The following is a 142,093-nucleotide window of genomic DNA, read 5'->3' as shown; positions in this document are numbered from 1 at the left end:
CAAGGTGACTGCTTTTCTGTTTGATGATTTTCAAGCTTGCTAGGTTTGGGTTATTTTATAATTTCGGATGATTGATAATTCAATGTTACTCTCTTTTACCCTTGCTTCTTGATTATCATAATCTGGTGACATGGCTCGGAAGAGAAAGAGTTTAACCCTTTGTTTGGATTGAGGGAAATGGAGAGGAGAGAAAAGAAAAAGGAAGTTATTTCTTCAATTTTCGCTATTAGTATTACATGTAATGAATAGATTCTACTTGCTGCCCTTGCTAATTTGTAAATGTTGATAGTTCAAGATTGTGTTTGGCATATTTGACTGAAGAGGCTTGTGACAGCACTCATTTTCTGCAGGTATTTAGAGCTTTTGGATGGATGATTCCAGCCATTGGTATATCATTGCTACTAGGAACTGGCTCTAATGCTTTCTTCATGGCATTAGCTGTTCCACTAGGTCAGACAGCACTCTCTCTTGTGATTGATAAGGTCTGGGGAACTACAAGCAGCAAGCCTAAACCTAGAACTAGAACCAGGAGGACTAAGAAGAAACCATTTGTTAGGCCTGCCAGAAGGGAGAAAACAAATAAGAGGGAAGAAGAAAATAAGACTCCAGAGGAAAAAGGGAGCTATGAATCTTGGACGGCAGCAGATACTGGTTCGCTTAAAAACAGTGGCAAGAGAGTACATAAGTTTGGTGGATGGGATGAGCTAGATGATGCTTATAAGGTCCCCAGAGGGACACCAAGACAGAAGGCAGATGAGCTCCCAAAGCAACAAAACAAAAGCAAATTGAGCCGGACAAGAAGAGTCAGGGACACACCATTGCTGCTTAGGCTACTGATTGCTGTTTTCCCATTCTTGGGCTGGGTTAAGTTACTATTTTGATTCTATTTTTCCCTGGCTTGTAAAAATTATACAACCTGTTTGCTTACAAATTGTTACAGAGAATCATGAGCAATCTTATGCTTAGAAGGAAGCATAAATAGCTCATGCTTGTGGTGCATAAGATACAACCAATGATCAACGAGCAGAAGAATACACCAGCTTGGTTCCTGGAAAGAACCTGTAAATGATACTGAATTTTTTAGCTGCAGGTTATTTAATTCTATTCCTTTGCAAGAAGGGCACCCGTGATGGTCTTGTTTCAACAATTAAACTCACGAGCAGGTATCCCATGTCCATGTAGAGCATAATCCTATAACTCTTGTAGTTATGTATCAGTAATAGATGATGTCTACCTGAAGAATTTGATTGCTAATAAAGGACAGATAAAAGTTAACACGTGTTTATCTTTTTGGTGGATCTGTGAGTATAGAATGTCACCAGCTTGAACTTCTTTTAGCTTTATTCATTCTATTATCTATTCCCAAGTGCTAAGATCAGAAGGGTTTATGTAGTTTGGAGGCTAGTCTTACAAGAGGATAGAATTTGGTCACTGATGCTAGCAACACTACTTGCAAGAGGAACATATGATGCATTCCAAACTTCAACAGTGCCAACCAGAGTTTTCTATCTGCATTACGTATTTTTGCTTGAATTACTTGATGATCTCTTATTCCATATCATGCATATTCCAATTATCTGCTAGGAAAACTTTTATTTATTTATTTATTAAGATATCTTTTATGCCTATTTTTTTATTTAAAAAATTAACCCCATTGGGATTTTTGGCTCTCTCTCTTAATAAAATAACTTTTTTAGAAAATTGATTCCGATTGGGATAAATCCTGACAATGCAACTTCAATATCAATGAACTTTAACTTTTAACTTTTTAATACCATATATAGTAACCATGCTAGATATCTCTAACAATTATATAAAATTTAAATTTATAATTATTCATAAACATAGATATCATTTTCATCATCATTACATCGTAAAAAAAAATTTAGATTTACAAATACGATTATACTATGATTAATAAAATAAAAAATTATACATCATTTCAGAAAAGAAAAAAAATATATATATATAACAAATTGATATTTTTACCAATAAGTTTAAAATTGAGGATAATGTGAGGTTAGAGAGTAATGAATCAGTGTCGAAGAAAGTGGATACAGAGGGAGAGCTATCAGGCTTTTTAAATTCTGCATCAATGGACGTTGTCCACTTCATCATCCATGGCTGCTCTATTAAACAAAACCATCTCATCTTACACTACATTACAAACACTAAATTTTCAGAGCCATTGATTTGGGACCCAATGCTGTCTCCTATTAACCAAATGTATACCAAGAAAATAAACAACCCTTTATTTATTTTTTTATAAATAAAATTAACTTATACTACGTTTCATTAATTATGAAAATCAAATTTCAATTAATAAACCTTAAATCAATAAAAAAAACTAAAGTAACTATTAATAAATTATACAAACTAGCTTCAAAAAATTAGACATATTGGAAACTAAATTATAAACTATCAATAATTCATAGAGACTAAAGTAACTAATTTAAAATAATATTTCAATATCTAAATCTAACAAAATGAGATAAATGTGGTTTGCTCATTTTCTTAATTAAAAATGTTATTTTTTTTTCATTGATTATAAATATGTTTTCAATTGTTTTTTTTCTAAAAACAGGTTTTGAAAATCCAATTAATTCTATTTATTAACTTCCCTCCCTTCTCACACTCGTCCCCTACGCGCATAACCCACAGCTGCCAACTCACACACTCGCATTTTCCCTCTCTCTCTCGATGCGCCTGCGCTTCCTCCCTCCAAGCCCAATCAAAACCTCACTGTTCCATCTCCTCTTCCCCCCCAACTCGCTCCGAACCAACTCTGTCAACTCGCCCAGACTCTTCTCAACTCGGAGATCGTCACTTCCTAGAATGGCGATCCCTCCTAAGCTGATATCCTCTTCCTCTTCCTCCATCGCTACTAGTGCTCCAGGAAACAGCCTGGAATGTCTCGCTAGTAAATTGTGGATCAAGTTCCGCCGAGAATCAATTTTTGCTATGTACACTCCCTTCGTTGTTTGCTTAGCGGCTGGAAACCTGAAGATTGAGACTTTTAGGAATTATATCTCTCAGGATTTACACTTTCTTAAAGCCTTTGCCCATGCGTGAGTGCTTCTTATTTATGTCGCTGTGTCTATTCATTTCCGTGCATCTGATTTTTCTTTTTAAATTCAATTGGGAAAATGCTGTTTGCGAGATTATTCTCTATTTTATTATTTTTTTAAAGCGTGATGCTTGTTAGTGTGATATGCTTAATAGATTGGCGAAGATATGTTGGGTTTTTGTGCAGAATTGCTTCCATATTTAACTTCTAACAACTACGAGCATTTGAATTTCCGTTTGAGTTTCTGTATATGTTTGTTAGTTTGGCCAATTTGGTTTCTCAGAATATGAAGGCAAGAAAAGGAAAAAAAAAGCCAAATTAGAAAGCTTTTTCTTCAAAATCGGGATCGGAGTAGGTCTACTTCTTGAACATATTCAAAGAAAGAGTTGAACTTTAAAGGGAAAAAAAGAAATGTATTTGTAATTTAATTGCCCCTTGGTTGCTCAGAGTGATGCAAAGGACTAATTTTATCCATTTGAAAAAGAAATTAATTAAGTGTAATTTACGTTTTAATTGAATGAATCACTTTTCTGTTTATATAAAAAAAAAGAACAGTATAAATAGTATGATTTTATTTTCTTTTATTTTGTCAGTTTTCAGCAGGATTAGATTGTTGTTATCTGGTAGATACAACACCTGAGGCGAGTTTCAAAAAATTTGTAATTTCCTTATATGATAGATATTTTCTTCTTTTTTTTCCCCATCTTTTGCCTTGGTCGTAATTTACACTACTTCAACTAGGACATTTATTTAACTATTTTGGGGTTTCCATTTTGCTTTTTTTTTTTTTTTTTTTTTTTTTGCAATTTTAGGTATGAGTTGGCAGAAGAATGTGCTGATGATGATGATGCAAAGATAGCTATCACTGAGTTGAGGAAGGGGATCTTGGAGGAGCTAAAGATGCACAATTCATTTACACAGGTTAGACAACGGATAGATTAAATCCATAACATCATAACAAACATCACAACAAACAGATTATATTTATATCTTAACTCTAGTATCTTATCTTATTTTATGCATTTATTATTAGATTTCTAATATATTATCTTAGGAATTCTTTATCTATTAGTTGCTTATATTAGACTTCTACTTTAATTAGAGAGTATTAGGATTGTATGAACCTCCACTATATAAGAGGTTTAATTTTATTTAATAAAAAAACTAGAATTTATTCTCAAAATGATATGATTTAAGACTCTCTCATTAACAAGTTTGAGGTATTAAGAGCTCTCTCTAACGAGCTTCTTTCCTATCAACTATCCCGTGATGCGATCCATAACCCGAAACCGTAACAACTTGGTACCAGAGCAAGCGTCATGGGAGATCAATTCAGTTTACAACAGAAATTGAATTTCCATATCCAATTATTTGAGGAACGGTATCAACAACAATGTCATGAACAAAAAGAGATACGAGCTTTAATTAAAGCACAATGTCATGAACAAAAAGAGATACGAGCTTTAATTAAAGCTATAGCTAAGCATTTAATCTTGACAAAAAAAGTGGAAGAAAAGCTGATCGTCATGGGTGATTCAACAAATGTACAAGAGAAGTTGAATTCCTTCGTACAATGATCATGGGTGATTCAACAAATCTACAAGAGAATGAACGATCATGTGTGAATGACTTAGCTCAACAAATGTTTGAACTAGTTAATTTTGGTCAACAAGTGAATGAGAGGATAGAGGTACATGTGGTGCCCCAAAATGCCAAAGTTGACTCTCCTTTATGTGATGAAAAGAGACGTAGAGTTATTGGTTTTGGTCTAGACACCTAGATTTGAAAATTATTAGTTAGTTGGCAAGACTGTCTAGAATCTAAAGCTACATGGAAGTCAAACAATTATTTTCAGGCGGCATATTCTACCTTTGAGCTTGAGGACAAGCTCTTTTTTTAGGAGGAGAGTAATGTTATAGATAATGGATAGATTAAATTCATAACATCCATAATAAACAATTTATATTTATCTATTATCTTATCTCTGATATCTTATCTTATCTTATGCGTTTATTATTAGATTTATGTTATCTTATTTTAGGAGTTCTTTATCTTGTATTAAACTTCTACTCTAATTAGAAAGTATTAGGATTGTATGAACCTCCACTATTAGTTGCTTGTAACACCTTTCCTTTTCTTTATGGCATTTTTAAATTATAATAACTAAACCCCTCCCTCCCGTTCTCTTTTCTTAATCTCCATCATCAAGGGCTTCATGTACTAAAATCTGTAAGATTAAAGTGCCAAATGTTGCCATTTGGACATTTTATTGGTATCCACATTGATTAAATTGTTTGTTGCGTTGTATATTCTTGCCGAAAATAGCTTTTCTAGGACAGGTTGTTTGAAGCCTGTATGATGATATACTATGACATTCTGCTTCCTTTAAGACATGTTATGTAATTTTTGAAACTATTGGTCGTTAGACGCTAATTTGGTCAATTTTATTGATTCATTTCTCATTGTTTCCTTACTTTTCTTTTGTTTATTAGGTTGCTATAATAATATAGATTGTCATGATTATATTGTTTAGGTGAAATGTATTGGTTTCAATGAACATATTGACATAGGCATGTTAATTTGTTAAATAATAGGGTAAATATTATGTTGCTAGGGTTTATAAAGTTTGAATAACAGCAATATCGGAAAACCTACTTTAGAAAAAGACCACCTGTGATGGTGGTGAAGGCGTTTTGAAAAAATTGGTTCTCTGTGCCTGTGAGTGTAACATCTACATGATAAATTTAGCCTTGACTACATAAGGCATGCATTAATTATTAACCAAGACCACTTACTTAGGATTATTATTGCAGATGCCAATGATCTGGATTCTGATGATTTATAGTTGAAAATTGTAAGTTAACATAAATATAGTTGTGCAATTTATCTTATGACTGCGTGTTTCCATTGCGAGGCATGCATAACCTCTCTTTCATTTGTACCCTAAAAGAAGTTTATTCCTTCGATTTAGTTGTTCTTACTTCTTAGTCCTTCAACACTGGGTGTCTCAAGGAACAATTCCTGCTTTAACCTTTCCTATTACATTTTCACATGTAAAATAGCTACTACTGACAGTCTGAGATTGTTAGTATTTGCTGTGTTTCACCTGTTATATGCTTGTTTTACATTCCCTACTTGTGGTGACTTGTCTATAAAAGAACTTAACCAGAGAGATTAGGGAGGAGTAGCAGCTTTATTTTTATTTTATTTTTTTTATTGTGAAGGGGAGGGTAAATATGGAAGAGTAAGAAGATTAGGGTCATATTGATTTTCTATCCGTATTAGTTATATGTCTTGTTTATAGATGAAAGGAACAAAAATGGCATCAAATACTTGTTTTGTAGGAAATGGCCTGTCACATACCATTGTAGAAATAAGAGGGGGATTCTAGAATAAGGACTATGATGAGCTGGACAAATAGGTTTAGTATAGCATTTCCCTAAAGGAATATTCTGATTTGTTTTGCATGCATTCTGTTACATAGTAGCAGTATATATTGTAGAAAGGAGAAGGACAAAATCACTTTTTATGAGAATATACACACCCTTTCCCTACCTTCTCTCTCTCTCTCTCTCTCTTTTTCCTGTTCTTCTTCTTCTTTTCTCCTGGGCATTTTACACCGGTATTAGAGCATTGATCCACCTCGTGGCCTCACAGTAAAGGATGAGCCCGAAGCACAAAAAGAAACAAAACAGCATCAACGGGGGAGACAGAAGCAGTTTCAACAGAGGAACAAATAATAGCACTCAATAAGAGATTAGAGATGATGAACTCAGATTACAATGCTCGGTTCGAGACATTTCAAAAGGAACAACAACGCTTTCATGAACAAGTCCGCAGTGAAAAGCAATAGCTGCACGACTAATCGAGAAATGAACAGATCAAAATCAGCAGCTAGTTATTATAGATAATGCAAGGGGGAGATAAGGGCAAGGAAGCGGAAACGGATACAAATCCAGTACACTCTATCCCTCCTCTTGTTCCAATGGGTTCTCGAGGATTATTGCCATTACCTCGTGAGCATGGGGGAGGGGAGGCAACCCATATAGAGGTGCAATGTCGTGGATATCTCTGAGTAGATTGTTAACCAAGTTGGAATTGTCGGTGTTTGGAGGACAAGATGCAAAGGGATGGCTCAATAAATGCGGTAAGTATTTTGAAGTTTATGAAGAGCCAATCGACCGGAGGGTGTACTTGGCGAGCTAGTATTTGATTGAATGAGCCAAGTATTGATTCTCGGGTTGGAAGATAGCTAACGAAACAGGGACATGGGAAGAATTCTTCATTGCCATAACGGCCTAATTCAGAGAAACGGTGGTAGAAGATGTAGTAATCGCCTTTAAGAAGCTCTAGCAGTTGGGTACTGTGGTCGAATACTAGGGCGAATTCGAAAAGATGAAGTACCAAATGGAGCAGTTGAATCCCTTGTTTTCGGAAGCATATTTTGTTAGCAGCTTTATCGGCAGTATGAGGAACGACATCGCAGCAGCCATGAGGATGTTCAAGCCGGCAACTATGTTTGAGCCCCACGAACCGGTAACTATCCGCCCAAAATTCTTTCATCACAGCCCAACATTGCTTACAAGACTGGACCCAAGATACCCCCTGTCCACTATAACCAGCCCTTCCTATCTCCCAAACCCATCTCTTCTTATAACCCAAGACACAACCCTAATACTCATTCATCAGCTGTCGGTCAGCCTAAGCCGACCTTACCTCCTCTTCCACCCACCTCTCAAAACTTTTCCACCATCCAACGAAACCCCAATACTTGTTTCAAGTGCGGCGATCCCTATTTTCCTGGGCACCGTTGTGCTACCAAACAATTAATAGCAGTAGCGGCAGATGACAAGATTGAGATAGACAGGGAAGAAGTTAGGATAGATTGCTTGGAAGGGGAAAGAGCATGAGAATGAAGAAAATGATACCGCCCCGTATTATCAATGAACGCGGTGAGTGGTAGCGTTAGTGATAATATGCTGAAATTGGAGGGACATCTGAAGGGAAAGCCGATGACAATCTTAATTGATAATGGGAGCACACACAATTTTATAGATTCAAAACTGGTGAAGGATTTGAAGCTTCCGATAATTTTGGTTCCTCCGTTAACAGTGACGATAGCAGATGGCAGGAAGCTCGTGGTGGATCGGAAGCTTCCTCAAGCTAGTTGGGTGATGCAGAGTCAGTCTTTCAAGTTTGATTTCCGAACCTTCGAATTTGGGGATTATGATATGATATTGGGGATCGATTAGATGAAGAAGCATACTCCTGTCACCTTTGATTTTGACGACAACATCCTCACGATTTGCCAAAATTCTCAACCCCTAGTTCTCACGGGGTTAGCCGAGTAAGATACGTTGAGATTGCTCAGTGCCAAATCCATCCACAAACTAGCGAAGAATGGATGGAAGGGCATCTCTTGTAAGTTGTTTATATTGGCGGTGGAGGATTCTTATAAGGAGACATTCTTATAAGGAGACAGCAGCCAGTCAGCCAATTATTCCCAATCCTTTGCAATTAATTCTGCAGCAATATAACAAGGTATTCCAAGAACGCAAATCCTTGCCTTCTATTCGATTCTATAATCACAAAATTCCTCTTAAATTACACACAGAACCAATCAACATCAGACCTTACTAGCACAACTATCCATAGAAAAATGAAGTGGAAAGGCAAATACAGGAGGTGTTAGCTACTGGCATCATCAGACCAAGCAATAGCCCATTCTCATCACCAGTCCTGCGTGTTAAGAAGAAAGATGGAAGTTGGAGATTCTATATTGATTTTCGCCAACTCAATGCTGCAGCGATCAAGGATAAATTTCTGATTCCACTAAATGAGGATTTGTTAAATGAATTACAAGAAGCGGCAGTATTTTCGAAGTTGGACTTGCGAGTAGGCTATTATTAGATTTTGATGCATTCAGATGATGTGTACAAAACGGCTTTCAAGACTCATATGGGTACTACAAATTCTTGGTCATGCCATTAGGCCTTACTAATGTTCCTACAACCTTCCAATCTCTAATGAACAACATATTTCAGCCCTAATTAAGGAGGTTCGTGCTTTTTTTTTTTTGACGATATACTGGTGTACAACCCTTTTATGGAGACACACGTTGATCACTTACAGACAGTGCTGCAAGTTTTGTTAAATCATTCTCTATATGCTAAATGGAGCAAGTGTGAATTTGGTCGAAGGTCCATTAAGTATCTTGGTTATGTGATAACGAACGGTGGGGTTTCTACTAATCCAAAAAAGACACAAGCCATAGTCAACTAGCCACGCCGAAGAACATCTAAGGGAGTGAGAGGATTCTTGGGACTGGCTGGTTATTATAGACGTTTTATTTGGGATTTTGGGGTCATCAGTTAGCTATTAACAGACTTATTGAAGAAGGATTAGTGGCAGTGGACTTCAGAGTCCGAAACAACCTTAAACACAGTGAAGGCTTTGTTAGCAACAGCTCCAGTACTCGCATTGCTAAATTTTGATGTCCCATTTGTATTAGAGTGTGACGCAAGCAATTCTGGAATGGGAGTTGTCTTACTTCAACAAAGCAAGCCAGTGGCTTTCCTATCTAAAGCCTTGGGATATCGTAACAGTAAACTCTTAGTTTACGAGCGTGAACTTCTTGCCATCATCTTTGTCGTTTCTAAATGGAGGCATTACCTGGAATTGGCCCCCTTCATCATCAAGATAAATCATCAGAGCATCAAATACTTGCTCGAGCAGCATTTACATGCTCTGTTGAAGCAAAAAGGATAGTGAAATTATTGGGTCTTGACTATACCATCCAATATAAGAAGGGAGTTGAGAATAAGGTGGCAAATGCCTTATCACGGCAACGAGAAGGAGCTGCAATTCACCAACTCCGTGTATTCTCTAGCTCTCCCGCATGGCTACAAGAAATTCTCACTTCTTATGACAATGATGAATTGGCTTCTAAAGTGATTCCTTCTCTGCTTTTACACACTGAGTTAAGACTGTGGTCATTACAGGGTGGTAAAGTATAAAGAGAGGGTCTATGTGGGGGCTTCTTCAACGCTTAGGCAACAGATCATCACTGAGTGCCATAACAGTCCACTTGGGGGTCATTCTAGGATAGTTGCTACTGTTCAAAGGATCAAGAAATATTTTTATTGGCTTGGCGTTCGACGATTCATCACAAAGTGAATTTGCACTTGTGATATTTGCCAACGTTGCAAAACAAAGCATTGTGCTCCATTGGGGTTGCTTCAGCCTTTACCTGCAGCATCTCATGCTTGGCAACACATCAATGGATTTCATTGAAAGACTGCCTCAATCCAGGGGTTATGACACAATCTGGGTCGTCATCGATAGTTTCACAAAGTTCGACCATTTTATTCCTTTGAGACATTCTTTTTCAGCAGCTTCCTTGGCTGAAGTTTACTTTGAACAATTGTTCAAGTTATATGGAGCTCCAGCTAGTATTGCTTCCGACAGGGATCGAATCTTTGCTGGACTTTTCTAGAAAGAATTGATGAAGAAACTAGGCACTCAACTCCACTTCAGCTCTACTTATCATCCCCTGTCCGACTAAATCAATGTTTAGACATAGACTAAATCAATGTTTAGAATCCCATCTTCGTTGCATGACTTTTCACAAACCGAAGGCGTGGTCCAAATGGCTGGGATTGGCTCAATATTGGTACAATACTAGCTACCATACTTCCATCAAAATGTCTCCATTCAAGGCCCTCTATGGTACTGATCTTTCCTTCCATCAACTTAATCCAGTTGAGCCTCCGGTGGCTGCAGTGGAAGATATGCTGTTAGAAAGGAAAGAAATGAATCTGTTTCTTCAGAACCAACTGGCCGCCAAAAGAAACAAGATGAAACAATGGGCCGATAAGAAACGGACAGATAGAGAATTTCAAGTTTTTGACTTGGTTTATCTGAGATTGCAGCTTTACAGGCAGAAGCCTTGGGACATCGAGGTTCTGTGAAGCTTTCTCCATGCTTCTTTGGTTCTTTTCAAATTATTGAAAAGATTGGATCAGTGACATACAAGCTTGCCTTACCTGCCGAGAGTGATATTCACTCCGTATTCCATGTATCGTTGCTTAAGAAGGCTGCTCTTCCTCCTTCGGATGCTATGTCGACACTTCCTCCATTGAAAGATGGACACTTTGAGGTCTTTCCTGAGAAGGTCGTTTATACAAGAACCAGCTATCAAGGAGATATGGTGGGGCTCCAACTCCTCATTAAATGGCAGTATGATCCCTCAGTAGATTCCACTTGGGAGGATGCTTCTTTTATTGCTCAGCAATTTCCCGCATTTTATCATTCTTGGGGACAAGAATGCGCTAAAGGGGAGGGACTTGTCACATACCATTGCAGAAATAAGAGGGGGATTCTAGAATAAGGACAATGATGAGCTGGACAAATAGGTTTAGTATAGCATTTCCCTAAAGGAATATTCTGATTTGTTTTGCATGCATTCTGTTACATAATATCAGTATATATTGTAGAAAGGAAAAGGACAGAATCAATTTTTATGAGAATATACACACCCTTTCCCTACCTTCTCTCTCTCTCTCTCCTTCCTGTTCTTCTTCTTCCTTTCTCCTGTGCATCTTACATGGCCTTTGTTGAATAATGCCATCCAATGGAAATTTAACCCTGCATGCTGATTCCAGAATTTTGTACAATGTTTATAACGTGCAATTGCTTTACACTGCTTAGATGACTAAATACTTGAACAAACAATGCTCTGAAGCAGCTGGATTATTCCTAGCAATAACTATTTGCTCCCTAATAGAATGACAGTTTTATTCAATCATCAACTCACCTTCATCATTTCATTTGTCTTGAAGATTCATTATTCCACACTTCCTGAGCTTCTATATTGTACTTCTGTCATTAGATTATATGTCAAAAAAAAAATTCAGTTCACAGTAGTGGTAAAAGTTATTAGTATTTCATTTCCAGTTATTCGCATGAAATTTTCTTAAGAATTTTTTTAATTCTGACATTCAATTTGTGCAGGAATGGGGTCTAGACCCTTCTAAAGAGGGGACTATCAACTCTGCAACTGTAAAATACAAAGATTTCTTGTTAGCTACTGCTTCTGGGAAGGTTGAAGGAGTTAAAGGTCCAGGAAAACTTGCAACTCCTTTTGAAAGAACAAAAGTTGCAGCTTATACTCTTGGTGCCATGACACCTTGCATGCAGCTGTATGCTTTTCTAGCTAAGGAGTTACAAGCACTTGTGGATTCAGAGGATGGTAGTCATCCTTATAAGAAGTGGATTGACAATTACTCATCTGATGGTTTTCAGGTAAGCCATATTTTGAGCAGCAGTAGGATGCATTTTTCTAGGAGTTGATCTGATGCCTTTTGTTGGTTACTTTCTGGGAGGAAAATACATTACATAAATGACCTTGTGTACCATTGCCTGGCATCTCAGTTATTGTATTCCTATGAAATATAGGCATCAGCTCTGCAAACTGAAGACTTGCTGGATAAACTTAGTGTCTCTTTGACAGGCCTAGAGCTTGACATCATTGAAAAGCTTTATCACCAGGCCATGAAACTTGAAATCGAGTTCTTCAATGTGCAGCCACTTTCTCAGCCCACTGTGGTTCCTCTAACAAAAGAGCATAACCCTGTAGAAGATCGCCTCGTGATATTTTCTGATTTTGATTTGACATGCACTACTGTTGATTCCTCTGCCATTTTGGCAGAGATTGCAATCATAACAGCACCAAAATCTGATCAGGCTCAACCTGGCAATCAGATTGCTAGGATGTCATCAGCTGATCTGAGGAACACTTGGGGTCTTCTCTCTGGCCAATACACAGAAGAATATGAACAATGTATAGAAAGCATTCTGCCCCCTGAAAAAGGTATAATTATTAATTGGTCCCCTCATATAATGGTCAGAAGTATTAATCTGATCATTTTTTAGGAAACTGTTGATTAGAAAGCATTTAGATAATATTACATCCTCTGATTGGTGTTGAACCCCCTTTTTTTTGCAGTGGAATTCAACTATGAAGTTCTGTGTAAAGCACTTGAGCAACTTTCAGACTTCGAGTCAAAGGCAAATGCTAGAGTGATTGAATCTGGAGTTCTTAAGGGTCTGAATCTTGAAGACATTAAAAGAGCTGGTGAAAGACTAATTTTTCAAGATGGTTGCACCAGCTTTTTTCAGAAAATTGTGAAGAATGAAAATTTAAAAGCTAATGTACACGTGCTTTCATATTGTTGGTGTGCTGATCTCATCAGATCTGCTTTCTCATCAGGTATTTCCCTCTGTCTCTGTATTGAATTGTTAGCTTTTGCTTTTCAAAACACAAACTCATTTTGCCAATATTTATTATTTTTGGACAATGAAGTTAAACTTGATTTTGTAGCTGTTATCTCTTATCTGATAGAGAATTGTTTGCTTTTCAAGACACAGACTCATTTTGGAAAATATTAGTTCATATTATTAGTTTTATACATTGACGTTCACCCCTGATTTATAGTGGTTATCATATCAAGAATTGTCTTATAGGGAATCATTCTCTAGATATTCAGAAGAAAAAGGTAACTCACTGCATCTACATTATGTGTGAACTTATAGATTGACACCTGGTAAGCATGCACCTTACTTTTGAGTTGAAACAAAAAGTGTAATCTTTTGTTTCAGTCTACTTCCAAGATTATAAAAGTACCATGCATCTGAAACTCCTCCAAAGATGATCACTTAGATTATTTTGATTATTAAACAAGCCCAATGTTACCTAATTCTGGGTTTGTCATGGTACAGGGGACGGGTGCGGATACAGGATACTGGATACATTAATTTTAATAATTTGTGATACGGAGGGGTAGATTTAGTTGGTATTCTATAAGGATTAAGGAGTCATAATATGCTGAAACATATTGATAAATTGGTTTTTAAACTGTGTACATAAAAAAACATGTAATTCAAACTAGCTATTTTACAAATTAGGATGCATGTTTATATATAATTAATGTAATTTGGCTCAAAATCACTATTTTTAAAAGTCAGTTATATTTTAGTCTTTCTCTTTTTTTTTTTTTTTTTGCACAATTTTTCGGAATGTAAATGTGCCTTATTTGGGTATGAAGAATCAGAAATGTGAATTAGGAGTCATAATATGCTGAAACATATTGATAAATTCGTTTTTAAACTATATACATAAAAAAAAGTGTAATTCAAAGTAGCTATTTTACAAATTAGGATGCATGTGTATATAAAATTAATGTAATTTGGCTCAAAATCACTATTTTTAGAAGTCATAGTTGTTATATTTTAGTCTTTTACTGTTCTTGTTGCACAATTTTTCGGAAGGTAAATGTACCTTATTTCGATATGAAGAATTAGAAATGTGATACGAGGACTATGGGCAATTTAGGTAACATTAAACAAGCCATATTTAGAGGTATCACTTTGTTTTCAATATTTTTGCTGAAATATCATGTAGGTCATCAACCTTACACACCCATGAAAGAGTTGTAATCCCAAAATTCTAGTGGTTTTGTTTTCTTCACTAGGCTTTGATCTCATTTTACCTTGCATTGCACAGACGGTTGTACTTATTTTAGTGGCTGCAAAACTTGTCCTTCCCTTCAAAGATTGGACTTCTGCTGATAATGTTTCTCCCTCCCACTGATATTTTGGCTCTTTGTCATAAATTGAATTGAAATAAGACCACATTTGGCATCTTTACTTTTTGTTTTGCTGAAATATCTTTTCTCTATCTCTCTCTGTTTGATAGAAAAGAGATCTAAGCTTATGAGATGTTTATGTATTGCATTTAGTTATTAATTGCCTTTTGATACGGCAGGGGGTTTGGATGCTCTGAATATACATGCAAATGAGTTCTCTTTCGAAGTTTCATTTTCTACAGGCGACATTATTAAAAAGGTGGAATCTCCCATAGACAAAGTTCAAGCTTTCAATAACATTTTAGAGAACTATGGCACTGACAGAAAGAACTTGACTGTCTATATTGGAGACTCAGTTGGCGACCTACTTTGTCTGCTTCAGGCGGATATAGGCATTGTGATTGGGTCTAGTTCAAGCCTAAGGAGTGTGGGAAGTCAGTTTGGTGTGTCGTTTTTACCATTGTTTCCTGGCTTGGTTAAAAAACAGAAAGGGTATATCAAGGAAAGTTCTTCTAATTGGAATGCGCAATCTGGCATCCTGTACACAGTTTCTAGCTGGGCTGAAATACATGCTTTCATTTTTGGGTGGTAGAATTGTTTTTTGTTCTCACGCTTCTGCAAGTTAATAAGGACAAATGAAGGAATCATTATATAAAACGGAACACACATACAAATTGGTGGCTAAATTTTAATAGGGCCACGGAATTTCTTCTGTTTCCCTTATTCTTTACAGGGTCATCCATTCTGAACATAATGCCATTTTGTTGGCTGGATAATGCAGTGAACTTGGTATTCACAATCCCCCATTTTTGAACTTGTCATTTTGTTGGCAACTTGCTGTCACTGGCAATATTTTTATACTGACATTTCCTTTATCATGCCTTTTTTTTTTCTTTTTCCTGTGCCCCTTTCAGGCATCGAGAGGCCGTAGGAAGCATGCATTATAAGAAGAGTTGTTATCAATTTGTTCATATGAATATTTCAGATATTTATACTGATACTCCTATATATTTGTGCAAGTCAGATGCTATTGCAAATATGATTTTTGGCAGATATAGCATTTTGGAATTATAACATGTGAGTTTTAGTTGACGCCAGAAGTAGAAGGATTAGGTTCCTTCTGGCAATTGTTTGTATGCTGCGGTTCTTATGCTCAGTGAGAGGACACACCCCCTTGTAGATTTATTGCTAAAGCTTTGAGTCTCTATATACTTGAGTAATATTTCACGACAATTTTGCTGAGGTGATACTGCAAAATCACCGTTTTGGCCTTGCTTGGGATGCGGCCAATGACTTGTAGCTTCAGTAGCTTTACTCCTCTATTTTAGCCCATAAAAAAATATAATGATATTTATTTATTTTTTTTAAAACTATGCTTCATTTAGCATTTAAAGCCTTTAGTAGGATAGTGCATGGAACGAGGGATAAGACTCAAACCTGAAATTTCGAATTAAGCATTATGTCTTTTTGCCGGTCAAACTAAGCTGCATGGGTTATTTCTCAAACTCATTTAAAAGGAAATTGTCTTCTTGATGAGTGTTGTTTTATTATTATTATTATTATTATTATTATTATTATTATTATTATTATTATTATCTAATTCGATTTATAATGGTAGACATTATTTTAATGTCATTGAATTAGAGGCTTCTGGAGTCTTGGACAAATCTGATCCCTGTTACATAGTTGTTTTTTCTCACAAGGAATTGGTAAAAAGTGTATGGAGGTGTGTTACCCAAGGGAATAGATAAGATCTAATATATTCCTCTCACAAAACTTTGGTTTAAATATTATAGGCACATTGCTTTACTATATGAAAAGTTGGAACATAAATAATAAACTAATCAATTCTTTAATAATAAAAGAAAATTGAAAAAGCCATCTTGACCCTCCACTTTCTTCTGCTCTCTTCCACTTGAGTCAATAGATTTCTCCATTCTGTCCCACAGACCATGTAAAAAGGTTCTTCATATATTATTTTCTTAAGCAACCATTCCTTCTTTGCAACTTTATGCTGTTTTTCCCATAATAATATCTAATATAATTCAGCGGTTAAGGTATTAGTAGTAGTTGTAATAATAATAATAATGATGGTGTAATATTTGAATAGTGTAAGGTGGTAAACAAAAATCTTGTTTGGTGGAAACCATGATATGGTGGGGACTTAAAAATTATAAGTCTACTTGTACGAGAATCATGTTTTTCAATAGTTTTTTCCTTTTTATTATGATTTTTTGAGTCTTAACCATCATGATTTGCTTAGTTTAAATCATTATTATTAGCACTAATCTAAACCTTTCCTTTTTATAATGGAGTTTGGTGTCTTCAACTTAATTTTTAATAGATACGTGTCAAATTATGGTTCATTCAATTCTTCTTTTTATAATAAATCTTCACAATAATTATTTTCTTAATGTCTTTTTCAAAAGAAAAATCAATTAATATTTCTTATTGTATTTGTTAATTTTTCATAACCAAGTTTTGGTAGGTCCAAAGTGGATAACCCAATCAATTACTTCACAAAACCAAAGCTTTTTTTTTTTTTTTTTTTTAAATTAGATTAAAAAGTACGGTTGGGTGATTTTAATAGTTTAACATGTGATTTAAAAACATAGCCGGCTCTTCGAAATCCTTTAATTACAAATGTTTGGAAACTTTTTTTAAATTCATAAAAAATAAAATATATATTTTTATAAAATTTTAAAGGAAAACTTACTTTTTAGTCCCTGAGGTATAGCGTAATTAACGGATTCGTCCTTCTATTTTTAGAACCAACACTTTTGTTCCTGAGGTTTAATTCCGTCAAAATTCAAGGTCCCTCCGTCAAAAATTTCTGTTAAGTCAATGATTTTTACCTGATCAAAGGAAAGAAAATAAATATAATTTCAAAAATATCCTTATCAATAATAAAATGAAAAAAATACTATTTAGTCCCTATAGTATGAAAAAACTCGCTACTTAGTCCCTCAATTTTAAAAAATATATTAAAATGTCCCTAACATTTTAAAAAGTCTACTAGTTAGTTCCTCTATTAATTTTATCACTAAATATTTTACTATTTAATCCCTATAGTTTAGAAAAAAAATTAATTAGTCCCTCAAATTATTAAAAAATTTACTAATTAGTCACTCCATATCATGGAAATTTTAGATTTTTTTATAATATTTAATGACTAAAATTAACGGAAAGACTAACTAGTAAATTTTTTAAAATATCAGAGACATTTTAATGAATTTTTAAAATGACGAACAGTGATCGACGACGAACAACATCACAAAAAATATTTATATTGAGTTTTAACTTTTTATTTTTAATAATTTAAATTTTATATATTTTGATTTTTATTATTTTTGCTGAATTTGAATCTTAAATTTATTAAAATTTTTATTTGTTTGTGGAGATTGAGTTTGAGATTTTCTTTCTTGAATTTTGACGAAATTAAACTTTAGGGACTAAAATATTGAATTCAATAAAATAGAGGGACAAATATGTTAATTATGTAATATCTTAGGGACAAAAATGTATTTTTTTCTTCAATTCTTTGAGAGAGGGACCTATAAATTTGTAAAAATTAAATTTTCAGGGACTAAAGTATTGACTTCTAGAAAGGGTAATTCAGTCATTTTTCCTATCACTAACGGCATTTTTGACAGAGAGACCTCTAATTTTGACGAAATTAAATCTCAGGGACGAAAGCGTTGGGGTCTAAAAATAGAGGGACGAATATGTTAATTACGCTATACCTCAGGGACTAAAAAATAATTTTCCTAATTTTAAAAATATGTCATACCCCATATATGAATTTAAAACTAAAAAAAAAGAAAAAACCTCTCATCTCAACCTTAATTGAATTCTATTTAATATTGCTAAGATTAGATCGATAATGTGACCAAAATGAGATGGTACTGCGATTGGTTAGAACTTAGAAGAGAAAAAATGTAAGGCGGTGGTGAGTGTTCATAAACTATTTAGAGTTTAAATAGTATTAGAGATAGCGTACTTTTATCTTTGTATTCGTTCTCTTTTTATACCGTAAGAAAATAAATATAAATATAGTGTTTTTGAAAATTTGGCAATGATGTGATTGGTTATCTGATAATGGATATCGCTAGCTAATAGGCTGGTGATCCCATAATCATAGGCGATATATTAGATTGTGCCTGATAACGGTAACTCTATGTCAAAATTCAGTTTATCAGGGGAAACGAGTCTTGATGATAATTTGGATATTAAAGTGTCTGAGTCTTCTTTTTCTATAGCAAAATCGCTTTTTTCACTTGTCAGATACTCACTACATAACTCTTATTTTATGGTGACAACTCATAATTTACTTTGGGCGAATGTTACATAACATCATAAGTCCCCCCACTGGTCCTCGACTCTTTAGATTCGAAGGTAGTTTCCTCCGCTGGTCCTCGACTCTTTAAATTTGAAGGTAGCTGTTTGCCTTTGTAGTTAAGGACACGTGGCGTGATTTCGGTCATAAACATCGTTTTGCTTGTCTGTGGTCGCCTCGCACCGCATTCAAAGTTTTGTCAACTAATTTGTGGTATGAGAACTCTTCTTTTTTTTTTTTTTTTGTATAGTTCACAATGATTTCTCATGGGAGAGAGAAATGAAGATCCTTCTTCTTTTGTTTTTGAGGGTAATTAAATCTATATGGAGAAAAAAGCAACTGAAGGTTGATTTTTATGAATATGAAAATATATCGCTTAGCATAGTTCACAATAGTTTCTCATAGGAGAGGGAATGAAGGTCCTTTTTCTGTTTCGAAGAGTAACCAATCATGGTTTTCTAAAAGCAATTGAAGATGAATTTCATGAAGGTACAAGCATATTATTTAATTCCACATATTGCAATCAGTCCAACTATTGTCAAAAACTAAAGCAACTGAAGGTGAATTTTCATGAAAATACAAGCACATCGTTTAACTCCACATATTACAATCAGTCCAAATATAGCGGTTTTTCGGCATTACGAATCCTAAAGCAGGAATTGATTTGTGTAAAATTAATTCTGAAAGCAATGCTAGGAAAGTAGTTGGTGAGAAATTCTTAATTTAATTAAATTAGTCTTTATTTCATTTAATTATTCTAATTTCAATATTTTTCTCGTTAATTTAAAAATAAAAGAAATAGATAATGAAAAGAGAAAAGAAAATGGTAAAAGAAATTATAAAAATAATTATTGAGTTTAATAGAGATAAAAGGCAAAATAAAAATAAAAATAATCAATATTCTTTAATTTTCTCAAATTAATAATTTTTTGTAAAACAGGAAATTAAAGTGAAAGAATCCCTAAGAGAAAATATTAGCACTATCACCTTTGACATTCTCAGATGCACCAAATTGGGTGTGGAATTTTAGTTTTAGAAAGATCATTGTTGAATAGAAATATTATATATATTTAGGGTTTGGTGAATTTTGTCTAAAATTGATTTGTGGAGAGTTGAAGGACTCATCAAGTAATAAATTAGATGTTGAGGATGAAAACCTAGCTGGATTAGCACTTGGAATAACTAATAATTAATTTCTAAAAAAGATTCCCACTTAATTTGTTAATTGTAATTAATGTTAATTTGGACTTTCTAAACTTTCATACATATTATGTAGATAATCCATTACACCTTCCCCACTCACTCATAGCTTTCTAATTATCCATATATTTAGGGTCGCCGTATTCGGTTTAAATTAAAACAACTAATCGAATCGAATTAATTTTAAAATTTAGTTTTGTTTTTCATTCAATTTGATTTGGTTTGGTTTAGTTTTTAATTTTAAAAATTTTATTTATTTTGATTCGATTCGATTTTGATAAAAAAAAATCGAATCGAACCGATTAGTAATAATAATATGTTATTTTAAATTAAATTATATTAATATTAAAATATTTTAATTAAATTTTAAAATATTAAAAATAAAGTGTAAAAAATAAAAAATTTATTAAAAATCAAAACTGATCAAAACGAACCGAATCAGATCGGTTCGATTCGATTCGATTTCTGACTAAAATCGATTCGGTTTAATTTTTATAAATATTAAAATTTCAATTTTTAATTTATTTGATTCGGTTCGATTTTAAATCGAACCGACCAAATGCTCACTCTACATATACTCTCTTAATTTTTATTTTTCATTTAAAATTTTTATAACGATAATTTAAAAAATTATTTTAATTTAATTAAATTATTATTTATTTTATATAATAATTAAGAGAAAAATAAATAAATAAATGATAAGATGGGTTTTAAAACATTAAAAAAGTAATTATTGCATTTAGTTATCTTTTTTTTTTTTGAAAATATTGCATTTAGTTATCTGAATTATATTGTATGCTCACTCATATTAATTTGAATTTTTAATATAATTAAGATTTATATAAAAATAGAAATTAAAAAAATTTATAAAGTCATAAATGTATTGTGAGATTACTTAACTGGAAGGGTAAAGCGACTCGGTCTCTTTTCTAGAGGATTTATGTGTTCTGTCGGTATAACAAATGCAAAGCTGTCGACTTATTACAAGAAAATAGTTTTAAATTTTAATTTCAATAATAATAATATTTAAAATATATTTTTTTATATATAATTATTATACTATAATTATAATTTATTTTATTTTTTTACATATATTAAAAATATATTAATTTTTATTAATTTTTTAATTATATTTATATTAAATTTTATTAAATATTAAAAAAATTTAAAAAATAAAATAAATTATAATTATTATACAATAATTTTAAAATAAATAAAAATTATACAATTTTTTATTTATTTTTAGACTTTTTCTTAGTTTTTGCCGTCTCCTATTAATATTCTTTGAATTAATTTGTCATTTGGAGTGTATTGTAATTATCACCAAATAATCTCGGATGCATCAATGCCTCCGCTTATTTAATCCCCAAATTTCTTCCAAAATGGTTGATTTCTGAGCAATTTCTTAAGTTAATTTTTTTTTAAAAAAAAGATAATTTTCATTATAATAATTTAATATTTCTGACCTAAGTTTCCACTTTAATGTCAATAAAGGTGAAACTTTTTAGACTCAATTGAATTTATATGAATCTGATTCCAGCTAATTTGAAAAATGAATAAATTAATTTTAAAATAAAAAAATTATTATTTAATCTCCCTCATATTGTAAAACTTATTTATTAATTTATCGATTTTAAAAAATATATTAAAATATATTATAAAATTTATTAATTAATATTTTAATTTTAATCGCTAAAAAATATTCCATCCGTTTTATAATTTTTATTTATCTTTTCATTTGATTGTCTCAAAATTATTATTTATTTTTCATATTTAAATTACAAAAATATATATATGAACTATTATTATTTTATTTATAAAAAATTTTATAAAATATCTTTTAATATTTAATAAAATTTAATATATTTAAAATAAATATAATTAAAAATTAATAAAAAATATATTTCTTAATATATATAAAAAAATAAAATAAAAAAAATATAAAACGAATTGAGTATAAAAAAATCTAAAATAATAGACTTTTTAAAAAATTAAATAGTCTAACTGATAAATTTTTTTCAAACTATAAAGATTAAATAATAGAATATTTAAGAATTAAAATTAAAAAAATTATTAATTAATAAATTTTTTAAAATATTAAAAATATTTTAATATATTTTTTAAAAAAATTAATTAATAAATTTCTTTTAAAGATTAAATAATAAATTTTTCTTTAAAATAAATAAAATATTATATATACTTATCTTTTATTTTTATTTTTATTTTTCTCATCACCATTACAGCAACATACAAACATGTGAAGTAGACCCTCACACATGTACATTATTTCTCAATAGGATCACTTGTTGTCTCCTCCATCTTCAGTACCAAGAACTAAGAACTTCTCTATCTTTTGTCTATTTACTCTCCTCTCTCTCTCTCCCCCCCCCCCCCCCTTCTCTCTCTCTATATATATATATACATATACCCAGCACCTTCAAAATCAATGGTAAAAATAATATCCTCTTCTTCTTTTTCTTGACTAAATTTTCTTTCTTTCTTTTTTCTTTTATATTATAGGACTGCTTGGGTTCTTGGTCATCTTAAGAGTTGAAGAAGGAAGAAGAAGATGGAACTCTTGAAGATGAGAAGAAGATCACTAAGATGTCACCTTTCATCCATGTTTAAGGAGAATATTGCTCCATGGTATACTGAATTAGGCTTGAAGCTGTGGCCTGAAGATCCATAACTTGGAAGGTGACTTCATTTGAGGAAATCCAACCTCTAGGCAAGTCTGATGCTTGGCTTTCAATTACATCTCGCCTTTTCGTCTTTCTTCTTTGGTTTCCTTGTTTGGTTGCCAAGAATATGGAGGAAAAACTAGAATGAAAATAAAACTCTACAGTTTCATGTTAGAATATCCCAAGACTTTATTTCTTTTTCTGTGTCTTTTGCGCAACCAAGCAAATTTTCTTCTTACCTTAGTACTTTGGTGTGTGCTTTAACACTGTAAGAGAGACTACATGTATTAAGTAGTTCTTTTGCTTCTTGTTCATTATGGATTTGATGTTATATTTGGTTGTCTGCCTAACCTAGTTTTCTCCTTAACCATTTGTCCGTTAGCTTCAAGACCAGCAATTAAGGGACTGAAAACGGTAGCTAGTGCTCAAATTTCATGGCTGTGAAAATATAATTCTGTTAATAATAAGGAACTGAATGATAAAGGAAAATAATTTGATTACTGAAAGCTGAATTATTGAGATGGGACCATTTAAATATGTGCTGCCAAAATCTAAATTGCTGCAAGCTGTCATTTACAATTGTCTTCATATCACACTGGGTGCATGGCAGATATAGTAGCAATTCATATATATATCTATATCTAAATTAAATTATGCATAACTATATTACAGATGGTCCAAATAACTCATTGGGATCTTCATTCATTGGAATTCTCAGCTATCTTGGCAGAAGTTTGATTTTTTTTTTTTTTTTTTTTCCGTCTCAGCAAATATATCTTTTTCAGGTCGTGAGGCTTTTCTATGACATCTTCAGTTTATTTATTAGTTCTTATTTGTAATCCATAATTTTATGAAGAGTGTGAGCTATTTTCTTATTGATCTATTTGTAGAAGAATGAATGATCTTGTGAAGTAAAAGAAAAGGATATACAAAACGATCATGAAGTTTCAATTCAAACCTTGAATTAACTAAGCTGCTGATCATGTTTAAAATCTTATTTTCGAAAAACATTTTCTGAGAGGTTTGCTATCACTTAGCAAGAGTCACTATAGGGTTGGGACAAGGAGCTACATCCCTGTCTCAGACCCGCTCTATTGCCATCCCCAATCAATTAACAAAAGTCACTTCTCCTAAAAATATAAAATAAGAAGAGCCAGCTAGCTTATTGCCATTATATAAAGATATTCAAGAACCAAGATTTTGTTATTTCAATGAAACCTAGAAATATAGATTGCAGGAGAAGAATGGGTCAGTTAGCTCCAAAAACATGGGAATTAGGACAATGTATTTAAATTCATGATACCCACAAATGTATGTTCTAAGTCCTAGGTTGTATATCGCTGTATAAAGGTGCCAACCTTTCATGTTCTGGCCTTCTGGGACACTCAAGAGACACTAATTCAAGATTTCATCAAACGCATATAAAAGTGTGAAGTGTAGTCCAGTGCATAAATCCAATCTTTCTAATTTTCTCTTGGCAGCTTCTAAATTGTGATAAATTTGATTTTTCTTTCCATCTTTTTTCTTAATGTTAATGAGCAATCAGATGGTAACGAAACGACATATGTGGGTAGGTATCTTGATTCAGAAGATACCCATTGGAATGTGGAATCTTTTGAAGCTACAATTTTCTCTCAATGTATTGTAGCTTTCTGCAACTTTAGGGAAGTTTAATAGTTGTCATGAAGCATAACTTTAGGATAAGGATGATGATGCGCTAATGTCCAACTTTCATAATGTCATTTTCCCCTTTAATTATTAAATTTTCTTTTTGAGTTAGCAGCCAAGCCATGTGTCCTGATTAGTGGAAAATGGCATGCAAACTAAAAAAGAAAAAGATGGATGCAACTCTATCAATTATCATTTTTCTATTGGCTAATGACTCATCAAAGGACTCATTATATAATCATTATCAATGGTGGGTTAGTTCAGAGTGACAGTTCACTAAAATTAAAGAAGAATCAATTCAAACAAGAAATAAGCAGACATAATATTGGAAAACCTACCAATATCCATGAAGATTTTGTTGCTGCTCTTTTTAAATAAACCTCCACTTACTGTTGACTTGATAACTTGGCTTCTCTTAGTGGCAAAATTTAATATCATATTTTGGATTTGCTTCTATGGTGGATTGCTTTGTTGTCATGTCTTGTTGGATTCAGTGAGTTTGGTACATGAATATTCAGCAACTGGGCCTGCTTGCTTCTGAGATTTTGGATCCTTTCAATAACGGTTTTTCTTTGAAATGCTAAGCAAGTACATATACAAATTGGATTGATGTCCCTTTTTCATTAATGGGGTTTAGAAGGCAATTGCTCCTATGAAAGTTTTCACTGTTTGTCCCCAGTAAAATCAATCACTGTCTATTGGCTTGGTATTATATCAGCCATTAGAGGACTCCACTATTATATTACTCTACAGTGAGGTGGACAGAATGATAAGTCCTCTATTCGATTAAGATTGAGTCTGCCACTCTCATTTTGAAAGTGACGGTTTTAGCCCTCTTTAATTTTAATGGTTAGCCCAGAATTTGCTCAGAATATGAATCAACATATCCCTAAAAAAGGTTGGGTGAAGCAGCGTATATGGAAATACTAACCATCCATGGCATCAATTGCCATTTGAAGAGATGGGCATGCACCATAATCAAGCCAGCAAGTATGCGATCAGCATCCTGAAAGTTTCAAACATATACATTTCTATATTTCATTTTGGAAGGCTCAAAATTGAATGAAACATTGTTAAAAACAATGATTAAAACATGTTCCTCAAAGAATATTATAACAAAAACCCTTTGAATAAAGGCATTTCTGACTTACAAATCAAATCCCAATTAATTAATGCTAAATAAATTACAAATACACCTTTAAGATGGCTTTCAACATCAGATGCATATACTCCTTGTTCGTGTCGTGTCCCGATCTTCAAAACCCTTCAAAAATGATCTGATTCCAAGGTGCTCGGCAGCGTATGTCATGAAAGATGCCAAAACAATGCCTCCAGCGACCACCAAGCCTAACCTGTGAAGAATCACACATACCATGTTTCAGTTACGCCTCTTCGAAAGGGTCTATAAGCCTTTATTTGGTTTCTTAATTGTGTAACGGAAATGAAAAGCAACAAAATAGAGGAAAACAAAAGAAAGGAAAAGAAACAATTTTCAGTTCTATTTTTCGGTTACTTTAATTAAAACACAAGGGGAATGAATTAATAAAGTCTATTTTTACTATACAACCTCATCATGTAACTTTGGTGTGCAACTTCAGTTTTCTAAACCTTTTTACTTCCTCAAATCCCTACTTTTCACCCCAATGGGGGAGAGATTTTTTAAAGGCTTGTAGAAAATTGAAAATCTAATTTCCATTTTTTAAATCCTCTTTGTCTTTTCTTTTGTTTATATTCCAACCCAAACAAAAGAAAATAGGGAAATGATATTTCTTTCCTTTTCTTTTCTTTTCCATCCAAATCTCTTAAAACAAACAAAGGCTAAATGTAAGAAAGAAAAATTCAAGTTCCTTAAATGGAGATGATCAAAATATTGACATTCAATACAAATGATGAAGAAAAGTACCTCAAAAACAGGGCAGTAATCCCAAAGATGCATGGTAAAGCTGGGGCAGCAATAGCCAAAAATGCCATTCCTAACCCATAATACCAAGCAGCAAGATCGCAAGATGATCCTTGCCGCAGATGGCCTGCCACAGTTACAAGAATATTAGCAAACTTTCCGAGTTTAAAGGATAAGAATTGGCTGTAAATAATCCTAGTCTACAAACCTTTCCCAGAGTAATCATCAAGAGATTCAGGATGAGAGGCAACTGATACTTGAGTGGCTGTCATCTTTCCCCAAAGATAGGTCAAATGGAGAAAGCCTCCAAATAAAAGGAAGAAGATTGTGAACGTCCACTCATACATTAAGATTACACCAGTCCAAGGCATCACTTGACGAGGCACAATTGCGAGGCCACATGCAAGGGAGACCAAAGCAGCCACAAAACACACAATGATGGAAAGTCCACCCAAATAGCCAGGCACCTGTATCACATCAAAAACATTTAAGAAATATAAGTTGTCAAACTAAGACAGGAAATACAAGACAACCATGCAGAACCATTTTTAAGAGAATAGTTATGCTGTAAGCAACAATTCCCATTAACTTGAGAAGAAAAGGAAGAGGAGACTGACATGATTGGCTGAATTGAAGGTAGATGATGAAGAAACACCAGCATATCCATTAGACCTAATTCTGTAATAGAGATGTCTCATATGATCACATAGTGAACTTCTGCAAAATGCCCGTGTCTGCTCCAAAATATACATCATCAAATCCAAATGACAAAAAATAAAAAAGTTTGTAAATACCTGAATGACAAATAATTGGAAAACAACTAACCTGAAGAAATGATCGATAATAACTGAAAAGTACAGCACATAAAGGTAACATGAAAAGAAACTTGACAAGCAATTCATCATTTGGATTTCTGCCACCTCCAGTTCCAGGAAGGGATTCCTCAAGCTGTTCCCTGGCAGCCTGCAGAATTAGCAAAGAAAATAATTAACTTCTGCCAAAGCATAAATCTCTCCAGTGGTGTTAATATATATATGTATATATATATAATATACTGTTATGAGACAGAGTAAAAACCTGCCAAACATCAACAGGTTTCAAAAGCCAAGATGTCCACCAGTCCCAAGGTTTAAGGGGGCCAAGCGTATAGTGAATAACATGAAGTTGAGACTCATTTACCATCCACTGCATAAGCACACAAAAAGGTCAATATACTTAATTTGGAAGTTAAATACAAATAAGTAAGTAGAATTATTCCTCTAATCAGTTGAAATAAAGGCTATATGGACTTCACAATAATAGTCCTTCAATAAAATACAACTAGAAATGAAAATCTCAGAGTCGGTGCTAGCAAACTGATTTCTATGCCAAATATCAACCCATGAAATATTGGTAATAAGGATTACATACTTCAGCAGGATCAGAATGTAAAATATTTTATGATACTGAAGCACAGGTAGTAAACCACCCGTACTCTTAGGTGCAAAGGTGAAAGAATCTACTATCAGAGATAATTAGACAATTAAAACTTGCTCATCAGCATGTCATTAATCATTGTAATATTTATGAATCTAGTACCTTGTTAGCCAGCATGTAGAGACCAACATCTGCATTATATAGAGTAGAGAGTCGCTCCATATCAGGAACAGGTCTAGAATTCAACACTTCCTGGGGTAAATTAGGCTGGAAAACATGTGCATTGGGAAAGTCAGAGTAGTATGAGTTCAGAAACCCCTGATCTCCTGTTAAGAAAAACAGAAGGAAGAAAAATCAGCACAAACTTCAATGATAATTCCCATACAAGAGATAAAAATAAAACAGATATTTTCGTGAAGATAATAAAATCAAGAAGACTAGGTAGCTCCTTTCTAAGTAGCAGGGCATGTGCGTCTCTAGCACCAAGAATCATCTTGAGCCAGAAAACTGAAAAATATAAGAGTTCAAGGTTGTGCTGGTATTTGAGTAAAAAATCAAGTCATTTGAAACCATAAATAATTCAAATTTTCGAGCAGTGCCTAAAAGAAACCCTTCATTGTTGTTGTCGTATAGAAATAAACCATTTCCCCCTCCCGCATCACCCCCCCCTGCCCCACAGGCACATAGATCAAGTCCAGTAGGAAGTCCAGCATGAGTTTGAGTTTAGTAAAGTTAAAAGTCCAAAGGTTAAATACTCAGCTAACTGAAGCAAAGACAATTTTCAAATGAAGGAAAACATCATAATTGATGAGTATGATACAGGCAATGGATTATACAACTAGAAATGATAGAGAATGAAATGCTTCACCTCCAGTGTAAGAGTGCAAAGTGTTCACTTTGCTCATCATGTCATTGAAAACTGATTGAGAAGGTTCCACTACCATGACTCCTGAATTCAACCTCTCAGAATGCTTCAGGTTTGCACAGAACTTTCCACATTTAAATAGGTCCTCGATGCTTTTGACCACAATAGTGTCCGCATCGAGATATACAACTGCACAAATGGTTTACCAGGAGTGTATCAACAATAGTAATAAGACAAGTGCCACATCAATGATTAGCAAAGAAAAAGGGATTAAAACACAAAATCAAAACGCAGACTCAAAATTGAAAGGACATATAAAAGCAAAGGTAACAAATCTTACATAGGCAGATTTGAAACACATGCTGAGACCGATATAACTATTTGCTCTAAATAATTGTTCATCTTCTTCTTGTAGCAAGAATCATTAGCTTTACTCTCTATATTGATAACATCACAAGGATTTTCACTTAGACTCTCAGGAAAACAAACAAGCACATACAGATAGAACAAACTTAAAACAGTAGACATCAAAACCCAATGATTTCACTCCGGATAACCAAAAAGCAATATGTTATTTCCTATTTCCGATTTCCTATTTCATCTTTTCTTTTATCCTTCTGGGAAGCACTTGGACAAATGGCAAAAAAAAATATAAAAAAAATTTAAATGAATATTAACAACATTTCATCCATAGATTCACAAAAATTTGGTAAGGAGTAAATTTACCTTTCTTGTAGCTAGTCATATTAAAGATTTTAAGCTTGGTATATACACCCCAAAACCTCTTTGGCCGCACTTGATTAGGGTTTGCCAACAAGCTAATCTTCTCCACTATCCAACCGTCAGCCTGTGAACCATTCAATCAGTAAAACCCAAATAAAAAGGAGAGAGCCAAAAATTTCACAACGCAACCAAGTAAAATTTAGGAAAATGTGCAAAATTGCTATAAATTTTCAACTCACATAATCCAATAGCTGTATTACACGCAGTTTCAGTGAACACCTCTTTGTTTAATAAAAAGAAAGTTCAGACTTCATATTGATAAGAAAAATTGAAATAATAAGCTTCATTTATCTACCTAGTTTCATTAGCAAAAGGTTTAGTTAATAGGGGCATTATAACACTTTGTACTGCCAAAGCGTCCAGACAGAACTCCTAATAAAGCTGAACTTTATTAAACATAGAAATCAAATAGCCTTTTAGCTAAGCCTAATGGCTAACCAATTTACATTTTAGTTACGTTTTCTTCATTACAAAGACACATAAAATTCGGCGAGCTAAAAAGAAGTACCTGAAACTAAATTTCTCGCGTGATACAATTGCTGAAAATTTTACTCTTATTCTAACCAGGATTTTCTAGGAAACCAACTAAACCGAAATCAGCACAATTACTTACCTCAAGAAGCTTCATGGCGTAATCAGAGACACCATCAGAGACCAAAACCACCATGTCCTTATTCGATCCAGTGTCCCTAATCGACTTCCCCAAAACCCTAACTCCCAGCAAGAATTCATCTCCATACAATAACGTCACATACGCCTGCTCAGTCTTCTGCGATCGAATCGAAGCTCCAGATTGAATCGAAACTAAAGCAAGCAACAAAAGCAAAGCTACAAATTTTGATAATTTCATCATAAATTCTTCAAAATATTGCGCTTTGGATTAGAAAACTCAGATTTTCTCGAGGAAATTCAAAAGCCAAAAAAGGAATGATCTGTGGGCTTTGGGTATGGCCTGCAACGTCTGCGTCCTTTTGTATTTGATATGTTTGAAAAGGTTTTGAAATTTCCTTTTTTCTTTACTCGTTAAGTCGACAAGGCATCGTTTTTGACTTTTCTCTTATTGAAGGTTATAATCCACAGCGACAGGGTACAGAATAACAATCATGTCTCTGCCCAGAAATTCCGGGCCGGGCTATACACAAGTCCGACCCAAGCAACGAATCTTTGATCCAAGTGAAATTAAAAGCTTTTTGTGGGCAACATTACAATTATAACTTTACGTGAATCTTATTCAAATTAATAGTTAAGCATTAGTCTTTTTTTCTCTTAATTAGAAGTCTTTTCGTTTGAATTTTAAATATAAATTATTTTTAAAACTTTGAAAAAAATATTTTATTCTATTAATAGATCTATTTGGTGCAAATTTAAATTAAAATATTCTTATTTTCTTGAACTGCTTTCAATTACGGATATGCTGGAAGAAGGAGGACATCCTTTGAAACCCCATTAGCAGGTGAGAGTCTCGGTGCTCAAACTTCATCCAATTTTTTTTTATTTTATATGTATTAAATAACTTAAATATTTTAAACTTCTATAATATATTAATATAATACAAGTTTTGGCTCCTCCAACTACTTTTAAAATCATTTTAGTAAGTATAATAAAAATTGATTTTTTATTAAATCTCTCACAGTTTTATTAGTCTTTCTAAATATTTATAAAAAAATCTTAAACAAATATAACAAATTTTAAATTTTCGTTAATTGGCTCCCCAAACTTTATATTGATTTCTAATAATTTATAATGTTTATATTATAGTTTAAATAGAAGCACTAAAAATTATTTAATTACCTTCACAAGTATTGATGATCTGAGATCCAATAGAATATGATTTTACAAGAGTTTTTGTATTGAAGAGAAAAGCTTCCTATCTCTCTAGAAGGGTATCCCTTTTATCCTTTTCTTCCTACTTGCTGGTGACGTATAACGGCTCTCCCATGATTGGACCACGCGTCTCTGCCATACAGATATGGGCGTACGAGGATATCGGCGCCTGCTCCATGCGTAACGGCCTCTGATTCTCCCCCGTGCGTACACTCGAGCGGATCTGCCAGGCTGTATGACGAGTCTCGTTCTGGATTCTGGGCTGGGCCGAGAGCTGGGCTGGACGCTGAACGCAGGAGGAGAAGGAATCCGTGGGGAGGTTATACGGGCTGGGCCGATCTCGATGAGGAAGAATCTGGTGGAGTCCGGCCTTAGGGATCTGGTGATCCGGGCCTGTTTTACTTGAGAGGGCGTGCGGGCCTTCCTTTCATGGGCCGTGGTCGTAGTCTAGGCCCAGGATTGGGGGTAGGAAAATCCAGCGGTCATCAATTGCCCCTTCACCTTCTTGGCAGTTATTGCTCCGACTGCCGAGGGGGTGAATATCGAGAACCATTATGACCGCGCCTGTTCGTGTGTAGCTGCCTTCATAACTCCCTTTCATCTTTTTGTCACTCCTCATTTCTTGAATCCTATCTGCCTTTTTCCCTTTCTGGACTTTCCTTACCTCTCGTATACTCTGCTCTTTTTACTTTCCTGTCATTATCGCCTGGACATGCCTCTTTTTTCCTTTTCCATGAACATCTTTTAAAGGTCCTGACATCGTAGGCTCAAAGTCTAAAGTTACTTTACTTTGTGCTAAGACTTCAGATTTTGAGTATATATCAGCGTCAACTCCTCTTCACTCTTAGGCCCTTTGTCGGAGAAAGGGAGTCTTTCTTTCCTGCCCTCTGTCTATTTCCTTCTTCCAGCGAGATTCTCCTGTTTTTTCTGCAAAGAACCTATTTGACGCCTTCTTCAAACGGATTGAGGTGAGCCTGGGGCTTCATTGCCTTGTTGCCCCAGAGGTTTGCTCTAATCTTGCTTTCATTATGTTGATAAAAGATTATCCTGACTTATCTCTGTTTGGAACTTTTTGCAGTACCTGAGATAAAGATGGGTCAGTCCAAACCTCTTGAAAATCTGATATTACCTCGAGGGAGTCTGAAGGTTGCTTCAGCGGTCCTCCTAGTAGGGCGGTTGATAGGTAGGGCCATTTGGCAGGTCGTTGAAACTGTTTTACCCAGATCGTCTGGCTGGCCTCCTCCTCTGGTTGTTGTTCGAGCTCCAAAGAGGCTGTGGGCTGTTGAGAGGTCTGCTTTGCCTTTACCTTCCTTCGAGAAGGAAATTTCCCCGATGCCCCTGTTGTCTGCTTTTGATATAAATGGAGGTGGCGAAAATGATCAATTTATTGTCCCCTTTGGTGTGGAATACCTGTATTATGAGAGGCTGAGATCTGCTGCACTCAGTCAAGCTTCCGTCGATGCCTTCGAATATATGCTTTGTGATCTGCTTGAAGCCGTAACTCGAAGACTTATGTTTTTCATGCGTGATATACGAACAACATATAATATCTGAGCTTGTTCGAATGTACCGTGAATCACACTTGGGCAACCGAATGTTTGCCTACAGGGGAACAGTGAGAAATACTTATGGGAATCAACTTATTCAGTTCCCCTATAATAACGAAGCAGAACTCGGCTGGCCTACAGGGCTCGTTTTCCGTATCCGAGAGTTCCTCTGTATCGAAAACTAGGATAGTGTGACAGGTGATAGTAATGTAATCATAGATGATGTACTTGGTCATGTAAATCCTCTGAGGATAGCTTTTTATTCTGTAATGTGGGTATTCGTAACGTGCTGTAATGAAACTTTCGTTTTTTCGTTCATATCCGAACTGTTCCTTCTTTATTATGAATGAGATATTGAGACTGTTTTCGTGGTTTTCTCGGAGAAGTCTACGATATTGTTTTTTTTTTCTTGCCTTTTAATTGATCCGATCCAGAATCCATTTAGCCAGTCTGAGTTTTCAGTTTACTCCTTCCGAGCTGTACCAACCGACCTGCGAGCTCGCTTTCGGTTTACTTTATCCAAGCGAGACTAACCGACCTGCGAGCTCGGCTTTTAATCAAGGGGTTGAGCTTCTGACCCATAACTTTCAATTTACTTTTTCCGAGCTGGACTAACCGGCCTGCGAGCTTTGTCTGCGTTCAATGAGCCAAGCTCTAAGTTCCCTTAGCTTTCAATTTACTTTTTCCGAGCTGGACTAACCGACCAGTGAGCTTTGCTTTTAATCAATGGGTTGAGCTTCTGACCCATACCTTTGTAGGATTCCGAGGCGTCTTCATCGCTTCGTTCTGGGCTCCTGGCCTTTGCTTAATGATGATCCTTCTTAGGTGATAGGCTGGTCTGACCTTTATCATGCTTCCCCCTGTTTGTCTCCTTGGGTCTTTCTATGACTTACTCTTTTTCCTTAGTTTTTACTGCCTGAGCGGTGATGATGTGCATTTTGCGTGTCAGGTCGTCCTGAGCGAGAGATTCAATTGGAGCTCGGTCTCAAGGTTTTGACAATTTGGGTTTATCTTATGTAGATAGCGTATGGGCCTTCGGCTGATGGGCTATTGTCGTGGGCCTGGCCCTTTGTAGGGGTGGAGAAGCCCAGCGGTCATCTCCTTGCCCCTTTACCTTCTCGCCGGTTATTATCTAACCGTTGAGAGGGTAAACTTCGAGAGCAATTAATGATCGCGCTGCTCCAAGACAAAACTGCTCAGAACAACGTTTCATCTCATTATTGCCTCTCACTTCGAATTCTCCCTGTCTTCTGAAGAAACTCGCTCTCTTCTGCTCTCTGTTTTCCTGCAACTTCTTCTGCTTTTTCCACCCTATTGCGTTTTCAGGTACGCTTCTTTGTTCTTCCATGGAGGGTCCAAAGCTCCCGGATGTCGCTAATCTTAGGTCGCATATCACTTCTTCTACCATAAATAAACATATTTCTCGGAGGTATTTAAATACTCCGCTTTATCTTATTCATGCTCCTTTCCAAAATGAAAGGATAGTTCTTCCAAACCCTCACCCCTGGTTTGATGGATCCCCAGAGGGGGCGTTGTATAGTCTTTTTTCTCAAATAGAGGGATTTCGGTTTACCTTTCCCTTTTACTCCTTTTTTTGTCGAGGTTTTCCAATACTTCGGAGTAACCCCCCGGATGTTATCCCCAAATTCTATTCTGTTCATGAGTTGTTTCGAATCCATCTGCCGAAGCTGGGGTTTCACACCCACGGCCTGTCTGTTCGTCACTTTCTTCCGTCTCGTTAGGGCGGTTCAGAATTTCTATTATTTTTCCCCCCGTAGTGGGTTGTCTCTTTTCACGGGCTACAAGGATTCCATAAAGGGATGGGTTGAGAATTTCCTTGTGGCGGAGCTGAAATTAGAATCCGCCTTATCATGGGAAGTGGATCTAAGTTGGGAGGATGTTCCTCCGGGCTGCAATGACCTGCCCCGATTGAGCCTTATTGAGCAGGTGGGGTTGCTTCGACTGACTTCTGTTGAGAGGAAGTATGACGTCGAGAAGTGTATGTTCGTGTCTAATCTTAGGGATATCCGGGACACGGGTATAGTGCCTCGTCCAGTGATTCCGTTTCTTCTTTGTAAATGATATTATAAAATGCGCTAATCCTTTATAGTTTCTTGTTTTTGCAGCTTCTGACGTTAAAATGGAAGAGATCAAGCATCCAAAGAACTTAGTCCTGTCTCGGGATAATATGCATGCAATTTTCGATGCCCTTCGGGCTGGGCGTTCGGTGCCTGAGGTCGCTGCAGAGGTGGTTCAAGTTGCTTCTTCCAAGAAAGTTAGCCGACCTCCTACCAAGGCTTCCTCTCGAGATCCTAAGCTGAGCTCTCGAGGCTCTAAGTCATCTCGGCCATCTAGTCGTGGCAAGTCGGCCTTGACTATTAAGCCTACTGAAGAGTCTAAGTCTGCTCAAGCTTCTTCAGAGGGTGTGAGGGAAGTTTCTCTAGCCATTGTGGAGCAGACCGAGGTCGTTGAACAAGCACAGTTGGGTCTTGCTCATTCTTCTGAAGAGGTGTCAGGGGGAAAATTTAAGTCCCCCATTACTGAGGATGAGAAGGCCCCTGGGAAGGGAAAAGAGATCGTCCTTGTGGAGGATGACGTCTTGGAGGTGCCTGCCAGGGATGCCCCTGCCCCGGTGGGGGTCAGGTCTGAGTTTGGAGACCCCGTAGGGAAAACTGGGGACAAGCGTCCAGCGCCTCATGGAACATCTGCCCCTCCTCCTTCCCAGAAGAAGCCCAGGGCTTCCAAAGGATCTTCTCCTGCCCTTCCTCCTATTGGGAAAGGAAAAAATGTTCCTGTTGTACCTCTATTGTCTTCTACTGACAACGACACTCTGAACGTGGCGGACATCACCTCTCAATCTCCGGCCAATGCCGTCGCCAAATTTCTTAGAGAACGGATGTTCGGCGGAGCTACAGAGGCCTCGGATCCACGCCTGCTTGCCCTTACTCGTTTTTTAGCCAGTTCTACCAAGGAGCAAGCGTCCTTCCGATCTCGATCTCGTGAAGAGCTCGGGAATACAATCAGGGAGATGCTTTTGATGGTAAATTATTTTTCTCTCTTTTTTTGGTCTTCTTTATTTCTTTCTTTTGACGGTTGTTCTACCCTACTAGGTGACGGGTCTTTTTATGGAGGTGGACGCTCGCGACCACTCCCTCCGGGAGTCCGTGGATCGCCGGATTGAAGAGGCGCGCCTGGAGGAGAATATATCTGCCACCAATGACGCCAGGGGCAATCTTCTAGCTGCCCGGGAACATTCCCAGTCCCTCCAGGTGGAGTTGCACTCTGCGTTGGAGGCCCTTAAAAGAGCTGAAGGCAGAGCGGCTGAGGCAGCAGAGCATACCAAATCTCTGGAAGCAGAGTTGTCTCGTACTCACAGGGTTCTCAAGGAGTCTAATGAGAGGGCAGCTGAGGTGGAAGTTCGTTGTGTGGAAGTTTCAAAGCAGCTGTCTTCTATGACAGCGGCTCTTCAGGAAAGAGATGAGGCTGTAAGTCAAAGGAATGAAGTCCAGTGCCAATATGAAGCCTTAAAGGCTGATTCTGAAGGACTTCAAGTTCGCCTGAATGAGGTGAATGCTCAGAAGGAGAGGGCCCTAGCTCGGGTGGAAGTCCTTGAGCAGGAGCTGAGCACGAGCTCTGAACGTATCAGAGTCCTGGCTTCATCGGCGGAGGAGTCCCAACTTCGCCATCAACAGCTTAACCATGAAGTCAGGACTTTGGAACGTAAATGTGCAGCCCTACTCGAGGTGGTGAAACATGCTGAAGGCAAGGTCCTGCTAGAACGCGAGAGGTGTCTAGCGGAATATCAGGGGTCGGAGGAGCTGAAAAGAAAGATTGAGCAGGCCTGTGAAGCTTACCTTCAGGACTACAAGGATTCTCCTGAGTTGAAGGCATTTATAGCTGAGGCCTGTGAATCATATCTTGATGAATATAAGGCCTCTGCAGATATGAAGTCTGCTGTTCTTCAAAAAGCCTTCCGCATGTATGTAACTGGTTACAATCGCGGTATAAGAGAGGCCAGACATGCTCCTGATACTCCTCTGGCAAAGCTTCGTATGGCCGAAGTGGACTCTGATGGTGAGCCGGTGTTGTATGGAGAAGATGATTTCCCTATGCCTAGAGGGGACTGTCGCGTTGAAGGCCCGTCAGCTGTATCTTCTGAAGAAGAGTCCGAGCCGGATGGGGAGGACATGGGAGCCCTTGAGTCTGAAGGAGACGACCCCGAATCTGAAGGGGAGGACCTCGATCCAGGGTTAGAGGTTGCCCCTGTTGTTGATACTGAGGCATCTGACCCAAAGGATGCCGGGCTTCCTCCAGATACAGTTGTAAATAAACATAATGTAGGCGAGGATGTTCTTACAAATGTAAGTCCTTTAAGGACTATCTTTCCTTCAACCTCGTCTGATAAGTAGATTGTAACAGCCCTGTATTCTTAATGAAATTTTAATTTCTTTTTACTTGAACTATTTTTCGCTTTATAATTTATCTCTCCTTCTCGTAACTGTAATGCTTACACTCTATATTTTTATTCATAAGCTTTTTCTGAACTAGATTAGCCTTTAGTCATGAGCTCGACTCTTAGCTAACTGTCTGAACTCATGAGAAGTCAGATCACATACCCTCTAATGGTGATTAGCAGGGCTGCCGTTTTGCTTTTAGTTCTAACTTGTCAGGAAATGAAGCTGAGGTCTTTTCTTCCCAAATTGCCCCCTTTACCTCCTTAACCTTTCATGATATGGGTGGTGAGGGGGTAAATCATTAAACTCTTGTATATGCTTGTGTGGGCTTATTTTAAATGGCTTTTCCTTTCTTCTTGGTTATGAACACGGTCCTCCGTCTTCATTTGCCTTCCTCTATGTTTTCGAGCGTTTTTATGTGGCGAGTCTATCCGAGTTGGGAGCTCGGCTCTTTACTCTTTACTTGGGCTTTTGTACCTATGGCCTGTGATGTTTCTCATACCCCTGGATGTTTTTCGAGCTATTTGCTGCCTCGACCTCTTTCTAGGCTAGATGAGCCAGCTTAGCGTCAGCGATCATTTCTCGATTTTAGTGCTTCTTGGTTATAGTGTTCCGAACTCCTTCGGGAGGTCAGAATTTGGCCTTTCTTTGGTAGCCTTTGGACTCATTTTTCTTGTGAGGTCGGAACTGTATTTTTATGAATTGTCTCTGCACATGATATGAAGAATTTTGGCTTAGAGATGGTCTTAAGGCCTTCTCCAACTGTTTTTTACTTTGTTTTCCCGGGAGTTCTTAGGGGATCCCGGTCTTCTTTGTATTTTCGGGACGACCTCGGGGCCTCGCCGGCTGTTTTTACTCCAGGAGATCTTACGGGATCCTGGTCATTTTTGTATTTCCGGGATGACCTCGGGGCCTCGCCGGTTGTTTTTGTTCCAGGAGATCTTACGAGATCCTGGTCATTTTTGTATTTCCGGGATGACCTCGGGGCCTCGCCGGTTGTTTTTGCTCCAGGAGATCTTACGAGATCCTGGTCATTTTTGTATTTCCGGGATGACCTCGGGGCCTCGCCGGTTGTTTTTGCTCCAGGAGATCTTACAGGATCCTGGTCATTTTTGTATTTCCGGGACAACCTCGGGGCCTCGCCGATTGTTTTTGCTCCAGGAGATCTTACGGGATCCTGGTCATTTTTGTATTTCCGGGACGACCTTGGGGCCTCGCCGGTTGTTTTTGCTCCAGGAGATCTTACGGGATCCTGGTCATTTTTGTATTTCCGGGACGACCTCGGGGCCTCGCCGGTTGTTTTTGCTCCAGGAGATCTTACGGGATCCTGGTCATTTTTGTATTTCTGGGACGACCTCGGGGCCTCGCCGGTTGTTTCTGCTCCAGGAGATCTTACGGGATCCTGGTCATTTTTGTATTTCCGGGATGACCTCGGGGCCTCGCCGGTTGTTTTTGTTCCAGGAGATCTTACGAGATCCTGGTCATTTTTGTATTTCCGGGATGACCTCAGGGCCTCGCCGGTTGTTTTTGCTCCAGGAGATCTTACGAGATCCTGGTCATTTTTGTATTTTCGGGATGACCTCGGGGCCTCGCCGGTTGTTTTTGCTCCAGGAGATCTTACGGGATCCTGGTCATTTTTGTATTTCCGGGACGACCTCGGGGCCTCGCCGGTTGTTTCTGCTCCAGGAGATCTTACGGGATCCTGGTCATTTTTGTATTTCCGGGATGACCTCGGGGCCTCGCCGGTTGTTTTTGCTCCAGGAGATCTTACGGGATCCTGGTCATCTTTGTATTTCCGGGACGACCTCGGGGCCTCGCTGGTTTGTTTTTTGCTTTGTTTTTCTGGGAGTTCTTAGGGGATCCCGGTCTTCTTTGTTTCGGGGTGACCTCGGGGCCCCGCCGGCTGTTTGTGCTCTCAATTTGGTTTGTGGTGTCAGGAAATCTAGGGGATCCTGTACACCTACCTTTCTTTTTCATGGAGGAATATTATTCATGATAATAAAGATAATCTCATTGTGTAAATAACTTGTTTCCTTCATATTTATCAGAATACAATGTTTTTCTTTACAACTATATCAGGGGAAATACCTCTTTAGGTGTTGGATATTCCAAGCGTGGGGCTCATGATTCCCTTGCATATCTTCAATCCAATATACTCCTGGCCGGACTACTTTTGTTACCTTGAACAGGCCCTCCCAGGTCGGTGCTAGCTTACCAGCTGCCGCCCTTTTTCCTGTGGCTTCCAGGTTTCTTAAGGCCAGGTCTCCCACTTTCAAGCTTCTTTCTCTGACCTTTTGGTTGTAGTATCATGCTGCCCGTTGTTGATAGGCGGCAGTTCGGATTTGAGCTTCTTCCCTGATTTCCTCAAGGGCATCCAGGTTGCTTCTTAGCTTGTCATCGTTAGTGCTTTCACTAGCAAATTGGACTCAATGAGTAGGAATCTGCAACTCAACTGGGACTACGGCCTCTGTACCATAGGCAAGTGCAAAGGGCGTTTCTTTAGTGGGTGCTCTAGGGGTGGTTCGGAGTGCCCACAGGATGCTGTTGAGCTCTTCTGCCCAATTTGTCTTTGCCCCATCTAGTCGCTTTTTTAATCCTTGTAGGATGGCTCTGTTGGTGACCTCTGTTTGGCCGTTAGTTTGAGGATGAGCCACGGAGGAGAATTTATGCCAGATACCCATGTTCGTTGTGAAAGCTCTGAAGGTGCTGCAATCAAACTGTCTGCCATTATCTGAAATAAGCACTCTGGGTACACCAAATCTGCAGATGATATGTCCCCATACAAAATCTATCATCTTTCGAGCTGTAATTGTGGCTATTGCTTCCGCCTCTGGCCATTTTGAGAAGTACTCTACAGCCACCACTACAAATTTCCTCTGCCCCGTAGTCTTGGGGAAAGGTCCCAGGATGTCAATTCCCCATTGCGAGAAAGGCCATGGACTAGATATGCTAGCTTGAGGAGTGGCTGGAGTTTTGATGGCATTAGCAAATCTCTGGCATACGTCGCATCTTCGGACGAACTCTTCTGCTTCTTTTTTAACAGTGGGCCAATAATACCCTTGCCTGAATACTTTATTAGCTAATGTCCCTCCTCCTTCGTGGGCTCCACACATGCCTCTATGTATTTCTTCCATCACTTTCGTAGCCTCTTCCGGGCTCACACATCGGAGCCATGGACTGGACTTTCCTTTTCTGTATAAGGTCCCCCTTATCGCTTGGTAGTTAGCGGCACGAGCTGCTATCTTTTTGGCTTCATCTTTATCATCGGGGAGTTTACCTTTCTCCAGGTATTCTAAGTAAGGGGTCATCCAAGTCGAGTTCTGTTCTACCTGCAATATTGTGTTAGTTTTATTAAAAGCAGGTATATGGACATGTTGTATGTACACCTCATCGGGAAGCTGTTCCAATTCTTCTTTGGATAATCGGCTAAGCAGATCTGCTTCCTCATTTTTCTCTCGGGGTATTCTTTGAAATCTGGTGGTTACTCCTCGACTTGTGAGCTCGGCTTCTAAAGTTTTTACTTTAGCCAGGTAATTCTGCATAATGGGATCTCTAGCCTGATACATTCCTGTTACTTGGTTGATCACCTGTAACATCCAAAAATAAAAAAAAATAAAAATAAATAAAAAAATAAAAAAATAATAAAGAAATAAATAATAAATAAGTAAAAAGAATATGAATAAAGAAAAGAAAAAGAAAAGAAAAGAAAAAATTAATTAAATTAAATTTTAATGTAAAGCCAAGTGGCACAACCAAATAAAAAAAAAAGAGAAAAAGAAAAAAAAAAGAAACAAAAAAAAAAAGAAAAGAATAAAGGAGAAAAGACTAGAAGCTTTCCCATTTTTGTTTTCTCCTCCTCCCCGTGAACAACCAACCATGAAACCCACTTCTCCCATCTTTTATCTTTTACACTAATTTCTTCAAATTTCATCTCTAATCAACTCTCCATCTTCTCCCAACACCTTTCCAAAGAAGAATTTGAAGAAAAGAAGGGAAATTAAAGAGAAATTTCAAGGGTGAGGGGGGAATGAATAGTAACCAAGGATTAGGAATTGAAAGGTATGTTAGGGGTTTTTGTTGTAGGGTTATTTCTTATTATTTTATGTGAATATTTATGAGAAATATTGTATTAATTTGATTTATTGGTTTATTTTTTTTCATGAGAAAGAAGTGGAAAGGAAAAGTGAAAGTTCCAAAGGAAAAGAAAAGGAAAAGTAGAGAAGTAAAGCTTGTAGAATATTTTGGAAATTCTAAGGTTTGTGCTCAACCCCATTTGAATCAATTCAAGAATTTGTTAATTAGGTTTTATTTGAAATTCTACTACCCTAATAGAAAGACCAAGTGAATAATAGATTAATTATATTTGTATAATAAAAGTTTGAGAAATAATAGATTTAATAGATAGAAAATTTTAAAATTAATATGTAATTTAATCACAAATTAGGTTATGGAACAAATGAAATGACTTATATTCTTGGATAGAAAAAGAATTTGGTTAGATATAGGAACAAGAAAAAAAAAGAAGAAGAAGAAAGAATTTTAGAAAAAAAAAAAAGAAGAGAAAGGTATTAGATTAGATGAAAAAAAAAATATAGAAATTAAAGGAATAAGAAAAGTGAGATATAGTGTAAATATGATGTTTAAAAATAATAATAAGAATGTGAGATACAAATAGAAATTCAAAGAAAAAAAAATGAAATAAGGTATATTGTGATAAATAAATAAGTAAAAAGAAAAAAATATTATATTAAAAAACAATAAATAATAATAATAATTAAAAAGAATAATAATGAATTAATTAAGGATTAAAGTATGAATTTATAATTTATGTAGGTATATTAAATTAATAGAATTATATAATATGACAATGTTTAAAAGTAAGGTTTTAAAATGATAAAGTATTATAGTTGCATAATTGACAGTGACACTGTATTGCACGTTTTTGTCCCTGTTTAAATGTATAAATTATTTAAAGTGTGGCCCTGGTAAGTTTGATGGGAATTGTGAGTTAGTTTAAGGGTGTGGCATGCCATATACAGATCTTGCAGTACTGCACTACAGTTACACTGATTCTTGGGATACAATGAGATATCCTACAGTTATAGAATCGGTTTTTGAGCCATACAGTTATTTGGCACCTTGTGCCCTACAGTTACAGTTTCCTTATCTGACTTAACAGTCCCATTTAAATTTATAGGGGCTAACAAAAATATAATAAATAATTAACAGTATTAAGAGAAAATAAAACTTTTTACATGATGAAGGAACAAAAAAAAAAAAACAAGGATTATGAAACTAAAACATGTATATATATTTGTGCATGAATAATAGGATTTGGATTATTTCAAAATATTTGTTGTATAGTTATTTATTATTTGTTGGCATTACTGTTATTACATGAAGTTTGATTTAAATGTTTATCTATAAAAAAAAAAAAAAGGTTGAGCACCGCTAAGCAAATTGCTTAGCGCGTTGGAATTTATTTTTTCCTCGCGCAGGTTGTAGATTTAAGGAACAGTAGAGCAAGATCTGCATCAACCCAGTCAGAGTTACATCATTGAGTATCCTGGGGTATATTTTGTAAATTTTTATATGAACTTGATTGTGGAAATATGGCATGTACATAAAGTTTTAGAGATAAATGTGTATATGGTTTGAATTAGATGTATTTGAATATTTTTATGTTGATGTAAATATTAGTTATTCGTATACATTTTTGTGTTGAGATTAATGAGATGGTTTATGAAGTGTTTGATCTGAATTGAAATTGTGTTGATGGTGAAAGGAGTTTGGGGGTTAAGGTTGAAATTGATAGAAGTGTGATATTACTATTCACAGGTGGGATTAAGTCCATATTTTAGAGAAAACTCTGCCGAATTTTCGGTTTTAAAAAAACAAAAAACAAAAAACCCATGATTTACATGATATAAAATAAAGGAAAAATAAGAGAATTGTTACAGAATGTAATATCTCCGGCTCAGTTAATTAAATAACCGGGTAGGGGGTGTTACATTTAGTGGTATCAGAGCAGGTTTAGTCGACTCTAGGCAATATGTGGAGTAATAGTTAGGTATATGAATATGTACATGCCATATATATTCAAGATATGATGTAACTCTGATGTAACTCTGATGCAGATCTATTTTCTGAATTTTAACATTATAGGATGTCTGAAGAATTGAGAGAACTTCAAGTTGGAGAAGAAGTAGAAAGTCATGTACCGACTGAGGCTACCGGCCATGCACTGCCACAGGCTCCTCCTGGTGCTAGAAGGCCAGAGCAGGAGGCCTTATTACAGCAATTAACAGAGATTTTCAGGCAAGTGGCCGGAGTTGCTCAGCCAGCTATAGTTCCTCCACCGGCTCCTGCACCAGCACTAGCTAGGCCGCCTATCGATAAATTGAGAAAATATGGTGCCACAGAATTCAAAGGACGAAAGGAAGATGATGCATCCACAGCAGAATATTGGTTGCAAAGTACAGACAGGGTGCTTCAGCAGCTACAGTGTTCCCCAGAAGATAGTCTACTATGTGCAGTGTCACTACTGAAAGAAGAAGCCTACCAATGGTGGGATACTGTGGCACAGACAGTGCAACCAATGCAGAGGACATGGGAATTTTTCTTGAATGAGTTCAGGAAAAGATACGTAGGAGACATATATATGGAGGAGAGAAAAAGGGAGTTTATCTATTTGAGGCAGGGACGTATGACAGTAGCTGAGTATGAAAGGGAGTTTATTCGATTGAGCAGATATGCCAGGGAGATGATTCCTACAGAGGAGGCAAAATGTAAAAGATTTGAGCAAGGGTTAAACACTGAGATTAGGATGCTTCTAGTTGCTCTTCAGATCAGAGATTTTTCAGCACTGGTGAATGCAGCTTTAAATGTAGAGAAAGTGAGGGAAGAAGACCAGAGTAGAAGACAGAGGAGTCAGCAAAAAAGGACTCACAGTCAGAGTCAGAGTCAAGGGCAAATGATAGCTTCACAGGGCTCTAGTAAGAGACAGAAAAGTTTTCAACCCGCTAGATCAAGCCAGTCTCAATGGCAAGGCCAAAAATCAGCTCAGAGTTTAGCAAGTGGGTCTATTCAACAGACTGCTTCTGTGGCCAGTTCAGGAGGCTCAGGAAGAAGTCTTCCTCCAGAGTGCAACCATTGCAGAAGGAGACATACTGGTACTTGCAGACTGCTGACGGGAGCCTGTTTCATATGTGGGTCTATGGATCACATTATGAGGGATTGTCCTAAGAAGCAGACAGCCTCAACACCAGCAACTGAAAGAACTGCACCAGTAATTCAGAAGACAAGAAGCAAAGGTAGAAGTGAGCCGACAGGTACCTCTAGTCAAAGAGTGTCAGAGACTGTGGATAGACCGGAATCTAGAGCACCTGCCAGAGCCTATGCCATCAAAGCCAGAGAGGATCAGGATTCCCCAGATGTTATCATGGGTACATTTTCTATCTTTGGCCAGTCTGTTCATGCTTTAATAGATCCTGGTTCCACATATTCTTATATTTGCATGCCTATCACAAATAAAGAAGAACTACAAGCAGACATACTAGACCAGGATATAGTGGTAACTAATCCTCTTGGCCACAGTGTGGTTGTCAGTAAAGTATTTAAAGATTGTCCCATCTTGATTCACAGTCACATTTTTCATGGAGATTTGATTGAATTACCTTTTCGGGAGTTTGATGTGATCCTAGGAATGGATTGGTTGTTTAGACACCAAGTTATAGTTGATTGTAGAAAGAAGAGAATCACGCTAAAGACACCAGAAGGTGAAGAAGTAGTAGTTGTGGGCGAGAGATCAGATTTTCTCTCCAATGTTATTTCTGCTACTGCAGCCAGAAGAATGATAAGAAAGGGTTGTGAGGCCTACTTAGCCTGTGTTTTGGAGGCTAAGAAGGAGAAACCTATGGTGCAAGATATACCTACTGTTTGCGACTTCTCTGACGTCTTTCCAGACGAATTACCAGGATTACCTCCAGAAAGAGAAGTAGAATTTGCCATAGAAGTTGTACCAGGCACTACACCCATATCAATTGCTCCGTATAGGATGGCTCCCACAGAATTAAAAGAATTAAAAGTGCAGCTACAAGAATTACTCGATAAGGGTTTCATACGCCCCAGTATCTCTCCCTGGGGTGCACCAGTGCTATTTGTTAAAAAGAAGGATGGTTCACTGAGATTGTGCGTGGACTACAGACAACTCAACAAGGTGACTGTCAAGAATAAATATCCACTGCCCCGTATAGATGATTTGTTTGATCAGCTAAAGGGAGCGGGTGTCTTTTCTAAAATTGACCTAAGATCAGGTTATTATCAGCTCAAAGTAAAGGATGCAGATATTCCAAAGACTGCATTTAGGACTCGATATGGGCATTATGAATTCCTTGTCATGCCATTCGGATTGACTAATGCTCCAGCTACATTTATGGACCTGATGAATCGTATCTTTCACCCTTTCTTGGACCAGTTTGTTGTTGTGTTCATAGATGACATTCTTGTCTATTCAAAGACAAAAGAAGAGCATGATAGGCACTTGAGGATTGTGTTACAAACGCTAAGGGAGAAACAACTTTATGCTAAATTCAGCAAATGTGAATTTTGGCTGAATGAAATATCTTTTCTGGGACATGTAGTATCTGCAGAAGGCATAAGGGTCGATTGCCACCCAAGAACATTACAGAGGTCAGAAGCTTTTTGGGGTTAGCCGGTTATTACAGAAGGTTTGTAAAAGGATTCTCTCAAATAGCTGCTCCACTGACAAGATTGTTGCAAAAAAATGTCAAGTTTGAATGGAATGACAAGTGTCAGGCCAGTTTTGATCGATTAAAGGCTATGCTCACAGAGGCACCTGTCCTTACACAACCAGTGTCAGGTAAGGACTTTGTGATTTATAGTGATGCTTCTCACAATGGACTTGGTTGCGTGTTGATGCAAGATGGAAAGGTTATTGCTTATGCTTCCAGGCAATTAAAGTCACATGAAAGAAACTATCCCACTCATGATTTAGAATTAGCAGCCATAGTCTTTGCATTAAAGATCTGGAGGCATTACTTATATGGCGAAAAGTGTTACATTTATACAGATCATAAAAGCCTAAAGTACTTGCCAACTCAAAAAGAGTTAAATTTGAGACAAAGGAGATGGATGGAGCTGTTAAAAGACTACGATTGTATTATTGACTACCACCCTGGCAAGGCAAATGTGGTGGCAGATGCTCTTAGCAGAAAACATTTGCTTGCACTCAAAGCTATGAATGCTCACTTGACATTGGCTAGAGATGGAGCTGTAATTGCAGAATTGAAAGTTAGACCCAGTTTGCTTCAACAAGTCCAGGAAGCTCAGAAGGAAGATAAAGATATTGCAGCGAAGGTAAGACAAATACAGGAAGGGAAGGATAATGGGTTTGAAATTAAAGCTGATGGTTGCTTATATTACCAAAACAGAATATGTGTGCCAGACATAACCGAGTTAAGGAAGAGTATACTGGAAGAGGCTCATAGTAGTCCATATGCAATGCATCCTGGTAGTACCAAAATGTATCAAGATCTGAAGAAAAGCTATTGGTGGCCAGGAATAAAAAGAGACATAGCAGAGTTGGTTTCGAAATGCTTAACTTGTCAGCAGGTAAAGGCAGAGCACCAAGTTCCTTCTGGTTTGCTACAACCAATCTCTATACCAGAATGAAAATGGGATCGAGTTACTATGGATTTTGTCACGGGTCTGCCACTCACACCAAGAAAGAAAGATGCTGTATGGGTGATTATTGATAGATTGACGAAGTCTGCACATTTTCTACCTGTCAGAACAGATTATTCTCTTGAGAAATTAGCAGAATTGTACATAAACGAGATAGTACGGCTGCACGGCGTACCTATCTCTATCATATCTGACAGAGACCCGAGGTTTACCTCAAGATTTTGGGAGAAATTGCATGAAGCTTTGGGTACCAGATTGAACTTCAGTACAGCTTTTCATCCCCAAACAGATGGTCAGTCAGAGAGGGTAATTCAGATCTTAGAAGACATGTTAAGGAGCTGTGTAATTGAATTCGAAGGAAGCTGGGAAAAGTATCTTTCCTTAATGGAATTCGCTTACAACAACAGCTACCAGTCCAGTATTAAAATGGCACCTTATGAAGCATTGTATGGGAGGAAATGCAGGACTCCTCTATGCTGGACATAGCTAAGTGAAGGAAAACTTGTGGGTCCTGACTTGATAAGACAAACAGAAGAAAATGTTAAGATCATCAAGGAGAGGTTAAGGGCAGCATCAGACAGACAAAAGTCATATGCAAATAAGAAAAGAAAGAATATAGAGTTTTCAGTGGGCGATAAAGTATTCCTTAAAGTTTCACCTTGGAAGAAAGTGCTGCGATTTGGCAAAAAGGGCAAACTGAGTCCTAGATTTATCGGTCCTTATGAAATTATGGAATGTGTAGGACCGGTAGCCTACAAGCTAGCTTTACCACCAGAACTTGATAAGATACACAATGTCTTTCATGTCTCAATGCTTAGAAGATATAGATCAGATCCCTCTCATATCCTCCCAGCAGAATCTGTGGATGTAGAGCCAAACTTGTCATATGAAGAAGAACCTGTGAAAATTCTAGCAAGAGAAATAAAAGAGTTGAGAAACAAAAGAATTTCTCTTGTTAAAGTTCTGTGGAGGAATCACAAAGTAGAAGAAGCAACTTGGGAAAGCGAAGATATTATGAAAGCACAGTATCCTCATCTCTTTAATACAGGTAAAATTTCGAGGACGAAATTTTTATAAGAAGGGTAGAGTTGTAACATCCAAAAATAAAAAAAATAAAAAAAATAAAAAAAATAATAAATAAATAAATAATAAATAAGTAAAAAGAATATGAATAAAGAAAAGAAAAAGAAAAGAAAAGAAAAAATTAATTAAATTAAATTTTAATGTAAAGCCAAGTGGCACAACCAAATAAAAAAAAAAGAGAAAAAGAAAAAAAAAGAAACAAAAAAAAAAGAAAAGAATAAAGGAGAAAAGACTAGAAGCTTTCCCATTTTTGTTTTCTCCTCCTCCCCGTGAACAATCAACCATGAAACCCACTTCTCCCATCTTTTATCTTTTACACTAATTTCTTCAAATTTCATCTCTAATCAACTCTCCATCTTCTCCCAACACCTTTCCAAAGAAGAATTTGAAGAAAAGAAGGGAAATTAAAGAGAAATTTCAAGGGTGAGGGGGGAATGAATAGTAACCAAGGATTAGGAATTGAAAGGTATGTTAGGGGTTTTTGTTGTAGGGTTATTTCTTATTATTTTATGTGAATATTTATGAGAAATATTGTATTAATTTGATTTATTGGTTTATTTTTTTTCATGAGAAAGAAGTGGAAAGGAAAAGTGAAAGTTCCAAAGGGAAAGAAAAGGAAAAGTAGAGAAGTAAAGCTTGTAGAATATTTTGGAAATTCTAAGGTTTGTGCTCAACCCCATTTGAATCAATTCAAGAATTTGTTAATTAGGTTTTATTTGAAATTTTACTACCCTAATAGAAAGACCAAGTGAATAATAGATTAATTATATTTGTATAATAAAAGTTTGAGAAATAATAGATTTAATAGATAAAAAATTTTAAAATTAATATGTAATTTAATCACAAATTAGGTTATGGAACAAATGAAATGACTTATATTCTTGGATAGAAAAAGAATTTGGTTAGATATAGGAACAAGAAAAAAAAAAGAAGAAGAAGAAAGAATTTTAGAAAAAAAAAAAAAGAAGAGAAAGGTATTAGATTAGATGAAAAAAAAATATATAGAAATTAAAGGAATAAGAAAAGTGAGATATAGTGTAAATATGATGTTTAAAAATAATAATAAGAATGTGAGATACAAATAGAAATTCAAAGAAAAAAAAATGAAATAAGGTATATTGTGATAAATAAATAAGTAACAAGAAAAAAATATTATATTAAAAAACAATAAATAATAATAATAATTAAAAAGAATAATAATGAATTAATTAAGGATTAAAGTATGAATTTATAATTTATGTAGGTATATTAAATTAATAGAATTATATAATATGACAATGTTTAAAAGTAAGGTTTTAAAATGATAAAGTATTATAGTTGCATAATTGACAGTGACACTGTATTGCACGTTTTTGTCCCTGTTTAAATGTATAAATTATTTAAAGTGTGGCCCTGGTAAGTTTGATGGGAATTGTGAGTTAGTTTAAGGGTGTGGCATGCCATATACAGATCTTGCAGTACTGCACTACAGTTACACTGATTCTTGGGATACAATGAGATATCCTACAGTTATAGAATCGGCTTTTGAGCCATACAGTTATTTGGCACCTTGTGCCCTACAGTTACAGTTTCCTTATCTGACTTAACAGTCCCATTTAAATTTATAGGGGCCAACAAAAATATAATAAATAATTAACAGTATTAAGAGAAAATAAAACTTTTTACATGATGAAGGAACAAAAAAAAAACAAGGATTATGAAACTAAAACATGTATATATATTTGTGCATGAATAATAGGATTTGGATTATTTCAAAATATTTGTTGTATAGTTATTTATTATTTGTTGGCATTACTGTTATTACATGAAGTTTGATTTAAATGTTTATCTATATAAAAAAAAAAAGGTTGAGCACCGCTAAGCAAATTGCTTAGCGCGTTGGAATTTATTTTTTCCTCGCGCAGGTTGTAGATTTAAGGAACAGTAGAGCAAGATCTGCATCAACCCAGTCAGAGTTACATCATTGAGTATCCTGGGGTATATTTTGTAAATTTTTATATGAACTTGATTGTGGAAATATGGCATGTACATAAAGTTTTAGAGATAAATGTGTATATGGTTTGAATTAGATGTATTTGAATACTTTAATGTTGATGTAAATATTGGTTATTCGTATACATTTTTGTGTTGAGATTAATGAGATGGTTTATGAAGTGTTTGATCTGAATTGAAATTGTGTTGATGGTGAAAGGAGTTTGGGGGTTAAGGTTGAAATTGATAGAAGTGTGATATTATTATTCACAGGTGGGATTAAGTCCATATTTTAGAGGAAACTCTGCCGAATTTTCGATTTTAAAAAAACAAAAAACCCATGATTTACATGATATAAAATAAAGGAAAAATAAAAGAATTGTTACAGAATGTAATATCTCCGGCTCAGTTAATTAAATAACCGGGTAGGGGGTGTTACATCACCAGCTGAGAGTCGCTGTTTATCTTGAGATCGGTTACTCCCACTTCCAGCGCTACCAACATCCCATTTATCAGGGCTTCATATTCTGCCACATTATTCGAGGCTTTGAACTCCAGACGTAAGGCGTAACATACCTTAAAATCCTCTGGCCCCTTAAGCGTTATTCCAGCACCACTGCCCTCAGTGCCTGATGCTCTGTCTACATACAACTTCCAGTTAAATTCTGGATGAGGCTCCCTCTCATGTTCCTTTCCTGCTATCCCTGAGGATGATCCTCTCTGCTCCTCGTTGAATGTGCATTCTGCTATGAAGTCCGCCAAGGCTTGAGATTTTATAGCTGTCCTAGGTCGATACTGTAATACCCGGCTAGACTCCGGTATCGGAATCCCTACCGTCCGGTGGGACCTCGGATGTCGGAAACCTCTAGAAGGGTAAAAAACTATGATTTTATGAAATGTTTTCATGTATTTCATGTTTTTAAGTAAGAAATTAAATGAGTTTTTGCATGAAAAGTCCTTGGAGGAAAACCCAGGTTCGGCCGCCGAAAGTCAAGTTCGGCCGCCGAACATGCATGCGTTTTGGAGGCACGTTAGGCCCCCGAAAGCATGAGTGAGGGAAGCCCAGGTTCGGCCGCCGAACCTCATGTTCGGCCGCCGAACATGGCATGCATGCGGAGGCACATTCGGCCCCCGAACGTGGTCTGGCCAGCCACTATAAAAGGGTCCCTTAGCCGAAAACGGGCGAGTTTTTCCCCATTTTCGGCCAAGGTGAGCTTTCCGCCGCCCCTCACCCATTTTTGATGTTCTTCCTCTAAATCTTTCAAGATTTTCACTTGTCTTCCCTTGGTTTTGAAGATTTAAGCTTTTGAAACAAGTTTTGGAGCTTGGAAGTCTTGGAGCTAAATCCCTCCATTTTCCGAGCTAGGGTCGTTCTTCCTCTCGATCTTCAAGAGGTAAGCTTCGATCTATGCTTCTTTTATGTTTTATGAAAGTTTTATGCAAGTTGATGGGGTAGAATGCATGTTTAGGCTTGTTGTTAGGTTTATGGGTTTATATTGTGATTTGAACAATGTATGTTGGAAATGTGTGGTTTGAAGTGTTGTAGTTGGGGTATATTATAGTTTGAGACCCCTAGGTGTGAAGTATGATGTGTATGCATGTGTAGAGACAAGTTTATGCAGGTTTTGAGGCGTTTTGGAGGCTGTGGACACAAGGGAGCCAAGTTTCTGCCCTTCGGCAGAAACTCAGGTTCGGCCGCCGAAGTGACTTTCGGCCGCCGAACCCCCTTGTGGAGGCAGTTTCGGCTGCCGAAGCCTGCCCCCGAAACTCAAGTTTCGTCTCTGTCTGGGAGGTTCGGCCGCCGAAAGTGCCGCCGAACCTGCATGACTTTCGGCTGCAGAGGGACTTTCGGCCGCCGAACCTGCCGCCGAAAGTGCCCTGTTTAGCCGTTTCTTGCATGATTTCATGTGATGTTTTCAGGATGTTTTAGGGGGTATTTGGGGAGTATTTTGGAGTCATGTTCATGTATGTTTGGTGCCTCATTTGAGTCCACCTGTGTAGGTTCGGACCCGAGGAACCGAGACCCCCGGTTGTGAGATAGTCATTCAGAGTTCGTTGTTAAAGCTTCAGTTACCAGGTGAGTGGAACAACCCCTTAAGCTTTAAAGTAAATGAATAAATGAATGAATCATAAAGCATTGCCCATGCATCATTATGCCATGCAATATTAGGTTGTTTGCATTAGAATTCACGAATATGTTGCATTGCATACCTTGTTGTTGATGTGGATGAATGTTGAATGATCCATTAGCCCTTGTATGTCATGATAGCCTATGTGAGTCCAGGTGTGCCTGCTACGGCTCTACGCCCCTGGCACTATGACAGATTATGGAAGTCCGGGTGTGCCTGCTACGGCTCTACGCCCCCGGCATGTATAAGTAAGAAAGATTGGGGCTAAATGGTGACAAGTTCATCCTTGTTGTGAAATGTTTGTGTTATGGCGCATACATGAAAGCATGAATAAGAAAAAGAAAGAAAAAGTTAAATGATAATAATAATAATAAAATGAATAATAATATAACTAAAAATGGAGGAATTAAAATAAATGTTTTTAGTTTCTGCTCACTGGGCTCTAGTAGCTCACCCCACTCCCTTTATCCCCAGAGTTGCAGGTACAGGTTAGATCGAGAAGTCGGCTAGAGTGAAGTCAAGCCTTGTATGTTGTAATAGATAGTAGTACCAGGTTCGGCCGCCGAAGGAAGGTTCGGCCGCCGAACCCCTTGTGGAGGCAGTTCGGCTGCCAAAGGTTGCCCCCGAAAGCTAGGCTTTCGGTGTAGAAAGAGCCTTTCAGCCGCCGAAAGAGGGAGTTCGGCCGCCGAAAGTGTGTGAGTTTCGTCTCTGGACGAGACCTTCGGCCGCCGAAGGTGCCGCCGAACATGCATGAGTTTCGTCTCTGGAGTGGGGTTTCGGCCGCCGAACCTGCCGCCGAAAGTGCCCTGTCCAGCTTTCTTTTGCATGTTTTATGTGATTGTTTTAGGATTGGTTAGAGGGGTTTTGGGGAGTTTCTTAGAGATGTTCTTAAGTGAGTTTAGTCCCTCATTTGCGTCCACCTGTGTAGGAACGGACCAGAGGAATCAGGGAGGTCAGCAGTGAGTCCAGTGTCAGAACCTGCAGAGTCAGTGCAGAGCTAACCAGGTGAGTGGAATTCACTTAATGTTTTAATATGAGAACTGATATTTTATCATGCTTCATGCATCATGAATATGCTATAGGGTGAGTGCATTAGTGTACACAAAGATGATGCATTGCATTTATCCTTGTACTTGGCATTGCTCCTTGTACATTGCTTATGTGAGACGGCACGGACTTCGTGAGGATTCATTAGCCCTCAGAGGAAAGACCTGGAACAGCCCTACGGGGACCAGGCACATGGTACTTAGGTACCCCAGATGAGATAGAGGGAGTTTTGATCCGTCCGGCCGAGGTGATGTGATTATGTGTTGCATTCCATGAGAGCATGTTTTATCACCTGTTCTTTGACTATTCTACTCACTGGGCTAAAGTAGCTCATCCCTCTCCCCTAACTCCAGTTGTGCAGGTTCAGAGGTTCAGATGTCAGAGAGAACTCAGCAGGGTACAGGAAGAGTACAGAGTATTGTAATAGCTAGTGTGGACATGTAAATGTATAGAGATAATGTATATGTATAGAATGGTGCTTGATTTATAAGACTTGTAATCCCTTTGTGGAGTCACATGATCAGTTTATGTATGTTTCTTTATTGTTGTATGTTTATGAGCAAAACCAGGCTTAACATTATGAGTTTGATCCGCCTAGGGCCATGAGGAGCTCTAGTAGGGATTAGTAGAGAACATAGAGAGTGCATGCACAGGGTAAGCCTTGGAATAAAGAACAGTTTTATGTTTTTACAGCAAATGTATGATCATGTATGGGATTTCACAGGTCTACAGACAGGATAGCAGGCTTACTACGGGTCCCGGCGACCTTAAGTCGATCTGGATCCTAGTGCCGGTGGCAGTTCGGTTTCCGGGCTGTTACAGATTGGTATCAGAGCCCTAGGTTCATATGGTCGGACCTATAGAGAGAGAGTTGGGCTCATAGAGAGGTTTAGCAGGTCAAGCACCATAGGAAAAACATGTCCACGAGGATAGGATGTTCTGCTGATGTGCAATGCCCTGAGTTATGCATGTGCAGGTTTGTGATGTGTTGCTTATGTATTATGTGATTTGTTGTTTTCCAGAGAGTGAAGATGCGAGGAACTCGTCGATCCGCGAGATTGACTGGAGTCCCACCAGAAAGTGAGGGTACAGCTACTCGTCCACCTGCCTTGCCAAGGGCAAGATCTCACAGGTCAAGCAGGGAAGGAACGTCACGAGACCCTAGAAGGTCTTCTGACGAGAGCAGGAGAGGTGTGATGGAAGAGGATCAGAATAGAGATGTAAGCATGGGTGTAGGAAGGTCAGAAGAAGGTATGGGGGAGTCCCAGGGAGGCATGCAGGCCTCGGGGTTTGGCTATCCACCCTTTCCTCAGGGCCCAGAGTATCCGATGGGAGGCATGTCGGATTACTCCAGCTTTGCCCCATATCCATCCTACATGCCATATATGCCCTATCCTTCCTTTTATCCACCATATCACATGTATCCACCCCCACCTGTTCATCCAAGTCCAGTACAGCCTGAAGTGAGGGAACCAGTTCCTCCACCACCACCTCCTGAACCAGTAGCCCCTGGTATGGAAGCACAGCAACCTAGTTCTTCAGGGGGAAGTAAGGTGAAGATGACCGAGTACTTAAAGTTGGATGCTCCTAAATTCAATACAGGAGATGATCCCTTTGAGTATCTCAGTGCAGTCAGAATGATAACAAGTGAGTTGGGAGCAGATGATGGTAGAGCCATTGAGATGGCAGGGTTCACGTTAAAGTGCAAGAAAGCTAGAGAATGGTTCAAGAACTATGTGGACCCGAAACTTGAGAGTATGACATGGGAAGAGTTCGCCAACGAATTTGCTGGATGGGCTTTTCCTGACAGTTTCAGGGAACTAAAGGTTGTGGAGTTTGAGCAGTTGAGACAGACGGAGGAGATAAGTGTTGATGAATATACAGATAAGTTCCTGGAATTGTTGCCATATGTCGGTCAGGCATATGATACAGATCAGAAGAAGGCAAAGAGATATGCCACAAGGCTTCATCCCAGGTATTTCTCTTTGATTCTTCATGCGGAGAAGGAAAGTTTCCACTCTATTGTGGATGCTGCTAGAAAGATGGAGGCCAGTGCTATAAGTCAAGGTGTAGTCAAGGCACAGTCTTCTGGTGTTAAACCAGGTTCCTCCTCACAGGGTACAGTAAGTGCAAGTAAGAAGAGATGGGAGAAATTCAGAGGAAAGAGAGGCAAGTTCTGGAATAGGCTTAAGTTGGGTCTGGGAATGAGTAGTGGCTCCAGTTCTGGCGCAGATTTTCCAGTGTGCAAGAGGTGTGGCAAACAGCATAGAGGAGCTTGTCAGTTGGGATCCACAGCCTGCTATAGATGTGGGCAGGAGGGACATTATGCACGAGAATGTCCTCAGGCGACTTTAGTTGCACCATCCCAGCAGATGAGTACGGGCAGTGTAGTACAGCCAGTAGCTTCAGCCATACCACCAAGCAGTGGCCGAGGAAGAGGAAGAGGGGCAGCCTCTTCATCAGGGATGGGTTCCCGAGGTGCAGGTCCGTCAGCCCCAGCACGGATTTTCACCCTGACTCAGCAGGAGGCAGACACGTCGAACACGGTGGTGTCAGGTAATCTCATCATTGGGTGTTCAGAGGTGTATGCTTTAATGGACCCCGGTGCTTCTCACTCTTTCATTTCTTCTAGAGCTGCAGAGAGGTTGGGTCTGATGGTGTCTGAGTTAGAGTGTCCTCTATGGGTCAGTGGACCCAAATGTGATCCATCTTTGGCAGAGTCAGTCTGTCGGTTCAGTCCAGTGTGCATAGAGGGTAGATACCTTCCAGCTGACCTGGTGGTTCTAGAGTTGACAGATTTTGATGTCATTCTAGGGATGGACTGGTTATCTACGTATGATGCTACCCTGAACTGTAGAGACAAGGTAGTCAGTGTCAGAGACCAGGATGGGTCAAAGTGTGTCTTCAGAGGAGACAGGAGAGGGACACCTAGGGGTTTGATATCAGCCCTCCAGGCTCGTAGAATGTTAAGGAAGGGGTGTCAGGGGTTCCTCGCTTATGTGAGAGAGCTAGATAGTCAGGTTAGGGAACCATCCTCAGTACCAGTTGTTCGAGACTTCCCAGATTTGTTTCCTGAAGAGCTTCCAGGACTACCACCGGATAGGGAAATAGAGTTCGAGATTGAGTTGATGCCCAATGCCAGACCGATCTCTATTCCTCCCTACAGAATGGCACCAGCAGAGTTGCGAGAGTTGAAAGAGCAGTTATAGGATTTGGTAGCTAAGGGTTTCATCCGCCCGAGTACCTCACCCTGGGGTGCTCCAGTATTATTTGTCAGAAAGAAGGATGGACCTCTTAGACTTTGTGTCGACTACAAACAGTTGAACAAAGTCACTATCAAAAACAAGTATCCGTTACCCAGGATCGATGATCTATTCGACCAGCTGGCAGGAGCAGGTTGTTTTTCTAAAATAGATCTGAGATCCGGATACCACCAGTTGAAGATCAGGGAAGGAGATGTATCCAAGACTGCTTTCAGAACCAGATATGGGCATTATGAGTTCCTTGTGATGCCGTTCGGGTTGACTAACGCCCCTGCAGCATTCATGGATCTCATGAACAGGGTTTTCAGGGAGTACTTGGATCGTTTTGTAATCGTCTTTATTGATGATATCTTGGTGTACTCCAGGAATGCAGAGGACCATGCCCAGCATCTGCGGATAGTGCTGCAAACCTTGAGAGAGCATGGCTTGTATGCCAAGTTCTCCAAGTGCGAGTTCTGGCTAAGGAGCATTTCCTTTTTGGGACATGTTGTATCAGAGGAAGGCATAGCAGTAGATCCCAAAAAGGTAGAGGCAGTAGCCAACTGGCCTACACCCACTACAGTGACCGAGATCAAGAGTTTTCTGGGTTTGGCAGGCTACTATCGGAGGTTTGTTCAGGACTTCTCGAAGATAGCTGCTCCTATGACCAGATTGACCAGAAAGAATCAGAAGTTTGTGTGGTCAGAGGAATGTGATGAGAGTTTTGCAGAGTTGAAGAGACGGTTAACTTCAGCACCGGTGTTAGCTCTGCCGATCAGTGATGAAGATTTCACAGTGTTCTGTGATGCATCCCGAGTGGGATTAGGTTGTGTGTTGATGCAGAATGACCGAGTGATAGCTTATGCTTCTAGACAGCTGAAGAAGCACGAGCTGAATTACCCGACACACGATCTTGAGATGGCAGCTGTTATCTTTGCACTTAAGATGTGGAGGCATTACCTCTATGGGGTAAAATGTGAGATCTATACGGATCATAAGAGCCTGCAGCACATCTTAAGTCAGAGAGAGTTAAACTTGAGGCAGAGACGGTGGGTAGAATTGCTCAGTGATTATGATTGTAAGATCCAGTATCATCCGGGCAAGGCTAATGTTGTAGCTGATGCCTTAAGCCGAAAGTCACTTGGCAGTTTATCCCACATTGCAGTAGAGAGAAGACCGGTGGTGAAGGATTTCTACAAGCTCGTGGAAGAAGGGTTACAGTTGCAGTTATCTGGTACAGGTGCTTTGATCGCACAGATGAGAGTGACACCAGTGTTTCTAGAGCAAGTGGCTCTGAAACAGCACGAAGACCCCGAGTTAGTGAAGATTGCCAGGACTGTTCAGTCTGGCAACAGTGCAGAGTTCAGATTTGATGGTGAGGGGATTCTTCGGCACGGTAAAAGGTTATGTGTACCAGATGATAGTAGTTTGAAGGCAGACATTATGAGGGAAGCTCATAATACGCGGTATAGCATTCATCCGGGAGCCACCAAGATGTATCAAGATCTGCGAAGGGTGTATTGGTGGCCAGCAATGAAGAGAGAAGTGGCACAGTTCGTGTCAGCCTGCGAGACATGTCAAAGGGTGAAGCTAGAGCACCAGAAGCCGGCTGGAATGCTTAACCCACTGCCGATTCCAGAATGGAAATGGGAGAACATAGCTATGGATTTTGTAGTGGGGTTACCGGCGACGTCTAACAGACTAGACTCCATATGGGTGATTGTGGATAGACTCACTAAATCTGCTCACTTCATTCCAGTCAGGAGTAACTACTCTGTGGACAAGTTGGCGCAGGTGTATATTGACGAGATAGTAAGGTTGCATGGAGTTCCAGTGTCGATCGTATCAGATCGAGGACCTCAGTTTACCTCCAGGTTTTGGCGGAGTCTGCAAACTGAAATGGGCACAAGGTTGGATTTCAGCACTGCTTTCCATCCACAGACAGACGGTCAGTCAGAGAGAACCATCCAGACCATTGAAGATATGCTGCGAATGTGTGTGTTAGACTTTGGCGGTTCTTGGAGGCAGCATCTACCTCTGGTGGAGTTTGCCTACAATAACAGCCATCATGCTAGCATAGGGATGGCTCCTTATGAAGCTTTGTATGGGAGGAAGTGCCGAACACCTGTTTGCTGGGAAGAGGTAGGAGAGAAAACTCTTGCAGGGCCAGAGTTAGTTGAGATAACCAGCAAGTTAGTGCCTATCATCAGAGAGAGGATCAGAACAGCTATAAGCAGACAGAAAAGCTATGCAGACATCCGTAGGAAGCAGATAGAGTTCCAGGAGGGGGATATGATATTGCTCAAGGTGTCTCCAATGAAGGGAGTGGTTCGGTTTGGAAAGAAGGGTAAACTGGCCCCACGGTACATTGGTCCCTTTGAGATCTTGCAGAAGATCGGGCCTGTGTCGTATAAGCTAGATTTACCGGCTTCTATGGAAAGAATTCACCCGGTATTCCATGTTTCTATGTTGCGGAAGTTTGTGTCAGATCCAGAGAAGGTTCTTAGTGAACCTGAGGTGGAAATCTTAAGTGATCTCACCTATGTAGAGCAGCCAGTGCGGATCCTTGACACCCAGATCAGAAAGCTGAGAAACAAGGAGATACCAATGGTGAAAGTTCTGTGGAACCACCACAACCTAGAAGAGTGCACTTGGGAGACTCGGGAGTCCATGCTCCAGCAATACCCATATTTGTTTTGAGGTTAGTTTTTCCCCTTTTCTATGTGTTTATGTTGTGTTAGGGACATTCGGGGACGAATGTTCTTAAGGGGGGGAGAATGTAATACCCGGCTCGAGTCCGGCATCGGAATTCCTGTAGTCCGGTGGAATCTCGGGTGTCGGAACCCTCGAGAAGGGTAATGCATAGGTTTTCCAAGGTATTTTCACTTGTTTTCATGTTTTGAAGTGGGAAAAGACTTGAGTTTTGAAAGAAAAGCAACAAGGGAGAAATGCAAAGGTTCGGCCGCCGAAGGTCCCTTTCGGCCGCCGAACATTGCATGGTTGCGGCTTCACGTTCGGCTGCCGAAGGTGGTCTGGCCAGCCACCTATAAAAGGGCCAAGGGTCGGTGGAAGGAGGTTATTTCTCCTCCACTTGCAGCCAGAGGTGAGTTTCAGCCTCTCCTACGTTGACTTTCGTGTTTTCCATGATTTTCATCAAATCTTTCAAGAGTTTTAAGAGTTTTGGTGCTTTATGAAGGTTTTGAGTAAAAGAACCAAGTTTTGAAGCTTGGAGCTTTGGAAGAGCTTTTCTTCATATCTCCACGTTAGGATCCTTCATCCTCAAGTTGTGTAAGAGGTAAGTGAAGATCCTGAGCTTCTTTGATGATTTTGAAAGGTTTTATGAAGTTTGTATGGGTAGTATGCATGTTTGAGGTTTAGGTGAGGTTTTTGGTGATTTGTGGTGTTCCAGCATGTTTAAGTGTTATGCGCTATGTTTGTTTGGGGTTTTAGGGTAGTTTTAGACCCCTTTGTGCATATATATGTGTATATGCTAGTTGGGAGTAGTTGCTATGCATGTTTGTAGGTTTTTGGGCAAAGTTTGCATGAAACAGAGCAGGGTTCTGTCCTTCGGGCAAAACCAGGTTCGGCCGCCGAAGGAAGGTTCGGCCGCCGAAGGAAGGTTCGGCCGCCGAACCCCTTGTGGAGGCAGTTCGGCTGCCAAAGGTTGCCCCCGAAAGCTAGGCTTTCGGTGTAGAAAGAGCCTTTCGGCCGCCGAAAGAGGGAGTTCGGCCGCCGAAAGTGTGTGAGTTTCGTCTCTGGACGAGACCTTCGGCTGCCGAAGGTGCCGCCGAACATGCATGACTTTCGTCTCTGGAGTGGGGTTTCGGCCGCCGAAAGTGCCCTGTCCAGCTTTCTTTTGCATGTTTTATGTGATTGTTTTAGGATTGGTTAGAGGGGTTTTGGGGAGTTTCTTAGAGATGTTCTTAAGTGAGTTTAGTCCCTCATTTGCGTCCACCTGTGTAGGAACGGACCAGAGGAATCAGGGAGGTCAGCAGTGAGTCCAGTGTCAGAACCTGCAGAGTCAGTGCAGAGCTAACCAGGTGAGTGGAATTCACTTAATGTTTTAATATGAGAACTGATATTTTATCATGCTTCATGCATCATGAATATGCTATAGGGTGAGTGCATTAGTGTACACAAAGATGATGCATTGCATTTATCCTTGTACTTGGCATTGCTCCTTGTACATTGCTTATGTGAGACGGCACGGACTTCGTGAGGATTCATTAGCCCTCAGAGGAAAGACCTGGAACAGCCCTACGGGGACCAGGCACACAAAGACCTGGAACAGCCCTACGGGGACCAGGCACATGGTACTTAGGTACCCCAGATGAGATAGAGGGAGTTTTGATCCGTCCGGCCGAGGTGATGTGATTATGTGTTGCATTCCATGAGAGCATGTTTTATCACCTGTTCTTTGACTATTCTACTCACTGGGCTATAGTAGCTCATCCCTCTCCCCTAACTCCAGTTGTGCAGGTTCAGAGGTTCAGAGGTCAGAGAGAACTCAGCAGGGTACAGGAAGAGTACAGAGTATTGTAATAGCTAGTGTGGACATGTAAATGTATAGAGATAATGTATATGTATAGAATGGTGCTTGATTTATAAGACTTGTAATCCCTTTGTGGAGTCACATGATCAGTTTATGTATGTTTCTTTATTGTTGTATGTTTATGAGCAAAACCAGGCTTAACATTATGAGTTTGATCCGCCTAGGGCCATGAGGAGCTCTAGTAGGGATTAGTAGAGAACATAGAGAGTGCATGCACAGGGTAAGCCTTGGAATAAAGAACAGTTTTATGTTTTTACAGCAAATGTATGATCATGTATGGGATTTCACAGGTCTACAGACAGGATAGCAGGCTTACTACGGGTCCCAGCGACCTTAAGTCGATCTGGATCCTAGTGCCGGTGGCAGTTCGGTTTCCGGGCTGTTACAGTGGACATGAACATGATGTAATGAATATTTATGACCATGTAATGTAATGAATGATTTGATGATGTATTGAGGATTATAGTAGTGCTTGACCTAGAGGTGTGTGAATCCCCATTATGTACAGAGTGTTTAATGAGTAATGATGTTAATGACCATGATTATCCAAGCTGTTATGTATGATGATGATACCCCATTGGAGTATTTGATGAGGACTCCAGTGTGGGGTTTATGTATGATTTTGTGCATGCACAGGTTTTGCTTGGATAAGAGAAAAGAAAATTTTTTACAGATCATGTATATGTTGTTATGTATGGGATTCCACAGGTTTACAGGAGGTATGTAGGCTTGCTACGGGTCCCGGCGGCCTTAAGCCGATCTGGATCCTAGCGCCGGTAACGGGTCGGATTTCCGGGTCGTTACAGATACTCTAGACAGTATGGGCTCATCTCTACAGACCAAGCCAACATCCGACCTGAAGTTTCCGGCCTGCGTAGAATCTTCTTTAAGGGTTGGTCTGTCATCACAACTCCTTGGTGTCCTTCCAAATAAACTTTGAATTTCCGGACTGCTAGCAATAGGGCGTAAGCCATTTTTTCAATGTTCGAATATCTGACCTCGGTGTCTCTGAGTACCTTGCTGACGTAAAAAATGGGTTTCTGCTCCCCTTCTTCCTCCCTTACTAATACTGCGCTGACTGCTTGTTCTGAGGCTGCCAAGTATATCAAAGCTCTTCTCCTTTCATAGGACTACTGAGCACGTGGGGCGAGCTGAGATATCCCTTAAGCTCTGCGAAGACTTTTCGGCAGTCTTCTGTCCATTCAAAGTTTGGCACCTTCCTCAATTTTTTGAAAAATGGTAAGCACTTTTCTGCTGACTTTGACATGAATCGGTTAAGTGCTACTACTCTTCCGGTTAGTCTTTGGACGTCCTTTACACAGGTCGGCTCTGGCATTTTCAATATGGCTTCTACCTTCTCTGGGTTAGGCTCGATGCCTTTTCCGCTCATCATGAATCCCAAGAATTTTCCTCCTCTAATAAAGAAAGCACATTTTGCTGGGTTCAACTTCATTCTGTACTGGTTCAATACCCCGAATACCTCCTTCAAGTCTGCTATGTGCTGCTGGAAATTTGGGCTTTTGACCACCATATCGTCTACATAAACTTTCACATTTCTGCCAATCTGGTTTTTGAAGATTTTATTCATCAATCTTTGGTAAGTTGCCCCGGCATTCCTCAATCCGAATGGCATAGCTCTGTAGCAATAAGTTCCATCTTCAGTTATAAACGAGGTCTTTTCCTCATCCGACCTTTCCATTGGGGTTTGATGATAACCAGACATAGCATCCAAAGAAGACATATAATCAAAACCGGCCGTAGAGTCGACCATTTTATTAATATCAGGAAGTGGATAACAATCTTTAGGGCAGGCCTTATTTAGGTCAGTAAAATCTATGCACATCCTATATTTGTCATTGGCTTTTTTGACTAATACAGGATTTGCTAGCCACTGCGGGTACATAACTTCCCTAATAAAGCCTGCCTCCTCGAGTTTCTGCACCTCCTCCCTGGTGGCCTGCTGCTTCTCTCTTCCTACTACTCTCTTCTTCTGCTTTACTGGCTTGGCTTCGGGGAGTACATTCAGCTTGTGTGTCATTACTTTAGGGTCAATTCCAGGCATGTCGGAGGGCTTCCAGGCGAAACTAGACGCATGACCTCGGATCAGGGCCATGACTTCAGCTTTTTGTTCTTCAGTGAGGCCGGCGTTGAGACTGAACACCTTTTCTGCCTCGGCTTATGATAAAGGGAAGATCTGCAACTCTCCCACTGGTTCTATCCTAGCCTCTGTTTTCTCATCCCGCACCTCTAGAACTTCCGAGTCAAGAGCTTTTCCAGTGGAGCTTGGTTCTGCTACTGTGGCTAAGTATACTGCTCTTGCCTCTTCCTGGCTGCCCCGGACTATCCCCACTCCTTCTTCTGTTGGAAATTTAAGCGCCAAATACCTGATACTGGTGACAGCTTCGAAGTTGAACAGCGCAGGCCTCCCCAGGATCACATCATAGCTCAACGGAAGTTTGACCACTAGAAATACCTCGTGGTGAGTGCGAGTCCTGGGTGCTTCACCTAAGGTGAGAGCCAACTTCACCTTCCCTTCTACGAGCACCGGTACTCCTCCGATCCCCTTGATTGGTGCCTGGTCTCGGACCAACTGTTCTTCCGGAATTCCCATCTGCTGAAAGACCCGGTATGGTAGCAAGTTGACTTTACTCCCGTCATCCACTAAGACCTTCTTTACCCGATAATTATGAATGACGGCTTCAATGACGAGCGCGTCATCATGGGGCATCTGGATACCCTGAGCATCTTCTGAAGAGAAGGTGATAGTCATGGGAGAGTGGTCAACGATTTGCATGACCTCCGTACTGCTGCTCTCTCCCTCCCGATTTCTCTTCTTCCCTCGGCGGCCCATCCGACCTCCCGTTCCTCCAACAATCATGTTGATGGTCCCACTGGATCCATCGTTCACTGGTCCAGTTCCTGCTCTTCTCGGCCTCTGAACCGCCGGACTGGATTGAGGCCTTTGTCCCTCTGATTTCTTCACAAAGTTCTTGAGATGCCCCCTCTTTATCAACCTCTCGATCTCTGCTATCAATTGGAAGCAGTTGTTGGTATCGTGGCCATGCGTCCGATGATATTGACAATATTTGTCAGGATTCCGTTGGTCTGCTTCCGACTTCATAGGTTGGGGCCACTGGAGGAACTCCTTATCTTGGACAGCCATGAGCACCTCGGCTCTGGACGCATTTAGTGGAGTCGGCTTCTCAAGAACCCAAGGGGGAGGCAATCTTGGCTCATGGACCCGTGGAGGGGGAGGCCTTTGATCCCTTCGCTCCCAGGCCTGCTTGTACGGCTCGGGCCTCTTAACGTGTTTCTTTTCATGTTTCTCCGGCCTCCTTTCTTCTGAGGCTTTTTCTTTTCCTGTCATCCCTTTGGCAAATCGGCTTGTTACTAAGGCGTCATCCTGCCTTATATACTTCTCCGCTCTCTTCATCAGCTCGGCCAGGGAGGTCGGAGGCTTCCTGCTTAAGGAACCGAAGAACTCGGCAGAGGTCGTTCCCTTTTGCATGGCCTCTACCGCCCTTCCTTCATCGAGCTCAGGAATTTGCAGGGCCTCCGTATTGAAACGAGCGACATATTCTCTGAGTGATTCGCCCCCTCTCTGTCTTACTGTCTCCAAGTAGCTCGTCTTCCTCTCTGCTGGCACCCCGGCTATAAATCGACTGATGAAGCGAGTGGCTAAGTCTCCGAAACTTATGATACTTCCGGCCTCAAGGCTGTTGAACCACGCCCGCGCTGGTCCTGAGAGTGTCGTTGGAAACACTTTACACATTAAGGCATCTGACAGAGTTTGCAACTCCATGAAGGTCTTATAGTTCATGACGTGCTCCCTCGGGTTACCAGCTCCGTCATAGGCCGCCATTGATGGCATCATAAACTTCTTAGGGACAGTCTCTTGCTGCACCCATTTTGAGAAAGGGGAAGAGGTAGGCAAAGATGTTTGGCTTTGGTCTTTCTTACCTAGCTCGGCTAAGAGCTGTTCTCTCAATCTCTTCAACTTTTGGTCCACCTTCTCGTCTTCCAGGCTGGGTTTTTTCTTCAGGTGGTACTCCTCCTCTACTTCAGTTCCCGTCCACCCGGTTGTTTCGGCTGAATAGTTATCCACCTCCTCATTTTCTATCATCTCTCTCGCCCTCCTCGCATGGATTCGGGCCTCCGGTTCTTCCTCTTCCCCGACTCTTCTCCCTTTTTCTTCAGTATCACGGCTGCTGGTTTGAAGACGGTCAAGTGCAGGTCGGGGGTCATTGGTCTGAGGTTCCTTTACAACCGGAAGTGTATTATTTACTGGGGTGCTGAGACCTCTCTGTTGCATTATCTGCCCCAACCAGTGGGCGGTATTTTGTAATTGGAAAGCCATATTTTGAAGATCCTGGTTAGACAGGGTAACAATGGGAGTATTCCCTGCCAAACTTGGCGAGGGATTAAGGGGAACAGGCGTTTGGTTGTTGAATGTCGTAGGACTAGAAAAGGAAAATTGTTGCCCCTCTTGGGCAGAGCTTAGGTCATTTGGGACGTTAAGGTTACTCTCCTGGTGATTCGCCATTGTGGATCTCAGTGGGTTTTGTTAAGAGTGAAAACTCCGGTGATGAAAATATCTTTGTCGTTTCCCACAGACGGCGCCAATTGATGATCTGAGATCCAATAGAATAGGGTTTTACAAGGGTTTTTGTATTGAAGAGAAAAGGTTCCTATCTCTCTAGAAGGGTATCCCTTTTATCCTTTTCTTCCTGCTTGCTGGTGACGTATAACGGCTCTCCCATGATTGGACCACGCGTCTCTGCCATACAGATATGGGCGTACGAGGATATCGGCGCCTGCTCCATGCGTAACGGCCTCTGATTCTCCCCCGTGCGTACACTCGAGCGGATCTGCCAGGCTGTATGACGAGTCTCGTTCTGGATTCTGGGCTGGGCCGAGAGCTGGGTTGGACGCTGAACCCAGGAGGAGAAGGAATCCGTGGGGAGGTTATATGGGCTGGGCCGATCTCGATGAGGAAGAATCTGGTGGAGTCCGGCCTCAGGGATCTGGTGATCCGGGCCTGTTTTACTTGAGAGGGCGTGCGGACCTTCCTTTCATGGGCCGTGGCCGTAGTCTAGGCCCAGGATTGGGGGTAGGGAAATCCAGCTGTCATCAAGTATGAAAGTAAAATTAAAATATAAAAAAGATATGTCACTCATACGTTATCTAATAATTTATAATGTATGCAAGAGAGTTTAACTGTATTGAGAAATATATTTATTTACTAGTGCAGTATGTTCATTCTATTTAAATTAATTATTAAAGAAATAAATAAGAGAGGTAGGACATTCTTATGATCAAGTACGGTTGAGAATAAAAAAAAAGAGTGATTGCTTGAAAGACGGTCTGTCAACTCAAAAATGAGGGTGGAGTAGGAATAAAGGAGCTTGAAATTTGAAATAAAACGGCGGTAGGGAAGCTCATTTGGGAGTTATTAACTTTCAAAAACTCCTTGTAGATTATATGAATGAGTAGAAATAAGGTGAAACAATTGAGTTTTGGGGGTTACTAAACCATCGGATGGAAGCTGGGTCTAGAGACATATTGTGAAAATTAGCAAGTTTTTCAAGTAATTTTATGATTACAAACTTAGAAGGGGTGACATATCCTTCTGATTTGATTCTTGGTTAAAAGATACTAGTATTTGTGATAAATTTTTTATTGTGAATTTTAAGAATGCAAATGTATTTAAACATGCGAAAGGTAATGACTTATGAAGGTAAGAAGATTGTGGTACTAATGATAATGATATGGTTATTAAAACAGTTTGGGAGAAGGTGAGAAACTATAGCGTTGTTGATAATCAAGACGATGCTATTTTATAGAAGCTAACTCTCTTCTAAGTTCTTTACTGGTAGTAGAGGTGAGCACTATTCGGTTCAAACTGAAAAAACTGACCGAAATTAATTAATTTTAAAATTTGGTTCGGTTTTTTATTCAATTCGGTTCGGTTCGGTTTTTAATTTCAGAAATTTCAGTTATTTTGGTTCGGTTCGGTTTTGATAAAAAAAATAAAAAAATCAAACCGAATCAATTAGTGATAATAATATGTTATTTTTAATAATATAGAGAAATTAAATTATATTAAAATTAAAATATTTTAATTAAATTTTAAAAAACTAAAAATAAAGTGTAAAAAATAAAAAAATTATTAAAAATCAAAATCGATCAAACTGAATCGAATTAAACTGAATCAAACCGGTTCGATTCGATTTCTGATTAAAATCAGTTCAGTTTGATTTTCATAAATATTAAAATTTCGATTTTCAATTTATTCAGTTCGGTTCGATTTTAAACTGAACCGATCGAATGCTCAGTCCTAACTGGTAGTGCCTGGAAAGCAATAAGAGAGTCAAATAATAAGGTGAGCTAGTATCGGTTGATTTAGGACAAGTTATTGTGGCAAGGTATAATTTTATTGTATAGTTAGTTTTGATGGATAAGTTAGCTTTTAAAACCATATTGATGAGATGGAGAATTATTGATAGTTTTAATTGTCAGTTATATTTAAACGGTCATAATATGATTAAACATATTTTATTTGATTATTTTATTTTCAAAAAAGAATGAATTATTATTTTATAAAAATATAATGTAAACAGACGTATTATGCGATGGAGAATGAGGAAGGTAAGTTGGTTTGTGCGATGGAGAATGAGGAAGGTAAGCTGGTTTGTGAGGAAAATCAAAGGTAGAAGTGGGTTGGCTTTAATAACTTTCAATATGGCAATTTATTTTATTTAGATAGAGAGAAATATCGTTACTTTCACGTAATAATCTATAAAATTATATAAAATATTCTTTTTATTGTTGAACTAGGATTAGATGATGCATCTATATATTGACGGATGGGGTAGCTGAATTGAGTTTTGTCTAATGTGTTACTTTATATTTATATATAGTGTTATGAGAAGTTATTGTTTTTAGACAGTTGTATTTTATTTTTACTTTAGTTTGTAATAAAATATTTTGTTTATAAAAAAATATAAAATATAATTATTTAAACTTATATATTAAAGATTACAATTTGATTATGATTTTTATTTTAAGATTAAATGCAAATTAATTTAATAATTTCTTATCATAATATTTAAAATTAAATAGAAAATTTCTATTTTTCTCACCTTATTTTATGAGTAATATAATATTCTTTTTGTTTTACCTTTCTCCTTTTTTTTTCTCCTTTATTGTATTAAAATTAAAAGTTACATTATTTACATATTTTTAAGTAGATAAAGTTAGCAATCACAATTCGCATACAAGTTTGAATTATCAACTTATTGAATGTAAATTTATTTTAATATGATAAATTTACTTTACGATTTTATTAGCCTTTCATTTCTTTGTTAGTTTAATTTCAATGATTATTTATTTTTATCTTATGCACCACTATATCCTTTAATTTAGCTATTTGTAGTTTAATTAATTTTGTTTGAATTATACAAGTATTATATTATTTTTTTCTTAAATAAAGACAATATAAGAAAATAACAACATTTATTTTATTTATTTATTATTTAAAATAATAGAATTCAACTAAATTCAAACACATTTTTTTACAAAATTATTTGAATCAAAAGTATCAATAAAAGCAAATCAAATTTTAGCACAAAAATTACTTTAAACAGAACTATAGGAAATGTATTATTTAAAATGATCTATATATAAAATTATAGTTTTTTCATTATTAATTTTTATTTTAAAAATTTCAATTTTTTATAAAATATTTAAATTCTATTTTTTATATAAAAATATTATAAATATAATTATAAAAAGTATATTTTATATTTAAATAATTATCTATACAAATAAATTCGTCTAATGGGTACCAATATATAATGTAAATTGTCCTTTAAAAAACCACCTTTCTTGAGCGTCTCAAGAAAACTTTCCAAAACCAACTATGAAGGAGGGTAGCCGTATTCGCCTTAAATCAACAAAAATAATCAAATCAAATTAATTTTAAAATTTAATTTAATTTTTTATATATTTTAGTTTGGTTTAAATTTTAATTTCAAAAATTTCAATTATTTTGATTCGGTTTGATTTTAATCAGAAAAAAATTAAAAAAATCGAACCTATCAATAATAAATAGTATATTATTTTTAATAATATAGTGGATTAGATTATATTAAAATTAAAATATTTCAATTAAATTTTAAAATACTAAAAATAAATGATAAAAAATAAAAAAAATTATTTAAAATTTAAAACCATCAAATCAAACTGAATCGAATTAAATCAGACTGATTCAGTTTGATTCGATTTCTCACCAAAATCAGTTTGATTCGATTTATATAAATACTAAAATTTTAATTTTTAATTTATTTAATTCAATTCAATTTTAAATCGAACTGACTGAATGCTCACCTTAGTTACCCATCTCGATAATGTGAGGGAGAATCCACTTTCTGCAGGGAAAGAAAGCTTCATATCTATGAGAGACAGCAAAAGCTATTGATCCGATAAAAAGAGAGGGTAAGAACTCTAGAAAAAAAAAAAATTCAATCTCGAGAAAAATTCTATCTCTGAAAACAAGAGAGAAATCTGTACATTAACTCTTGTGTTAGTGTCATTTGCTATCCTTTAGAGAGGAAGAAATTATTGCAGACTTCATTTAATTTTTCAAGTATTTAATTTTTGATACCTTGGGCTAGAAAATGTGATTATAATCTCTGATTTTGAGCTTATCTTAAGCCAAGGACTCAGTGATTTTTGCCCCAAAATATGTACCCATTCATTGTCTTTATGTTCATGAATGTCTTGATTGACTATTGGATTGATTCGATTTAAACCAATTCGAATCGAATAAATTAAAAATTAAAAATTTAATATTTTTAAAAATCAAATTAAATAGTAAAAATTGATTTGAATCGAACTAATATGATTTAATTTGATTAAAAAAAATAAAATCAAACTAACTTCTAACTTTCTAAATAAAATCCTAAAAAAATCTAAATGAGAAATAATATATTATGAATTAAAAATAATACATTTCTCCCTAAAATATTTGCAAATCAATAGACTAAGAAATTTATATTTAAGATATCTATAGCCTTTACATTTCAAGAAAATATAAAAATAAATTAAAATTATAATAAATTTTAATTTCATTAATTTGAGAATCCACTAAGCTAGTACCCACCAAATAAACTTGAAATTTTTTTTTTCTACTTTCAATTTCTTCCATTCTTTTTTCTATCATATAGAATTAGGTTGTGGAGCCTAATGAAGGGAATGATTGATGGGGGTGGCTTTGCTCTAAAGCCATGTGGGGGCACCTAATCTTTGTACTCTCTTATTGATTCTCAAGTGGACACAACACACATGGCAAACAGATATTGTACCAATCCATCTTCCTTGAGGCAATGTGAGTATGTCCCAACATCAATTATGGGGGAATTTTAAGTCCTTTCTCAAGGGAACCTGCCCTTAGCCTTTGCACATGGCCTCCAGCCTCTACAGGTAACCCCCATGTTTTATGGTTTCAATTAAAAAATTTTATTATTTAATTTTTATAATATAAAAATAGTTATTTTATCCATTTTAATAAATATATTAAAAAGTATTTAAAATTTTAAAAAATACTTTAATTAATTTTTTATTAATTTTATTTATTAAATATTTATTATTTAGTTCCTATATTATAAAAAAATTTATTATTTGATTTGGTATGACTTGTCACGACGGTAAAAGCAGGGGCGGAGGAAAGGTATGGCAAGGGTACGTGCCATACCGACGATCGAAAAATGCTTTGAAGGGGATGAAGGTGCCGCAGCGGCGCAGCCAATGCCCTATCAAAGGGAAGCTCCTGGCTCCGCCACCGAATAAAAGCATTTGATACCACATGTTAGGCGTTCAAGAATTACACTTTATGTCTAAACGCTAAAATAGAGATATGCGGAGCACATGTATTATTTCTTGTTTTTTAAATTATCTATTTATTTGTATGATAAAATAATTTCTGAATCGGACTTTACTTGGCTTGACTCTATCAAAAAAATGATCAAGTCTCAGAAAGGTAGTTCTTTATTACCGATAAAAAAATTTATTAATTATCCTCTTAATTTTATAAAAATTTACTAATTAAATTTTTTATATTAAAAATATTTTAATTTTTTTTATAATTTTTAACTATTAAAATTAATGAAACGGCCGACTAATAAATTTTAAAATCTTATCAAAAAATTATTTAATGAATGGGATTAAATAGTAATTTAGGCCTTTAATTGCCTCAAATATTTATAAATTCTTTTCCGCTCTAAATGAGAGGCTTATATTTAAAAAATATGCAATGATTGAGAAGAGCCAGATGTGTGCATGTGCAAGCTTAGAGAGGTTAGGGCAAGGAATAGTATTTGGTAGGGAGAGAGAGACAATGATTGTTTGAGGCTATCACTTGCACAACACTTCCCTCATGGGTTTCTCTCCTCCTTAGAAAGTTCCAACTTGTCTATTTTCTTTATGATTTTTTTTTTTATTTCCCTTTAACCCTCTAACATGGGGAGATTCCCTCTTCCAAGTTCATCATGTTAGTGTTAGCATTTTAGTATTATTAGAGTATCCAATTTTTGGCCTATGATATTAACAACACATCAAAATTTTTTATATTGATTAAAGCAATGATGGCTTCATACTCATAAATTTAGTCTGATAAAAAAAAAGCAATGATGGCTTCATACTCATAAATTTAGTCTGATAATAAGTGTATCTGAGTAAATCTGAGAAGTTTCAGATTCTACTTTTTTAATTTACTGTTTTTATTTAAAAAAAAAAAGAAGCAATGATGGCCTCAATTATGCATTTATAGTGGCTAAAATGCTCATATTACTAATGATGAGGAGCTTCAGAAAACAGTCAAAGTAAAATTATGACTAGAAAGTAGAAGCATAGCTTGAGTTAAATGTCTAATAATATTAGAATAAATCAGTGTTAATTACTAGTTTGTTAATCTACATTAGTTGACTAATATCAATAATTAACATATAACAGCAAATCATTATCATCTATCATATCTGAAAACACATTCTCTCCATGTTTTAGTGTCTCGGAGATTTCCAATAAGTCCAAAGCTTTACAGTCACAAAGTGCAGATAATTAGCTGGTTCAGATCCCAAGAACACACGTAAACGCATTAAATTAATTCTCATTAATCACCATTAATTATAACCATTAACAACCTTCTTGCTCTTTTAACACCCACTTGCAACCTCCTCCTTCTTCTTCTTCTTCTGTTCCACATAGCTGAAAGATGCTGCAGTTCTAGAGGGAACATAGATTCAAACGATGCAAACCCAGTTGCTGTTCTTTATTTTGATTGGTTTCTCTCTTGTTTTTGTTGAGGGAGCTCAAAACATACACTATGATGAATTGTCAACTCTGTTATCGATCAAATCTACCCTAATCGATCCATCGAATCAGCTCAAGGATTGGAAAATGCCAAGCAATGGAGCTAAGAATGAATCACTTCATTGTAACTGGACTGGAGTGTGGTGTAATGCCAAAGGCTTTGTAGAGAAACTTGTACTCTCCAACATGAATCTCAGTGGCAGTGTATCAGATCACATTCAAGGCCTGCTTAGTCTTTCTTTGCTGGATATTTCCTGTAATGGGTTTGCTTCTTCGTTGCCGAAATCGCTGGGAAATCTTACTTCATTGAAGAGCATTGATGTGAGTCAGAATAACTTCATTGGTGGCTTTCCTGCTGGACTAGGAAGAGCCTCTGGATTGTCTTCTGTCAATGCATCAAGCAACAACTTCTCAGGGTTTCTTCCTGAGGATCTTGGCAATGCAACTTCACTCGAAAGCCTAGATTTTCGAGGGAGTTTCTTCGAGGGTTCGATTCCTACTTCTTTTAAGAATCTGCAGAAATTGAAATTTCTTGGTCTTTCTGGTAATAATCTCACTGGAAAAATACCAAAAGAGATTGGCCAACTTTCTTCTCTAGAGACTATAATTATTGGATATAATGAGTTTGAAGGTGAAATCCCAGCAGAGCTTGGCAATCTCACCAATCTTCAGTATCTTGACTTGGCTGTTGGCACTCTCAGTGGACAGATTCCTGCTGAATTGGGTAGGCTGCAGCAACTTACAACAGTTTATTTGTATAAGAACAATTTTACAGGAGAGATTCCACCACAACTCGGCAATGTTACATCACTACAGTTTCTGGATCTTTCTAATAATCAGATTTCAGGAGAGATCCCAGTTGAGATAGCAGAACTGAAGAACTTACAGCTCTTGAATTTGATGTGCAACCAGCTGATGGGTCCAATTCCTAACAAGCTTGGTGAGTTGACCAAATTAGAGGTATTTGAGCTATGGAGGAACTCTTTGACAGGCACTTTGCCTTTGAATCTCGGACAGAATTCGCCATTGCGCTGGTTAGATGCGTCATCGAATTCATTATCTGGTGACATTCCTTCAGGTCTGTGTAATTCTGGTAATCTCACTAAACTCATCCTCTTTAACAACTCCTTCTCTGGTTCAATACCAGTAGGTCTCTCCACCTGCCAGTCATTAGTCCGAGTTCGGATGCAAAATAATCTCATTTCTGGGACAATTCCAGTTGGATTTGGAAGTCTTCCAATACTTCAAAGGCTGGAATTGGCTCACAACAATCTTACTGGTGAAATACCAGATGATATTGCTCTGTCTGCCTCGCTTTCTTTCATCGACGTCTCGCACAACCACCTTGAATCATCTCTTCCATACAGCATCCTCTCCATCCCAAATCTTCAGACTTTCATGGCTGCCGACAACAACTTGCAAGGCAAAATCCCAGACCAATTTCAAGACTGCCCATCACTGGCACTGCTCGACCTTTCGACGAATCATTTATCTGGAACACTTCCAGGAAGCATTGCTTCATGTGAAAAGCTGGTTAATCTGAACCTCAAAAACAATCAGCTTACTGGAGAAATCCCAAAAACAATCTCAACAATGCCCACATTAGCCATTCTTAACTTGTCTAACAATTCTCTGGTTGGTCAGATCCCAAAGAACTTTGGCAACTCACCAGCCCTGGAAATGGTCAACTTGTCATACAATAAGCTTGAGGGTCCAGTTCCCTCCAATGGCATATTAGTGACCATAAATCCAAATGATCTTATTGGCAATGCTGGTCTTTGTGGTGGCGTTCTTCCACCATGTTCGCTTAGTTCTCCAACATCAAAGCGAAGAGAGAATCTGCGCGTCCATCACATCATCATTGGATTCATCGTTGCAATCTCAGTACTCTTGTTTCTTGCTATTGCATTTTTCACTGGAAGATGGCTGTATACAAGATGGTACTTGTGTAACAGCATATTTTATGATTGGTTTAAGAAGAGCAGCAAAGAGTGGCCATGGATACTAGTAGCATTCCAGCGAGTTAGCTTCACTAGCAGCGAAATTCTAGCCTGCATAAAAGAATCAAATATTATTGGCATGGGAGGAACAGGCATTGTCTACAAGGCTGACGTCAATCGGCCTCATGTAGCTGTGGCAGTGAAGAAACTATGGAGAACAGATGCAGACATCGAAAATAGCGATGATCTATTCACTGAAGTGAGTCTGTTGGGAAGGCTCCGGCACAGAAACATTGTGAGGCTGTTAGGGTATCTTCACAATGAAACAGATGTAATGATGATATATGAATACATGCCTAACGGAAACCTCTGGTCAGCTTTGCACGGTAAAGAAGCCGAAAAGCTGTTGGTCGACTGGGTCTCGAGGTATAACATAGCAGTTGGGGTTGCACAGGGGCTGAACTACCTCCACCATGATTGTCACCCACCGGTCATCCACCGCGATATCAAGTCCAACAATATATTGCTTGATGCAAACCTAGAGGCAAGAATAGCAGATTTCGGACTGGCAAGGATGATGGTTCACAAGAATGAGACAGTATCAATGGTGGCAGGATCTTATGGATACATCGCCCCCGGTAAGTTGCTCATCTGTATTTTTCAGCTTCATTTCGCATCTAAACAAGTCTACATTAACATTTTGATTCCTGAAACAAAGAAAAGTTTCCTCCACCGAAAAAATAATGTTTATAACTTAATTTTGACAGAATACGGATACACTCTGAAGGTAGATGAGAAGAGTGACATATACAGCTTCGGTGTTGTACTTTTGGAGCTTCTAACAGGGAAAAAACCACTAGATCCTGAATTTGGAGAATCTACTGATGTCGTGGAATGGATTAGGAGAAAGATTAGAAATAACAGAGCATTAGAAGAAGCACTAGACACCAGCATCTCAGGACAATGTAAACATGTGCAAGAAGAGATGCTTCTTGTTCTGCGCATTGCAATTCTTTGCACTGCAAAGAATCCCAAGGACAGACCATCAATGAGAGATGTCATAACAATGCTTGGAGAAGCAAAACCACGTAGGAAAAGCATTTGTCATAATGGACTGCACAATCCGAGTCAAGAGAAGCAAGTCTTTAGCAACTCACCTGTAATTGGCCTTCTGTAGGAACGAGTTCACAAGTTCCTCAGGCTGCTTTTTCTTTTTTGGGTAATTTCTATATTTTATGTAAATCTTTGTTTAACTTAAATTGTTCCATGAGTTCAGTTGCATGTACAAGGCTGATGAACTCATCATAAATATTACCATTTAATTTTGTAATGAATAAAGTTACCACTTACTGCACATCCATAACTTCATTATAAATAATCAGTCTAGGCAAGAATAGCCCAGCATAGATTAAGCTTTCTCGCCTGATCATATGCATACAATATCTGTGGCATTTCCCTGCTAGACGCTTGCATTACAGTAAGGCAAAAAAATTAAATAAATAAATAAATATACAAATTGGTCAACAATCAAATTGTAATTGTGAAAGGGAAGCATGTTTCTCCAACCTTGGATGACTACAGTTGAGAAGGAAAAATAGAACCTCTTCTCAACTAAACTTACTTTCTGTAACAAGTTTACATAAATAGTTCTAGAGTCAGAAAGAAATGTTCAATAAATTAAACAAAGGAACCTTTCACAGATGCAACCTGTGCTCATTGGAAAAATGTGGCACCTTAACGATCAACACTTCAAGTCAATGTTCCCTTGATCCTTAGTTAGATGCACCTAAAAGAGCAGGTTCCGATCCATTCCCCATGTCAAGAAAGCTGCTAGACCCCGGCTGAAAAATTGGCGAAAAAGTTTCAGTCTAAATATAAAAATCTTGATGTCAAGGCTGATGAACGAAGAAAATAGTAAATTACTATGCATAAAGAAATCATAGAACATGCTAGCCAAGATAAATTAGTAATCTAGAAGACTAATCTACCCTACTGTTCGAAACATTTTATCTACAGATATCACCTTCAAGTCATAAAATAGCGAAATAATCCAGAATTCTATTACTAACTACAGAAATGCACCAATAAACAAACATAAAACCTTTCCAAATTCACATTACATTCAGGATTTCTCACATCTTCTGATACACAACAACTTCTAGTTTATGAATCCGAGATTATTTCTGGCATCTGAATTTTATGCAGCCACGTCTTTAAATTTTTCCACAGAGTCAACAAGTTCTTGTCAGTTTTGACTCTCACAGGTCTTCTATCATTTCTTTTCCTTCTAATTTGGTTCTCTATTCAGTAACTAGAGATAAATCATTTGCAAATCTTCTAAAGAATTTCTTTAAAACACACAGTTTGGACACTATCATAGCCCAGAGTTTATGTGAATAAGTTTGACCCCTGTGCCTAATAATTTCCCAATCTCAAAATACCGATTCTTGAGATTAGACCTTGGTGCAGTTATTATCTAATTGCCAAAATTCATGGTATAAAAATCAACCGAGTGTTATGATTTCCAAATGTTCAAAGAAAGTAGGTTTTTCCTTACAACCAAGCACTGCATGATGAAATTATGCTGAACCACTTTGTAGGAACCAGCGGACAAAATGGAAAATTTTTCAGTTTAATCAATCACAAAACTCGCACATATAAACAAAAGGACTATTAATCCCATAGATGATCAATAAAATAAAATACACACAACAAATATAGATAATAAGATCTTAGAGCTTTTTGCTACCAATGTAATTTGCAATGATCATAGGAGCAAAATTTTTCCCTCTTCTTTCTTTGTGTGCATTTCTTTCTCCACAAGTCGCTTGCTTAATTTAAAAAACTCAATTCTTTCCCATTTCCAACTAAAGTACAAAAATTGACCAACTTTATGTGTTCTATGATTCTAGTGGAGTCAATTTAGGAAAACATAGTGTTTCTTCTGTTTCCTCTCAAATTTTGCTTATGGCTTTCCCCATGCTAAACCACCATGAATTGGCAACATGGATAATTTTATTCCATTTAAATCTATTTTGCCACACACTTCGCATGGTTCTTGTGACAATTAAATGATTACTTGTCATGTTAATCCATAGCAATTGTTCCATGCCTAACTTCCTCTTGCCTCTACTACATGAACCTACTCACTTTTCTGTGCAATGATCAAGGCTATTGGGGAAGTATGAAGCCTAACGAAAAGATGGCCTTGCCCAGGCTACAGAGTGTCCAGTGCCAAAAGTAAATAGTCCTCAATAACAAAACCTAAGCTAGGTACCACCCCTCACTACCTAGTCCTCACTTGTACAATAGATGACCTACCCCATCCCTCTACGAGAGAGAGAGAGAGAGAGAGAGGATTGGAACTTGCCTCTCCATGATTAGCTTTTGAAAGGAAAAAGGGCTCCTTCTCCCGAATCCCACCACTATTTTCAAAGATTCTTTCCAAATCCTGCAAACAAAATAAAAGATTATTGTACTGTCAACAATCTCAAAGTCACTTTTGTAATTCTCAAAAATATCAGCTATGACTCAACAGCTAGTCACAATAATGAGCAAGAGGTACACAATGTCATGCTAGAATCAGTCATCAAATTTCTCATTACTTCTATACCAAGAATTTTGAATAAGGATTAAGGAAACCTATAAAGCAAAGCCTAAAACACCAAAAGGTTGATAAGATAATATGTTCTGTTTTCAGCAAAATGACGCAAGCAGCACACAGAAATATCAGGTCAAATGTTAGCTCAACAAAAATCAATAACCACTTAACTTCTAGATCTATAAATATTTGAAATATTTATTTTAATCTAAATTGGTTGCTTCAAACAGAGGCTAAATACAAGCATTCACATTTTAGAGCTGCTCAGAGATGTTTAAAAAAGAGACTAATTGGATATTGCAAACCGCAAGATAGAATTGAGGAGTGTGGCAGTTAGAACAGTTTCAGGTTGTTGCTTTAACCTTTCCAGTCAAGATCTCAAATTCAAGCAACTCTTCAACAATCTTCTCAAGAACTCGATGATTTTTTTGAAGCAATTCCTTTGCTTTAAGATATGCTAGATCATACATCTGTGAATAAAACAAGCATATAATGTCATAAAATAATATCATAAAAGAGCACTAGGTACTGATGCTGTTCCGACAGTTGACATGTTCAATAAAAGCAAGCAAACATTCACTGTAGGAAGCAAAAGTATACCTTTTCAACTTTAGCCGCCATGTCATATTCATGGTTGTTCCCCATGCTTAAAGATGTAACCTAGATCAGCATGCAAAGACATCCAATACAAAATATTAACATGAAAACACAAAGCTACAATGAAGCCTTGAAGATGACATCAAATATCACATGAAGAATTTTCGGACAGCAATAATTAATCATATAAATCCAAATGATGTCACATAAGGTGGAAACAGACAGTTGGTCCTTATTTCTGCTTCCCAAGCATGAGCAAAATGTAGTAAAATTTGGTATAACAAATTACTAGAATACAGAAGTTGATGAAGGTTCTCTAACAATAAAACCAAAATACAAAAATTGAAGCAGAATGTTTATTTTTCCTTTTCTTTTTCAACCAGTATACATGCTTTCAAAGGATTTGGGAATACCGCATTGCTACTGTAGTAAATTGCGGGACTATCATCAGGCCCCCACCCATATTGAATCACCATACGTGTAGCTATCTGTCACAAGTTTTAGACACGTGATCAGGAATGTATACTCAAATCAACTTCTCATGCAAATGGATATTATGATTAAATGACAGCAACCTCCTGAGCTTGTCTTAATTCTGAAGAAGAAAGAAAATTTTCTTCACTGAAGGGAAGTAGAAGCTGGGCCGCAACATATGAACCAAAACAGAAGACAAGCTTTTTCTCATGATAAGATCTTGATTCCACATTCCCATTCAGGGAACCTTCATTTCTAGCCTTACTGATTTTTGTACATCCAATTCCCTGAAAAAATGGGGGTAAGTTTTTCCCAACTTCTTTCATTGCTAAATTCCAAAAATAATTTGGCTACTGATAGTAGTTGTATCAAACCTAAAGAGAAAGCAGCTTTTATGCTTATAATTAATACAAAATATGATTAGCCTGGTCATCGCATGGTTCAAAAAGAGAACATGACAACTCCAAGTGTAAAGACTTAAGACTATGGTACAAGCCTCCCTTACATCAGCCCGGCTATCTTCTTATTCAAATAATCACAAAATATATATAATGGCAGATGTTTCCCAACGCACTGCAGTTTATACACAGCCTTGAGGGTAGCTTAATTATCTTGAAGTCCATACTTGGCACATCAGAATGGCTCCAAAGAGGATAAATTATGCAGCCTTATAATTCAAGAGCCTTTTTCTTTTGCGTGAGCCTTTCATCATTTTGATTTTCCAGAGAATGTTCGAGTTCCCATCAATGATCCATCTATATATAATTATAAATAACAACTTATAGTTCTCCATTTCAACATTTCTGATGGCAAATGAGAATTCCCATCTGCTGCATGGTCCTTCAAAGCCTCACGCATTTTGATTCCCTACATCTATATCAAAATTAAGTTGCAAGTAAATATGACACAACTAACCTGCCAAGAACAAGGCTCCAACCATAGATTATCTACAACATCAAAGTTGGGTAAAAGAAGTGCAATCAGACCACGGCCAGCAGCCCAAACAGCATGTGGGAACTTGGTCTCCCTGGTCCACTGTCACATCCCAATCTTATGTTAGTGCAAACCTTTTCATCAAGAGAAGGTAATGATGACTTCTGCATGATCATAAATATGTGAAAGAACATAGATTTACGAGAGAGAGGGAGAGGAGAGAGAGAGAGAGAGAGAGAGAGAGAGAGAGAGAGAAGTAAATGGTCAACAGACAATGACAGTACTCAATAATAGCCTTGAAAGACAAGGTACTTTCTTACATCAAGTGGAGGATTAAGTAGGTCTATTCCATTGCTTATCTGACCATATGGCTCCATCAGGTCAACAACATTCTGCAGATCCTCTTTAGTCAATTCTAGCCCCAAATGATTCACCAACATCTTGCTCACCTTCTTCACAACTTTGATTTTACAAATCCATTTGGGAAACATAAAACTGAAAGTCTTCAGAACAGAAGGAAATGTCATGACTAAATAAATAGAAGAAATATTGAAAAAGAAAAAAAAATCAAAGGACACTGTTACCAAGGAAATTAACTAAAATAAAAATTGGAAAAGAGGGAAAGAAACAAGGAACGGTTTAGAAAAGGGTAAAAAAGACGTGCATTACTAAATCTAACAATTCAGAAGTTTCAACAAAGAATCTAACAAAGTATGTCTTTGTCCTTATGATCATAATCAAATAAGTAACAGTTATTAGAGCAGAAGACACATTAAGGCGCAAACCTTATTGCAAGCCTGAAAGAAATAAGACTAAAAAATAATAATAAACTTAAAATCAAATAATTATAGATATAGCTTTATTTAACTAAACTTATAGAAAGTATTTATAAGCATAAAAAAACATAAAATGAATAGAGTCTAAACTTTATCATGATGTTTTCCCTCTTTTAGCAAACACTAGAAAAACTTGTTAGAAAATAAAATAAACCCATATTTTGGACATTCAAAAAGACAACATACATTTTGGATGTCCATAAACGCGAGAAAATAGCACTACTAGCATCGTTAGGAAAAAGCAATCTCAAATAACCTAGGGAAAAAGCAATCTCAAATAACCTAGGGAAAAAGTGACCTCAGTTAACATGTTTATATTTTAGAAGAACAAAAAAACAGAGGACAAATAACCAAGATACAAATGACTTAAATAGCTTTTTAAAAATAAAATAAAATAACAACAAAGAAGCAATCTCAAGAATCCTGAAATAAAGGACCATTTCATTGTTAGTGGTGTTAAAAGAAAAAAGATGACAATTTCAGATAAACTAGGACCAAAGGAGTCAAATATACACCAAAGATGAGAGAAATAATAAAAAAAGATTGAAAACAAGGTACAAAGTAAGGAACTAACAAAGCATGAGCATTAAAAATGTAAACATGAGGTAGTTTGTGATCCTGGGCGAGGTGGTTTAATGAGATTTTAGCAACTTTTTATCACCGGTGAGACTAATTCCTATGACTTCCTACTTCCTAGTGCATCAATACTCAATTCTAGCAGATCGACAAATTCCAAATCTAGAAGTGGTGTCTTTAGCCAATGGAGGTGCCCAAGAGAGGTGGAAGTATTTCTAGAGCCTTGTGCTTGGAACAAGGTGCACATCTAAGCGGCAGCTGGCAGGCACAGAAGGTGAAAACTTGTTAAAGGTTGCCTTCCCTTCTCCTATACAGGGTGTTAGAGTTGGAGCCTTGACCCTGAGGCCACCTTCAATAACACTCATACAACTAGAATCTAATCAAGTTGATCATCACATGAAATTCAGATAATCATACAGAAGGGAGATTTTATTATTACATCAAAATTATATCTTACCGCAAACCAACTGCAGTAGCTCATAAGTTCATCTGTATCAACAAATTTGCTCCTAAAGGCACTACCTTCCAGGGCAACGGGAACAAGTTTCAATTCAATAGGGCGTAAAAGGGCTGTCTTCTCAGCAACCTGAAAAGAGAAAAGACTATAAAAGAAAAGAAGAGAAAAATGCAACTAAATAGAGTAAAGTTAATCAGTCCACCTGAGGTAACCCCAAGTGAGGATTTGAGATTGAAACTCAACCCCCTTCTTCAGGAACCAAAGGGTGAAAAATACAGTAATATATCTATAAAGTCACCTTACTGGTTTCTAAGAACAGTAGTTGCCAGCTAGTAGCAAAAGGAAAATTATGTAATTTTTCCATAAATGAGCTCTAAATTTAGAACTGATCACTACTAAACAACATCCAGAGGTCATAAAAAAAAAAAAAAAAAACCCACATTGTTAAATGAAAGATTATAACATGCATTCAGTTCAGCAATTCAAGGACCTACAATTGAGCAGAAGAGTAATAGGAAGAAACTACAAGAGCAGGCAAAGACAGAGCAAAAAATATTTGGCTGCTATGCACAATATATCATCCATTCTGTTACTATATATATGCATAAAGGGAAGAACAGGAATACAGGATTGATAAAAGTTACCTTTTTCCAGTCTACAAAATCAATGAGGCCTTCATCCATGGTTTCTTTTGCAGAACTTAGTAAAATCTTCTCCCTCTCTAATTGTGTTGGTTGTTGAAGATAAAATACTCTATCCATCCGACCAGGCCGTTGCAAGGCCTCATCAATTTGCTTCAGATTTCTTGTTGTGGCCATCAAAACAACTCCATCTTGTTTCTCAAACCTGGAAAGGGATATTGTATTTAGCAAAATCATATTTCATTCCCAGACTTGAAAGCAAATTAGAGGGAGAAACGATGATCTCCAAGGAATTAAACAAAGATAGGGCTCAGCCCAAACCTCACAACACAATGTAGTCTGAATGCTAAACTAAATAATGACAAGAGTCCAAAATCCAAAATACAGAAAATTGTAAACACTTAAAATCCATGGTCAATTATTACATATATACAGGAAAGAGGTGCATTTGGCAAGAAAATATTCTATCAAAGCATACTAAGGAATTCACGTAGAGTAGGAGAGAAGTTGCAAATTACCCATCAAGTTCCACTAGAAGTTGATTAATGAAAGCCTCATGATCCTGCTTCTTAGTGTGAATATATTTACCACGAACACCAGCAAAAAGATCAAAATCCTCCACGAAGATAATTACAGGTGCCTAGATATGACATTATAAAGTTAAAAAAATGAACGACCGTATTTAATCAAATTTCTTGTTTCTTCTTCAAGGATTGAAAACTGCAAACCAGTGGGACTCTTTAAATAGAAGAAATTCAGCAGTATTTCCTTCATGAATGAAAAAATAAACACCGTCACATGCATAGCCACAAGATTTAACCAATTCCACAACTACTAATCAATCAAGATTCAAGCATCTATAGCAATTAAGAAAAATTATGATATAAAAAATAAACACAACAAAATCTATAAAACATGTTGATGAGAATAATGCAACCCAAAATCATTAACAGTCATATTTGTGTGTTATTAGTTCCTCGACACGTTGAAAAAATAAAAAAGCATAAAAAAATTAATAATTTGGTGAAGACTGAAATATTATCACAAGCTGAAGGAGCAAAGAACCATAAAAAAAGGAAAAGTTCATGATATCTTTGCAACTAAGGTTCCAGAATATTGAAATTCTGGCCAGTAATTTTGCCTTGAGACAAAGTTTAACCCAAAAATGAAGAAAAGTAAAACAGACTGCAATAGAGGGGGAAGCATAAATATAAATTTCTCAATCCCAGTTCTACAAATCATTTTCGTGACAAGCAAATTAGGTAATGAAACATGATGACCTCCCCTAGAATTCAGGGTTGTAGGCAGTAGCCTGGTAGTTGGGTACCATGCCCCATCCTATTGGCAGTCAAAGGCTCAATCTCCTACTTTAGCCTACCCCTCCCATTAGAACACACACACACAAACATACGAACATGTACTTCAAGATAAATAGGTCGAAAGCTGACATCAAACTGGATAGGTTTAGAGGATAACCAAATCCCTAGCTGTTTGAAACAGTTCCCGGACATTTGATGCACTTTGACCAACCCATAGTCCCGCCTCCAACTGCTGGGCAGCAACTTTGACCACAGGAACCTTGGCTTCAGCAGCAATAGCCAGTGCCAGAGACGTCTTTCCCGTTCCTCTCTCTCCTACAATAAGAACTCCCTGCAATATAACCATGAACAACTTCACAAACTTATTTGATCACAGTACACCTTGCAGCACAAATTAATAATTTGAAATAATGCAAATGTGTACAGGTTAAGTTACATGCTATATGGGCAGAAAATGAATGTTAAACATGCAAACCTAATGCAGCAACAGGATATTTGAATGTTTAATCCCATTATTTTGTTGAAAATGTCTAAAAGGTACAAGATAAAGCAGTGGGAAAAAATATTGTCTTCCATCTCCACTAAATTTCCATTATTCCAACTATAGCACACTCGTGTATGCTTATGATGCAGTAGGAAGTCTTACTGGATCCTGTATCATCACCCTTATGCAAAAACTCATCACCATTAAGGCCAGGTTTTCCCCATCTATGAAAGAAAATTTTGGGTATGTTGACCACTAACACAATAGCATGCAACAGTTAGATACGCAAGTCAGAGATTGACTACTAGAGAAGCTAAAGCAAATTTAACAGCTAACCTGCAAGGCACATGAAAAAAGAGAGGTCTCATTGCTTAACTAAGAAATTCCAAAATTTAGAAAGAAGGAAAGGTTCTGCTCAGGATGGATCTTTAAGCTTCATTCCTGAAGTATAACAGATGGTGGATTTATTGTCATGTGGATGAATAACTTTGTTCAGTTGTCTTGTACAAGAGGAATCTTTTGTTTCTAAGCCATCTTTGGTACATGACATTGTACAATATTGATTCCTTTCTTAGTGAAATTTTACAGTTTTCTTATTTCTAAGTATTATCTCTTTGCTTTACAGCCAAAATTAATACGAAGTTTTAGGTTTTTTAACTTTCTCTTTGAATTTTCCTTTACTATCGTTTCTTCCCCCTTTAGGCATACTTTTCTTTATACAGCTTGCATACTTATATTACATCCCCATGACGCCTTTCAAATTCAATTCCATTGACACATGAGGAAGGAAACATATGAGCCAGATTTTACCCACACTCATCACTTTAGAGTTGAATTTTAGAACAACCCCACAATCTAAGATAAATGAGAAGGAAAAAAGAGAGATATATGATGCTGCCACTAAACATTCGTCCAACAACAACATAGCATATTGATAGTATCTTGACAATAACATACCCGTGGTGCACGGGCACCTATTTCTTGGAAAGCACTGGGATTTTGTAGAAATGCTACAACTTCATTAATTTCCTCCCTCATAGAATCGATGCTAGCAAAGTCCTTCAATGGTATTGGAGGATTCTTCACCCTCTGGAAATCAATCAAGAATATTAAATTTCGCCCCAGAAAATGATTAAATAAAAAATTAAGTAATAGCTTGGAACCTTCATTCTTTCAAAAGCACTTGTTATAGGATCAATCCCAGCCTTTCTTTTGCGTTTGGTTCTCCTTATCTTGTAATTATAATAGGCTCTCTGCAAGATAATGTATAACAGTATTTGTATTCAGTCAGAAGCTCAGATTAACTTTAAGATAGCCCAGATATTCAGTCAGATCATTCTGAATCAAAGAGAATCTTAGCAATTCACTACCAATAAAATAGCCAAGAACATATTTCTCTCTGACAGATTTAAGTACAATGATTAATGGAATTTGTATCTATATGTCATAATTTATAGTTATTTTTCTTGTCCCAATGGACTTGGACATAATATGACTTTCTCATTATTAGCTGATGGAATCAGCAACATAATAAAGAATAAACCCAGCCCTGAAAGTGATTCTCATATCCATTGTATAACATGACAAAAATGAAGTTAAAATAATCATCTTCTTGACATCGATATGGGAGAATTTAGATATGAAATAACAGGTTCTAATTCCAGATTTCCAATGCATCAAACCATGTGAACCTTCATCACTCATTAATACTCAAACTATAGCTTCACAATGATTACCCTCAAACTTTAGTATATAAGGTAATAACAAATGCAAAATCATCGAATTCACAAAAGAAATTTTACATATCATCAAATGAGCAAATCCTTTGGAAAGGAATGGTAGGTCCAAGCTTGTCACGTATACAACAATTGGATCAGTAAAGATAAAATATAAATAAGTTTAAAAAGAAAAAAGGAAAAAAGTAATACCACTCTTTGTAACTTCCGCAAGTTTGGATTTCTACGTAAAGGTCCAAAACCAAGAAGTTTTGGAGCCTTCCTCTTCATAAAACAGAAAACATGGAACAAAATATATCCGTAGATAGCAGTTCTAACAATAAACAGAAAAAAATACCAATCTATTTCATCTGTTTCTCTGGACTTAAACCTAATTTCCACCTCAGATTGCCATTTCAAGTACCATGTTGAGGCAACACTCTGCCCGGTTTCCTCTGGCCATGCCATCCCCAACCGTAACCTTACCTGTAATAGAACAGCAACTATGAAACAATTATGAAAAAAGCAATAGAAATAAATGAGAAAAGACAAGTTAAAAGCTCATATAACAATTACTGGAAAAGGAATGACAAACTCCAGTGTAGGAAACACAATCATCATCATTATATCATCATTTATGTCACTAATTGTCTCTAACAACCAATCTCTTCCAGACGAAACAATTCTAGCCTTCCATATTCCATTTACACATCGGCAAGCCAGCCTCATTGTCAAGAGAAATTGTTGATGCATATTCAATTCTGTTAAAGGGATCCACATCCACTGAACCACAGTGGGAATACCCTGGGCAAGCATTTTCATATATAGCCCATCAAACCCTCCAAAATACTCATAAAGCATGTCAAATTCCTGAAACAAAAAATGCCGAGGTTAAAAGTATGCCAACAATGACTCATAAGGAGAGATTAAATAAACAATAAACATATACAACCTTAATGTCAACATAGTATTCTTTGCCATCACCCTTGAGTGCAATATACATGGCACCCCAATCATGTCTGATTCGAGCGTGCTCCACTAGTTTCCTTGAGACAGCATATGGAACAGCAATGGGGTCTATTTCCCACCTGTTTTTCTCTTCATTGTACCAAGTCTTTGAGATGACCCTATCTCGATCTAGAAGAATACGTTCCTGCAATTAAAATTTTATTAAATAGTTATGATACAAATTAACTGCAAGAAAGCATCAAATTCTGAAGTTTGACCGCAAACTATCAAGGCATGAAGCAAAATGTAATTGAGTAATAGCTACAACTAGCAAAATGCATAGCATATATCAGGAGCAGTTTCCTCATTCATATAAATGTGCTGCCCAAGAACAAATCATATGGATAATTTTGGTTCTTAAGTAATTGAAATCATAAATATACACCTAACAGTCATCTTAACAGTGATCTTCAGGCATACGAGGTATACAACTGTAATAACATACATCTGACATATTCTAAAAGCATGAAAAAGGTAAAACATCTCACATAAATTTAAACTGTAGATAACCAACAAAACAAACACCAGCAGATGAAAGAGAAACAAAAAAAGTAATCCCAATTGTTAAAGCCAATGCATCAAGTGAAGCTTGTATAAAAGTGGCATTAAAAACAGTTGTTAATGTTTACAAACCAAAAATTAATGTAACATCATCATGCACTAAGGTCCCTAATATTAAGTTCATTTCATACTCCAGACAACTGGCGTGGAAATACCATTCAGAAACAAACTTTACAAAAGATTCATCACCCCCACAGTGGCAAAATATTTTAAGAAGGAAATGGGTATAATATTTGTATTAATAAACTCGTGTGCTACTGTGCTTCCTCCAAATTTACAACCTTTGACATGTAATATGATTCAAGTGCTATCTCCACATATTTCCTACAGTTTGATTAGTGGAAAAGCTACCTGTATTTGGGCCACGTACTGTTTACCAAACTCAACATCTTCCAATAAATTTCTCTTCAGGTTTGCCTTTGCTTCTTCTCTCCATTTCTTCCATCCATGGTATAAATGCAGGCGAATAGCTTTAGGGACTACTAACTCCTTATCTCCAAACATCCACTTCAACTCAACTTCTGGGAAACCCTTCACAATCTCATCTGCTGGTGTCATTACGACCAAACGCTTTTCATCACCAAACCTCTTCATCCTTTTTCTTACACTATTCTCCAGATCATTCTGCAGCTTCCTTGAATCTTTAAGACCTTGTTTTAGACTCAAAGCAAAATCCACTAAATCTTGATCAAATAGAGGTCCAAGGCCTTCAACTTCCACAACATTAGGCAAAATAATCTGTTCCAAGAATTTAGTTTGTGCTGTTTCCAATTCTTTCTGAATTTCAGATCTAGAGAGATTGGAGCTTTTTTGCACACTGCAAGTACATTAAAATGCTTATATAAGAAATTCAACATAAGTAACAGAATTATGAACAAGGAGTAGTGCCTAACACCACAGAGTGCATAGATATTGGAATTGCTGATGAGAAAAGCACCATTTTCACATATGTTAGTTAGAGGATATTAAAAATTAACTTAAAATTAAATTTGACATGTTTTAGTCAATAGCAACTTAAATATGCTTTTTGTTTTTGAACACTAAAATAACAAACAGTTCTTCTCTAAACAGTTTTTTTTCAATAGCAAGCAAAACGTTGGTTTTTCAACAAACACTTTTTGGCTCTAAATCTCAATGCCAAATAGTAGAACACAGAATATCAAATCCATGAAAGCAAACATGGGTCCAAGAATATAAAGAGAAGAAGGGGCAACCTAGTAGCAAATTTACTTGTACTACAACTACGAAACTAAGAAAATCTCCAAATAGGGGGTACATGCAATAAATTGTATTAAACAATATTCAACTGAGTTTCCACCTTGTAATTCTAGAAATCCTCTAGGGCATACACTAATATGATTAAGGGTTTTGGCCCAGTGGACAACATTTTGAGCAGTATTATGTCCCTTAACGAGCACCATCCACCTCAGTTCTTAGCAGTTGCCTTAAGCTAAAGTTATTAGATGTTGCTTGCTTGCTACATGGCCATCAAGTGATTTTACCCATCACCATTAAAGTGATCCTACCCACTGTATTTCCCAAAGAAAAACCAGTACTCTAAATAAAAATAATTGAACGTTGCCACACCATAAACTTAAGCAACTTAAACCACTCAAGTCACATAAATTATCAATATAGCGTTAATCATTGTTTTGCTTGATTCTAGAATGCAAATAAAGTTCATTGTAGCTAAACTCAAATGTACCCGTTTATGAAATTACCTTTCCGTACCCTTTCGTCTCGTTTCTTGGTTAAATCTTTTCACCAACTCCTCACACTCCCTCTCAATGAAGCAAAGCTCCCTGACTCCAAAACTCATTGCTATTGTCTTCCTCCTAAAAATTACATCCTCAATCTCCCCAATTCTATCCCAAACTCGACCATAATTCTCCTCCATCGCTCTCATTCTCTCCTTCAACTCCTCCATTCTCTCTTTCTCAGCACTTCCCTCCAAATTCTCGTACTCTCTTCTAACCTTCACCGCTTCAACCCTGAGCTCAACAGCACGGTCCTCCAAACTGAATTTTTCTTTTCCCAATTCAATAGCTTCCGAATATAGCCCCTCCATTATCTGCCCTAGTAATCCTTCTTTCTTTGCCTTTACTGCCTTTAACGCCAATCTCACTTCCTCCAATCCCCCGTTTCCCTTCCTAGTCTCCTCTATACACTTCAACAACCATGAAACCTCTTCTATCAAACTTTTAGTACAATCCGAATATTCATGGCCCTTTGCATACGATTCTTCATTCACTTCTCTCTCCTCCTTTTTGAATGTAACTTCACTAGCAACAGCAGCACGAGCTGGTAATGCACCAACTGGAACGAACCCAACAGCAATACAAAACAAAGCATACACAACAGACCTAGTAATGCTTCGAACTATGTGATTTTCGGGTCTAGTAAGACACCCAATTGAGAAAGGCGATTGCTTTTGTTGTTCTGGGCTTGAAGGATGCTCTATAGACTGTTCTTGGTTGTGGTTACGGCATTTTGAAGCTTCTAAAAAGCTGAAAACGCGATAATTATGCACAAATGTTAGGTTTCTTACTGAATGTTTGTGGGATTGGGAGGTAAGGCCTGTAATTCTAATTTTATGTCTCGTTGGTGATGAAGGGCTCCTAAATGGTGGATAGAAAAGAGGGGAAAAGGGAGTGGAAATGGAAGCCATAAGAACTAATGAACGAGTGTGTTGTGGGTCATATTTCGGGTGAACATTTGTGAGCAAGAAGACGCAGGTGGAGAGAGCAAAGTGGGCAGGCCTGCAAGGGCTTACTGAAAGAAACGAAGATAGAGGAGAAAATACTGCGACTAGCATGATAATCGTAAATTACAAATTAATCCCTATATTTTAGTGAAATATATATATAAGTCTTTACATTTTTAAAAACTAACTATTTAATCCTTAAAAGAAATTAAGAAAATAAATAGATTCCAAGGAAAACAAAATTATTTATTTCATTCGCAATTTAGTGCTTAAAATTTCATATACTCTAAAAACTCAATCAGTATAATTTAGATATAAATAATAAATTAGTCTTAAAAATAAATAATAATAGTAGTGATTTAATTATATTTTTCATTGCAAAATTAATTTATTCGTGTTTTAAATTATGAAGATTAAATAATTAATTTTAAAATATAAAATTTATATGTTTTTTAAATTATAAAGATTAAATAATTAATTTTAAAATATAAAATTTATATGTTTATCTGATTAAATTATAAGTATTAAATTATAGTTTATGATAATAATAATAATAGTTTTTTATTATTATTCTTTTATAAATTTGACTATTTGATGAAATATTTCATTTTTAATGACATATTATCTTAAAAAAAAAAAAAGAACTTGCACAACTTTGCTTTTGTTTGGGATTTTTTAAAGCAAGTCTTTTCTAAAATAAGATTTTTAGAAGTTTTTAAAAATTTTAAACATTTTTTTTAATCATTAAAATATTGATTAAAAAGATTTTCTTTTCAAAATCCATAAATTTCTTTAAAATTTTAAATTACAAAAATATGAAAATGACAATACTTTATAGAGTTTTATTTTTAATGAATTATTTTACTCTACCTCATAACAAACATAGTGTTAGAATTCAAAAGGGTAATGATTGGGTTAATTTCAAAATAATACATAAATAAATGTTTTGCTCAATTATGATCCATCTAATTTTTATCAATTATATACGTAATTTTTCAAATTGGTACCTCATTGAAGGGTATATTACCATAATTCCCAAATTGCTAATATTTAATGGGAGAGAAGCTAGAGGCATTGGATTGGAAGAGGAAATGATGAAAAAATTTAGAATTTTCTTTTGAAAAGAAAAAAACTTATTGTTAAATAAATTTAACAATTTCAAACTTATTAGCAATCTAAGTACTTTGAGAGTTCTAATTCATACTTCTTCAAGCTTAATTTTTTATATTTATAAAAAAAAAAAATTACCACTCCATGAACAAGCATCACTATATTGGTACACATAAGCTCCAATCAATCCTTGTCCCCCAATTACAATTGCAGACATTTCAGTATAGATTTCAAATGGTGCAATAAAATAACATCAGCAAATGTTGGTAAACAATGCTGTTGATCTCTGTGAAGAATAATGTGAACTGTCCTCTGTAGTCTGCAGAATTGCCTGCTTCTTGTGAACACAAGGCAATGCATTCTCTTCACAGCAAGTTCACATCATGCAACAACACTCTATAGATGTTGATCTAAATCCAACCGCAGAAACCATACTTTTGCCGAACTGTCTAACTACATTCCCAGACAGATAAATTGGCGAAGTAATAAGCAAAATGTGAATTTGCGTACAGCAAAACTAGCATATTTCATCTCCCAACCAGTTATCTTTTTCCTTCGGTCCAGTTGGTCCCTCCTCGCCGTAAAGCTCTGTTGGAAACAGGTCAAAGATGTTCTCCACTGAAAATCTAACAAAGAATGGAAGGTGATTAATAATCTTATCTACTTCAGATCTCGAATCGTATATAATGGTTGGACCCCATTCTCTCATAAACTGCAACCAATGTGGCTCTGTGACAATTCCATCGCCAAGATATTCAGCTGCAACAAGCTGATACTTTTTGCTTGAATCTACATAATATTTGCTTCGAGCAACATCATTTCTAACTCCAATTCCAAGCTTTGTTGATCCTTGAAGGTAAGTACCAGGGTGAGGGTAACTTGCATGACCATGTTTAGACGAATAAACAATTGGCCTATTACCTTCAATGAACTCCAAATCAGAAGCATCCACCCATCGGCCGCCACTGTGCTCTGAGAAGAAGACTTGCCATAATTCTCCTGTGAAGTTGCTTATACGAAGTGTGAAGTGCTCCCAGTCACCCACATGTTGCCCAATCTTGGTCATAGGAAAACTCATTAACCCAACTTTAAGGGTGGCAGGTCCATTGAAGGGACAAAATACCCACATTGCAATATCAGTAAAAGTTCCTCCAAGTGCTGGTTTCACATGAACATAAAGCTCAGCGCTCTCTAAATCTCCTCTTTTGATATTATTTCTTGCATCATCATCATTTGGCAAATCAATCCAATATTCCCCATCATTTTGACCTCCAATAGGCAAGTTCGAGGCCCTATAGTCAATCTGTTCACCCTGATCCTTGCCTTCTTGGTACAGAAGAGCTCCATTCTTGAAGAACCACTGCACTGACGATGGCAAGTAATCTTCATCAGGATGGAAGAACACAGCAGGGCCATAGTGTTCAATGAGTGCATGAATTTGGTCGAGATTTGGCATAGCGTGTAGGGTGCTGTCAAGATTCTTTAAGCATGCAACGTCTAGCAGGTCATCATCAGAATTCAAGTAGGTCCCACAGTAGAATGTCCCTATAGAAACACCTTTACACAACATTCCCCTTTTGCAGGGTCTTGTGTTCCATACCTGAAATCGGTTCTCGAAAGTTTTTGAATCTGAAGAAATTATTAGATCACAAGTTTCACATTTTTCAGTAAGATCTGCTCGAACACATCTCACTTCGTCAACACTAGGTTCCTCTGGCTTGTTAGTGACCACAACACCCATAGCCTTATAACCAGTTGGGGGGTTTGGCAGCCAAAAATAACCAACACCATCATCATGTGAATTAGTACTCCAAACCAATGAGTAGTTAAGGGGCTGTCTTAGAGCTGGTGGGACTGATTTTGGGCGACTAAGGTGGCCAACTTCAGGCCTTTGGGTGTTGGCATCACAAGCCACAAGAACGTAGCCTCTCAATGGTCGGTCATTGGACTGACAGTAATGGCCAAGGCAATAAAAACCATCAGGGATACCAACAGGTCTATAAAATGTGGCTCCATTCTTTTTTCCATGCAAGAGGCTGCAGCTCCAAACACTTTCGAATTGGGTAATTTTGATGACTTCTAGTTCTCCTAGATTTATTCTTTCAGTAGCAAATCCTTGACCTGAGAATACAAGAACACATTATTTATAAAGCAAGTCATAAATGAAGATTCAGTGATGCAGACATCAAAAGCACAGTTGGCCTATTCAGGTATGAGTTCTACCAACAAATAACAAGCTAAAATTTTTAAACAAGCCAATAATTAATATTTAATGATATAATGAGCATCGTTGGTACAGAGTTAAGACTTTAGATCTCAAGAACAATATAGTACTAATTCCATGCTTTGGTGACAAAAAATCTCCCAAAACAGCTTAGAAGGATGCATCCATATGCAATAGACCAAAAGGGAAGACACGTTCCTCCATTGCTTCAACCACAATCAAGGGCACAAAATTTGGAAATATAAATACTGCACAGTGAGATAATAGATTTCGTCCTCTCAAAAAGAAGAAAAAGGATATAGATGATGCCATATGCTTAATGATTTTTACATTTTTAAAGCTTCAAATGCCTTTACAAGCTTCTGCTTTCAAGGCATGCCAGATTCTCTATCATTTGACCAAGTTAATGAATGTGTCTGAACAACCTTCTCTTATTCTGGGGAAGACAATAATTTAAATCTAAAGAATTAAAACTCAAAGACATAGACATACAGACAGACAGACAGAGGATTGTAACCTTCTGATGCCCAAAGGCTAACAAAGTTAATGGATAATATCCTTACAGCATAAGAAACTCCTGATTATTTACTGTGAAGAACTTCCCAAACCCAGAAATTATATGTTCCAAAATAACTGGAAAAAAAAGGAAAAACTTTATTATCAACTTCAGACTTCAGACTTCTTTTGGAAAGTTAAGAAGCCATACCTTGAGGCCACTGTGGAATTTGAGCAGGCAAAGAGAAAGGTTGATGATCGGAAAAGCAGAACTCAGTAATTTGGCTCCAGTAAAAACAGTCACAACCAAACATCCTTACAAGTCTCTAACTTAAAAGAATCAAAACCCACCAAAACCCAAGAACCGTTTCCAAATTATTGATCTTTAAACTCTTTTAAATGCCTGCAAATTGAACGAAGACACAGAGAGACTAAAAAGAGGGCAAGGAAGGCTTATTCCCCATATAGCTCTCTCTCAATATCTGCATTTATATATGAAACTGTGAGTCTCTGAGACTTGTTCAAGATCCAGAGAAGAGGTGGAGAGAGAGAAAGAGGTGTACTTTGTCCTCAAGGGAGGATTGAGTGAAATGAGAGGAAACAAGAAAGAAAGAAAAAGAAAGAGAGAGGGAAACAGTTAATATGACGTTTTAATTATTTGTTTGGTACTTTGGATTAGTTTTTCCTCGTAGGAGAGCGAAGAACACTTAAAAAAAAAAAAAAACTTATATAAGTTTGATTCAATTCGTTTTAGTTCAATTATTAAAAATATATAATTATGATTTAAATTCAAATTTTTACTTCTTGATTTCTAAATAAATATATAAATTTAATGCTAATTTTTTTATCAGCCCATTGAAGAATAATTCAAGTGTTCATGATACAATTTTCTTTTTTTAAGACCAATTTTACTTTTTTTTAAGTCACTGTTTGCTTAGTAGAGTTTATATTAGAGTTACACTGCAGTCATGCACTTAAAAAAAATATATAATTAAAATAAAATATGATATGGGTCAACTTAATTAATTAAAATTTAAATTTAAATTAATATTTATCATAAATATCAATTTTATCTTAATAATAAAATTATGCATATCTTGTCTAATATAGGTTAATTAATTTATTATTTAAATGGATTAGTGGAATGCGTAGCTCAGCCAACCTAATTAGAAGATATCTTTTTTCTCTTTTTTTGTAATGAGTAATTGTCATCTTTCTATTATGGTCGGCAATATTAATTATTAAAAATTAAAAAATATATTTTTTTTTATATTCTGCAAATTGCAATTCACCTTTTTTATTTATTTTTATTGGAAATTAAAATTCAAACTTCTCTCACATGCTCACCACAAAAGGAATATTCTGGCACTTGCAATTTCACCTTTATTATTATTATTATTATTATTATCATTATGTATTGTGATAAGATCGTAGTCATGAAAATTATGATTCCAACTTTTGTTATTAATAATGCTCGGTGATAGACCACTAGGCTTCTTAGACTGGCATGAGGCCGAATTCTAAAAAACAACACAAGTTTAAAATTTATCCGATCATCTTTAAATAGATTAATTTAATATTATAAATTTTAATTTGAATACATAAGATAATCGGATAATTCATGAATATCGATTCAATAAATTCAATTCAATAGTATAAAGTGAAGAAAAATAGCTGATTTAATTATTTTATAATTCTATCAATATGCACGTCGAGATAAATTAAATAGTTGCCATTAAAAAGAAATTTTTGATGTTTCCACATATACGGATATATACGGATTTAAATGATAAAAATAAATAATATTATAATAGATAAAGGATTAGACGTAATTAATGAATAAAAAATAAATAAATAAAAAGATAAAGATATGATATTTTTTAAAAAGTTTACATATTATAAGATTTTATTTTTTGAATATTAAAATATCAATAGAAATTTAAATTTAATATTTTATAGTTTATGAATTTAATTTATGTTTAAAGCCACTTCTATTATAATTTAAAATTGAAATTTTATACCTATTATAATACTAAAAAATAATTTTATACAAGTGTCTTTATTTATTTTACTAATGAATTTTATAAAAGAATTCGTATTTTGTACAATAACCTTCTTTATTAAAGTATATTTATGCCTATTAATATTATTAAAAATAATTTACTTATTTTTATCATAATTAATGTGCAGTGATTTGACATAAAATTATATTTTTAATTAATTTAAGTTAATGTTATTTAAAAAAATGGTAGGTTATTAATACTAAGTAGATTTAATAATAATAATAATAATAATAATAATAATATGGGCTATGCTTAATTGGTGTGGTCGACAATTTTGACTTTACCTTGACTTTTTTGCAGCATTGAATATTCGAAAGCACGTTCTAAAGATGCTGTCAAGGAGCCAACATTATTATTATTATTATTATTACCTGCAAAATAATATTTTAAAAAAAAAAAAGATATTTAATGTTTTTATAATTTTTCTCGCAAATTTAAAAATGTTAAATTTTTTTAAAAAAATTATGACTATTCTTTTTAAAGATATATGACTTATAATTTACAAGCATATATATATATATATATATTAATTATACGTTAAATTAAATTACACATAATAAGTTAATAATAAGATGATACATTTAGTTTATTAATTAAAATATATTAATTTAAATATTTAAATTTTATTCAATAATATTATGAGAGATCTTTTAATTTAACATATTTACGTCTAATAAGTAAATCTGAGATATCACAAATTATACTATTTTGATTTTTAATTTTTATTTAAAAAAATTAATTAAATTAAAATAGTAATATTTAATAGTTTTGAGAGTAAATTATAAAAATATTTTTTCATAAAAATATTTTTTTTTCATTCATCTTAAATTATATAACACTTATTTAATGTTATTATATATATATGTTGTTTCCTAATTTTGAAAATAATTTAATAATAAAATTTATTTAAATTTTAGCAGAGTAATATGAGTAAATGATACGTTAGAAAAATGTTAAATAAAAATTATTATTTTAATTATATTACTTTATTTTTAAATTACGTGAAAATAAAAGTAAATCTACTTTTACAAGAACGGTGGAGTAAATAATAATACATAATAACAATAATGAAATTCACGGTCATTAACCCTTTTTACACAATTTTCATTAATTTGAATCATCACAGTATGTTCTCATTAACTTTTTATTTTTTTTTAAATAATAATTGAGATTAAAGAGTAAAATATTAAATTTTTTAAATTTATTTAAATGTACTTATCATCAAATTAAATTTATAAATACATTCTTATCGAACATATCATCATTATTTATTTATTTTTTTAATTAATAATTTTTTATTTCACTAAACAACTAGTAGTCAACGCAAATATATAATATATATATATATATATATATATATATATTTTAGTGCTAAATACATATTTTATTAATATATAATTAAATATTATTGAGGAATGTTGAGTTTGAATAATTTATTTTTTTTTAAATGAAATTATAAAGATATACGATAAAACTCGTTTGAATTCAACAAACAATTTAATTGATAAATTTTATTTTTAATATTATAAATAATGTCACCGAATATGTGATCGTGATAATAATTTCGAGAATAATTAAAAATTAGATATATAAAAATTTAATTTTTTAGTAATTTATAATTAATATAAAAAATTTAAATTTTAATATCAAATCCTATTAAATACGTGAAAATTATATAAAAAAAAATACTTCGTAAACTCAGCCAAAAGCCCTTTTCTTGCATGCTTGCAATTGATTTAGATTTCATCAATTCCTTGTTCATTATCATAAATCCTAAACCACAAAAATAAATAAATCGATAAATTGTCATTATCAAAATGATTATCATATTGTTATTAGCTGTTGATTTGAGCACTAAAGCCGCCCCATTAGACTTTCAAGTCTTCAAGCGACCACTTGCATCCCAATATTCACATACTTACTATGAGGATGAGTGCATTGAATTGAAATTGAAAAGTTTACGTTTGATTTATCATTTTCCTTTTTTTTAATGTAAATTTGATTATGAAAAATCCATGTAATTGGGAAATGTCAATTCGATCTAGGTAGGTGTCTTTGTCAAGTTTTGAAAAATATCATAAATTTCTCCTCAATAATTTATGAAATCTTAAAGCATTTTTTAATTATTGGGAGTTTAAGGTTAAAAATTAGCCAAGTCAATAATAAGATTGTGGACATACATCTTTCAATTAAACGGGGGAAGTCCTGTTGTATTTGTTCTTACTCAGTGATAAATCTTAAGTCTTGTTCGATGAAAATTAGGGATTTGTGTGAGTTTGATTTAAAATTGAATTAAATATAATAAATTAAAAATTAAAATTTTAATATTTATAAAGATTGAACCAAAATGATTTTAGTCACGAAATCAAATTAAATTGAACTAGTTTAATTCAGCTCGATTCAATCGATTTAAATTTTTAATTTTTTTTATACTTTATTTTTAATATTTTAAAATTTAATATGAATATTTTAACTATGATATAATCTCTATATTATTGAAAATAATATATTATTATCACTAATAAGTTTTATTCGATATTTTTATCAAAATTAAATCGAACCGAAATAACTGATTATTATCACTAATCAATTTTGTTCGATTTTTTTATCAAAATCAAACCGAACCGAAATAACTGAAATTTTAAAAATTAAAAATTAAACCAAATCAAAATAAATAAAAAACCAAATCGTATTTTCAAATTAATTCGATTCGATCGATTTTTTTCGATTTGAATCAAATACTACTCATTCTTAATAGAAATAATTAAAATTGCATTAATATATCATGTTTCGATTTTTTTTTGATACTTTTAACTAAACAGATTAAAACGGATCTAATATACATTTTGACTAATAAGATAGAGAGTGTTGAATAATCTTCCACTTATATTATTAGATGATTTGATATAAGTTTTTTTATTTGAAATAAATATACAATATAAAAATATAATTGAACCGTTATGAAAAATATATTATATAATCTAATTGTTTAATCATATATTATTCTAAAATAACAAGTCAAATAAAGAGTTCGTTCGATTCTAATCTCTATTTGATTTGATTTTAGTTTTATCATTTAGTAATTGATTTTTTTTTTTTAAAAAAATAATAGTTTGAGTTAGAATTATCAAACTAAATTAATTGATTTTAATTCAAAATTAATTTTCATCCAATTAAAACAAAAATCAAAGTATAATCGAGCCTAGTTGCAGGTTCAGGCACATTATAAATCCAACCCAATTATACTTATTATAGATTTAAATTCTCACCTCTGATATTCCAGCTATCCAAGCCTGTGTGTTGGATGTGTTAAAAATGGGGAGGGAAGAAAATAACTGGAGAAAAATACCAGGAGAAAATAGCTTTTTTGTGTTTACTATATTATTTTTTTTATATATTTTTTAAATATATTATTTAATCTCCCTATTTTAAAACTATTATCCATTTAATTTTTGACTTTTCAAACAGTTGACTATTTAATATTTTCATTTATTTAAACTCTTAGACTTTATTTATTTATAAAAAATATTTTTTATTTATAATAATTTATTTATATGTTATTATAATCTAAAAAAATATATAATAATTTTAAGATAAATAAATAAAAATTATAAAATAGAGATAGTATTACTTATAAAAAATTGAGGGAGAAACAAAAAAAAAATATATATATATATCTTTAGCATTTCTCTAGCTTAAAGGTAGATTTGAAGCGTAAAACTCATAAGCAGTGGCGGAGCCAGGCCTTCCCTTGGCACCGGCTGCGCCGCTGCGGTACATTCATCTCCTTCAAAGTATTTTCCGATCGCCGGTACGGCACGTGCCCCTTGCCGTATCTTCCCTTTCCCCTGCTCACGAGCCTCTGTCTATACCACAACCCAATCCACCCCACACCGCATCGACGGCAACGCGACACCCCACTAAATTATCGCTCCATCACCATACTCACCAAAAAACAGAGCAGAGGAGCACAACCGTGGCGAGAATCTCCCCAACACTTGTGTGAATGGTTGGGGTATTTGGGCATTGTGTTTTGATTTTGCTTCATTATTATATTTGGTAAAATGTACATGCTTAATTGGATTATTTTGTTGCTGCTAGTGTTGGTTTTGACATGTTGCTGCAAGTGGAGTTAATATTTGAATGTGATAAAGATTCTGGTTTTCCGTCAGCCAAGATCCAATGAACTGGTGTAGAAAGATAGCATATGTTGTTTGTAATTTGCTGGGCCTATGACTCTCTTGAAACGTGCAAGTGAATCACCTAATAGTCTCTCTCCAATGCAAAAACCAAATATATTATTATATGCTTATTCTTTTACTTCTTTTTTCTTATTAGTTTAATAATTTTTTATGAATTAATTGTTGTCTGAAAATTAAGTACTAATTTACATAAAAAATTTGAAAATAAAAACTTTAAAGATTGAGAAAATTTACATATTTTACAATGCTTTAAATAACAAAGCATTCATTTATGGAAGGCATTAGTCATAACTAAAAACATATTGATAATATGTATATATATATATATATATATATATATATATATATATAAATAACTTGTAATTTTATCGGTTTCTTACTATCATGATAAGCCTCTCTCTTCCATTTCCCGCCAAACTCCCTGTGCCTCATGTGAAACCCAGCAACCAACCTTCGCGCCAAAACCTTCCTCCATCTTCCATGTCCGTCAACCACTGTAACAGCCGCTTCCACTCCCTCAAGGACCGCCTCGCCCGCCACCTCCATGCTGGCCATGTAACAGCCCGGCTCTTTCACCGGCACTGTTACCGTTCACGGCCCAGGCTATCCTCGCCTGGCCTCGTGCCTCGGGCTTTCCACTGGCATCGTGAACAAGTTTATGCATATGCAGCGAATTGGGGCTTGCATCAGTTAATTGTGTGGGGAATTCTCTTATTAGCATGTATGCTCGGTGTGGTAATATGGAAAATGCTAGGAAAGCCTTTAACATTCTATTTGATGAGAATTTGATTTCTTATAATACAATTGTCAATGCATATGTAAATAGTTTGAATTCTGAGGAAGCATTCAAATTTTTTAATGAAATTGAGGATACGGGAACTCAGGTTGATGCCTTTACATTTGCTAGTCTTTTGAGCGGAGCATCTAGCATTGGTACAATTGGTAAGGGTGAGCAAATCCATGCTTGCATACTGAAATCAGGTTTCAAGTCAAATCTTCACATTTCTAATGCTTTGATCTCAATGTACGCTTGATGTGGACATATAGAAGCTGCTTTTCAAGTTTTTAGTGGCATGGAAGATCGTAATGTTGTATCTTGGACTTCAATGGTTACTGGATTTGCAAAACATGGATTTGCTGCAAAGGCTTTAGAGACCTTTCACAATATGCTAGAGGCAGGTGTAAGGCCAAATGAGATCACATATATTGCTGTTTTATCAGCTTGTAGTCATGTGGGTTTGATTTCTGAGGGATGGAAACACTTCAAATCAATGAATATGGAACATGGTATTGTCCCAAGGATGGAGCATTATGCTTGTATGGTTGATTTACTAGGTCGCTCAGGATGTCTTGAAGAAGAAATGGAGTTCATTAACTCAATGCCCTTCAAAGCTGATGCTTTGGTACTCCGAACTTTTCTCGGAGTTTGCCGAGTACATGATAACATAGATCTTGGGAAACATGCTGCTAAGATGATTCTTGAGCAGGATCCAAATGATCCAGCGGCACACATTCTTCTATCAAATTTGTATGCTTCTACTGGTCAATGGGATGAAGTGGCGGAAATTAGAAAAAACATGAAAGAGAGAAATTTGACTAAAGAAGCAGGTTGTAGCTGGATTGAAGTGGAAAATAAAGTGCACAAGTTCTACATGGGTGATACTTCCCACTCCGAAGTTGTAGAGATCTCTGATGAACTGGACCAATTGGCTTTAGAAATAAAGGAATTGGGCTATGTTCCAAATACAGACTTTATTCTTCATGATGTTGAGGAGGAGCAAAAGGAGCAATCTTTGTTCAAACACAGTGAGAAAATAGCTGTTGCATTTGGTTTCATAAGTACATCTAAATCTAAACCAATAAGGGTTTTTAAGGATCTTCGAGTTTGTGGAGATTTTCATACAGCATTCAAATACTTTTCAATCTTCAGAGGAAGAAAAATTGTGGTGAGGGATTCCAATTGATTCCATCATTTCAAGGATGGGAAATGCTCCTGTAATTATTACTGGTAAAATGAGTTGAAGGTATCATCTCTGGTCTTGGTCTTATTCTTGAGCTGTTCAGCTATATTATCGCATGATAGCTTCCAGATGTCAAGAATTGTCATCTCAGTCCTATTCTTCACTCAAAGCCACCAGTTTCTCCCTCCTCTCTTTTTCACGTGAATATGTTCATTCTTATTTTGTTGTCGGCTGTTAGCCAAGGAGCTCGGCGCAAGCTTATTATGCATTTCTAAGAACTTCTGGGTCTGTTGCTTCCAGTGGCCCGAAGAACATCTGGTCTACTTCATCAACGGCCGCGTCAGAAGATGAGCTCTACACTGACGGCGATGATGGTTTTGATGAGTTCCGGTTCAGTGATGGCTCGAAACAGAGGATCTGGTGGTCTAATGAAGACAACAATAGTTGGATCGACGATGAATAGATTCTACTTGCTGCCCTTGCTAATTTGTAAATGTTGATAGTTCAAGATTGTGTTTGGCATATTTGACTGAAGAGGCTTGTGACAGCACTCATTTTCTGCAGGTATTTAGAGCTTTTGGATGGATGATTCCAGCCATTGGTATATCATTGCTACTAGGAACTGGCTCTAATGCTTTCTTCATGGCATTAGCTGTTCCACTAGGTCAGACAGCACTCTCTCTTGTGATTGATAAGGTCTGGGGAACTACAAGCAGCAAGCCTAAACCCAGAACTAGAACCAGGAGGACTAAGAAGAAACCATTTGTTAGGCCTGCCAGAAGGGAGAAGAAAATAAGACTCCAGAGGAAAAAGGGAGCTATGAATCTTGGACGGCAGCAGATGCTGGTTCGCGTAAAAACAGTGGCAAGAGAGTACATAAGTTTGGTGGATGGGATGAGCTAGATGATGCTTATAAGGTCCCCAGAGGGACACCTAGACAAAAAGGCAGATGAACTCCCAAAGCAACAAAACAAAAGCAAATTGAGCCGGACAAGAAGAGTCAGGGACACACCGTTGCTGCTTAGGCTACTGATTGCTGTTTTCCCATTCTTGGGCTGGGTTAAGTTACTATTTTGATTCTATTTTCCCCTGGCTTGTAAAAATTATGCAACCTGTTTGCTTACAAGTTGTTACAGAGAATCATGAGCAATCCTATGCTTAGAAGGAAGCATAAATAGCTCATGCTTGTGGTGCATAAGATACAACCAATGGTCAACGAGCAGAAGAATACACCAGCTTGGTTCCTGGAAAGAACCTGTAAATAATACTGAATTTTTTAGCTGCAGGTTATTTAATTCTATTCCTTTGCAAGAAGGGCACCCGTGATGGTCTTGTTTCAACAATTAAACTCATGAGCAGGTATCCCATGTCCATGTAGATCATAATCCTGTGACTCTTGTAGTTATGTATCAGTAATATATGATGTCTACCTGAAGAATTTGATTGCTAATAAAGGACAGATAAAAGTTAACACGTGTTTATCTGTTTGGTGGAGCCCTGTGTATAGAATGTCACCAGCTTGAACTTCATTTAGCTTTATTCATTCTATTATCTATTCCCAGGTGTTAAGAGTCAGAAGGGTTTATGTGGTTTGGAGGCTAGTCTTACGAGAGGATAGAATTTGGTCACTGCTGCTAGGAATGCTACTTGCATGAGGAACATATGATTTAAATTTATAATTATTCATAAACATAGATATCATTTTCATCATCATTACATCGTAAAAAAAATTTTAGATTTACAAATACGATTATACTATGATTAATAAAATAAAAAATTATACATCATTTCAGAAAAGAAAAAAAATATATATAAAACAAATTGATATTTTTACCAATAACTTTAAAATTGAGGATAATGTGAGGTTAGAGAGTAATGAATCAGTGTCGAAGAAAGTGGATACAGAGGGAGAGCTATCAGGCTTTTTAAATTCTGCATCAATGGACGTTGTCCACTTCATCATCCATGGCTGCTCTATTAAACAAAACCATCTCATCTTACACTACATTACAAACACTAAATTTTCAGAGCCATTGATTTGGGACCCAATGCTGTCTCCTATTAACCAAATGTATACCAAGAAAATAAACAACCCTTTATTTATTTTTTTATAAATAAAATTAACTTATACTACGTTTCATTAATTATGAAAATCAAATTTCAATTAATAAACCTTAAATCAATAAAAAAAACTAAAGTAACTATTAATAAATTATACAAACTAGCTTCAAAAAATTAGACATATTGGAAACTGAAGTATAAACTATCAATAATTCATAGAGACTAAAGTAACTAATTTAAAATAATATTTCAATATCTAAATCTAACAAAATGAGATAAATGTGGTTTTCTCATTTTCTTAATTAAAAATGTTATTTTTTTTCATTGATTATAAATATGTTTTCAATTGTTTTTTTTTCTAAAAACAGGTTTTGAAAATCCAATTAATTCTATTTATTAACTTCCCTCCCTTCTCACACTCGTCCCCTACGCGCATAACCCACAGCTGCCAACTCACACACTCGCATTTTCCCTCTCTCTCTTGATGCGCCTGCGCTTCCTCCCTCCAAGCCCAATCAAAACCTCACTGTTCCATCTCCTCTTCCCCCCCAACTCGCTCCGAACCAACTCTGTCAACTCGCCCAGACTCTTCTCAACTCGGAGATCGTCACTTCCTAGAATGGCGATCCCTCCTAAGCTGATATCCTCTTCCTCTTCCTCCATCGCTACTAGTGCTCCAGGAAACAGCCTGGAATGTCTCGCTAGTAAATTGTGGATCAAGTTCCGCCGAGAATCAATTTTCGCTATGTACACTCCCTTCGTTGTTTGCTTAGCGGCTGGAAACCTGAAGATTGAGACTTTTAGGAATTATATCTCTCAAGATTTACACTTTCTTAAAGCCTTTGCCCATGCGTGAGTGCTTCTTATTCATGTCGCTGTGTCTATTCATTTCCGTGCATTTGATTTTTCTTTTTAAATTCAATTGGGAAAATACTGTTTGCGAGATTGTTCTCTATTTTATTATTTTTTTAAAGCGTGATGCTTGTTAGTGTGATATGCTTAATAGATTGGCGAAGATATGTTGGGTTATTGCTTCCATATTTAACTTCTAACAACTACGAGCATTTGAATTTCCGTGTGAGTTTCTGTATATATTTATTAGTTTGGCCAATTTGGTTTCTCAGAATATGAAGACAAGAAAAGGGAAAAAAAAAGCCAAATTAGAAAGCTTTTTCTTCAAAATTGGGATCGGAGTAGGTCTACTTCTTGAACATGTCCAAAGAAAGAGTTGAACTTTAAAGGCAAAAAAAGAAATGTATTTGTAATTTAATTTCCACTTGGTTGCTGAGAGTGGTTCAAAGGACTAATTTTATTCATTTAAAAAAGAAATTAATTAAGTGTAATTTACGTTTTAAGTGAATGAATCACTTTTCTGTTTATATAAAAAAAAGAACAGTATAAATAGTATTATTTTCTTTTATTTTGTCAGTTTTCAGCAGGATTAGATTGTTATTATCTGGTAGATACAACACCTGAGGCGAGTTTCAAAATTTGTAACTTCCATATATGATAGATATTTTCTTCTTTTTTATCCCCATCTTTTGCCTTGGTCGTAATTTACACTACTTCAACTAGGATATTTATTAAACTATTTTGGGGTTTCCATTTTGCTTTTTTTTTTTTTTGCAATTTTAGGTATGAGTTGGCAGAAGAATGTGCTGATGATGATGATGCAAAGATAGCTATCACTGAGTTGAGGAAGAGGGTCTTGGAGGAGCTAAAGATGCACAATTCATTTGCACAGGTTAGATACTAAAGTATCCTAACATCCATAACAAACAGATTATATTTATCTATTATTTTATCTCTAGTATCTTATCTTATGCGTTTATTATTAGATTTCTGTTATCTTATCTCAGGAGTTCTTTGTCTATTAGTTACTTGTATTAGACTTTTACTCTAATTAAAAAGTATTAGGATTGTATGAACCTCCACTATAAGAGGTTTAATTTTATTCAATAAAACAAGCAGAATTTATTCTCAAAATTGTGAGATTTAAGATTCTCTCGTTAACGAGTTGTTAAGAGCTCCCTAATGAGCTCCTTTCCAGTACCGTAACAACTTGGTATCAGAGCAAAACGTCATGGGAGATCAATCTAGTAACAACAATGTTATGAACAAAAAGAGATATGAGCTTTACTTGAAATTTTAGCTAAGCATTTAACCTTGATAAAAAAGGCAGAAGAAAAGCCGGTTGTCATGGGTGATTCAACAAATCTACAAGAGAAAATTGAATTCCTTCATACAACAATATGAATCACATGCAGCCAATAAAATTTTGCTCAATAAGTGAATGAGAGGACAGAGGTACCTGTAGTGCCCCAAAATACCAAAGTTGACTTTCTCTCATGTGATGAAAAGGGACATAGAGTTATTGGTTTTGGTTTAGACACCCGACATATTCTACCTTTGAGCTTGAGGACGACTGGACAAACTCTCTTTTTAGGAGGAAAATAATGTTATAGATAACCGATAGATTAAATTCATAACATCCATAACAAACAGATTATATTTATTTATTATCTTATCTCTAATATCTTATTTTACGTGTTTATTATTAGATTTATGTTATCTTATTTCTTTATCTATTAGTTGCTTGTATTAGATTTCTACTCTAATTAGAAAGTATTAGTATTAGGACTGTATAAACCTCCACTATATAAGAGTTTTAATTTTATTCAATAAAACAAGCAAAATTTATTTCCAAAATTGTGAGATTTAAGACTCTCTTATTAACGAGTCTAAGGTGTTAAGAGTTCGCTCTAATGAGTTCCTTTCCTATTAACTATCACCTTTCCTTAGACATTTGATTGGTATCCACATTGATTAAATAGTTTGTTGCATTGTGTATTCTTGCAGAAAATAGCTTTTCTAGGACAGGTTGTTTGAAGCCTGTATGATGATATACTATGACATTCTGCTTCCTTTAAGACATGTTATGTAATTTTGGAAACTATTGGTCGTTAGACACTGATTTGGTCAATTTTCGTGATTCATTTCTCTTTGTTTCCTTACTTTTCTTTTGTTTATTAGGTTGCTATAATAATATAGATTGTCATGATTTTGTTGTTTAGGTGAAATGTAGTGGTTTCAATGAACATATTGACATAGGCATGTTAATTTGTTAAATAATAGGGTAAATATTATGTTGCTAGGGTTTATAAAGTTTGAATAACAGCAATATCGGAAAACCTACTTTAGAAAAAGACCACCTGTGATGGTGGTGAAGGCGTTTTGAAAAAATTGGTTCTCTATGCTTGTGTGATTGTAACATATATATGATAAATTTAGCCTTGACTACATGAGGCATGCATTAATTATTAACCAAGTGCACTTACTTAGGATTATTATTGCCATGCCAATGATCTGGCCTTGCAAAATGATTCTGATGATTTATAGTTGAAAATTGTAAGTTAACATAAATATAGTTGTGCAATTTATCTTATGACTGCATGTTTCCATTGCGAGGCATGCATAACCTCTCTTTCATTTGTACCCTAAAAGAAGTTTATTGCTTCGATTTAGTTGTTCTTACCTCTTAGTCCTTCAACACTGGGTGTCTCAAGGAACAATTTCTGCTTTAAACTTTCCTATTACATTTTTTACATGTAAAATAGCTACTACTGACAGTCTGAGATTGCTAGTATTTGCTGTGTTGTCAGCTGTTATATGCTTGTTTTACATTCCCTACTTGTGGTGACTTGTCTATAAAAGAACTTAACCAGAGATTAGAGAGGAGTAGCAGCTTTATTTTTTTTATTGTGAAGGGGAGGGTAAATATGGAAGAGGAAGAAGATTAGGATCATTTTGATTTTCTATCCATATTAGTTATATGTCTCCTTTATAGATTAAAGGAAGAGAAATGGCATCAAATACTTGTTTTGTAGGAAATGGCCTTTGTTGAATAATGCCATTCAATGGAAATTTAACCCTGCATGCTGATTCCAGAATTTTGTACAATTTTTATAACTTGCAATTGCTTTACACTGCTTAGATGACTAAATACTTGAACAAACAATGCTCAGAAGCAGCGGGATTATTCCTAGCAATAACTATTTGCTCCCTAATAGAATGACTGTTTTATTCAATCATCAACTCATCTTCATCATTTCATTTGTCTTGAACATTCATTATTCCACACTTCCTGAGCTTCTATATTGTACTTCTGTCATTAGATTATATGTCAAAAAAAAATAAAATTTCTGTTCATAGTAGTGGTAAAAGTTATTAGTATTTCGTTTCCAGTTATTCGCATGAAATTTTCTTAAGAATTTTTTTAATTCTCTGACATTCAATTTGTGCAGGAATGGGGTACTATAGACCTTTCTAAAGAGGGGCCTATCAACTCTGCAACTGTAAAATACAAAGATTTCTTGTTAGCTACGGCTTCTGGGAAGGTTGAAGGAGTTAAAGGTCCTGGAAAACTTGCAACTCCTTTTGAAAGAACAAAAGTTGCAGCTTATACTCTTGGTGCCATTACACCTTGCATGCGGCTGTATGCTTTTCTAGCTAAGGAGTTGCAAGCACTTGTGGATTCAGAGGATGGTAGTCATCCTTATAAGAAGTGGATTGACAATTACTCATCTGATGGTTTTCAGGTAAGCCATATTTTGAGCAGCAGTAGGATGCATTTTTCTAGGAGTTGATCTGATGCCTTTCGTTGGTTACTTTCTGGGAGGAAAATACATTACATAAATGGCCTTGTGTACCATTGCCTAGCATCTCAGTTATTGTATTCCTATGAAATATAGGCATCAGCTCTGCAAACTGAAGACTTGCTGGATAAACTTAGTGTCTCTTTGACAGGCGAAGAGCTTGACATCATTGAAAAGCTTTATCACCAGGCCATGAAACTTGAAATCGAGTTCTTCAATGTGCAGCCACTTTCTCAGCCCGCTGTGGTTCCTCTAACAAAAGAGCATAACCCTGTAGAAGATCGCCTCGTGATATTTTCTGATTTTGATTTGACATGCACTATTGTTGATTCCTCTGCCATTTTGGCAGAGATTGCAATCATAACAGCACCCAAATCTGATCAGGCTCAACCTGGCAATCAGATTGCTAGGATGTCATCAGCTGATCTGAGGAACACTTGGGGTCTTCTCTCTGGCCAATACACAGAAGAATATGAACAATGTATAGAAAGCATTCTGCCCCCTGAAAAAGGTATAATTATTAATTGGTCCCCTCATATAATGGTCAGAAGTATTAATCTGATCATTTTTTAGGAAACTGTTGATTGCAAAGCATTTAGATAATATTACATCCTCTGATTGGTGTTGAACCCCCTTATTTTTGCAGTGGAATTCAACTATGAAGTTCTGTGTAAAGCACTTGAGCAACTTTCAGACTTCGAGTCAAAGGCAAATGCTAGAGTGATTGAATCTGGAGTTCTTAAGGGTCTGAATCTTGAAGACATTAAAAGAGCTGGTGAACGACTGATTTTTCAAGATGGTTGCACCAGCTTTTTTCAGAAAATTGTGAAGAACGAAAATTTGAATGCTAATGTACATGTGCTTTCATATTGTTGGTGTGCTGATCTCATCAGATCTGCTTTCTCATCAGGTATTTTCCTTTGTCTCTGTATTGGATTGTTAGCTTTTGCTTTTCAAAACACAAACTCATTTTGCCAATATTTATTATTTTTGGACATTGAAGTTAAACCTGATTTTGTAGCTGTTATCTCTTATCAAATAGGGAATTATTTGCTTTTCAATACAGACTCATTTTGGAAAATATTAATTCATATTATTAGTTTTATACATTGAAGTTAATTCGAAGTTATGCTTCTATCTTTATGTTGTTGAATAAGGTCAATTTTATTTTGAGTGTGGAGGAATAGAACTTCCCATTCCTCTGTTCAAAACTAGACTTTATCCCGATTGGTCTCGACTTGGAGATTGGGGCGCTATCCCCTGGCGGAGGTGCACCCCCCTGATTTATAGTGGTTATCATATCAAGAATTGTCTTATAGAGAATCATTCTCTAGATATTCAGAAGAAAAAGGTAACTTACTGCATCTACATTATGTGTGAACTTATAGATTGACGCATGGTAAGCATGCACCTTACTTTTGAGTTGAAACAAAAAGTGTAATATTTTGTTTCAGTCTACTTCCAAGATTATAAAAGTACCATGCATCTGAAACTCCTCCTAAGATGATCACTTAGATTATTTTGATTATTAAACTAGCCCAATGTTACCTAATTCTGGGTTTGTCATGGTACAGGGGACGGGTATACAGGATACTGGATAAACTAATTTTAATAATTTGTGATACAGAGGGGTAGGTTAGTTGGTATGCTATAAGGAGTCATAATATGCTGAAACATATTGATAAATTGGTTTTTAAACTGTGTACACAAAAAAACATGTAATTCAAACTAGCTATTTTACAAATTAGGATGCATGTTTATAATTAATATAATTTGGCTCAAAATCACTATTTTTAAAAGTAAGTTAAATTTTAGTCTTTCTCTTTTTTTTTTTTGCACAATTTTTGGGAATGTAAATGTACCTTATTTCGATATGAAGAATTAGAAATGTGATACGAGGACTATGGGGATTTAGGTAACATTGAACAAGCCATATTTAGAAGTATCACTTTGTTTTCCCTATTTTTGCTGAAATATCATGTAGGTCATCACCCTTGCACACCCATGAAAGAGTTGTAATCCCAAAATTCTAGTGGTTTTGTTTTCTTCACTAGGCTTTGATCTCATTTTACCTTGCATTACACAGACAGTTGTACTTATTTTAGTGGCTGCAAAACTTGTCCTTCCCTTCAAAAATTGGACTTCTGCTGATAATGTTTCTCCCTCCCACTGATATTTTGGCTCTTTGTCATGAATTGAATTGAAATAAAGACCACATTTGGCATCTTTACTTTTTGGTTTGCTGAAATATCTTTTCTCTATCTCTCTCTGTTTGATAGAAAAGAGATCTAAGCTTATGAGATGTTTATGTATTGCATTTAGTTATTAATTGCCTTTTGATTCGGCAGGGGGTTTGGATGCTCTGAATATACATGCAAATGAGTTCTCTTTCGAAGTTTCATTTTCCACAGGCGACATTATTAAAAAGGTGGAATCTCCCATAGACAAAGTTCAAGCTTTCAATAACATTTTAGAGAACTATGGCACTGACAGAAAGAACTTGACTGTCTATATTGGAGACTCAGTTGGCGACCTGCTTTGTCTGCTTCAGGCGGATATAGGCATTGTGATTGGGTCTAGCTCAAGCCTAAGGAGAGTGGGAAGTCAGTTTGGTGTGTCGTTTTTACCATTGTTTCCTGGCTTGGTTAAAAAACAGAAAGAGTATATCAAGGAAAGTTCTTCTAATTGGAATGGGCAATCTGGCATCCTGTACACAGTTTCTAGCTGGGCTGAAATACATGCTTTCATTTTGGGGTGGTAGAATTTTTTTTTGTTCTCACGCTATCTTCTGGAAGTTAGCAAGGACAAATGAAGGAATCATTATATAAAATGGAACCCACATACAAATTGGTGGCTAAATTTTATTAGGGCCACGGAATTTCTTCTGTTTCCCTTATTCTTTACAGGGTCATCCATTCTGAACATGATGCTACTTTGTTGGCTGGATAATGCAGTGAACTTGGTATTCACAATCCCCCATTTTTAAACTTGTCATTTTGTTGGCTACTTGCTGTCACTGGCAATATTTTTATACTGACATTTTCTTTATCATGCCTTTTTTTTTTTCTTTTCTTCTTTTTCCTGTGCTCCTTTCAGGCATCGAGAGGCCGTAGGAAGCATGCATTATAAGAAGAGTTGCTATCAATTTGTTCATATGAGCATGCATTATAAGAAGAGTTGCTATCAATTTGTTCATATGAATATTTCAGATATTAATACTGATACTCCTATATATTTGTGCAAGTCAGATGCTATTGCAAATATGATTTTTGGCAGATATAGCATTTTGGAATTATAACATGTGAATTTTAGTTGACGCCAGATGTAGAAGGATTAGGTTCCTTCTGGCAATTGTTTGTATGCTGCGGCTCTTATGCTCGGTGAGAGGACACACCCCCTTGGTAGATTTATTGCTGAAGCATTGTGTCTCTATATACTTGAGTAATATTTCTTGACAATTTTGCTGAGGTGATCTGCAAAATCACCGTTTTGGCCCTGCTCGGGATGCTGGCCAATGACTTGTAGCTTCAGTAGCTTTACTTCTCTATCCTAGCTCATAAAAACTATAATGATATTTATCTTTTTTTCTTTTTTGAAATATGCTTCATTTAGCATTTAAAGCTTTTAGTAGGACAGTGCATGAAAGGGAGGGGGAAGACTCGAACTTAAAATTTCGAAAGTAAGCATTATGCCTTTTGGCCAGTTAAACTAGGCTGCGTGGATTATTTCTCCAACTCATTTAAAAGGAAATTGTCTTCTTGATCAGTATTATCGATTGAGATTTTATAATGTTAGACATTATTTTAATGCCATTGAATTTGAGGCTTCTGGAGTCTCAGAAAAATCTGATCCCTATTACATAGCTTTTTTGTTTTTTTTCTTCTCTCTCACACAAGGAATTGGTAAAAGTGTATGGAGGCATGTTACCAAGGGAATAGATTCTTTTTTTCACATGCAAGATAGTACATTACAAAACTGCTAAATGCAGCAAAAGAATGTTATTATAAAACGTCTTGTAATTCAGACAATCGATAACTCAACCGTTAGATAATTTTTTAGAAAGAGTTTGGCCACTATAAGTAAAGTAATTAGTCGTACGAGGAATATATCTAAATGTAACATGCGGCATCTCAAAATTAAAAGATAATATAGATGTTACTGTCATACTAATTTTCTAGATTACAGAGGGTATTGACATACACAATACGTTATATAACAATAAAGAGTTTGTCGCACACTCAATAAAAGGTTTGTCGCACACTCAATGGAGTGAATGTTTGCATTAAAAGCCCTTTTAATACTTGTAAGGACAACTCAAGATTTACCTGCAATAGCAAAGGAATAAGGAATCTTGCTGACAATGCTATGAACAACTGATCCTTCACTATCAATAACAACAATATCAATAGCAGTTAGAAAAAACTGATTCCTCCATGTAACATCACACATAAGCCTAAGAGCCCTAAATGCAGGTGGACTCTAACTAAAATTATGTAAAGTATTAGATAAAGCCAAAACGCAAGTAAAGAGATCAACAAAAACACCATTTTGCTGCAACTGCCAGAAGTCAACAGATATTCATCGCGATATAGCTATAGGATCAGGGTCAAACTTGTCAAATATGCATCTACTCTGTTCTTTCTAAATATGTCATAATGTAAGTGTAACTAATGTCAGCAGTAACAGACCATCAGAATTCAAGTGTGACTTTTTCAGCGAAACTTTCCACCATTTCAAAAAACTAAGAAAGCCCTCCAGACAGGGCATATACCTACAAGGACTTACAAACCAAACCACTCTAACATAGGGACACTAAAAAAACATATGCTCTAAAGTTTCTGGTTGAGACAAACAAATAGAACATCAAGAGTCAACTACAATACCTCGAGTTGCTAAATTATCCTAAAAGGGAAAGCATTATAGAGATAGCGCCAAAGAAAAATTTTCAACTTAGGCATAACCAAAAGAGACCAAACAAACTCCACACTCCAGGAAGAATCAAAATTGAAGAAGAGGCCTGGCATGCTGTATCCTGCAATATCATTTTGTGAATCAAAAATTTATAACCAGAACGTACTGTATATTGACCATTCCATGTAAAATCCAAGTGCAAGAATCTGGAATACCAAGAGGTGCCACTGGTATTGAGAGAATAGAGAAAGCATGTCGAGAGTCAAACAATCGATGAATCAACTGACATTTTCAATCTAGAGTATGATGATTTATCAAATCTGCCACCATTGAAGGTTCTGTAGGATAATTGCTAGGCCTGAGAACAAAAAACTTTGTCGATTGAGGCACCCGTTGATCGGATCAAATATTAGTGTTTCGACCATCTCCAATATTCATATAAACACCTTCATAAAGCACATCTCTACCTGCCAAGAGGCTCTGCTAAATCTATGAACAACGTCGTTTAGAATGAGCTTGCCAAAAAGAAGAAAAAGGAAAATAGATACCTTTCAAAAGTCGCGCCCATAAACTAGAAGGATTTTGAATGAGCCGCCATCACTTTTTTACTAGACAAGCAAGATTGAATTTGGTAAAATCGCAAAATCCTAAACCACCCCAGAATTTCGAAACACAAGACTTTTGCCAACTAATCCATCTTAGCTTGCGATGCTCTTCATCACCCCCACCAGAAATTAGATAGTAAACTATTTAACTTATATGAAAATTGTTTAGATATAAAAGGAGAGACACAGAATAAGCTAGAATGGCAGATAAAACCGATTGAACCATAGTAGCAGGACTAGCTTGTGATAGTAACTTCTATTTCCATGACTGGGCCTTCAACTTGATCCCGTCCTGAATAACTTTAAGAGCTTATTGTCGTAAACGACCTAAAGGAACGGGCAAGCCCAAATAGCGATATGAGGAGAGTAATTCCTACATCTAAAACTTTGCCAAAATATAACGTATAAGGTCCAAAGGTACATGCTTGCTAAACAAAATATGAGATTTCTAAAAATTAATTATTTGCCCTATAGCCAAAACATAAGACTGAATAAGATTTACCAATGTCTCTGTCTCTTGTCTCGTGGCTCGTGCAAATAATAATATATCATCCGCAAATAGAACATTAATAAGAGTTGGTGCAGGATGAGCAACCTTAATACCTTTTAAAATTTCCCTATGATAAGCTGATAATAACAAGTAAGAAAGTGATTGAGAAATAAATAAAAACAAGTAAAGAGATAAAGGATCCCTTATCGAATGCCTCAAAATGGACGAAAAGGAGTAGAAGGAGACCCATTTATTAAAATGGAAAAGCTACATGTTGAGATACATTGCATCATCAGGTGGACCCAAGATGAATCAAAACCCATCCGCAAAAGCACCAGACAAAGAAAATATCAATTCACTTGATCATAGGCCTTATACATGTCCAATTTTAAAGCCATAGAGTGTAACTTACCGTTCAACATTTTGAGATAATGAAAAACCTCATGGACAATCACGATGTTGTCCTGAATAGCTCAATGTGGAACAAAGGTATTTTGATCTTTAGGAATAAGGGAAGATATCCATGGCTTTAATCTGTTCACAATAGTTTTGGAAATAACCTTATAAACAAAGTTACATAGACTAATAGGACGAAACTGATGAATGCCAATGGGATTACGACACTTAGGAATAAGAACAATATTAGTCCTGTTCATCTCTCGAAGCATGTAGCTTGATTCATAAAAACGACGAACAACACTACATAATGAGCGGCCAATAATATCCCAATTCCGCTAATAAATAATCCAGAAAAACTAGCAGGACCTGGAGCCTTATCACCGCTCAATTGAAACACAGCTGCTTTGATCTCAGTGTCAAAAATGAGTACTAATAAAGCGTCATTAATCATTTGAGTGACCAAAGAGGGAATAAGAGAAAGAACCTGATCACTACCCTGTAAAGATCTTGCAGTATAAAGTACTAAAAGTACCCTACTAGTACTAAAAGGTAAAAGAAATAAAATTGAAGCATGGTGCCGACTTCGAAAAGGGACCTCGGGACCCCTAATGTCTTACAAGAAGTAAAGTTGAGGCATGGTGCTGACATCCAAGATGGAACTCGGCACCCCTAATGCCAATGCCAAAATAAATAAAACTAAGGCAAGATACTGACCTCAGAAAAGGATCCTGACACCACCCGAATATTGAATGGCAAATTAGGAAAAAGTAAAACCTTGGAACAATATGAACTAAGGCAGAGAGCTACACGAAAACAAGGGGAATCACAAGGAACGTTGACCTCAAAAAAGTAACCTCTAGCTCTAAATCAGCCTAGAGAAAGAGCTCACAATCTTACCGCTTAAAGGGTCCAGAGAGGCAAAAGGCATAAAAAATCAAGAATTCAACAAACAAATTCAAAACGCAATAAGTTACATGTTTTTACAAGCAAAATATTAAACGAGTAGCTCGGCATTGTTCTCAGACAATATATGCACAAATAATCTAAGTATGGGAATACAAACAAAATTCAAATAGACAGAAAAAATAAAACAACCAAACAATTGGAAAATAACAGAAAGGTTAAAAAATTCATTAATTTACTTATTCTTTCCCTACACCATTTGAGTGTGTTACAGAAGCAGCAGGGGAAGGGGGAGTAGAGCTAACTAAATCATTTACAAGGTTACCCTCCTGCAGTCCAGGGAGCAAGGAAGGGGGGGTTCTTAGGAAGAGGATTATCATCCTCTCCATAGCAGATCTCCTCGCCATCGGAATCGAGTTCGGGGGCTTATAAGTCAGCCAACGAAGCTGAGGGGGAATCACGAGCAAGTTTGAGGCCCTGGTTGAAGCATAAAGCGAACATACGAAAAGCCTTCTTATATATTTTCTCCTTTAGCTCTGCCGAGCCCTTGTACTCCTCCAACAGCGCTTTACAGGCCTGTTGAACTTTCTCCTTCAGCCCTGTGGAGTCCTTATACTCTTGCAGCCTCGCTTCACAGGCCTATTGAACTTTGTCTTTTGCAATTCAGGCATCCCTCAGCAAGGAGACACACCTCTCCTCCAGGGTAGAAACCTCTTGGCAGAGTTGCTGCTGCTGAAGTCGAGACTCCTTTGCCACTAAAGTCATGCCCACTAGGTCCTCGATGTACTTGTAAGCTCCTGCTGGAGGATAGTAGCACAAGCCAAGGCCTTGTCGCGCTAGGCCCAGGTCTCATCGCGCTGATGGCGAGTCTCCTCCAAAACAGATAGCTGCGCGAGGGCTTCATCTCACTTAGATTCCGCTACAAAAGCCCGTTGGGAAGACTTGGCAACCTCCTTCCTTATCTCCCCCAATTGCTTGGTGAGGTCTTCAATTTGCCCCCCGGAGCTTGATAATGTGCCTACGAGCCTCACCAGTAGCAACCAGATTTTCATCCCGGCATGCCTCAGTAATGTGCTGGTCCATCAAGCTTTAGAGAGATCGATTCCAGGCATTGATCTCCATGGATATGCCAAAGGACTACCACAGAAAACAAAAAGTAAAGTTAGAATAACTAGAAACTCAAAAATGCTTTCAAGAATGACAAACAACTTACCATGAGAAACATCTCCCTCAGATTGTCCCCAAGATCCTCTAGAGAGTGTGAGCTAAAGACTGCCTGTTGTTTGGTGGCACAGGTCAGATGACTAATAAGAGCCAGAAAATGGGGGTTAGAAGCATCTCGAACCCTCAGAACATCTTGCGGTATAACATCTCAGCCACGAAAGCTGGCATCGACTCAATGGTCACCTCAGCCGTGTTCAATAACTCGTTGTCCGGGGCAGACAACAAGTGCTCTACTTCCTTTTTCCCCTTATCAACAGGAGGAGAAGGGGCTACTCCTAAGGGTTCTGATGTCCGGGCGTGTTTAGTGGCCCTACCTTTGATGGTGATAACACCCACAGCTTGAATGGATGGGACATCCAAGGGAGCAGACCTGGTGCCCTCTTCCGAGCTACTCTCAACTAACTCGCTAACCATGATAAGCTCCTTAGGAATTTACTTTGGAGCAGGGGGAGCCTTGCAAGAGGTCGAGGCTTTAGGAGGGACCAATGTTCTAGCAGCCATTGAATGAGAGCCCCCAGACACTGGCACCAAAGCCAAAGAAGGTGGGGGGGTAGGAGTAGAGCGATGAACTGACGACATGGGAGCTGCAGCCTAGAAAACCTCCCTAGTCACATCAGCAACAGACTTGTTGGCCTTAAAAGCAGCCAGAGTCTCCTTCATTGTAACGACCCGAAAACCGGACCGCCACCGGTGCTAGGATCCAGATCGGCTTAAGGCCGCCGGGACCCATAGCAAGCCTGACTTACATCCTGTAAACCTGTTTAATCCCATACATGATCAACAACATACATAAAAAATTGAACTTTTCTTTTCTTTTTGCCAAGCTCAACCTGTGCATGCACATAAGCATAGACCGCACACTGGAGCCTCATCAAATACTCCAATGGGGTATCATCATCACGTAAAGCTTGGTTAAACATTTACATCATAAAAACAGAGATCATGTATACAAAAGGGATCACCATACACATAGGGTCAAGCACAACCTCTAATCCTCAATATCATTTTTACATAACATGACTATTCAAAACTTTACATTACAACATTATACAATTTATCATGTCCACATCTAACTATTACATACACATGACTTCATCCATCTTGACTTCTCTGTCTAGCCCGTACCTGCAATCCTGGGGGATTAGGGAAAGGGGTGAGCTACTAGAGCCTAGTAAGCAGAATAATAAAAACATTTAAATCATATGCCATAATAGAATGCAACACATCATAGACAAATCACATCATGGATGGTATTGTCACCGATAGTCCTCTACATTCCAAAGTGCCGGGACGTAGAATGGGTCAACCGGTCTTTCTCTTAAACATATTATAACATAACATTTCCAAGGTGCCGGGACGTAGAATGGGTCAACCGGTCTTTCTCTTACATAGTGCAGGGACGTAGAATGGGTCAACCGGACTTTCATACCATGATATATCGTACCATATCACATCATATCATATGAGGACTAAAGGATCATCCAATAACCAATCCACATCAACATCATAGAATGCAATGCAACATATTCGTGAATTCTAATGCAAACAACCTAAGATATCACATGGCGTTCATGATGCATGAATATGCTCAACACTTTATAATTTATTCGCTTTAAAACGTAAAGGTTTATTCTACTCACCTCAGCTAGCTCTAACAATGACTGAAGCAGCTGACTCACTGCTGGGGTCGTCGGTTCCTCGGGTCCGAACCTACACAGGTGGACTCAAATGAGGGACCAACATACTAGAACATGACTCTAAAACATCCCCCAAAAACCCCCTTAAAACACCTCAAAACAATCATGCAAAACATGCAAAGGAAGGCTGAACATGGCACTTTCGGCGGCAGGTTCGGCGGTCGAAAGTCCCTCCAGAGCCGAAAGTCAGGCAGGTTCGGCGGCACCTTCGGCGGCCGAAAGTGCCCTCCAGAGACGAAAGTCTCTTTTCGGGGGCAGGCTTCGGTAGCCGAAAGGCTTGCCTCCCAGGTAGGTTCGGCGGCCGAAAGTCCTTCGGCTGCCGAACCTGGTTTCTGCCAAAAGGGCAGAAACTCGGCTCCTCATGCACACATGCCTCCCAAAACCTTCAATCAAGCATTTTCCTATTCTACAACATGCATACTCAAGCATAACAGCTCCTAGGGGCTTCAAACTATCCTAAACCCCATCTACAACACATCAAACATGCATATCCAATATACATTGTCCATAAAACACATAAAACCTAACAATGCTCAACTAACATAAACATACATTTCTACCCCAAGAATCAACTTAAAACTTGTTTAAAATATATAGTGAGCTCAAGATCGGCCCTTACCTTTTAAAGATCGAGAGGAAAACGACCCTAGCTCGGAGATGGGAGAGATTGAGTTTCTTGAACCTTAAAGCTCCAAAACTTGCTTTATACTCGAAAATCTTCAAAACAAAGTTAAAACTTGTGAAAATCATGAAAGATCTGAAGGAAGGAACTCAAAATCGGCGAGAGATGGCGGAGAGCTCACCTTGGACGACAATGGGGAGAAAAGCTCGCCCATTTCGGCTAAGGGACCCCTTTATAGGTGGCTGGCCAGGCCACATTCGGGAGCCGAACGTGCCTCCGCATGCATGCCATGTTCGGCGGCCGAACATAAGGTTTGGCGGCCGAACCTGGACTTCTCTCACTTATGCTTTCGGGGGCCCAAAGCACTCCCGAAGGCATGCATGTTCGGCGGCCGAACTTGAGGTTCGGCGGCCGAACCTGAGTTTTCCTCCAAGGCTATTTTCATGCAAAAACTCATTTTCCTTCTAGCTTAAAAACATAAAATACATTAAAACATTTTATAAAAACATGATTTTACCCTTCTAGAGGTCTCCGACACCTGAGATTCCACCGGACGGTAGAAATTCCGATACTGGAGTCTAGCCGGGTATTACATTCATGCTCTCCCTAGACAGAGTGAAGTTCTTGGGGAGCTTGATGAAATCCATTGGCACGATGAAAGCTGAAAAGGAAATATCAGTTCAGTTAGAGCTCGAAACAACAAAAGAAGAACATAAGAAAAAAAAAAAACCAGCTTCCCCACAGCCTCGCAGGTTAGACATAAATATGCACTTCTTGACGTCATATTTCTTCTTTACAAAGGTTAGTCAAAGAAGGCAAATTTGGTCTACTAGGCTTAACTTAGGAAATTCATTACAGCCCTAAGGAATTTCTCCCCAGGAAAGGCCGATATCCCAGTTAACTCCTGAGCTTTCATTTAGCTCGACAACTATAAAATTTTCTGCTCAACCTTTAATCGAGTCCTTGTATCCCACGAATGTAGACAATCCATCCCGGGGATAGAAGTAATAAAATCTATGGTTAGACCTAACAAGGTAGAAGAAAGTACAAAACAACCTGATAGAAGGGGCAAAAACCCTAACATAGGTAGATGGACTTGAAGCAGCACATGAACATGATAGAGTTAGGGGACAATATTCAAGGAGTCACCCTAAAATGACGGAAAACCTCGATGAAGAAAGGGGTAAAAGGGAAGGTCAGCCCGAATTCGTGCTTTTTGATAAAAAAAACCAAATTACGTTCCTCCTAAGCGTCTATTAGGCCCACCGGTGGTGGGTAGGAGAGAATGATTCATTCATTAGGTAAGGGAGCCCTAATTTTAAAGATGGTGGTGTCAGAGAAGACGCGGAAAAAATAGTGGGAGAAGAAAGAAGGAGTAACAGAAGACACCAGACCCACTACATTGAGAATCCTACTACAAGCCATGAGAGGAGTAAGATGCACCTTGAATTGGAAAATCATGAATTACAGAGAAGAGAAAGAGCAAGATAGTAGAAGCAGCACAAGAGGCAGAGCAACGAGTGAAAGCAAGAGCACAAGTTTGAAATAGGAGAAGGCAAAGAAGGGACGTTTTGACAGAACTCTCCTAAAGCCGCGCGGTAATAATTGGGATCTTGAAGTTTATCCTCTCATAAATCATGGAACAATTAATGAGTGGGTAAAGGAGCATTTGATGATGGTTGGGCTCTGAACGCTCGGGCTTTGGCAAAACCAGTGTTAGAAAGACTGGTATAAGTTCTATTAGGGCCCAGTGTGCGGCCCTACACCTTATACAAGACCAGAGCTTATCTCGACAAGTTGAGTTAGGCGTGAATTTGCGCATGGGCCCTGGTCTCAAGTATCCGTTAGTTCCGTGGGGTAGCCTGAAATCGTGTCCAAGTGACGTCGAATGGAATTAAAATGCATCCCAAATTCATTGTGCAAATGACTTAGAATGCATCCCAAATTCATGAATTATGTTTTCTTATGATCTTTGTGATTGGTATTTGGAATCTCTCCAAACTATTTTTTTTCTTTACAATTCAATTGTATTGCATTTTCGTAGCTCAAACAGGCTAAATAAAAAGCTAAAAAAAGATTAAAGAAAACTACTCAATAGAATGGAACAAAACAAAAACAAAACAAAACAAACCACTCACAAACCGCACTTTACAACCCATATTATAAAGGCAGATCTGAAGCCCAAAGCCCACAAGTCTTTGCCTATACCATAACCCAATCCACCCATAGCACAACAACGGCAACGCGACACCCCACTGAAGTATCGCTCCATCACCATAGTCACCGAAAAACAGAGCAGAGGAGCACAACCAAAACCGATTCATGGCAAGAATTCCCCCAAACTTGTGAATGATTAAGGTATTTGGCCTTGTGTTTTGATTTGCTTCATTATTATATTTGGTAAACGTACATGCTTTATTGGATTATTTTGTTGCTGCTAGTGTTGGTTTTGACATGTTGCTGCAAGTGGAATTAATATTTGAAGGGAGATTTACAATTTAGTCCTTAAGTATTACCATTATTAACAAGTCAGTCTCTGTATTTTTAAAAACCTATTAAAACATCCTTATATTTTCTCTCCGTCAATAAAATAGTCCTTCCGTTTATTTTTGCCGTTAAAAATATAGTAAAAGACTAAATTACCCCCATTATTTTCCTCCTCTTCCTCCTCCTCCTCCTTCCTCTTCTTCTTCATCAATTCTTCCTTCTTAATAATAACAATATCCAAGGACTAAATAAAGGATTTTATTTGAGGTTAAAATTAGATTTTAAAAATTTATCTCTCCTCTTTTATCTAATTTTAACGAAAAAGATGACAGATAGACTATTTTATTGACGGAAAGACTATTTCATTGACGGAAAGAAAACATAAGGTTGTTTTAATAGGTTTCTAAAAATATAGGGATTGATTTGTTAATAATAGCAATACTCAGAGACCAAATTATAAATCTCCCATATTTGAATGTGATAAAGATTCTGGTTTTCCGTCAGCCAAGATCCAAGACTCTCTTGAAACGTGCGAGTGAATCACCTAATAGTCTCTCTCCAATGCAAAAACCAAATATATTATTATGTGCTTATTCTTTTACTTCTTTTTTCTTATTAGTTTAATAATTTTTTATGAATTAATTGTTGTCTGAAAATTAAGTACTAATTTACATAAAAAATTTGAAAATAAAAATTTTAAAAATTGAGAAAATTTACATATTTTACAATGTTTTAAATAACAAAGCATTCATTTATGGAAGGCATTAGTAATAACTAAATATATATATAAAGTTTATAATTTTACTGATATTTTATTTTAAGGTTAGTTATTTACTGACTTTATAATTTAATTTTATATTAAAATAATATTATAAAATAATGATAATTTTTAAATTTTATATTAATATGAAACTCATATAATAAAATAATATTTTAATGTAAAATTAAATTATAAACTTTAACATAAATTATAGGGCCTAAAATAAAAACATTTTATATTTTTTCTCTGAATAATACACAAGTCAAAAGGGTTTTGTATATAAGGCTTCAAAATCCATCACAATTTGCAGGTCCACGAACGTTACAAATCCAATCCAATTGCACTTCTTAGTCCCCCAGCCCACTGCTTCCTTCCACCACACAACTCCCCAGCCCCAAGTCCGAAGCGCTAGCAACCCCTTCTTCAATCCCATCCCTATAAATTTCCAGTCACTTCACTCGCATTGCCATCTGCACTCAATTTTACTTCCGCAGTCACAAGGGAATCTTAAGCCTTAGCCATCACAGGAGGAAGAAGAGGTCAGTCTAGCTCTTCATATAATGCCTCGTATCTGCTTTTATTACTCCTATTTCTACTCGTAATTGTGCTTCTACTTTACCTTCCCAATTTTCTTATGGCTCTATAGCTCAAGGCCGTAGCCGATCATCTTTTTCGCTTTTAATTGACGAAACCCTAACCCTTGTTTTTTTTTGGTAAATTTTATTATTATTATGTTTTGGATTCTAATCAGTTTTCCCGAATTATTTCCTTAATGGAAAATTCTCTGCCCTTTTTGAGTTATGAGCTTAATTTGTCAAACAACATGCCGTTGTGAATTTGTAGGGTTCTCTGGTTGTAAGGTGAGAAAAATTAAAATGTGTATATTTCGACAATTTAGATCTAATCATGTATAGTTTTCCTTGCAGCCTTTTACTAACATAAAATTTGCGATCTTTGTGGGAGTGAGCTGGATAATTTCTTTGTTATGAATGAATTTGTGTGATCAGGATATTGGTTCTATTCTTAATCAGCAGTTGCAGGAGGTGGATATTGGAGGATATTGTTTCACATTTGTTTTAGTTCGACCCATGGATTGGAAACTGTAATTGTGGTGTGGGCATCAAGAAATTTCGTTGCTTTGATCCCCTTCATATATAGTTCACCGTTTGCCTTTTGCTTTATGTAGGTCTAGAAATATCATGTCCAGTGGAGCCTACTAACCTTGCTAGGGGAAAGCAGCAAAAATTCTTCCAAAGATATTCCAGGTACTCTAATGGCCCTAACATTTTTTTAAAAGAAAAAAAAAACTCAATTTGAGCTTGTTTTATAAGAATTCTTGGAGAAGAAAGCAAACTTGGAATGCTAAGATGTCTATTGCTGTTTTGGTTTTGTTTGCTTCTGTTTAGTTCTGGAAAAGAGCATACCCATAACATACTGATTTCTAAGGTTTTGTCTCTTGTTGCTTTTTACTGGATTGAAATTGAAGATCTCTTTTTTGTTTTTTTGGGCATCTCTGTGATGATTATTTATTGTGAAGCTAATCAGGGAGCCAAAAAAACATATGATGAATAGTTACTTTTTGCACTAACTCTGATGATAAGGGAGAAGTATGACAGCTACATGAGCTTATCTGTTATGATTGGAGTAGCACTTTGTTTAATGTGTATGTTTGAATTAATATTGTTTATAACTACATAAAAATTGATCATCATGAGTCAGTGTTCATTATGTAAATAGACTTATAGCAGAGAAAGATGTAATGTTAATAGGTGAATTTAGTTAATTATTTTTTAAGAAAGATGTAATGTTCATAGGTGAATTCGGTTAACATTTTTTTCTTTGAGAAGAAAATCCGATTAATTATGTTCCTGTCACCATGTAAGTGTTAATAAGTTGCAAGGCCAATGTATGTTTCATCTAAGATGTCCCAAAGATAATTGATTTGATTTATTTCAATTGCAGGTTTGGTTTCAGTACATCTAATTATAAACTATAATGGAGAGAATTTGGGTTGGTGCTGGTTTAGATAGAATCAGTGACCTTCCAAGTAATGTGATAGACCACATCCTAGCATGTTTGCCATTGAAAGATGCTGTGAGGACCAGTGCATTGTCAAAGAAGTGGAAGGAAAAATGGCATACAGTACCACATATTATAGTTGATGAGCACTTGTTCCATGAAAGGTCACAACGGAAACTTGAGGGCATAATCAATTACATCCTCACTAGACATGAAGGGAAAATTGAGAAATTTTCTCTGTCTATTGAAAAAGTGAAAGACTGTTACAACATGAAGTTGTGGATATGGAGGCTATCAGAGAAGTCAATTAAGGAACTCTCCCTCATTATCCGGAGAGGTCAGCACAATGAAGTACCATCTCATTTGTTTTCATGTCAGCAATTGAGAACGTTAAACCTCTGTCGATTTGAGGTTAAACATGCACATTCATTTAAAGGATTTAATAATCTTATTAGCCTTCAGTTGAACAAAGTTAACATAGAAACTGCCATTTTTGAAAGGCTTATTTCTAGATGCCCAGTGCTGGAACGATTGACTGTAAGAAACTTGAACTGTATTGACCATCTTCACATCAATGTCCCCAATCTCAAGTACTTTCGCTTTGATGGAGAATTCAAATCTATGTGTTTCAACACTCCACTTCTTGAGGTCTTTTCTATCAATTTATATAGAATTGGTTCTGAGAATAACCAGTTTGATCTAAGATTCAAATTCCGCGGTCTGCCACCTGCAATTAAGGAGCTTTATGTGCGATGTCAATTTCAGAAGGTAAGAAAACTTGTTAGGTTGTGATGGGCGCATTTTTGGAAAATTATGGTGCTGATTTTGTTAGTCTATGCTTTGCTTGTAGTTCTTGGCTGCAGGTGATACATTCATGGAAGTTTCAAATTCTTATAGCCACCTGAGAACCCTTGGAATCAATGCATTTTGTTTTGAAAAGGTGGATGAAGTCGCAAGTGTGCTGTCTTTGATTGGAGGTGCCTCAAGTTTACAAATACTTGATATAAAAGTGAGTGCTAACTAGCTGAATAAATTCATTTTCTTTTGTAGATTACTCGTTGTCTGGATCAATAGGGAACAGTTGATGATCTCATTTTATTTTGTAGGCATGCAAGTGCAAAAATGAAGCTGTTTCTGAACCTATTCTACAATTTTGGGAAGAGCAAAAACATTCTCCTTTATCCTTGAACCAATTGCAGAAAGTGACGGTGAGATCTTTCCATGGTAAAGATTTTGAGATAAGGTTTGTCCAATTTGTGCTGGAAAATTCACCTATCCTCGAGGAGATTACTATTGAATGCATGAAGAATCCTGATTTCAATCAGGATGAAGTAAAGGCATTATTGATGCCATTTTGTATGGCTTCAACAGAACTCAATTTGGTTGGAGGGACCTATGATCCTGGCAGTGATGATTCCTCAGATTCCGATAACAGCTCAAACGGTTCGTACTCTTCTGATAGTGATTAGTTGACCGGCATCCTTATTCTGATTTGCAAATAACACGGAAAGAATGCTGGAGTTGTTTGATCTCAAATTTTTGCATTTAAGGCAGATTGTCTTTGGTTTTGGATTTAGAATTGCATCGCAATGAGCAACTCGCTGTTTAAAGTTTACATGAATAAATTGATGAATGCATCTTTTGTGCATATATTTTCACTTCATCTTCTTCTCTTCTTTCATATGCACCTCGGGCGTGTTTCCGCAATATAGAAGTCCGCTAGTTTTTATTTTTAAGGCTTATTAAATTTTGTTATATGATGAATGCATGACATTGTAATTTGTTTCTGCATGGAGATTCAGTCTACCAATTCAGAATCCTCGAGATAGTAGCTTAGAAAATATTTTTGGATTGACTTTTTCCTTCATCTCCCTAATGTTGATGCGACCATAATAGAAATTGTTTTCACCCTCGCAAATCCACACTACAATTGGGCTTTGAAAAGATAAAACTAAAACAAGAGAAAATGAAAACAAGAGATGCCAAAAAAAAAAACAGTTATGCTTTGAAAAACCCAACTGAAAAAAAAAAAAATACAAAAACAAGAGCAATTGAGACTTGTAAACATCTCCAAACTGAAGGATTCACAGTTCATGATGACCACCTAAGCACAATTGAATTACCTGAGAGGGAACGCCCGTTGACATTTTCACAGAATGGCAAAGCCCCATAAGCGTCCAGAGACTATACGCTAACTAAAAGCACATTTAGCGGTGGAGATCATAATGGCCGCTCTTTTCTTGTTCGGCATTTATGTGGGTTCCCTTTTTAGGTCTCTTCCCTGTCTTTGTCTGCATCTCATTCTCGCTTCCATTATATATCACCGACTCTTCATCACTGACCAAACTCTGCACATTCCGCTGCCAGCAATGGTGACAATAAGGAGAAGGTGAAGGCTGTGAAGATACTGCAGGTAATGGATAATAAAACCCAGAAACATTCCTCTCTTTTCCCATAGGACAGCGTAGTCCATATGGAGAAGGAAAATGTTGGCTACCAGGAAAAGCGGTACCATTTTTAATTAATTCTTTGCGATGAAAATTTCTGTGGCAATCACAGGCCTCACAAAGAAGAGCTTCTTTAGTACCTTGATCACCTTTTGGTGTGAACTCTCCACACCCGTCTGCTGCGTAGCCACCAATCAAGACTGCATGGTTACGCCTGCACTCTCTATACTTGATAGTGGTTTCCGTTGATTCTTCATGGAGTTGTTTGGACTTTGATTTACTATTAGCCATGAGCATCAGAAAAAGAAGGAGACAGAGAAAGAGGAGTGGGTGGAGGGTTGCCTTCTACAATTCGGCGTATAGAGGTAGCTTTGCTGTTTTTATTATCTCAAAGTGTGGTCCTACTGCCTGTATGGCTGACAAAAGGTGGAGGGCGGTTTGGTGAAAGTAAAGGAATCGAGGTGCAAGTGTCAAAACTGATTGAAAGGTCCCCTTTTGCCAAATGCGTTTATTTCGACAGTCAGATGGAGTTGGTCACATTTCTCAAATGATACTTAGGATTGATTAAGACTGTCTATCCTTCCATGGGAGTTGAAGTTTCAAAAAGAAAAAAAAAAAAAGAGATTCTTGACTGAAACATACATTGCCACAAAAGGGTATCCACTGATTAGATTCCTTAGCCTTTTTGCAAGCTCATTTGCCGATGTACACTACAATAAATGGAACCTTTTGTGACCAAATTTTAATGGAAAACAATCGTTACTAAAGGTGGGATAAGCACTAAAAATCCGCTACCGAATATAAAAATTCTCACCAAAATCTTTAGAGTCCCTCCCTGTTTCGTAGCTACCTAGTGGCGAATTTTAGTTTCGCCACTAAATATTTAATAGTAAATTTTATATATTTAGTATCGATTTTTATCCCTGCTACAAATCTGATTTCTTGTAGTGACATCACTTCTCGTCCTTGCCAATCTAACTTCCAAATATGCTTGGATTGAAGCTAGAGGAGGGCGACTAGCTTGTATCCATGTCATAATGGGTATGCATAGTTAAATTCTAAAAGATTATTGACTGTGTGCAACCAATTCGTTTTAATATTTCAAGGATTATATTTGCATGTTTTCTTGGAAAGAACATATAAAATGATTAAAAAAAAAAAGAAAAAAACTGTGATAATCTTCCTATCCTTCCTCACCAATGCGCATCCTCAGATTCTACACTCACCCTTGGCCTTGGCTACTGCAGGCTGCACAGTGATATCTCCCCCTTTAAATCCATTAATCCATCAGCATATACATATTCCACATTTTGCAATCTTCATCAACTTCTAATTAATTTCCTGTTGGGTTCAGCTTGTTGTTTTCCAGATGATCAATTTCTTTCTCACAAATATGATCCACTCTCCAAAGAACTCCAGTGACGAACCTTCTTTCCATGCTTCTTCTTGCCTCCTCCACAAGTAATCGATATCTCACATCCCAAAACATTTCCAAAACATGTAAATAACCCCTCCGATTTTCTTCTCCGGTGGTGTTTGCGTCTGCTTTTTGACATCATTTTACTAGAATCGTTGTCGTAAATCGGTGGAAGTTCTGCTTTCCATCTCTCCAGCTTTGTTCTTAGGCCTTCGACGCTATCGTTTTCTGTCCAATCATCAATGATGGAGCTGCTTCCTCCGCTTTTTGTCTGAGTACCTTCATTTCCTGGTGGTTTAATCAATCCTTTTGCAATTGCTGCGGCCACTACAGACGCCGAAGGACCCACATCGGAGCAAAGTGATCCGTTCACCATGCTTCCGTTGCCATTACCGCCGTTCCCAGTATCTAATTTTTCTTTGCTGTTGAATTTTACTGCGGAATAATTAACCAATGAACTCCCATTAACCACCGATGACTTAGCAATGGAGCTTCCTTTCAAGCCAAACTCATCGAACATGGTGCTGAAATCAGTATGGTCACTCCGCGTACGGCGCAATTTGGCCGTCTTCTCTTCGATGGTCTGTTTATTGGTCTTGGCATCAATAAGGTCATTGAGCCCAACAGCAGAAGCACTGAGCTCAGTGTACAAAGGCATACTTCTCATTGTATTGTCCAGAAGCTGCACGCCCATGTTCAGAATTCCCTGTGGCCGGCCTGATGGTCGGCGGACCTGAAGGGCAACAAATCGCATTTTCGAGTTATTATTATTAGAAGGAAACAAGTTGCTGGTGAGAACTCTTACAGAACCAATCTGAATATCACGGAGCCAAGCTGCTGCGTAGATTTCAATCATGATACCGGAGGTTTCAGAATTCAAGAATTTATCATCAACACGAAACACAAACTTCTCATTCCATTGTGGGTTAGTGTTGCCACTCTGATCGACTCTGGTGGTCAATTTTCTTTCAGCATGAACCCAAACAACTGCATAGGTACGCATGGATTTGGATACAGGAGCCAAGTCCTGAGCAGATATAACATTTATCTCTAAAAGCTGAAGAGGGTGCCCATTGTGACTCATGATGGTCGGTTATCGTTATTATATTTCCTACAAGAACTTTGGTGGGGGCAGCGGCGGTGATGGTGGTGGCCGTGGAAAAAGAAGAGGTTAAGAGAGAGAATCTCCACTCGCCACCCGAGCTGAGAAGGTAGGGCAAGGTGGATTAATTTGAGGAGAAGAGTTGGGGCTGAGAATGAAGAAGACAGCGAAATGCAAGGGCGATATTGCTTGTGATTGTCTACTTTTGGACAATATTTTTTTAAGGATGATGACTAAAGGAGACTTGTCTGCCTGCGGCTTTGCCTCTTCTCCAGAGATTTTAAATACATCCAACCCTGTGAATTTTGGGATTTTTATTGTGACCATTGCAAAAATCTACTGTTTCTGGTTCAACACTTCCAAATTAACACATTGGTCAAACCTAATAAACCTTCCATTATCTTCCTAAGGTAAATTTGTTTGTTCAGATTTTTCAGCTATTTTCTTTTATTGTTACATATAAATTAAAATTTTAAATTTATGTGCCTTTCGGTACTCGTACGGATAGGGTCGTGGCTATAATTAAACTTACTGTTTTATTTTCCTATCATATTAGATCAGTTAGTCCCTAATTTATGAGTATGAGTCTCGATCAATTTTACGAGTCAATTGTGAAGGATTGTGCGTTGATAGTTCAACTCCCTATTTCAATCTAATTAAAATAATATATTTGAACCAAATAAAATTTTAATTTCTATGCTAAGATCTCATTATAAATTTAATATCATATTATTAAATTAAATAAATTTTATTAAATTAAATTTTATATAATAAATATACATATAAATATTTAATTTAACAATCACTAAATTTGTAAAATATTTTGACTAGCTTGATTTCAGTTTCAGTTAGATAAAAGCAGGTTTGAAAAATTGCTCAAATCACAACTCCTCAACCCACAGCATTCGGTTTCATTCCCCATTTATATAACTACTGCAAGTTTTAAACCAATGGATTCTTTGATAATTACTGATTAAGACTTAATCTCAATATTCCCTTCCCCAAAAATGGATTCAGCCCTCAAATTCTTTCCATTGTTCAGCTGTTTGCTTTTATTTCTGCCAGTTGCTAAAACTAGCTCACACCATAGCGGCTTAGTATTCAGCAAATGTGCAAACCAAACACACACAGCTTCCACTGAGTCTCACTCGCAAATTCTATCTTCTCTCTTTCATGAACTCTCTCTTCAATCCTCTGGTTCCAAGTTCTTTAAAGCCACCGCCGGCGATGATACAATTGGAGTCTCCGGTTTCTTTCAATGTAGAGGTGATCTCGGTGGCAATGAATGCTACGACTGTGTAAACTCACTTCCTCAGGTATTAAACAACACGTGTAAACAAGCAGTAGCTGCCAGAGTTCAACTTAATGGGTGCTATTTTCACTATGAAACTGATGGGTTCGAGCTCTACGGCGGCGACGATATGGCCCTTAAACATGAATTGCTTCATGGAACTTGCAGCGAGAAGAAGGCAGTGGACGGTGGTTTTGTAGAGGTGAGAGATGCAGCTTTCGTCGCAATGGAAAGTGAAGGGATGAGTATTAATGGATTCTATGAAGCCGATTATGAATACGTGCAAGTAATGGCACAGTGTGAAGGTGATTTATGGGGCTGTGATTGCAGTGAATGTGTAGGAATTGCAGTAGAAATTGCTCGGGAGGATTGTGGCAGCTCAGTTTCAGGCAAAGTTTACTTGGACAATTGCTTTTTGAGCTATGGTTATAATTCACATGGGAAGCCAGGCAATTTATACCCAGGTAAAATTGCTTTTCTTTTTCTTATTTAATTAGTTTGTCCTGAACTTTTCTTTGGGAAAATGCAATTCATTTCTAATTTCTGGTAAAATTCTTGTGTATACCATATGTAATACGACACTGATCAAAATTGTAAAATGTTTTGTGATAGCAGAAGAAGATGAACATGGAAATAATACAGGGAAAAAGGTGGCGATTGTTTTGGGAGCAGCAGCAGCAGCATTGAGTGGTGGGTTTATATTTCTGAAGCTCATGAAATCTAGATGTGGGAAAGATGATGATGTATAGGGGAAAACTTGTCTCAACTATGAATCTAAAATACACCTAAGTGAAATTTTCTTATGAAAAAATTAAATGAAACTCACTTTTCATAAAAAAATTTCGCCCATGTATGACATTAGTATGTATGTTTCTTTATTATTCTTGTTTCTTCCTGTTTGGGTTTCATTTTCTTGGACGTCAGGCGGATCTGTTCTCCTTTTGCACAGGAAATTTTTCTTGGGCAGGTTAAAGTAGTTGGGAAAATTAATTGATTAAAGGTTAAATTACTATTTCCCCTTTAAATTATATCAAAATTAACATTTATATAATAATAATAGTATTAGATATGTTATAATTAATATATATATATTTTTCAAGTTTTTAAAAATCAATAATTTAATCTCTTTATTTTAATTTTAGGAAAAATTACTTTTTAGTCCCTGAGGTATAGCGTAATTAACGGATTCATCCCTCTATTTTTAGAACCCAACACTTTCGTCCCTGAGGTTTAATTCCGTCAAAATTCAAGGTCCCTCCGTCAAAAATTTCTGTTAAGTCAATGATTTTCACCTGGTCAAAGGAAAGAGAATAAATATAATCCCAAAAATACCCTTATCAATAATAAAATGAAAAAAAATACTATTTAGTCCCTATAGTATGGAAAAACTCGCTACTTAGTCCTTCAATTTTGAAAAATATATTAAAATGTCCCTAACATTTTAAAAAGTCTACTAGTTAGTTCCTCTATTAATTTTATCACTAAATATTTTACTATTTAGTCCCTATAGTTTAGAAAAAAAAATTAATTAGTCCCTCAAATTATTAAAAAATTTACTAATTAGTCACTCCATATCATGGAAATTTTAGATTTTTTTTTATAACACTTAACGACTAAAATTAACGGAAAGACTAACTAGTAAATTTTTTAAAATATCAGAGACATTTTAATGAATTTTTAAAATGGCAAGCAGTGATCGATGACGAACAGTATCACAAAAAATATTTATATTGAGTTTTAACTTTTTATTTTTAATAATTTAAATTTTATATATTTTTATTTTTATTATTTTTGCTGAATTTGAATCTTAAATTTATTAAAATTTTTATTTGTTTATGGAAATTGAGTTTGAGATTTTCTTCCTTGAATTTTGACGAAATTAAACTTTAGGGACTAAAATGTTGAATTCAAAAAAATAGAGGGACAAATATGTTAATTATGTAATATCTTAGGGACAAAAATGTATTTTCTCCTTCAATTCTTTGAGAGAGGGACCTATAAATTTGTAGGAATTAAATTTCAGGGACTAAAATATTGAGTTCTAGAAAGGGTAATTCGGTCATTTTTCCTATCACTAACGGCATTTTTGACGGAGGGACCTCTAATTTTGACGGAATTAAACTTCAGGAACGAAAGCGTTGGATTCTAAAAATAGAGGGACGAATATGTTAATTACGCTATACCTCATGGACTAAAAAGTAATTTTTCCTTAATTTTATTAAACTTTAAAAAATATAATTTTTAAATATAAATTGAAGGATTTTAGTATGACAGTGTTAAAATATATGAATTAAAATTATTTAAGTTTAAAAATTTAATATCATAAAATTTAAAATTTCAATTTATTAATTGCAAAAAGTAAAGTTTATGAGTATGCGGTTGAAGAAGATAAAGCATACAACAATGTATTCATTGTCATTGATGTCTGGTGAAACAGCATCGTACTATTTGATTCGCACGTACATTTCGTTTCTTAAGTTTTGTAATGAAACTCTCATTAATGCCAAATAATAGATAGATTAAAAAAAACATAATTTTAAAAATACTTGATTATTGAATTGTTATCTTTTGATTAAGTGGTTGCTTAGAAAAATATTTTTATAAATATTTTCACATTTTATAATGTTTGAAAGCATTAAAAAAATAATAAAAAACATTTGTTTGAGTGAAAAAAAAATTAAATCATTTTAGAAAATAGCTCTATATTTTAAAAAATAAATTATTTTCTGAATTTAAAAAATTTTATTTTAAGATTACAATAAAAAATTATTATCCTATATATTTTAATTATAACTGAATACTAACATTTTGAGAATCGTTATATCTACTTTCACTCTACTGTTGAATATAAAATAATAATTTAATTAAATTTTTTATAATTATAAAAATATAATTAATATTATAATTTTATTATATATAAATTTTTTATTAAAATATATTATTATCCTCCTTTATAATAATTTTAAATGGTTGTCAAACTTTTATTTTAACGGTGTTAAAGCAAAATTTGATAATCGTTCTAAAAATATTATTTAAAATTTAAAATATAGTAATATTTACTCTATTATATATAAATTTATTAATATTTTTTATTTTTTAAAATTAAAAATAGAAAATAAGTTTTTTTTTAATATTTTTCATAAAGAAAATAATTTTATCACGTTAAATTCATTCTAAAGAATTGGTGAAAAAAATAGTTTTAAGGAAATTAAATTATTTTTAAGAAAAATGACTTTTTTTAAGAAAGGGATTAATTTTTAAATTTTGAGAATTTTTTTAATTCTATATTTATATATAAATTTATTAAAATGTTTTATTTTTTAAATTATTATCAATATATGGAGACTAAGTTCTTTTAGAAATTATCTTTTATAGAAATTATTTTTCACATTGACTAAGTTTTTTTAGAAATTATCTTTTATATAAATTATTTTTCACATGAAATATTTGTATGGAAAATATATTTTATATTAAGTTTTTTTTTTAAATAAACAAAAACATTAAATAATAATATTTAAACTTATCTGAAAATCAAATTTGAAAGTTTAAAGATAAAGAATAATAAAAGATGATCATGAGAATGAGTAGGGCTAAGCAGTATTCGGTTCAAATCGAAAAAATTGATCGAATCGAATTAATTTTAAATTTTGATTTGGTTTTTTATTTAATTCGGTTCGGTTTTTAATTTTAAAAATTTTGATTATTTCGATTCGGTTCAATTTTGATAAGAAAAGAATCAAAAAAATCGAACCGAACCGATTAGTGATAATAATATGTTATTTTTAATAATTTAGAGAAATTAAATTATATTAAGATTAAAATATTTTAATTAAATTTTAAAATATTAAAAATAAAGTGTAAAAAAATAAAAAAATATTAAAAATTGAAACTGATCAAATCGAATCGAATCGAATCAGATCGATTCGGTTCAATTCGGTTTCTGATCAAAATCAGTTCGATTCAGTTTTTATAAGTACTAAAATTTCGATTTTTGATTTATTTGATTCAGTTCGATTTTAAACCGAACCGATCGAATGCCCACTCTCTCGGATCAATGAGAATAGTTAGGCCTGTAGATAAAACATGTGCGGATAATTTTAAGAAGTAATAGTTTGGAATTTCCTCTTCTGAGTTTTTCCATAAACTCTTTTTTTTTAATAATTTTTTAAAAATGTTTGACATTTAATTAGTAATTTTTATAATAGGGAGGATTAAAAATTGAAAAAGTGTCTTTTTTTTTTTCCTTGGGCAAGTATCCCTTCAAAATATGAAAAGTAGTAAATGTCTTTGAATTTTCTTTTTAATTTTTTTTTATCAAATTAGCCATAATTTTTCATAGGCATGAAAAAAAAAAGTGTTGGAAAGGCCTATTCAGATGGTTTGATTTACCTTTTTCTCATAATGGATAGTTGATCATTTTGCAAATAGTTATTTTGTATGTTTGATAAATTATTTGAAAAGGATAAAATTTTATTTTCTATTTGAATTATATTATTTTTTTAATATTTATTAATTATAAAATTTTTATAATAAAATTAAATTTAATATACATTAATAAATTATTTATATCTATAAAACAAATATAAATATTATATTAATTATAATGTTTATTTATTTTTATATAATAAAAATACATATATAGATTTAAAAACGAATTTATATTATATGCACAATCATATTTTTAAATATTATATATATTATATAATAAAATATCAATCTTATATATATTTCATTAATAAATAATATATATATATATATATATATATATATATATATAATATTTACATTAAATAACCTATTTAAAAGATTTTTTTATTAGGAATTGGGTACCTAATCCATTTTAATGCTGTATTTAATGGTTTATAGTTTATAACTAATCTTAGTGTTTCTCTTTCTATTTCTGCACTTTTATTAACATAAAAAACTGCACATGATCAGTGATTTCTTGATTTACTTATTAATTTTTTTATCCTCTAACTCTTTTATTTCTTTTTTACAATATTCCATTAATTCTGGTGCCATCTGTATAGGTCTAGCCTTAGTTGAAATAGCTTTTTCATCAAAACCTTCTTCATAAGGCAGGTCTACTATATGTTGTCTCCTATTCTAGAAAGCATTAGGGTGATATGCACATAATTCCTTTTCCATATGTTCTTTTAAATTCTTTATTTTCTCTTTTATATTTTCTTTTTGGTGTATTATCATGTTTACATAATAAAGAATCCATGTTGAAAAATTTTGAAAAGGTATGTTTTGGGTATGCCAACTGAACCCGTTTTAGCTAATTGTGTTAGGCGTCTTTAGGGTATAACAGGCAGTGGCCGCAATATAATTCAAAAATTTAAGAATGGATCATTTTTTGTGTAAATCAGCAAGTACAATAAAATCAGATGACTCTGAATCTTCAAAAATTAAAAGAGTAATAAATAAAAATGAGTTAATTTTGGAAGATTTTGTAAAAGTCATAGATGAGTGGGAAATTCCTAAAGTAGATAAAGAATAGATTTATAAAATTCCAAAATTTAATGTTTTTAAAACTGATTATGTTATAAAAACTGAGGAAAGAGATTTTCAATTAAGTAAACCTTTTGAAAGAATAACTCTTTTATCAGCTAAGACATTAAATCATTACAGAAGTAAAAGGTATAAGTATATTCATATCGGATTAATCCAAGTAGGAATAAAGCCTTTAACTAGGAAAGGATTAAATACTAGTATATTGGCAGTAGTAAGAGATGCAAGATTAAATTTCCAGGATTCTTTGTTAGGATCTGTTGAGACAAGTCTCAGTGAAGGACCTATATCCTTTGAAGTATATCCAGATATGACTATCTCATTAAATGATTTAAATATTTTAGAAAGTATTGTTTTAGAAGTAAAAACTCATAATTATAGGATGAAACAAGGTTTCATCCCGATAGCATTAATATATAAAATACATTATAAAACTATGAATTCAGCATTTGGAACTAAATATAAATTACAACCTAAGCTAGGAGAGACAAGATTTTTACAGACAGATTTAACTAAAACTAATACGGTAATTCCTAAAACAATTCAATGGAAAGACATAACCTTGCCAGACGAATGAATATTAGAAGGAGTAGTACCTCCACCGGAACCAAAAAAGGTAAAACCAAATACAAATCTAAGTAAAATTGAGCAGTTCGAGGATGGTAAAGTATCATTAAAATTTAATAGAAGTGCAAGTACTAGGTATACAGGATCTTCATTTTCAGAAGTAACAGAAGATATGGGTAGAGTCTCAAACCTACCCTCAGTTATATATGCTACATATAAAAGAGATGAACCTAAACCGGTAATCCAGACCATAGTAAAACCCAAGTTTTCTACATCAGATATTCCAGATAAACAGCTTAAAATAAAAGGAGTAGATTATAGTTCTTCAGTTCCCCAGGCAGTATATAATCCGGTAGAAAATTATCTAAATCAGCAGGCTGAGATAGCTCCTTTATCCCCATCATCACCATCAGCATTAGCCATTACAGAAAATATAAATAATATAAATAGGGCATTGAATGTTATTAGTAAAGAAAAAATTGAAAAGAAATTTCTAAAAGAAATAACAAAGACAAAAAATCTAAGTAAACTAAATAAAATAGTTAAAAGATATAAGTTTGAAGATTTAAAGGAAGAATATCTTGATTATAATAGTCAGAATAAGAAAGAAATAGGATTTTTCGAATGGTTTAAGTTAACTAAAAAGAAGAATATAAATCCGATAACAGAAAGAGATAAGAGACCATAATGGATTGTAAATGACAAAATAATTCAGACCGAGTTTCCACCTAAAACGATTAGTAAAATAAAGCATGGAGAAAGTGAAGTAATTTGTGCACTATATAAGGTAGCTAAAGAAAATGACATAGATAAAAAGGTCATAGAACAGAATAATTTTGGTAATGCAAGCCTAATATGTATAGGTACTCAGTTAAAAAAGATAGAAAGAATATTAAAAGAAAAAAATGTAGAGATAGAAGAGAAAAAAGAAATAAAGCTACATATATTTAAACCATATTTGATATCTAGCTCAAGTAAAAAGGAATTAAAAAGTAATAAAAATGAATTCTTACAAAGTTTGAAAGATTAGTTAAGTAAGATAGAGTCTTCAAAGTCTACCAAGAATGTAGCTCCACAGACACCCCAGTCTACGAATATAAACGTAATAGAAGAAGAAGAGTCAGACTCAAACAGTAATAATAATTTGAGCCAGCCAAAATCAGAAGACATAAAGCAATTTGAAATAAATCCTATATCACACAGGGAAATAGTAAGTAGAGCACCAGACCTAGGACTATTAGATAAACCAATCAGTACTTCTCAGTTTAAATATAATACTTCGACAGTTTATGAGTGAAATATAGATGGATTGTCTGAGTATAATATTCTAAGTTTATTACACCAGATGACTATGGCAGCTAATGCATATAAAACCCATTCTTTTGCCTCAGATAGAGCAATAGCTGAAATATTAGTAGCAGGATTTACAGGACAATTGAAAGGATGGTGGGATTACCATCTAACTGAGATGGAGCAGTTAGAAATTTTAAATTCAGTTCAAGTAAATAGTGAAGGAGAACCTATATATAATGAATTAGGAGAAGCTATCCAGGATGCAGTATCCACATTAATTTTAACAATCTCATTACATTTGATAGGAGACCCATCTCTCTTAAAAGATAAAAATGCTGAATTATTAAGTAATTTAAAATGTAAAAAATTAAGTGATTTTCAGTATTACAAAACCACATTCCTAACAAGACTAAGTTAAGAGAAGATTCAAATCAAGATTTTCGGAAGGAAAAATTTCTAGCAGGACTTCCTTATTTCTTAGGAGAGAAAGTAAGAAATCATATAAATAACCAATATGGAAATTCCTTATTTCTTAGGAGAGAAAGTAAGAAATCATATAAAGAACCAATATAGAAATCCAATACCTTATAATAAGTTAACATATGGACAGATAGTAAGTGTAATTCAAAAAGAAGGATTGCAGATATATCATGATTTAAAATTACAAAGAACTTTAAAATATGAGATGCATAAAACTAGGAAGGAGTTAGGATCTTTTTTCAAACAGTTTGATTATGGGGTAAGTCAGGATAAAATCTGTAATGGTCAGTGTTCTAAACCTAAAACTAGAAAATATTATAAAAAGGATCAGTATCATAAGAAGAGATAAATAGCAAGACCTAGTAAAGAGGAATACTATAAAAAGAAAAATTATAAACCCTATAAAAAATATAGAAGGAAAGCACCAGTAAATAAAACTCAGAATAAAAAGTCGTTTAAAGATTTAATATGCTATAATTGTAATAAGAAAGGTCACACATCTAAGTTTTGTAAGTTTAATAAAAAATTAAATGAGTTAGATTTAGATGAAGAAATAATAAATAAAATTCAGGAGTTATATATAGACTCAGAAACTACAGAATCAGATCTTTCAGAAAGTGAGAACTAGATTGATGAGTTAGGAACTAGCTCGTCAGAAAATTCAATAAATGTTTTAACTAAAGAACATAGTTCATTATTGGAACTAGTAAATAGTATAGAGGATAATACTACTAAAGAAAAATTTCTTAAAAAATTAATTAAAAGTTTCGATGAATCAGAAGAAGTTAAAAATACATTTCCTAAAATAGAAAAACAGACTTATGATTTAACTAAAATATTAAGTAAAAACAAAAAACCAAAGGAGACAGCCTCTATAGAAGATTTACAAAAGGAAATCAGGATAATAAAAAGTGAAGTAAAAGAATTAAGGAATCAACTTCAGAAGGATTCGAAGAAAATAAAATTTTTAGAAGAACAATTAATTTCTGAATCATCTTCGACTAATGAGGAGAATGAGGATGAGGAAGAAGATGATAAAATAAATCAGTTAGAGAGTGAAGAGATAGATAATAATTTTATATTATTATTACAGGAAATAACTTCTAGAAAATATTTGATAAAATTAACAATTAAATTATCAGAAGACTTTAAAATAAATACTATAGCACTGTTTGATACAGGAGCATACCTAAATTGTATAAAGTCAAGCTTAGTACCTAAAAGGTTTTGGTAGGAGACTAAAGAAAAATTAAAAACAGCAAATAAAACTAGTCTAAATATCTTAGGAAAGACAGAAGCATTAATCATAAATCAGGATTTAAAAATAAAAACTGTATTTTTATTATCATAACATATAAATCACACAGTAATACTAGGAACTAAGGGTGAGCAGTATTCGGTTTAAACCGAAATAACCGACCGAATCGATTAATTTCGGAAATTTGATTCGGTTTTATTTTTTATTCGGTTCGGTTCGGGTTAAAATTTTTGAAAAATAGATGATTTTGGTTCGATTCGGTTTTAGATTCAAAAATTTTGATTAAACCGAACCGAACCGAAATCATCAATACTACATCGTTTTTAATAGTTCACTTATTTGCCCTAAATCTAAAAGTCACCTCGTCTGCCACAGTCCGCATTCACGCTCTGTTTGCCTACCCGACCGAATGCTCACCCCTACTAGGAACCCCATTTATAAATCTAATAACACCCTATTTAGTAAAAGAGGATTGTATAGAAGTTAAAACAAATGGTAAAAGGATTAAAATGGACTTCATAGAAAAGCCTAAGAGAAAAAAATCTAAATATGATCAAGGCACATTCCATTAGGATAATGGAAATAAATTCCATAATAAAATCTAAATCAGAAGATTTAAAAGGATTTAAAGAATAGTATACATTTTAAAAGGATTAAAACACAGCTAGAAAAAGAAAATATAAAAGAAAAAATAAAGAATTTAAAAGAACATATGGAAAAGGAATTATGTACAGATCACCCTAATGCTTTCTGGAATAGGAGACAACATATAGTAGACCTGCCTTATGAAGAAGGTTTTGATGAAAAAACTATTTTCACTAAGACTAGACCTATACAGATGGCACCAGAATTAATGGAACATTATAAAAAAGAAATAAAAGAGTTAGAGGATAAAAAATTAATAAGTAAATCAAGAAGTCTCTGGTCATGTGCAGCTTTTTATGTTAATAAAAGTGCAGAAATAGAAAGAGGAACACCAATATTAGTTATAAACTATAAACCATTAAATACAGCATTAAAATAGATTAGGTACCCAATTCCTAATAAAAAAGATCTTTTAAATAGGTTATTTAATGCAAATATTTTTAGTAAATTTGATATGAAATCAGGATATTGGCAGATTCAGATTCACCCTAACGATAGATATAAAACGACATTCACAGTCCCTTTTAGACAGTATGAATGGAATGTGATGCCTTTTGGATTAATGAATGCTCCTTCAGAATTTTAGAGAATTATGAATGATATATTTAATTCTTATTCAAAATTCTATATAGTTTATATAGATGATGTATTGATCTTTAGCCAGACAATAGAAGAACATTTTAAACATCTAATAAGGAAGAATGGGTTAGCCCTAAGTAAAAGTAAAATGAATTTATTCCAGACTAAAATTAGATTTTTAGAACACTATATAGAACAAGGTAAAATCCAACCTATTGAAAGGACAATGGCATTTGGAGATAAATTCCCAGATGAAATAACCAATAAAACTCAGTTACAAAGAT

General features: G+C 35.8%; 15 protein-coding genes and 1 pseudogene across 31 annotated transcripts in view; 11 read left to right on the top strand and 5 right to left on the bottom strand.

The window, feature by feature from the left end:
- LOC110620077 overlaps nt 1-881 on the top strand; it is a 1,180-nt gene extending 299 nt beyond the window's left edge. Inside the window, exons 1-2 of the mRNA XM_021763654.2 lie at nt 1-4; nt 351-881. The exon at nt 1-4 is cut by the window's left edge and continues 299 nt beyond it. Of these exons, the coding sequence (XP_021619346.1) occupies nt 1-4; nt 351-881 (535 nt within the window). The remainder of the gene's footprint in view (nt 5-350) is intronic.
- Nucleotides 1-1,285, top strand: part of LOC110620069 (pentatricopeptide repeat-containing protein At3g49170, chloroplastic) — a 5,885-nt gene extending 4,600 nt beyond the window's left edge. For 2 of the 3 annotated variants that reach the window (XM_043958864.1, XM_043958863.1), the window contains 2 exons: nt 1-4; nt 351-1,285. The exon at nt 1-4 is cut by the window's left edge. The gene's annotated coding sequence lies outside the window, so the exon portion shown is untranslated. Of the gene's footprint in view, nt 5-334 lie in introns of all 3 variants that reach the window. The other variant, XM_043958865.1, reaches the window with a different exon arrangement.
- A 1,345-nt stretch (nt 1,286-2,630) lies between these two features.
- LOC110620074 (bifunctional TH2 protein, mitochondrial) lies at nt 2,631-15,765 on the top strand. Of its 2 annotated transcripts, XR_006351632.1 has the most exons (7): nt 2,631-3,068; nt 3,880-3,988; nt 12,080-12,370; nt 12,524-12,938; nt 13,074-13,337; nt 14,892-15,501; nt 15,627-15,765. XR_006351632.1 is itself a non-coding variant. In XM_021763651.2 (6 exons), exons 1-6 carry the CDS (start codon nt 2,701-2,703, stop codon nt 15,302-15,304), a joined length of 1,860 nt encoding a protein of 619 aa, XP_021619343.2. In that variant the 5' UTR covers nt 2,631-2,700; the 3' UTR covers nt 15,305-15,607. The 2 variants fall into 2 exon arrangements, 1 of the variants encoding a protein (XP_021619343.2); XM_021763651.2 differs by lacking the exon at nt 15,627-15,765 and having other exon boundaries at nt 14,892-15,607.
- A 9,915-nt stretch (nt 15,766-25,680) lies between these two features.
- LOC110620073 (inositol phosphorylceramide glucuronosyltransferase 1) lies at nt 25,681-30,577 on the bottom strand. Its single transcript, XM_021763650.2, has 10 exons — nt 30,175-30,577; nt 29,505-29,625; nt 28,782-28,967; nt 28,076-28,239; nt 27,575-27,682; nt 27,323-27,460; nt 27,115-27,231; nt 26,706-26,964; nt 26,501-26,624; nt 25,681-25,949 (listed from the first exon to the last, which is right to left on the bottom strand). Exons 1-10 carry the CDS (start codon nt 30,412-30,414, stop codon nt 25,814-25,816), a joined length of 1,593 nt encoding a protein of 530 aa, XP_021619342.1. The 5' UTR covers nt 30,415-30,577; the 3' UTR covers nt 25,681-25,813.
- A 10,507-nt stretch (nt 30,578-41,084) lies between these two features.
- Nucleotides 41,085-50,341, top strand: LOC122724336. 12 transcript variants are annotated; one of them, XM_043958869.1, is made up of 6 exons: nt 41,085-41,445; nt 41,558-41,641; nt 42,885-42,957; nt 43,552-48,139; nt 48,750-48,836; nt 50,079-50,341. In XM_043958869.1, exon 4 carries the CDS (start codon nt 43,553-43,555, stop codon nt 46,097-46,099), a length of 2,547 nt encoding a protein of 848 aa, XP_043814804.1. In that variant the 5' UTR covers nt 41,085-41,445; nt 41,558-41,641; nt 42,885-42,957; nt 43,552; the 3' UTR covers nt 46,100-48,139; nt 48,750-48,836; nt 50,079-50,341. The 12 variants fall into 12 exon arrangements, 11 of the variants coding, with proteins under 11 accessions (XP_043814804.1, XP_043814810.1, XP_043814803.1 ...); XM_043958875.1 differs by having other exon boundaries at nt 42,855-42,957; XM_043958868.1 differs by having other exon boundaries at nt 41,555-41,641; nt 42,885-43,516; nt 48,753-48,836.
- A 21,852-nt stretch (nt 50,342-72,193) lies between these two features.
- LOC110620068 (leucine-rich repeat receptor-like protein kinase PXL1) lies at nt 72,194-75,776 on the top strand. The gene is made up of 2 exons (XM_021763646.2): nt 72,194-75,060; nt 75,190-75,776. Exons 1-2 carry the CDS (start codon nt 72,420-72,422, stop codon nt 75,597-75,599), a joined length of 3,051 nt encoding a protein of 1,016 aa, XP_021619338.1. The 5' UTR covers nt 72,194-72,419; the 3' UTR covers nt 75,600-75,776.
- A 118-nt stretch (nt 75,777-75,894) lies between these two features.
- Nucleotides 75,895-90,407, bottom strand: LOC110620067 (probable inactive ATP-dependent zinc metalloprotease FTSHI 5, chloroplastic). The gene is made up of 19 exons (XM_021763645.2): nt 89,346-90,407; nt 87,976-88,441; nt 87,008-87,208; nt 86,632-86,925; nt 86,269-86,541; nt 85,504-85,593; nt 85,298-85,429; nt 84,014-84,187; nt 83,056-83,177; nt 82,541-82,742; nt 81,897-82,025; nt 80,348-80,530; nt 80,010-80,129; nt 79,196-79,381; nt 79,034-79,108; nt 78,624-78,683; nt 78,386-78,493; nt 77,793-77,873; nt 75,895-76,263 (listed from the first exon to the last, which is right to left on the bottom strand). The coding sequence occupies exons 1-19, from the start codon at nt 90,290-90,292 to the stop codon at nt 76,195-76,197; spliced, it is 3,912 nt and encodes a 1,303-aa protein (XP_021619337.1). The 5' UTR covers nt 90,293-90,407; the 3' UTR covers nt 75,895-76,194.
- A 1,118-nt stretch (nt 90,408-91,525) lies between these two features.
- LOC110620071 lies at nt 91,526-94,789 on the bottom strand. The gene is made up of 2 exons (XM_021763649.2): nt 94,369-94,789; nt 91,526-93,559 (listed from the first exon to the last, which is right to left on the bottom strand). Exons 1-2 carry the CDS (start codon nt 94,469-94,471, stop codon nt 91,956-91,958), a joined length of 1,707 nt encoding a protein of 568 aa, XP_021619341.1. The 5' UTR covers nt 94,472-94,789; the 3' UTR covers nt 91,526-91,955.
- Nucleotides 94,790-100,806: 6,017 nt separating this feature from the next.
- On the top strand, nt 100,807-101,456 carry LOC110621604 (pentatricopeptide repeat-containing protein At3g49170, chloroplastic-like). The gene is made up of 2 exons (XM_021765871.1): nt 100,807-100,988; nt 101,093-101,456. The coding sequence occupies exons 1-2, from the start codon at nt 100,807-100,809 to the stop codon at nt 101,454-101,456; spliced, it is 546 nt and encodes a 181-aa protein (XP_021621563.1).
- Nucleotides 100,808-102,892, top strand: LOC110620075 (pentatricopeptide repeat-containing protein At3g49170, chloroplastic-like). Its single transcript, XM_021763652.2, has 2 exons — nt 100,808-102,446; nt 102,684-102,892. The coding sequence occupies exon 1, from the start codon at nt 101,496-101,498 to the stop codon at nt 102,384-102,386; it is 891 nt and encodes a 296-aa protein (XP_021619344.1). The 5' UTR covers nt 100,808-101,495; the 3' UTR covers nt 102,387-102,446; nt 102,684-102,892.
- Nucleotides 102,870-103,849, top strand: LOC110621603 (annotated as a pseudogene).
- A 1,008-nt stretch (nt 103,850-104,857) lies between these two features.
- On the top strand, nt 104,858-112,863 carry LOC110620070 (bifunctional TH2 protein, mitochondrial). Of its 2 annotated transcripts, XR_002488746.2 has the most exons (7): nt 104,858-105,296; nt 106,080-106,188; nt 108,749-109,042; nt 109,196-109,610; nt 109,746-110,009; nt 111,448-112,061; nt 112,196-112,863. XR_002488746.2 is itself a non-coding variant. In XM_021763648.2 (6 exons), exons 1-6 carry the CDS (start codon nt 104,929-104,931, stop codon nt 111,858-111,860), a joined length of 1,863 nt encoding a protein of 620 aa, XP_021619340.1. In that variant the 5' UTR covers nt 104,858-104,928; the 3' UTR covers nt 111,861-112,150. The 2 variants fall into 2 exon arrangements, 1 of the variants encoding a protein (XP_021619340.1); XM_021763648.2 differs by lacking the exon at nt 112,196-112,863 and having other exon boundaries at nt 111,448-112,150.
- Nucleotides 112,864-123,584: 10,721 nt separating this feature from the next.
- On the top strand, nt 123,585-126,879 carry LOC110621064 (F-box/FBD/LRR-repeat protein At1g13570). 2 transcript variants are annotated; one of them, XM_021765107.2, is made up of 5 exons: nt 123,585-123,736; nt 124,384-124,462; nt 125,160-125,984; nt 126,067-126,225; nt 126,323-126,879. In XM_021765107.2, exons 3-5 carry the CDS (start codon nt 125,193-125,195, stop codon nt 126,683-126,685), a joined length of 1,314 nt encoding a protein of 437 aa, XP_021620799.1. In that variant the 5' UTR covers nt 123,585-123,736; nt 124,384-124,462; nt 125,160-125,192; the 3' UTR covers nt 126,686-126,879. The 2 variants fall into 2 exon arrangements, with proteins under 2 accessions (XP_021620799.1, XP_043815153.1); XM_043959218.1 differs by having other exon boundaries at nt 123,593-123,736; nt 124,124-124,462.
- Nucleotides 126,880-127,224: 345 nt separating this feature from the next.
- On the bottom strand, nt 127,225-128,067 carry LOC110621065 (zinc-finger homeodomain protein 4). Its single transcript, XM_021765108.2, has one exon. It carries the CDS (start codon nt 127,958-127,960, stop codon nt 127,424-127,426), a length of 537 nt encoding a protein of 178 aa, XP_021620800.1. The 5' UTR covers nt 127,961-128,067; the 3' UTR covers nt 127,225-127,423.
- Nucleotides 128,068-128,747: 680 nt separating this feature from the next.
- LOC110621601 lies at nt 128,748-130,573 on the bottom strand. The gene has a single exon (XM_021765870.2). It carries the CDS (start codon nt 130,162-130,164, stop codon nt 129,049-129,051), a length of 1,116 nt encoding a protein of 371 aa, XP_021621562.1. The 5' UTR covers nt 130,165-130,573; the 3' UTR covers nt 128,748-129,048.
- A 464-nt stretch (nt 130,574-131,037) lies between these two features.
- On the top strand, nt 131,038-132,313 carry LOC110619969 (plasmodesmata-located protein 2). Its single transcript, XM_021763496.2, has 2 exons — nt 131,038-131,937; nt 132,089-132,313. Exons 1-2 carry the CDS (start codon nt 131,190-131,192, stop codon nt 132,220-132,222), a joined length of 882 nt encoding a protein of 293 aa, XP_021619188.1. The 5' UTR covers nt 131,038-131,189; the 3' UTR covers nt 132,223-132,313.
- Nucleotides 132,314-142,093: the final 9,780 nt, after the last annotated feature.

The sequence above is a fragment of the Manihot esculenta genome, chromosome 8, assembly GCF_001659605.2.
Source record: "Manihot esculenta cultivar AM560-2 chromosome 8, M.esculenta_v8, whole genome shotgun sequence".
In the NCBI taxonomy this organism is placed as follows: Eukaryota; Viridiplantae; Streptophyta; class Magnoliopsida; order Malpighiales; family Euphorbiaceae; genus Manihot; species Manihot esculenta.
Note: the sequence above shows the minus strand (reverse complement) of the source record. Positions and strands in the feature narration are given on the sequence as shown.

Excerpts from the sequence above, each read along its gene's own strand:
- LOC110620074 (XM_021763651.2), top strand. The coding sequence starts at position 2,701 with ATGCGCCTGCGCTTCCTCCCTCCAAGCCCAATCAAAACCTCACTGTTC. Across the intron at positions 3,989-12,079 it reads TGCACAATTCATTTACACAG|GAATGGGGTCTAGACCCTTC; the intron begins GTTAGACAACGG and ends CAATTTGTGCAG. Across the intron at positions 13,338-14,891 it reads CAGATCTGCTTTCTCATCAG|GGGGTTTGGATGCTCTGAAT; the intron begins GTATTTCCCTCT and ends TTGATACGGCAG.
- LOC110620073 (XM_021763650.2), bottom strand. The coding sequence starts at position 30,414 with ATGATGAAATTATCAAAATTTGTAGCTTTGCTTTTGTTGCTTGCTTTA. Across the intron at positions 27,683-28,075 it reads TCTACATGCTGGCTAACAAG|TGGATGGTAAATGAGTCTCA; the intron begins GTACTAGATTCA and ends GTGCTTATGCAG. Across the intron at positions 26,965-27,114 it reads CCTTCAATTCAGCCAATCAT|GTGCCTGGCTATTTGGGTGG; the intron begins GTCAGTCTCCTC and ends GATGTGATACAG.
- LOC122724336 (XM_043958874.1), top strand. The coding sequence starts at position 43,553 with ATGTCTGAAGAATTGAGAGAACTTCAAGTTGGAGAAGAAGTAGAAAGT.
- LOC110620068 (XM_021763646.2), top strand. The coding sequence starts at position 72,420 with ATGCAAACCCAGTTGCTGTTCTTTATTTTGATTGGTTTCTCTCTTGTT. Across the intron at positions 75,061-75,189 it reads TTATGGATACATCGCCCCCG|AATACGGATACACTCTGAAG; the intron begins GTAAGTTGCTCA and ends TAATTTTGACAG.
- LOC110620067 (XM_021763645.2), bottom strand. The coding sequence starts at position 90,292 with ATGGCTTCCATTTCCACTCCCTTTTCCCCTCTTTTCTATCCACCATTT. Across the intron at positions 88,442-89,345 it reads AGACGAAAGGGTACGGAAAG|TGTGCAAAAAAGCTCCAATC; the intron begins GTAATTTCATAA and ends ATGTACTTGCAG. Across the intron at positions 82,743-83,055 it reads CTTCTAGTGGAACTTGATGG|GTTTGAGAAACAAGATGGAG; the intron begins GTAATTTGCAAC and ends ATCCCTTTCCAG.
- LOC110620071 (XM_021763649.2), bottom strand. The coding sequence starts at position 94,471 with ATGTTTGGTTGTGACTGTTTTTACTGGAGCCAAATTACTGAGTTCTGC. Across the intron at positions 93,560-94,368 it reads AATTCCACAGTGGCCTCAAG|GTCAAGGATTTGCTACTGAA; the intron begins GTATGGCTTCTT and ends TTGTATTCTCAG.
- LOC110621604 (XM_021765871.1), top strand. The coding sequence starts at position 100,807 with ATGATAAGCCTCTCTCTTCCATTTCCCGCCAAACTCCCTGTGCCTCAT. Across the intron at positions 100,989-101,092 it reads GCTGGCCATGTAACAGCCCG|CGAATTGGGGCTTGCATCAG; the intron begins GCTCTTTCACCG and ends ATGCATATGCAG.
- LOC110620075 (XM_021763652.2), top strand. The coding sequence starts at position 101,496 with ATGGAAGATCGTAATGTTGTATCTTGGACTTCAATGGTTACTGGATTT.
- LOC110620070 (XM_021763648.2), top strand. The coding sequence starts at position 104,929 with ATGCGCCTGCGCTTCCTCCCTCCAAGCCCAATCAAAACCTCACTGTTC. Across the intron at positions 106,189-108,748 it reads TGCACAATTCATTTGCACAG|GAATGGGGTACTATAGACCT; the intron begins GTTAGATACTAA and ends CAATTTGTGCAG. Across the intron at positions 110,010-111,447 it reads CAGATCTGCTTTCTCATCAG|GGGGTTTGGATGCTCTGAAT; the intron begins GTATTTTCCTTT and ends TTGATTCGGCAG.
- LOC110621064 (XM_021765107.2), top strand. The coding sequence starts at position 125,193 with ATGGAGAGAATTTGGGTTGGTGCTGGTTTAGATAGAATCAGTGACCTT. Across the intron at positions 125,985-126,066 it reads TGCGATGTCAATTTCAGAAG|TTCTTGGCTGCAGGTGATAC; the intron begins GTAAGAAAACTT and ends CTTTGCTTGTAG. Across the intron at positions 126,226-126,322 it reads TACAAATACTTGATATAAAA|GCATGCAAGTGCAAAAATGA; the intron begins GTGAGTGCTAAC and ends TTTATTTTGTAG.
- LOC110621065 (XM_021765108.2), bottom strand. The coding sequence starts at position 127,960 with ATGCTCATGGCTAATAGTAAATCAAAGTCCAAACAACTCCATGAAGAA.
- LOC110621601 (XM_021765870.2), bottom strand. The coding sequence starts at position 130,164 with ATGAGTCACAATGGGCACCCTCTTCAGCTTTTAGAGATAAATGTTATA.
- LOC110619969 (XM_021763496.2), top strand. The coding sequence starts at position 131,190 with ATGGATTCAGCCCTCAAATTCTTTCCATTGTTCAGCTGTTTGCTTTTA. Across the intron at positions 131,938-132,088 it reads GCCAGGCAATTTATACCCAG|AAGAAGATGAACATGGAAAT; the intron begins GTAAAATTGCTT and ends TTGTGATAGCAG.